The 128,956-nt window shown below is 40.3% G+C and overlaps 9 protein-coding genes across 25 annotated transcripts in view; 6 read left to right on the plus strand and 3 right to left on the minus strand.

Moving 5' to 3' along the window:
* The window catches only part of rps6ka3b (ribosomal protein S6 kinase, polypeptide 3b), a 36,610-nt gene extending 24,383 nt beyond the window's left edge, over nucleotides 1-12,227 (plus strand). For both annotated transcript variants that reach the window (XM_034108584.2, XM_034108585.2), the window contains 19 exons: nucleotides 175-256; nucleotides 990-1,070; nucleotides 1,202-1,281; nucleotides 1,728-1,834; nucleotides 1,995-2,032; nucleotides 2,557-2,699; nucleotides 3,277-3,347; nucleotides 3,777-3,865; nucleotides 4,248-4,312; nucleotides 4,621-4,723; nucleotides 4,815-4,924; nucleotides 5,198-5,320; nucleotides 5,411-5,500; nucleotides 6,291-6,449; nucleotides 6,815-6,976; nucleotides 7,277-7,353; nucleotides 7,667-7,784; nucleotides 8,074-8,214; nucleotides 8,591-12,227. In XM_034108584.2, the coding sequence (XP_033964475.1) occupies nucleotides 175-256; nucleotides 990-1,070; nucleotides 1,202-1,281; nucleotides 1,728-1,834; nucleotides 1,995-2,032; nucleotides 2,557-2,699; nucleotides 3,277-3,347; nucleotides 3,777-3,865; nucleotides 4,248-4,312; nucleotides 4,621-4,723; nucleotides 4,815-4,924; nucleotides 5,198-5,320; nucleotides 5,411-5,500; nucleotides 6,291-6,449; nucleotides 6,815-6,976; nucleotides 7,277-7,353; nucleotides 7,667-7,784; nucleotides 8,074-8,214; nucleotides 8,591-8,713 (1,962 nt within the window). In that variant the 3' untranslated portion in view covers nucleotides 8,714-12,227. The remainder of the gene's footprint in view (nucleotides 1-174; nucleotides 257-989; nucleotides 1,071-1,201; nucleotides 1,282-1,727; nucleotides 1,835-1,994; nucleotides 2,033-2,556; nucleotides 2,700-3,276; nucleotides 3,348-3,776; nucleotides 3,866-4,247; nucleotides 4,313-4,620; nucleotides 4,724-4,814; nucleotides 4,925-5,197; nucleotides 5,321-5,410; nucleotides 5,501-6,290; nucleotides 6,450-6,814; nucleotides 6,977-7,276; nucleotides 7,354-7,666; nucleotides 7,785-8,073; nucleotides 8,215-8,590) is intronic.
* A 16,140-nt stretch (nucleotides 12,228-28,367) lies between these two features.
* LOC117465999 (myoneurin) lies at nucleotides 28,368-33,096 on the minus strand. 2 transcript variants are annotated; one of them, XM_034109129.2, is made up of 2 exons: nucleotides 32,781-33,096; nucleotides 28,368-30,790 (listed from the first exon to the last, which is right to left on the minus strand). In XM_034109129.2, the coding sequence occupies exons 1-2, from the start codon at nucleotides 32,802-32,804 to the stop codon at nucleotides 29,741-29,743; spliced, it is 1,074 nt and encodes a 357-aa protein (XP_033965020.1). In that variant the 5' UTR covers nucleotides 32,805-33,096; the 3' UTR covers nucleotides 28,368-29,740. The 2 variants fall into 2 exon arrangements, with proteins under 2 accessions (XP_033965020.1, XP_033965019.1); XM_034109128.2 differs by having other exon boundaries at nucleotides 31,998-33,096.
* Nucleotides 33,097-33,523: 427 nt separating this feature from the next.
* Nucleotides 33,524-38,214, plus strand: eif1axb (eukaryotic translation initiation factor 1A X-linked b). The gene is made up of 7 exons (XM_034108930.2): nucleotides 33,524-33,698; nucleotides 34,764-34,847; nucleotides 36,054-36,157; nucleotides 36,347-36,397; nucleotides 36,831-36,912; nucleotides 37,210-37,301; nucleotides 37,623-38,214. Exons 1-7 carry the CDS (start codon nucleotides 33,683-33,685, stop codon nucleotides 37,626-37,628), a joined length of 435 nt encoding a protein of 144 aa, XP_033964821.1. The 5' UTR covers nucleotides 33,524-33,682; the 3' UTR covers nucleotides 37,629-38,214.
* Nucleotides 38,215-45,512: 7,298 nt separating this feature from the next.
* map7d2b (MAP7 domain containing 2b) lies at nucleotides 45,513-69,678 on the plus strand. 14 transcript variants are annotated; one of them, XM_034108963.2, is made up of 17 exons: nucleotides 45,513-45,531; nucleotides 45,933-46,003; nucleotides 46,955-47,035; nucleotides 49,539-49,699; nucleotides 53,992-54,130; nucleotides 56,095-56,184; nucleotides 59,027-59,116; nucleotides 59,349-59,464; nucleotides 60,505-60,578; nucleotides 60,983-61,191; nucleotides 61,995-62,133; nucleotides 62,793-62,973; nucleotides 65,202-65,306; nucleotides 65,397-65,460; nucleotides 65,854-65,998; nucleotides 66,380-66,660; nucleotides 67,176-69,678. In XM_034108963.2, the coding sequence occupies exons 2-16, from the start codon at nucleotides 45,967-45,969 to the stop codon at nucleotides 66,654-66,656; spliced, it is 1,908 nt and encodes a 635-aa protein (XP_033964854.1). In that variant the 5' UTR covers nucleotides 45,513-45,531; nucleotides 45,933-45,966; the 3' UTR covers nucleotides 66,657-66,660; nucleotides 67,176-69,678. The 14 variants fall into 14 exon arrangements, 13 of the variants coding, with proteins under 13 accessions (XP_033964854.1, XP_033964853.1, XP_033964857.1 ...); XR_004554220.1 differs by lacking the exon at nucleotides 45,513-45,531 and having other exon boundaries at nucleotides 45,708-46,003; nucleotides 66,380-66,716; XM_034108962.1 differs by lacking the exon at nucleotides 45,513-45,531 and having other exon boundaries at nucleotides 45,708-46,003.
* A 1,350-nt stretch (nucleotides 69,679-71,028) lies between these two features.
* LOC117465534 (BCLAF1 and THRAP3 family member 3) lies at nucleotides 71,029-80,559 on the plus strand. 2 transcript variants are annotated; one of them, XM_071206969.1, is made up of 11 exons: nucleotides 71,029-71,241; nucleotides 72,052-72,095; nucleotides 72,252-72,908; nucleotides 73,313-74,119; nucleotides 77,235-77,404; nucleotides 77,909-78,032; nucleotides 78,333-78,405; nucleotides 78,723-78,844; nucleotides 79,064-79,163; nucleotides 79,283-79,385; nucleotides 80,046-80,559. In XM_071206969.1, the coding sequence occupies exons 2-11, from the start codon at nucleotides 72,061-72,063 to the stop codon at nucleotides 80,057-80,059; spliced, it is 2,205 nt and encodes a 734-aa protein (XP_071063070.1). In that variant the 5' UTR covers nucleotides 71,029-71,241; nucleotides 72,052-72,060; the 3' UTR covers nucleotides 80,060-80,559. The 2 variants fall into 2 exon arrangements, with proteins under 2 accessions (XP_071063070.1, XP_033964278.1); XM_034108387.1 differs by having other exon boundaries at nucleotides 79,283-79,381.
* A 449-nt stretch (nucleotides 80,560-81,008) lies between these two features.
* On the minus strand, nucleotides 81,009-88,464 carry lipib (lipase, member Ib). Its single transcript, XM_034108960.2, has 11 exons — nucleotides 88,245-88,464; nucleotides 87,091-87,147; nucleotides 85,870-86,261; nucleotides 85,611-85,719; nucleotides 85,401-85,502; nucleotides 84,502-84,591; nucleotides 84,247-84,414; nucleotides 83,490-83,579; nucleotides 83,179-83,287; nucleotides 82,912-83,085; nucleotides 81,009-81,824 (listed from the first exon to the last, which is right to left on the minus strand). The coding sequence occupies exons 1-11, from the start codon at nucleotides 88,249-88,251 to the stop codon at nucleotides 81,740-81,742; spliced, it is 1,383 nt and encodes a 460-aa protein (XP_033964851.2). The 5' UTR covers nucleotides 88,252-88,464; the 3' UTR covers nucleotides 81,009-81,739.
* Nucleotides 88,465-90,022: 1,558 nt separating this feature from the next.
* LOC139435881 (stomatin) lies at nucleotides 90,023-92,872 on the minus strand. Its single transcript, XM_071206916.1, is given in 7 exon segments — nucleotides 90,023-90,080; nucleotides 90,504-90,596; nucleotides 90,598-90,689; nucleotides 90,778-90,860; nucleotides 91,024-91,096; nucleotides 91,919-92,040; nucleotides 92,821-92,872. Coding segments are annotated over 7 exon segments (573 nt in total).
* On the plus strand, nucleotides 92,824-97,394 carry LOC117465798 (SH2 domain-containing protein 1B). The gene is made up of 4 exons (XM_034108830.2): nucleotides 92,824-93,129; nucleotides 93,641-93,704; nucleotides 95,263-95,530; nucleotides 95,883-97,394. The coding sequence occupies exons 1-4, from the start codon at nucleotides 92,987-92,989 to the stop codon at nucleotides 95,921-95,923; spliced, it is 516 nt and encodes a 171-aa protein (XP_033964721.1). The 5' UTR covers nucleotides 92,824-92,986; the 3' UTR covers nucleotides 95,924-97,394.
* Nucleotides 97,395-99,188: 1,794 nt separating this feature from the next.
* Nucleotides 99,189-121,301, plus strand: cip2a (cellular inhibitor of PP2A). The gene is made up of 22 exons (XM_034108774.2): nucleotides 99,189-99,277; nucleotides 99,551-99,653; nucleotides 100,577-100,724; nucleotides 101,237-101,349; nucleotides 103,916-104,010; nucleotides 104,094-104,190; nucleotides 105,045-105,167; nucleotides 107,677-107,822; nucleotides 112,155-112,230; nucleotides 113,298-113,525; nucleotides 114,049-114,211; nucleotides 114,292-114,439; nucleotides 114,564-114,663; nucleotides 115,030-115,148; nucleotides 115,375-115,543; nucleotides 115,835-115,909; nucleotides 116,001-116,111; nucleotides 116,568-116,764; nucleotides 118,816-118,929; nucleotides 119,044-119,126; nucleotides 120,713-120,852; nucleotides 120,980-121,301. Exons 2-22 carry the CDS (start codon nucleotides 99,552-99,554, stop codon nucleotides 121,124-121,126), a joined length of 2,694 nt encoding a protein of 897 aa, XP_033964665.1. The 5' UTR covers nucleotides 99,189-99,277; nucleotide 99,551; the 3' UTR covers nucleotides 121,127-121,301.
* Nucleotides 121,302-128,956: the final 7,655 nt, after the last annotated feature.

The following is a 128,956-nucleotide window of genomic DNA, read 5'->3' on the forward strand; positions in this document are numbered from 1 at the left end:
ATAAGTATGACGTAGAAAAAGAAGGCTAACCCAAACAAACACAAATTAATACACACACACACACACACACACATATGCACTGATGCACACTATTTGGCAATTATGAGTACATTACACTGTTCATACACACAAATTGATTTATTTATAATAGCTTTGATGTGTTTGTGTGTTTAGGTGTTTCTGGTGAGGAAGGTCACGGGGCCAGACGCTGGTCAGCTGTACGCCATGAAAGTCCTGAAGAAAGCTACGCTGAAAGGTACAACAAAACATTTTTTAAATGAAGTTATTTTAAGTCTGTATTCTTCTTTAGGGATGCAAAACACTTGCTTTTTTTTAATGTATATAATTATTAATAAATAGTTTTAAACAAAACATGGAACCAACAAATAAATTAAGAATAAAAGTAATTAAAAAAGTTGAAATAAAAGAGAAATAAAAAATATAAAGAGTAATTCAAACGACTTAAAGATTAGAAGCATGTTTTCAAAATATTAATAGAAATCAAACAATAATTATATATATTTTTTAATTAATTTTTGAATAGAAATCACTCTTATTCCTCCAAACCTTTTAAAGGTAGGCTGAAGGTATTTTGCTCTCAAATATAGTTTTTGGAGGAAGTCAGCGTACTTTCCAGGGTGTAAATCTTTCTCAAGTGTATTTAGTGAGTTTGTTTTGCTCAGCCATCATCGCCCAAAGTGGAATTTCACACCTTAACATGAGACGCAGATACAAAGATGTGCAGGGAGGGAGGAAGTGGACAAATAACTTCCTAAAGTCATACACCATCTGCTGGTGGAAAAAATACAACATGCTCCTTTATTATGTGTTTATTTCCTTCTTTTGTTGAAGCCTTGTTGCCGTCTTCTCCTTGTGATTCGCCCTCTGCCATCTGGGATCCAAAAATAGAAATCCAAATAGGGGAGGGGGTTTTAGTTTGCCCTTTTCTCTAAGTGCTTTCTCTTGTGATTTACGTGTTTTCCACTCAGTGCGTGACCGGGTCAGGACGAAGATGGAAAGAGACATCCTGGTGGAGGTCAACCACCCCTTTATCGTCAAACTGCATTATGGTGAGGCAGCCAATCACAGACCAGCACCTCACTGGCCAATTAAAACTCAGTATTCTTCTTTTAGCAGTGGAAATGTTCAGCGTGTAGGAAACTTCTCAGATCTTATCTCCTTATTTCCTTTCCTCCCTCAGCGTTTCAGACGGAGGGGAAGCTGTACCTGATCCTGGACTTCCTGCGAGGAGGAGATCTCTTCACTCGGCTCTCCAAGGAGGTAACTCCTCTTCAACAGGGATTTTTAAACCTAAGAGTTTGGTTATTTGCATTCAAATCAGTCGAGGGCCATCAAATGAAACCATCATATACAAAATAAAGCAACTGTTTTAATCAGGATCGTGTGTTCTCTCAAGGGAAATAATTATTTTCATTCTTTCTAGGACACAAAGCTCTTTATTCCACAAACATTTTGCCTTTAAAAAGGACCTTTTGGGAAAGAAACACGTTTAGGGAATAAAGACAGCATGGTGAATTGAAAATTACAGATGTGTGTTTTAAATTAAGAACAACAAACTCTCCAACAAACAGAAAAATGAGCACATGGAGAATGTTTACGTTGTTTTACTTTCTCATATTTTCAAGCTGCAATCCATCTCCTTACGGAAAGTTCTACATTTCTTAAAAGAAATCCCCTGTAGTGAATCCTGTGGTTGTGTGTTGCAGGTGATGTTCACGGAGGAAGACGTGAAGTTTTACCTGGCAGAGCTCGCTCTCGCCCTCGATCACCTTCACAGCCTCGGAATCATCTACAGAGACCTGAAGCCAGAGAAGTAGGAACACACACACACACACACACACACACACACACACACACACACACACACACACACACACACACACACACACACCAGACTTTCTGTCATGCTGCATTATACATGTTTGCAGACATTTCCTGGAAAATAAATATTAAAAGCACTTCTGTCATTTCAGCATCCTGCTTGATGAGGAGGGACACATCAAGCTGACTGGTGCGTAATATTACACCTACACCGTGCGTGTGTGTGCGTTTGTGTGTTTCCGTCATCATTTCAGCTGTACTTGTATAAGAACGCTTATAAAATATCAGTATGTATGTAGAGCCAATCATTTCAGCCCTAAAAATGTAATTTATAAAGTAAATAAAGCTGTCAGATAAATGTTGTGACCCAGAAGTATAAAGGAGCATGGGAATAAAAACACTCATAACGTACAAGCACCTCACACGTGATGTTTGCTCTGACTGCTGCTGATAACTCTTCTATCACTTCATTATTACTGTGTGTGTGTGTGTGTGTGTGTGTGTGTGTGTGTGTGTGTGTGTGTGTGTGTGTGTGTGTGTGTGTGTGTGTGTGTGTGTGTGTGTGTGTGTGTGTGTGTGTGTGTGTGTGTGTGTGTGTGTGTGTGTGTGTGTGTGTGTGTGTGTGTGTGTGTGTGTGTGTGTGTGTGTGTGTGTGTGTGTGTGTGTGTGTGTGTGTGTGTGTGTGTGTGTGTGTGTGTGTGTGTGTGTGTGTAGACTTTGGCCTGAGTAAGGAGTCAATCGATCACGAGAACAAGGCGTACTCCTTCTGTGGGACGGTGGAGTACATGGCTCCCGAGGTGGTGAACCGGCGAGGACACACACACAGCGCCGACTGGTGGTCGTACGGCGTGCTCATGGTGAGGGGGGGGATATCTGAGTTACCTCCTACTGTTTGTGTTTAGAGTCGATTGATAATAACTATAACAATATTATTCTGCATAATAAGGATTTTACTTTGTGTAAATTATATTTTGATGCCAATACTTTTATTCTTTTTACTTAAGTAGTATTTCTAACCTGATTTCATTTAAGTAAAGAGGTTATGATTAAAATGTTGTTCCATATTTATTCTAAACTACCTAAGATCTTACTCTTTGTCTGTGTTTCGGTTTATTTTGCACAAAGAGAACAACATTTATGAAATCTTAAGAGGTCAAAATAAGGTTATTTTTCACACAACTCAAAGCATTATTATTTGTTCTCATTATATTACAGAAGGCTGGGTGTTAGTTTAGGAAGCGCTTGATTTGACACCAATAACACAGTGGGATCATGTTCACTGAAATGTGGGAGCCTAAATGAATTGTGCGGCAGTAAGAAGAAAACATTACAACACTTGCAACAAGCTTTTAAATTGCAATTGAGTTGCAATGGCAGTTGTTGGAAGACGTTTAAATCTTTGACCCTGGAAATATGATCTGTTCTTTCTCTCAGTTCGAGATGCTGACAGGAACGCTGCCGTTTCAAGGGAAAGACCGGAAAGAGACGATGACCATGATCCTCAAGTAAGACACTTTATATCGCCGCTACACTCGTATCAGATCCCCATCTAACAGCTTATATCACAGATGGCTGGACATCCTGCATGGTTATATTTGAGGAGATAAAGTGCAGCACTCAGGAGGAAGAGGAGAGGACTCGGGAGTTCTTGCGATTTACAACGGCTACGGAAGAGACAGTGATTGAGAATCTTTGAAAGAGAAAATAGAAAAAACTAATCCGAGGAAATATTAACTTCCTCTGTCGTCTATTTCTCAGTATCTGTGTGTAGAAAGCTGCTGAGCACGCTCTGCAGAACGCTGACCTTGTTTCCTGGGTAGCGTCTAGTCTTTCAGAAGCTTCAGTCTGGATATACAATATGTGCAGTTGATGTCATTCTGCAGCTATTCTTGATTTTACTTGAATATAAACTCTCTCTCTCTTTTTCTTCACAGAGCCAAGTTGGGAATGCCTCAGTTTTTGAGTTCAGAAGCTCAGAGTCTCCTCAGGAACCTTTTCAAACGCAACCCCGGAAACAGATTAGGTACAACTTTTTTCTTTTCTTTTGCACTTTGTCACGGAGGTGATCTCTGGGCTCATAGATCTCGGCCTCCGTTACGGGTTGTTTCGTTTTTAGGTACCTTAATCCACATTCATAAATAAAGGGGTATATAAATCAACATACCTTTTTCAGTTGCATCACAATCATTTGCTTTCTGATATAATCCATAAAGTGACCCCAAATCTAAAGTTTGATTCAAATAAGGACGACCTAATGTTCTCCAATTGAACACAACACACGCTAATTATCGAGACTAGTTTTAAAGCAAAGGGGTAGAAGCAGATTCCCACTCCTTTAAAATAATATGCTTCTTATTGGCAGATTTATTTGATAAAACAGTGGACTAACAGTTTGTTTTTCGCAGGAGCTGGACCAGACAGCGTTGAAGAGATAAAGAGACATCACTTCTTCAGCACCATCGACTGGAACGTCAGTACCTTCTTCAAATAGACTTTATTAGTATTTTTATCATATTTGTGTACGTATTTGATGTTATAACATGCTTGCCTTGTTATGATATGACATGATGATAAATGATATTATACTTTATTGTTAGATCAAGTCTGAAAAGAAACATTTTAAGAACAAAAATCAAGACAGAGTAAAGAAGATGTTCCCCGCTGTGGGATTAATAGAGGGTTTCTGATTCTGAAGCCATTTGCTCATCAGATTTAGTTTACAATTCAAGAAGACACAAAAACATTTAAATATTGACTCTTTCTGTCTGTTTTCTGCAGAAACTCTTCCGCAGAGAGATCCCTCCGCCCTTCAAACCTGCTGCAGGTCGACCTGACGACACTTTTTATTTCGATCCAGAGTTCACAGCTAAAACACCCCGAGGTACGCGCCGTGTGACCTGACTTCACCCTGAATAAAATGTGATTGGTCCGAGCGGTGAAGTTCAGTAGCTGTCTCTGTTTCTGTGTCTCAGACTCTCCGGGGGTTCCTCCCAGCGCCAACGCCCATCAGCTGTTCAGAGGCTTCAGTTTCGTGGCAATAACAGAAGAGGACACACAACCACTACCCAGCAATATTGTACAGGTACACACATACTTTCATACTGCAAGGGGAGACACATAACCAGAGAGTGACACCCCAGTCTAGAATTACATTAAAGATAAGAATTCAAAGCAATACAAAGATAAATGATATCTATGCAAACAGAAAAAGTAAAATGTCAAATAAAATACAATTCTTTAAAAGACAATATATTAACCTTTCCACCTTCTATAATGAGCAATAGGTATGAATGCCTTAGTGAATCATTATTATTATTAATGTTTGCTTTGACATGTGTGTCTTTGCACGCAGCAGCTGCACAGAAGCACATCTCAGTTTTCAGACGCCTACGAGATAAAAGAGGACATCGGTGTGGGCTCGTACTCCATCTGCAAACGTGCCGTGCACAAAGGCACCGGCATGGAGTACGCAGTGAAGGTAAGAAACACACAAACATCCAAACGTAATATATATTGTCCACATTTAACTTTTCCTTTTCTTTAAACTCTGTTTTTCTTCTGTTTTCAGATCATTAATAAGGCGAAAAGAGACCCGACGGAGGAGGTGGAGATCCTGCTGAGATACGGTCAACATCCCAACATCATCACACTCAAAGATGTGAGTAAATAAAACGTATTATAAAATATTATCCAGGAGCATTTGGATTAAAGGACGTACTGAGGAGTAGGACGTCAATGTATGCCTTTATTATGGTGTTTTTATTATTATTAATGCCAGGGACAACGCCATCGAATAAACACAAAGTCCTTTTTTCCATCCACTGAATTTCATATGTATTTCTGTAATTGTAGGTGTTAATCTGCGTGTTTGTCCAGAGTGACTCAGTCGGGCTGAACCCACTTTTCTGTGTGGACAAAAGAACTTAAATTCCCTGGTTTCATGACTCACTCGTAATTATTGGAGTTAAAAATATCGTCTTGCTGCTGGGTGAAAACTTCCTTGAATCACTTCTTGTAACTGAAGCCGATTATACCTACATTTATGCCTTATACATTTAAGGTTATTGTAAAACAGATGTTATTATTTAACTAGCTGCTAATGAATGCTCTGCTGATTGATTAATGGACTCAAATGATTTCTTCTTGAATATTTGTATTCTCAAATATAAAATAGTGTAAAACTTGTTGTTTAGGAAAAGAAAACACCGGTACCAAGTCTACCGCATAGTCTCAATTAATCAGTATCAGGTCTACTTTACCTTTCAGGCCGAACCTCTTAGTTTTTATTGTAATTTGATAATGCTGCATGTTTTAGGTTCTATTGAAGGAACGGATATCCAGAATTAGAAGGCGTGATTGGTTTAATTTAGAAATCTCTCAGAATAAATTATTTGTAATGAATAATGTAGTGACTAAAAGGTTATTTTTGTGTTGTTGCCGTGTGCTAGGTGTATGACGACGGCCGCTCGGTGTTCCTGGTGACGGAGCTGATGAAAGGAGGCGAGCTGCTCGATAAAATCCTGCGGCAGAAGTTTTTCTCAGAGAGAGAAGCCAGCGCCGTCCTGTACACCATCACCAAGACGCTCGAGTACCTGCATGTGCAGGGGGTACGTTTCTGTCCATAAGCGAAAAATACCTTTTAGAATTGTTTACTTGTCTGCTCTTAATGATAGCATTAAATGTGATTTCCATGCAGAGTTATTCTCTCTGATTATTTATTGTGGTATACTGTGCAGATTTATCATATATAGTTAATCTTTCGGGTCACAAAGAACTGAGTATTTTCAACTAAAGGTGGATTTTAAGCCATGGGAGAAAACGGGGACCAATTCAATTGTAGTGTTGTTGAAGAGATAATAAAATCATGTCAAATAATTATTAAAAAAGCAGATACACGGATTTTGCATAGATATCTTGGAGTACAGCTTTGAACAGAAAATGTACCCTGAAAGTAAACATCTTCCTTCTCCAGGTGGTGCACAGAGACCTGAAGCCCAGTAACATCCTGTACGTGGACGAGAGCGGGAACGCCGAGTCCATCAGGATCTGCGACTTCGGATTCGCCAAACAGCTGCGAGCGGAGAACGGTCTTCTGATGACGCCGTGCTACACCGCAAACTTCGTCGCTCCTGAGGTACGAAGTCCGTATCAGGACATTTCTCACTCTTTATGTCTTTTATGTTTTAGTGTTTGTTGCATTGATTAGTTTTGTTCAAATGTTCTTTCTTAACTTCTTTGAAAGTGTTATTTGTTGTGTTTTTTCTCACTGTCTTGATTTATTTTAATGCAACTAAACAAAAGTAAAAGACTAAATAAATTGTTGTTTAAATACCATTAATACAGCTGTCCAGTATTAACGTATGCATAAAGAAAGGGTTGTGTGTATATGTGGTATATTTATGAAACCTAATTTTTCTGATGATGTTTCTGGCAGGTTTTGAAGAAGCAGGGTTATGATGCAGCCTGTGACATCTGGAGTCTGGGAGTCCTGCTCTACACCATGCTAACAGGGTAAACACTTTTTATTTTATTAACATGAAAACATTTGTATTGTAACAAACATCTAATTTTTCACAATTTCAAATATAGTTCTCATCTCAAATAAGGCTAGATTAAAATAATTCCCATAGTAATGTGGATAAAAAACATTACATGCCCAAAAATTATATGGTAGTATAACTGAAAATACTGAAATATTTGTAGTTATTTCATGACTTATTTTAGTGTTTTTTGTGTCCCTATATGATATTAATGTTTATATAAATGATTCCTGACAGATAAATGTAATAAACGTAACAAATCTAAATATGAATATGTTTTAAAGGTTCACGCCCTTTGCTAACGGTCCCGAGGACACGCCGGAGGAGATTTTGGCTCGTATCGGCAGCGGGAAGTTCTCCCTCACTGGAGGATACTGGAACTCTGTCTCTGCTGAGGCTAAGGTATGGACTCTAACATAACTCTATTTTAAAACAAACACCCAGAAACGAGAGTAAAAACAAACGACTTTAATCTAGACGAAGGTGTGTCTGAAGGGGACAGACAACCCAGCTACATTTTCTCTTTGAGTATTTCCATTTGACTTCTGCTCCACTACATCCCAGAGTGGAACATTGTGTTTTTTATTGAAAGTGCATTTAGTGTTATCATTTGATTTGGGTCCGACTCTAAGTATCCTGTCTAATACTTATGAGCTCACTGTGTTTTTCTACAAACCCCCCACCCTTTTAGGACCTGGTGTCTAAGATGCTGCACGTGGACCCTCACCGACGGCTGACAGCGGGTCAGGTGCTGCGACACCCCTGGGTGACTCACCGGGACCAGCTGCCCAAATACACCCTGAACAGACAGGACGCCCCACACCTGGTCAAGGTATTTCAAAATAAAGGAGAGCGGGGTTTGTGCAGAAGAAGGAGAGTTTGGGTCTCAAACTATGAAATCATTGTTGAAACATCCCCAAAGAAGTTCACATGGTGCATCCTCAGTGTTCAGAGATGATTAATGTCAGTCTATGCTTATTCACGCTAAAAAGTGTTTCAAAACAATGTCAACATTTTGATTTAGATTAGATTTTTAACGGGAAATTAATTCACTGGTATCTTTACTGTAAGTCTCCAGTAGTTATGCATTTTAAATATGCCAAGAATCTGACAGCAGAGTTTAAATATTACTAGCCATTTCTATTTATTATTCCATTTTTTAACGCAGCAATTTATGTAAAATAATGCATTCTGTGTTCTTCCTGCAGGGTGCGATGGCAGCGACGTACTCGGCTCTGAACAGGAACGTCCCCCCGGTGCTGGAGCCGGTGGGCTGCTCCACGCTGGCCCAGAGGAGGGGGATGAAGAAGATCACCTCCACCGCTCTGTGACCTTTGACCTCCACCCCCCCTCAACTCTGAACTCCACCGGACCTTCATCCTCCTCCTCCTCCTCCTCCTCCTCCTCCTCCTCCTCCTCCTCCTCCTCCTCCTCTTCCTCCCTCTGGTCCGGGGGACAGACTACTGATGGACCCAGGAGCCGCTAACGCCAAATAGAAACAGAGACCACGCCCCTCGCTGCCGACCCCGCCCGCTGTCCTGCACCTTAACGGACTCTTGTGATTGGTCGGTTATCTCTCAGCTCGAGAAATAATCCGTTCCTTTTTGCTTCGGACAATCAGCGCAGACCCCGAGAGGGAGCCGGCGTGAGGAGAATAAAAGTACTGTATTTATTTACTTCAAACAGGGGAACATAGGAACGTCTAATGTATGCATATAAAAAGCTAGGATGGTCGTTATACTGTCGTTGGGGTCTGCGTAGCTGCAGATTCTGTATTTAAACCTCAAGAAGCCTCTGCGAGCACGGCCACTACGGAGAAGGACATAAACAAGATGTTGCTTTCAAGATTTACCTGCAGAAAGGGAAAAATTAAGACATAGGAAAAGGGGGATATTATCTGAGTGGCACATTTACAATAAATCAGTATTGGGCAATATATAACTAATCTGAAATGTTAAAATGCACTTAAAGGAAACCCTTAAATATTACCTGAGAATAAAGAGGAACATTTTCAAAAAATAAGTCAAGCATATGCAAGACAAACTCAAAGGATGTGTGAGGGGGAAAAAGTCAAAAATAGACACATTTACTAGGAAAAAGAAACCCCAATTATTCTCTGAGAATAAATGTGTACATTTACAGGAAGTAACTAAAAGAATGTTAAATTAAATAACGCGAGAAAGCTTCTTGCTTCCAAAAACAATGTCAGACACTTGCTCTTGTGACCTTGCTCTGTACGAGCCGATCGACGGAGAGCTGAACTGTAAATATAAATACGTACGAGCATCTCAGGTTTCTACGAATCAAGAAAATGCATTTTTTATATGTCCAGGAGGAGAGAGGTGTACATAGAATAAAATAGAATAAGCACACAGATGTATGAGGCGTTTAACTAACATGCAGAAAAGTTTCACTCCAAACACCCGATGCTTTTTGTCTTTCCGTTACAGATTTATTTTAGCTTTAGACGTTGTTGTTTTTGGAGTGAAACTCATCCTGAGGCATCTCTTCTTCGTGTAACCAGGATGTTTCTGTCTGTTTTAAACTCAAAGTGTAGCAGAAAAAACAATCCACAGCTGGTACATTTTAAAATATTTGTATTCCAGCTTAAAAACTAACTGAATTAAAGGGTTGCTTCACCCATACGTTTCTTTCTTAATAGACCGCTGATTTATTCATTCAAGTCAGCAGAGGTCGAGGTTTTGTGGTTTGAATCCCTAATATGCTCCGAGAACACTTGAAGCTACATTTCCCATAATGCAATGAAGGGAAAAGCTATGTTTAAATACTTGCATTTTATGGATTTTTTGCCAATTTCCCAATGAGTTCTACAAAGTTACTACATCATCCAGTACAAACTCCATTTCAAATCAATTCAATTCAAAGCCGACACTTGAAATATATTTATTTTAATACTGAAACCAAATGCATTCTTCTTTTTGGGAAACTTTGCAGAATATTATATAGAATGATCAACGTGTAAATGGTGAACTGGCCCTTTAATTACAACACAAATCAGATAGATTAGTGATTAAAGAATCTCTTCCGAAACGTAATTATTTTGTAATATAATCTGGAAACGATGTTAGGCCTGTAAGTAAAATAAAGGTGCGCCTGTGTGTTTCTCTGCTGCAAAAACAAAACAGACTGAAGACAATCAGCGAGCACGAAACAAAAGTCCCTCCTGCATCCGTCAGAAATACTGCAATCTTTCTGTTAATGATTTTAAATACTTCTTCCTCCCCGTGCTCATCCGAATGTCCGTCAACATAAAAAGGGATCTATAGATTTTTTGTTGTTTTATATATAATATGAAATATATAAATGTTGTTTGCCTCGTTTTTCGTTGTACAGCTCTGGGATAAAGGAATGTAAAAGGATTTTTTTTTCTGTAATTATGAACTGGGGAATAGCTTTCTTCTTCTTCTTCTTCTTCTTCTTCTTCTTCTTCTTCTTCTTCTTCTTCTTCTTCTTCTTCTTCTTCTTCTTCTTCTTCTTCTTCTTCTTCTTCTTCTTCTTCTTCTTCTTCTTCTTCTTCTTCTTCTTCTTCTTCTTCTTCTTCTTCTTCTTCTTCTTCTTCTTCTTCTTCTTGTGTTCAGCCTGCTGCTACTCCAGCTCTCTGTTTTTGTACCCGCAGCGAGAGTTGGACTTTCTATTAAAAAGGATAATCAGCTGATAACGCACTCTGACTCTCTTTGAGCATGTTATAGTTTGGAGATTTTACAAAGGGTAAGTTCACACAAAATACAAAGACTACTTTCCTCTAAGAAGTGGTATGAAGAAATTAATAAGTTTTGGTTGTTTTTTTATACACAACTTCACCACATATATATTAAGTTGTGTTTCATACAGGGTATTTTAGATAAAGATGTACTGGCAACATGAGCTTAACCCTCCGGTATCATTCGATTGGACTACGCAAATTAGTCATTCGAGACAAAAATGTCCACTGCAAAAGACTTTGATAAAAACATTATATTAAAAGGTTTTTTTCACAACTTTTTTGGGTTCAATCTTTAAATCAACTTCCGCCCTAATAGAAAATACTAAAAATGTAATCATTTTCAGGATTTTAACCCTTTAAACACCATTTTGAATACATGAAACCGCTGTTTTTTTTCATGATGAAAACAGAGAAAATGTGTTATTTTCCAAAAATACATATCTGGGGACTGGCTCTTTTTTTATCACATTCTTGGATATGTCAAAGATTAGCAACAACATTGATTTTGGTGGATAATTAGTTTTTGCACAGAATCAGATTAAACAAAAAAGTCACACATTAGGCAAATTTATTTATTTTATATAGCACTTTTCAACACAAGGCAATTCAAAGTGCTTTACAAAGAATGAAAGACATTAAGAAAATGGCAATTAAAATCAGTCATTAAAAAGAAAAGCTAACTTTTTGGGGTTAAATCACATTAGCCACTCGCGGACAAAAATGTCCCATCCACTCCCATTATAACCACATCTTTTGATCTCTCCGCCATACCGGTATAAAATCATGCATTTTGTAATGTCAGGGTTTTATATTGGAGGAAAATAGTTCAATGTGTCCTTTTTACTGTATATGACCAGATGTGACATTTTACCATTGAATTACATGCTTGTCATTTCTTGGTTTCTTTGCTTGTTGTATAATGGGGCCCTGCCAGCCATTGGAATACATGTATGCAACTAATATGATGTAGGTGTGTTGGTATGGATGTGGAAGAGTGGTATCAGCTGAGAAATGTGTGTGTGTGTGTGCGCGCGCGCGCGTGCGTGCGGATGTACAGCGTGTGTGCACAGAGACAACAATATACAGGAGATTTGGTTTACAGCCAGTGGCGACTGGTCATTAGGGGCAGGTGGGGCACAGCCCCACCTAGTGTCAGCAGAAAGTATTAAAATAATGATTACAACAAAATGCAAAAAATAAATTAAAAAATATATAAAATATATTTTAAGATCATGTTTAATCATCTGATTCGTCTGTACATTGCTGTTTTAGTATGTGTTCTTCTAATTAGTGTATACAGTGTGTGCCTATTGAGCTGTTTAGAGCCATGTGGGACAAAACCTGATCCTGCCCCTCCCTCTGACTGTCTAAGTCTTAGGCTGCAGTCGGATAGTTTAAAAATCAGCTCCTAAATTCTAACCCTATCGTCTATTCCTTGACCTCTGAGTGAAACGTCACGGGGTTAAGAGATAGTGGATAGGAGAATTCAAAAGGACTTAGGAGAAGAGACTGCAGTGCCAGCGGACGTCGGTCTGCTGCTGTGGGGAAACTATGGAAACCACAGTTTTCTATAGAGCGGACTACAACATGGATGTTTAATAAGAACGAGGGACTACTGTAAACTCATCTAGAGACTCTGCACCGTGCTCTGATGCTGCTGCTTTGCTTTATGAACGTGGACAACAGAGAAACATATTCTTCATGACCAAAGTTGGAATTGAAATAAAAAAGGAAAGTGAAACTTATGCTCGTCACCCTCTCCCTCCGGTCCACATTAATACTAATGATCCCAAAGATTGTATAAACTATGAAAATATCTTAAAATCAAAACAAATGTATTTATTATAAACGTTAGTCCTTAACATCTATCACTGTGTATATCACCATTCAAACATCTTTTAAAAGTTGAACAAACTCCACACAGCTCAGTAAAGACTGTGAGATGTTGACTTTATTTGATAATTTCAGTAAAAACTAACCTTCATATTTCTCTTTTTGATTATAATACTGATGAACGTTCAAAACAAAGCACTTTGACAACTTACCACCATACAGTCTATGCTTACCACCTACGTTTTAAAATGCTTAATAAGCACCGTAACTTTCATGATATCATTTCTCGGTCATAATCGGTTGTTTCCGTGAACGGCCGACTGTTGAGTGACGGAAAATGCTGCGGCTGCAAGGCATTGTGGGGCAGCATTTTCGCTTCTCCTGTCGGTTAGGGAGGTCCAGTGGTTCCTAAGCTAAAGGAGGTTATAAAGGAAGTTTGAAACCTCCTTTCCTCGCATTCTCATCATTCTATAGAATTCGAACGGCACTTATCATGGCTGCCACTGAGGGACTTCCGGGTCATTTCACTCCTTTAGGAAGGTTCCTAAGCTAAATGGACTATTCGACTTCAGCCTTACTCTAAGTGAACGGTGACTGCAAAAACTACACTGCGCATGCTCAGAGTATTTTCCCATTTAATGTGTGTGGCAAAAAATAATGACCATAGGGGCAAAGTGCTGCCATCCCCACCATACGTCATCTCACATAATTCAGAGCTGATTGGCTGTAAGTACGTGTGCCGCGAAAAGTGTGGTGTGTGAAGAGGAGACGAGAGAGCTGGGCTGCAGTCGGATAGTTTAAAAATCAGCTCCTAAATTCTAACCCTATCGTCTATTCCTTGACCTCTGAGTGAAACGTCACGGGGTTAAGGGATAGTGGATAGGAGAATTAAAAAGGACTTAGGAGAAGAGACTGTGGCACTTTAGAGAATCCGAATGCACTTTCACTATCCGACGTGTTTATGATGCAGCCGCGGACGTCATTGTGTGCGTCTGCTGCTGTGGGGAAACTATGGAAACCACAGTTTTCTATACAGCGGACTACAACATGGATGTTTAATAAGAACGAGGGACGACTGTAAACTCATCTAGAGATTCTGCACCGTGCTCTGATGCTGCTGCTTTGCTTTATGAACGTGGACAACAGAGAAACATATTCTTCAGGACCAAAGTTGGAATTGAAATAAAAAAGGAAAGTGAAACTTATGCTCGTCACCCTCTCCCTCCGGTCCACATTAATACCAATGATCCCAATACGTATGATTGTATGAACTAAAGATCTTAAAATCAATACAGATGTATTTATTATAAACGTTAGTCCTTAACATCTATCACTGTGTATATCACCATTCAAACATCTTTTAAAAGTTGAACAAACTCCACACAGCTCAGTGAAGACTGAAATGTTGACTTTATTTGATAATTTCAGTAAAAACTAACGTTCATATTTCTCTCTTTGATTATAATACTGATGAACGTTCAAAACAAAGCACTTTGGCAACTTACCACCTATGTTTTAAAAAGCTTAATAAGCACCGTAACTTTCATGATATCATTTCTCGGTCATAATCGGTTGTTTCCGTGAACGGCCGACTGTTGAGTGACGGCAAATGCTGCGGCTGCAAGGCATTGTGGGGCAGCATTTTCGCTTCTCCTGTCAGTTAGGGAGGTCCAGTGGTTCCTACGCTAAAGGAGGCTATAAAGGAAGTTTGAAACCTCCTTTCCTTTCACTCTCATCATTCTAGAGAATTCGAACGGCACTTATCATGGCTGCCACTGAGGGACTTCCGGGTCATTTCACTCCTTTAGGAAGGTTCCTAAGCTAAATGGACTATTCGACTTCAGCCCTGCAGTGAGGCGTCCTAAAACCAGGAAGTAAGCTTCGCATGGCTTCCCTCCACAAAAAAGCCACGAGATTTCTCCATAGGATTTTAGAAAATAGCTCAAAATAAGATCTGTGGGAAACGTAGCTGTTAGATAAATGTACGTTTTGTTCAGCCGGATAATATCCACATGTCTACCCTACTTTTATCATTTTCGAATCATAAATCTATTGATTAGATTAGATTTGATAGACTTTTGAAACAAGAAGATAAGGAGGACTTTTACAAAAAAGTAATAGAGATTGTTGTCCAGAAGGATAGGCAAATGGACTTCAAGTCAAGGTAAGACTGCAATTTTATTGAAAATGGGATCTTACTAAGAGAGAACCATTCAATATTTAAATGATAAAATTACATTTTTTTGGGTATCCTTCTGTTGAACTGTCTGTTTAAAAGTAATTGAAGCATCAGACAAAAAAAGCTTTTGAAAATAATATTATATTTTGATTTAATATATTTGTAAACCTGAAGAGTCAGTGCCAGTGCCTCACCAGCCATGAACCTCTCTGCAGAAGCTTATATATAGACATCTGAGTTTTTTGTGCCCCACCACTTTTGTACATATAGAAACGCCACTGTTTACAGCAAGTCGCAGTTTTCACCTCATATTTTTCTTTCCTTCTTTCTCTCTCTCTCTTTTTCTCTCACTCCCAAACTCATACACACTCTTACATATTATACCTCCTTATACCTTGTATGTGTGTGAGTGATTGTGTGTGAGAATGAGACAGGACTAACGGCCCCTACACACGGCGGCGTGCGTTGCCGCTTGGCGGTGGGCGTGTCTTGAGCTTGGGGAGTCAACGCGAGCAACACGACCAACAACCAATCACATGAATGTCCCGCCCCGGACATACAAAGCAAAGCATTCATGCTACATCCATGCTGGCTAAATATACTGTCTATGCTTGCTAGCTGTCCATTCAAACGAAGTACACTGGATATAAACTCCCCAAACAAGCGAAAACCTACCAGTTTCACCCACTGTCTCTGCCACCTCCCCCCATGCCTGGTTCCTCCGGTTTGTATCCCTGTATGTAAAGAGGGACTGGTCATAGAGTACCGGGTGATTCCCTACCGCCACGATAATATTCTCCTCCATTTTTTGACATATGGGAAATAACTGCGGTCTGGCTCTCCCAACATACACCCGGTTTGATTGGCTACTGCTTGTACTGTCAGATTTTCATACGAGGGATTTGATTGGCTGACGCCTCCGTCGAGGCGGCAAAAGTAGAACATTGCTCTACTTTTGCAGCGAGCACCGCGAGAGAAGCTACGCTTTGCTCCCACAATGTAGTTCGGCGAATCGTGACGTCACCCCATTCAAAGTGAATGGGTTGAAGCGGCAACGCACGCCGCCGTGTGTAGGGGCCGTAAGTGTGCTCTCATGAAGTTTTGTTTTTCATTTGTGCTGTTTCATGTGTCTTTGAGGTAAACAGATGTATGATCTTGACCCAGCTTGACCTCGATGTTTTGAATTGTTTGGAACTTCAAAGTCCTTTGATAATGTCTCTTTAGCAAACAGACATACACAGCCATACATACACTCCTTGAAGTAAATAAAAACACCTGGCTGCAAAGCCAAAGCTTCAAATATGTGTAGTTTGGCTGGCTGGTCATTTCATTCCTGTGATACGCAACAACCAGTAAGATGAAGAGGAGCTTCTCTGTGGGACAAGAGGTCTCATGCAGCCCGTAACTTCAGCTGCAGGACTCATCCTCTGAAGCAGAAACACCCTGAGAAGGAGAATCTGGTGTGGATCTGCCTGAACTGTGCTTGAAAGGAGTCAGCACAAGGATAAAACACTTTTTTGCCAAACAGTTTGCCAAACAGTTCATTTATCAGATGGGGGCAGAGAAGAAGGAACAATTCTGCCCCGAATCCCACGTTGATACAGAGGAATCGATGAGGTCCTTTGCTGAGGAGGTTGAGGAGCTGCTGAGGAGCTGCTGAGGAACAACACGATGGTGATGAGGTTGAGATGTATGAAGGACTACAAAACCATTTAGATGGAAAAAGCCTGATGTTCACAAAAGTGCTTAGTGATCTCCTCCTCAATCACACCACAAAGGGGACCATAGCACCAGAGATTGCCACAGGAGTAACAAGAATATTCGTTGCACCGCCACGTGAAGCCATGTTTAGAGAAATGATCAGATGCTTGTGGTGGAGTCTGATCGTTCTTCGTCCGACCCTTCCCCTGAAAGTGGAGAGGACACAGAGGATCCCAATCAAAGAAGGATTCCACGTCATGAATTCTTATTTATGCCACTCGTAATGGCATAACGCGTGGGCCCTGAAGCCAAACCTCTGGCAGCAGGAATGTAGCGCGGCGTTTCCTCGTGAGAGGGAAACCAGATTTGAAAATGTTTTGATGTCCACCCACTGCCATGATGGACACGGTCCTCCGGATAGGATAGTGCAGAGGAATGTAGCGCAGCTACGGGATGGGATCCTCTGTGTCCTCTCCACTTTCAGGGGAAGGGTCGGACGAAGAAGGATCAGACTCCACGACAAACTCCACATCAGATTCTCCTTCTCATGTTTGGCAAAAAAGTGTTTTATCCTTGTGCTGACTCCTTTCAAGCACAGTTCAGGCAGATCCACACCAGATTCTCCTTCTCAGGGTGTTTCTGCTTCAGAGGATGAGTCCTGCAGCTGAAGTTACGGGCTGCATGAGACCTCTTGTCCCACAGAGAAGCTCCTCTTCATCTTACTGCTTGTTGCGTATCACAGGAATGAAATGACCAGCCAGCCAAACTACACATATTTGAAGCTTTGGCTTTGCAGCCAGGTATTTTTATTTACTTCAAGGAGTGTATGTATGGCTGTGTATGTCTGTTTGCTAAAGAGACATTATCAAAGGACTTTGAAGTTCAAACAATTCAAAACATCGAGGTCAAGCTGGGTCAAGATCATACATCTGTTTACCTCAAAGACACATGAAACAGCACAAATGAAAAACAAAACTTCATGAGAGCACACTTACTCCTGTCTCATTCTCACACACAATCACTCACACACATACTCAATAAGGAGGTTTAATATGTAAGAGTGTGTATGAGTTTGGGAATGAGGGAGTGAGAGAAAAAGAGAGAGAGAAAGAAAGATAACACACACACACACACACACATATTTCTCAGCTGATACCACTCTTCCACATCCATACCAACACACCTACATCATATTAGTTGCATACATGTATTCCAATGGCTGGCAGGTCCCCATTATACAACAGGCAAAGAAACCAAGAAATGACAAGCATGTAATTCAATGGTAAAATGTCACATCTGGTCATATACAGTAAAAAGGACACATTGAACTATTTTCCTCCAATATAAAACCCTGACATTACAAAATGCATGATTTTATACCAGTATGGCGGAGAGATCAAAAGATGTGGTTATAATGGGAGTGGATGGGAAATGTTTGTCCACGAGTGGCTAATGTGTGAGTTTTTTGTTTAATCTGATTCTGTGCAAAAACTAATAATCCACCAAAATCAATGTTGTTGCTAATCTTTGACATATCCAAGACTGTGTTAAAAAAAAAAAAAGCCGACCCCCCCCCAACATTTATTATATGGAAAATAACTGCCTTTTTGTGCATGTTTTTCATAGAAAACGCAAATTAATGTTTTCAAACTGGCAGTTAAAGGGTTAAAATCCTGAACATAAGTTAACATTTGATATTTTTGATCAGGACTGAAGTTGATTGAAAGATTTAACCCCAAAAAGTTTTTAAAAATATGAATCTGTTGTCATTTTAGAGCAGTTTTTGGAAGTGGAAATTTTTGTCCCGAATGACTAATTTGTAACTTTTTTGTTCAATCTGATTTTGGCCGGAGTGAGATTTTTATATCATGGGTTTAATTACACATGCGCAGTAAATGACTGCTATCATTAGTAGCGGGACCTTAGCATATATATAGGATATATATACAATATATACAAATACACAATATTGGATACAGACTATAAAGGGCACAAAGTTTCATTCACTAATGAAAGTCAAACACATGTTTGTTTCCACTGTTTTATTGTGTGCATAGGCCTGTCGCGATAAGCAATTAATTGATTTATCGTACGATAAATAAAAATGAACTCGATAAATTGCCATTTACATCAGGATGTGACTAGCAGTTTGAAAGGATGGACTTGAATTATTATTATATATTATCATTATTATATTATTATATATTATCATTATGTCAGTGGTCTAAAATGGTCATACAACGGTGCCGACAATATTATCGTTTATCGCAATAATTTCAGGGAAATATCCAACAAAATTAATTATCGTGAGAGGCCTATACATGAAACACACGCACACAAACAAATCTACAGACTTACTTCAAACTGCCAAATATATTAATTAACACACTCTCACTCTCAGACTCTTTGACTCTATTTTGGCCTAGTAGAACAATAAGCAGCAGACTTTTACTTTGTTATCATTTCTACTGGATCTTAAATCTGCGCATGCGCAATACGGGTCGGGGATTGACCAACCGTCTCCCACTGCTTTGCTGTCTGTTAATGTTGTTAAGAGTGGTGGGGGCGAGGAGGGAGCGGATCGACAGCTTGAGCAACTGTCAACTCAACATTGTAAATAACTAACCAAAAACCATCGCCGGTTCATCTTGGCTGCAGTCGAATAGTCCATTTAGCTTAGGAACCTTCCTAACGGAGTGAAATGACCCGGAAGTCCCTCCAACACACTCTCACTCCCTAAGCGTCCAATAGCGACGTTTGGTCAGTGTCCGTGGCGTCCAATTTTGACGCTCCTAGTCTCCTTCAGCGTCATAAAGGGACGCAAATAGCTTTCAACTGATTGCAATGTATTCCCATCTGCGTCGGGATTTGACGCTCATGGAAGCACGGCATTCGTTTATGCCGGCTGCCCTTAAAGGCAATGTGAGCATCCATTCCCATTGGATAACGGAGAATTTTACACCCGGAAGTAAGTACTCCTCTTACTGTCGATTGATTTTACAGTGATATCTGCACTACTCATCGACTAAAAAACACCAGATTATCCTTGTTAATTACACAACATTGATTGGTTTAAATTGTGTGCAATGCTTTTGTATTTTTCCCCTTCGATTCGGAGAAACAAATATGTTTTCTGAGTAAAGGATGGCAGAAGACACTACACTACCCAGAATCCCCAGCTATCGTTTGGCCTACACCATGTGCTCTGTTTGACAAACCCCGTTTTTTTCACCATTCATTCCGATGGCTGGCGTCTATGTCACGTGATCTTCAAATTTCTCCCTGCAGAAAAAGAAAACATGGCCGAAATTCGTTTTATTCTAGGTGGAAAATGGCTATTTTAAAGTTAGTTTGGCCATTAAAATGCGTTTTGATGTCATTTGATGCGAGAAATATGAGTTGTTACTTCAGATTATGTGTGCAGTGGATGTACATGATCTTTAGTTTGCTAGTTATTACGAAGATTACTTCAGGAAATCGCGACGTTTTCATTGTTACCAAGGTGGTTGCTAGGGACGCTGCTATCGATATTATTTCTGTTATGTTGTGTAACTGTTTAATGGTGTTATCTTTATTGCTACCCCCTTCCCCGTCAATGTATAGTGTTGGTCCACAGCCTAAACATATTAGTTTAACAAAATCCGCATCTAAAGATAGCCTACGTTATTTCCCCCCTGTGCAATTCCAGTCTCACATCTCAGAGCACATCGTCATTAACAAATACCGGAAACAGACCAAATAATAATAATACCTTATTCGGAGTGTGCTTGCTTTTCTCTTTGAAAGTCATCACATAACGACATTGTAATACACGGTTCGGCTGCATTACATATTACATATCTGCCGTAGTTCTGTATTTATAGAGCCCTGATGAGAAGACAAACATGAGGAACTGAAAACGTGACGTGGATCATAAATATATCAGCCATTAAACAACATCTTACATTTCTTTTCACACAATACGTCTCCTTGCAGTATCAACACTAATTCGGCTCACTTTTATATTTGATCCAATTGGTAGATAGGCTGTATTTACACCATAAAGGTGCACAGCTGATATCAAGGGACACCTGGTGGTTAAAGCATGTTATTGAATTTCAATATTTTTATTATTAGATATTAATACGATCCCTATAAAGTATATTCATTACTCGTTATTCTCTACTAATTGTTAATTAAAGACTGTATGTAATGACTATTTTGCACATCCCGTTCAAGATTTCAAGATTTTCTAAGGTTTATTGACATATCATATAGGCCTAAACAACTGTGGTGTAGTTCTGCACTGAATGAAAAACTTGGGTTGCAGGTTCCTCAATAGTGCATTACAAGACGTCTATCAATATTTGTGCATACCTCCAGCAATGTTAACTATGTTGAAGCACTTATTTTAACTGATATTATACATAATGTATTACTCTTATAAGATGTATGTAGATATTTCATCTCCGGCCTTGTCAGGTATTGAACAATCAATAAATAAAGAACACAGAATTGTTGAATATAAAACACAGAATTTATGTGATTATACTAAATGATTTTCAAATAAACACAACTGCATATTTAACTGTTACACATGCTGATGTAACGCAAATGTTCCAACTTGGGATCAATAAAGTATATCTTATCTTAAGCTGATCGATGGCTACTGCCATATTTGCAAAATGTGCCTCTGAACCTTGACAAGTGCATGTTTCAGGCTTATCAATTAATGTAATGTAATGTTATCACAGGGGTCACACACATAAGACCAGCTGTTAAATAAAGCTCTTCTGACCTTAGCTGGCATGTGGGTATATATATTAATACTGCCCATATTGGGCACAAGCAATTTTCACCCATTTATTAATTATATGTTTTAAATGTGAGTGTTTCCTGTCCCCTAAACCTCCAGGGATGTACACAGTTTAATACTGGCAACTTCTTATTATGGGAAATACGAAAACGTCTTTTAAAACTACAACTCCCAGTAGAGACGTGCCATAGAGAACATGTTGCGAAACAGAATAGCCAGCATGTGTAGTTCTGGGGACGGGGTGGGGGAGGGGGGACGCGGTGGACCCGTTCAAATCCAGTTTTGGACAGTCTGCCGTGGTTCCATCCCATTTCAAGTGCTGTTCGAGAATCGGCTTAACCCTCGGAGCACACTCTCCAATCACAGAGCTTGAGGACTATCACGGGGTTTGTCAAGAGCACATGGTGTAGTCCAAACGATAGCTGGGGATTCTGGGTAGTGTAGTGTCTTCTGCCATCCTTTACTCCTGGGAATGGACGCTCACATTACCTTTAAGGGCAGCCGACATAAACGAATGCCGTGCTTCCATGAGCGTCAAATCCCGACGCAGATGGGAATACATTGCAATCAGTTGAAAGCTATTTGCATCCCTTTATGACGCTGAAGGAGCCTAGGAGCGTCACAATTGGACGCCACGGACACTGACCAAATGTCGCTATTGGACGCTTAGGGAGTGAGAGTGTGTTGGTCCCTCAGTGGCAGCCATGATAAGTGACATTCGAATTCTCTAGAATGATAGGAAAGGAGGTTTGAAACTTCCTTTATAACCTCCTTTAGCTTAGGAACCACTGGACCTCCCTAACCGAAAGGAGAGGAGAAAATGCTGCCCCACAATGCCTTGCAGCCGCAGCATTTGACGTCACACAACAGTCGGCCGTTCACGGAAACAATCGATTATGACGGAGAAATTATATCATGAAAGTTACAATTTATTAAGCTTTTTAAAACGTATGTGGTAAGTTGCCAATAAAGTGCTTTGTTTTGAACGTTCATCAGTATTATAATCAAAAAGAGAAATATGAACGTTAGTTTTTCCTGAAATGATCAAATAAAGTCAACATTTCACTGAGCTGTGTGGGGTTTGTTCAACTTTTAAAAGATGTTTGAATGGTGATGTACACAGTGATAGGTGTTAAAGACTAACGTTTATAATAAATACATTTGTATTGATTTTAAGATATTTTCATAGTTCATACAATCATACTGGGATCATTTTTTGTATTAATGTAGACCGGAGGGAGAGGGTGACGAGCATAAGTTTCACTTTCCTTTTTTATTTCAATTCCAACTTTGGTCATGAAGAATATGTTTCTCTGTTGTCCACGTTCATAAAGCATAACACAACAGCATCAGAGCACGGTGCAGAGTCTCTAGATGAGTTTACAGTAGTCCCTCGTTCTTATTAAACATCCATGTTGTAGTCCGCTGTATAGAAAACTGTAGTTTCCATAGTTTCCCCACAGCAGCAGACGCACAAAATGACGTCCGCTGGCGCATCATAAACACGTCGGATAGTGAAAGTGCAGTCGGATTCTCTAAAGTACCGCAGTCTCTTCTCCTAAATCCTTTTGAATTATCCTATCCACTATCCCTTAACTCCGTGACGTTTCACTCAGAGGTCAAGGAATAGGAGATAGGGTTAGAATTTAGGAGCTGATATTTAAACTATCCGAACGCAACCCTTGTTTTTCGCGTGGGAATAGTTTGGGCAGCGTGAGATTGAGAGTAAAAGCGTGGCTGCAGTCGGATAGTTTAAAAATCAGCTCCTAAATTCTAACCCTATCGTCTATTCCTTGACCTCTGAGTGAAACGTCACGGGGTTAAGGGATAGTGGATAGGAGAATTCAAAAGGACTTAGGAGAAGAGACTGCGGTACTTTAGAGAATCCGAATGCACTTTCACTATCCGACGTGTTTATGATGCGCCAGCGGACGTCATTTTGTGCGTCTGCTGCTGTGGGGAAACTATGGAAACCACAGTTTTCTATACAGCGGACTACAACATGGATGTTTAATAAGAACGAGGGACTACTGTAAACTCATCTAGAGACTCTGCACCGTGCTCTGATGCTGCTGCTTTGCTTTATGAACGTGGACAACAGAGAAACATATTCTTCATGACCAAAGTTGGAATTGAAATAAAAAAGGAAACTGAAACTTATGCTCGTCACCCTCTCCCTCCGGTCCACATTAATACAAATGATCCCAATACGTATGATTATATGAACTAAAGATCTTAAAATCAATACAGATGTATTTATTATAAACGTTAGTCCTTAACATCTATCACTGTGTATATCCAACACATCCTCACTCCCAGGTCGGCCTATGTTGACGTTATGTCAAGTCCCCTGCCGGCTTTTTCCAACGCAAGGGGGGGGGCCTTAGCGTCCATTTTCAACGCAAGGGGGGGGGCCTTAGCGTCCATTTTCAACGCAAGGGGGGGGGCCTTAGCGTCCATTTTCAGCTTTCCGGGATGTCCATGTGCTTCTATGGACGCTCATGGAAGCACGGCATTCATTTGTGTCGACTGCCCTTAAAGGCAATGTGAGCGTCCATTCTCATTGGATAGCGGAGAATTGTACACCCGGAAGTAAATATTCCCCTTACTGACGATTGATTTTACAGTGATATCTGCACTACTCATCGACTAAAAAACACCAGATTATCCTTGTTAATTACACAACATTGATTGGTTTAAATTGTGTGCAATGCTTTTGTATTTTTCCCCTTCGATTCGGAGAAACAAATCTTTTTTCGGAGTAAATGATGGCAGAAGACACTACACTACCCAGAATCCCCAGCTATCATTTCTCCCTGCAGAAAAAGAAAACATGGCCGAACTTCGTTTTATTCTGGGTGTAAAATGCCTATTTTAAAGTTAGTTTGGCTATTAAAATGCGTTTTGATGTCATTTGATGCGAGAAATATGAGTTGTTATTTCAGATTATGTGTGCAGTGGATGTACATGATCTTTAGTTTGCTAGTTATTACGAAGATTACTTCAGGAAATTGCGTCCAACGTTTTCATTGTTACCAAGGTGGTTGCTAGGGACGCTGCTATCGATATTATTTCTGTTATGTTGTGTAACTGTTTAATGGTGTTATCTTTATTGCTACCCCCTTCCCCGTCAATGTATAGTGTTGGTCCACAGCGCAAACATATTAGTTAACAAAATCCGCATCTAAAGATACGTTATTCCCCCCTGTGCAATTCCAGTCTCACATCTCACAGCACATCGTCATTAACAAATACCGGAAACAGACCGAAAACGTTTAAAGAAAAGAAAATAATACCTTATTCCGAGTGTGCTTGCTTTTCTCTTTGAAAGTCATCACATAACGGCATTGTAATACACGGTTCGGCTGCATTAAATATTACATATCTGCCGTAGTTCTGTATTTATAGAGCCCTGATGAGAAGACAAACATGAGGAACTGAAAACGTGACGTGGATCATAAATATATCAGCCATTAAACAACATCTTACATTTCTTTTCACACAATACGTCTCTTTGCCGTATCAACACTAATTCGGCTCACTTTTATATTTGATCCAATTGGTAGATAGGCTGTATTTACACCATAAAGGTGCACAGATGATATAAAGAGACACCTGGTGGTTAAAGCATGTTATTGAATTTCATTATTTTTATTATTAGATATTAATAGGATCCCTATAAAGTATATTCATTACTCGTTATTCTCTACTAATAGTTAATTAAAGACTGTATGTAATGACTATTTTGCACATCCCGTTCAAGATTTCAAGATTTTCTAAGGTTTATTGACAGATCATATAGGCCTACACAACTATGGTGTAGTTCTGCACTGAATGAAAAACTTGGGTCGCAGGTTCCTCAATAGTGCATTACAAGACATCTATCAATATGTGTGCATACCTCCAGCAATGTTAACTATGTTGAAGCACTTATTTTAACTGATATTATACATAATGTATTATGCTCTTATAAGATGTATGCAGATATTTCATCTCCGGCCTTGTCAGGTATTGAACAATCAATAAATAAAGAACACAGAATTGTTAAATATAAAACACAGAATTTGTGTGATTATACTAAATGATTTTCAAATAAACACCACTGCAGATTTAACTGTTACACATGCTGATGTAACGCAAATGTTCCAACTTGGGATCAATAAAGTATATCTTATCTTAAGCTGATCGATGGCTACTGCCATATTTGCAAAATGTGCCTATGAACCTTGACAAGTGCATGTTTCAGGCTTATCAATTCATGTAATGTAATGTAATGTTATCAATTAACAACAGGAGGGGTCACAAACATAATTCCAGCTGTTAAATAAAGCTCTTCTGACCTTAGCTGGCGTGTGGGTATATATATTAATACTGCCCATTATGGGCACCAGCAATTTTCACCCATTTATTAATTATATGTTTTAAATGTGAGTGTTTCCTGTCCCCTAAACCTCCAGGGATGTACACAGTTTAATACTGGCAACTTCTTATTATGGGAAATACGAAAACGTCTTTTAAAACTACAACTCCCAGTAGAGACGTGCCATAGAGAACATGTTGCGAAACAGAATAGCCAGCATGTGTAGTTCTGGGGACGGGGTGGGGGAGGGGGGGGGGACGCGGTGGACCCGTTCAAATCCAGTTTTGAACAGTCTGCCGTGGTTCCATCCCATTTCAAGTGCTGTTCCAGGCTCGGTAACCCTCGGAGCACACTCTCCAATCACAGAGCTTGAGGACTATCACGGGGTTTGTCAAACAGAGCACATGGTGTAGTCCAAACGATAGCTGGGGATTCTGGGTAGTGTAGTGTCTTCATTGCCTTTAAGGGCAGTTGACACAAACGAATGCCGTGCTTCCATGAGCGTCCATAGAAGCACATGGACATCCCGGAAAGCTGAAAATGGACGCTAAGGGCCCCCCCCCTTGCGTTGAAAATGGACGCTAAGGCCCCCCCCCCTCGCGTTGAAAATGGACGCTAAGGCCCCCCCCCTTGCGTTGGAAAAAGCCGGCAGGGGACTTGACATAACGTCAACATAGGCCGACCTGGGAGTGAGGATGTGTTGGTATATCACCATTCAAACATCTTTTAAAAGTTGAACAAACCCCACACAGCTCAGTAAAGACTGAAATGTTGACTTTATTTGATAATTTCAGTGAAAACTAACGTTCATATTTCTCTTTTTGAGTATAATACTGATGAACGTTCAAAACAAAGCACTTTGGCAACTTACCACCTATGTTTTAAAAAGCTTAATAAGCACCGTAACTTTCATGATATCATTTATCGGTCATAATCGGTTGTTTCCGTGAACGGCCGACTGTTGAGTGACGGCAAATGCTGCGGCTGCAAGGCATTGTGGGGCAGCATTTTCGCTTCTCCTGTCGGTTAGGGAGGTCCAGTGGTTCCTAAGCTAAAGGAGGTTATAAAGGAAGTTTGAAACCTCCTTTCCTATCATTCTCATCATTCTAGAGAATTCGAACGGCACTTATCATGGCTGCCACTGAGGGACTTCCGGGTCATTTCACTCCTTTCGGAAGGTTCCTAAGCTAAATGGACTATTCGACTTCAGCCCGTGTCACACGCCAGATGCGTGAGAGTTGGCAACCCTGTTTTCTATTAGGGCGGAAGTTGCTTTAAAGATTGAACTGATTGAACCCAAAAAAGTTGTGAAAAAAACCTTTTAATATAATGTTTTTATCAAAGTCTTTTGCAGTGGACATTTTTGTCTCGAATGACTAATTTGCGTAGTCGATTTGTTACACAGTGAATTAAAGACCGATTTCAAAAATTGAAATTGGAATTCCAAAATAGATCGAGAAAATAGCCTTGTTACAAAAAATCAGGCCATTTGCACCACACAACCAAAGTTGTTGCAAAATGAAAAGTGAAAAATGACTCATATGGACAAAAACGTCCACACTCCACAGTGATACCGGAGGGTTAAAGGAACTTGGAAGAACTTTCCATTGCGCATTAAAATTCCTTTCTTATGGGTTGGTGCTGAAGAGGTAAGAATGGAGAAACCAGCTCGAGTGCGCTAGAATTTGAAACTGCGCAGCTGAAAAAAATCTGCCCCTTCCTTACAGAGCCCCTTCTCCAACACACACGAACATGAACAATGAGGGCACGAGACAAGTTTGTGCACAGATGGAAGGCTGACAGGCAGGTAGGCCATCCAGTTATTTTAGCCAGGCCGGCTCAGATGATTGGTCATGCTTTTTACAGCGCCACGGCTTCCACAGATGACGTTTTATGTATTTATTATTGTCAAAGCATTTAATGTATTTATTGCTATCGGGATGTTAAGAGCATTCCATGGAATATAACAGGTGTTTCTGAAGTGAATTACCTACCCCACCTTTAAGTGGTTGTATGCAAGATGACACTGAAAACTAATGTCAATTTGATATTACAGATGTTTCTAAAACATATTCGGTGCTTACAAATGAAGCATTATGGTGAGTGAAATAACGCTGATTGCTAACAAGTGGTCTTTTATTTTAATGTGAAACAATTATATTTTAACTAACAAATTACCAAGATTTAATTACATTTACTATTTTGCATTTCCAAAAAGAAAGAAAACATCCCCTTTTAAAATGTTTTAAATATTTGTTTGTCTTTAATGTGTCAAATATTGTTGTTTAATTCCTTTTTTACTTCCATTTTAATTTCAAGTCATTCATGTTTAAATCCACTGTACTAAAAAATAAACTAAATTGTAGAAGCTTTTTTGTAAAAAGGACACAATCTGGATCATAGCTTTTTTATTTACAGTCCCATTTATTACAAATGATGAGCTCTACTGCCGTTTCAGTTCATTTCTATTAAATCAGCATACAAATAATGTTTTACTGTCTTCTCCTGTAGCTCCAACGCCGCTGAGTAACACAGAATATACATGCATCAACTCAAATACAGCATTAACACCAGCTTCTTTTACAATTGATTTATTGCTGTATCACCAAAAGTGATCTGGATTCAGCTTCTCAAACGTAAAGATTGTTTAATATCGTTACATATCATATAACTTGGTCAAACAAAACCACAAAACTTTAAAGGTCCCCTATTATACTGTTTCTCATCAATCTATTATAGGTCTCAGATATATACAAAACATGTCTCTGAAGTGTTTGGCTCCAAATACCCAACAGATATTGCAGCATCCCATAATCCCCTCTGTTTCAGCCCTGGGGTTACCTTGGTTGGTGATTGGCTAATGGTTACACAAGCCAACAAAATCGCTATGACATCATAAAGTGGCCAAAATCGGATCAGCTCATTTTCCATTTTTATATAAATGGATCAGGACAAAGAGTGAGTGAATATTTTTTCCTGAAACTTTCAGAATCTGAAACAGGAGACACACGTTTATGTATAAAAGACATGAACAAGTGGATTTTGCATAATAGGTGACCTTTATTAAGGTATTTTATTCATTCTGGTGCCACTAAATGTTTTTAAAGCTCGGTTGGATGCTAGTCAATTGGAAGCTATTGGTACCTGTTTATGTGGATAATTATGTAAATGATGCTGTCTGATGTCCTTTTGTTGTTCTATTTATGTTTTTATGTTTCATGTGGAACTACTTGAGCAGGTCTCCCTTGAAAAAGAAATCTATGATCTCAATGGGATTTATCTGTATAAATAAAGGTTTGAAATTAAATGAAATGATTTCTTCAGCAATTAATCAACAAAATAATTAATATATGAAAGTAAGTCATATCCGGGAGGGATATGAACCTCTTCATTGGATTCTTAGCAAGTAAGTAATCAAGCGTAGATCCCAAAGTGTCAAATTATTCTTTCAAATAGAGCTTAAGCTAGACCCTGTCTTAAAACTGCATTGTGACACTGATGATCCTTTAGCTTTGCCAATTTAGAAAAATAACCCAAAGACATGTCGTCCATAGTTGCCAGAAGATATTAATAAGTAATATCTTCTGGCAATAAAAAGAATAAGCATAGATTCCAAAATGTCTAACTATCTCTTTTATTCGAAAATAAAAAACAAAACACCAGTTTCCAAAATATCAATTCACAGCAGTTAAAGATGCATGAAGAAAGGTGGCTAAGCTTGTGCTGCTTTAGTCCTCAAACACTGAGGGAAATAAAACAAATAGAGTCAGAAGTCAGAGTCGTCTGTGGCGGAGTTATCGTCGCTGACGGAGACTCCGAGTTCCCTCAGGTTGCTTTCAGGCTCCAGCAGGTTGTTCTGAGACTCCTGCAGCTTCTTCTCCCTCATGTTGTCGTTCCTGATGTGGACACTCAGACCCCGCTCCGTCATCTCGTAGATCTGACAGCGGGCGCAGTAGTACGGCGACACTCCGACGTGCCTGAACTGATCGGCCAGGTAGGACGTGAGCGACAGGAAGCCTTTGTTGCAGATGTCGCAACGCGGCACGACGCCCGGGTGCTCCTGCTCCAGGTGTCTCTTCAGACCGAACTTGGCCCCTGTGTACCCCGCCTTGCCCTCCTGCGCCTTGCAGAGCAGGCAGGTGAACACGGCTTCCTGATTGGCGTGGCGTTTAGTGTGTGAATCCAGATCCGACTGAGTGCGGACCGACCGCTGGCAGGTGGTGCAGAAGAACGTCCTCCCCCCAAACTGGTGTGTGTGTCTCAGATGCACGGTCAGACCGGCAGCTTTCTTGAAAAAGCGTCCAGGTGGCGGGCAGAGCTTGCACACCAGCTGCTCTTTATCAGAGTTCATCCTCATAATGTCCCTGTAGTCCTCCCCAAGCTCAAGCAAACACTTATTACTCACCACCTCCTCCTCTAGGTCCCTCTTCCGCCGCAGCCTCTGAGGTCTAGAGGGTTTGGACATCACGCTCTCTCTCGCCGCAGCATGTGTAACTATCTGCTTTTTGGTGGGCAGTGGTTGATCCACAGACATGGTGAACTGGTAGCTCTCTCCCTCCTCTTCGGGGTTTGAGTACTCAATGACGTAGACGCCGTCGTCCTCGTCGTTAGCCTCCTCCTCAGTGGGAATGGAGTACTCCACATCGTAGCACGCCACGGAGTCTTTATCCTCCGCGATGTGTGTGTCGTCGATCCTCACAACCGTGATCTGATCCAAGCTGCTGTCACAGTCCCAGTTTATGTTTCCTTTCACCCCAGAGGACGAAGTGGACTTTCCTGCAAGCCCACCCGCAACCGCAGGGTGTTCAGAAGACAACTAAACACGGGAAAAATAAATAAATAGTTATGTTTTCAGGCAACAGATGAACTCATATCCAACAGAACATGCATTATGTTTTCTAACTATGTTGATCAACAGGAAAATATTGTGCAACTATTTGGTGATGAATTAACATCTGAATCAATCCTTTTTTTAAAGAGGTGAAGTAAAGTCACTGGTTACAGCATCTTAAATGTGAATGTGTTCTGGTTTTATTCTGAGTACCTTTGGGTTTGAAACAAACATTTTTAAAAGATGTCCGTCTTTGATTTTTGGGAAATTGTTAAAAACTATTTTTCACTTTTATCAGATATTTCATTTCGTGTTTTCAGTTTTTTTCATGCAATTTCAAATGATCACCTTTTCCTTTCTATTGATTCAATTATATACCAATGTTATTTAGAAAACCTGAGCAGGTTTATGTTATGGAATATAATGCTTAAAAACACATGTAAGATAAAAATTATAATATGCCACAACACTATCATCTTTCTTCCCTTCTTTAGCTAAACAATAGAGAACAGAAAACACCTACAAAACCATAGATATATATAAACACTAGATGACTCACCCGCGCTGCTGGCCAATGGAGACCGACGTTGCCACATGGCGGCCATCTTGCCACAGGCAGCTCGCTCATTCATAACATTGTGTCTATGGTGCACTATTGAAATAACCATAGCTTACTCAATTTTCAAACGGTTTGGTTTGTTATAAACATCAAAGATGTAGTTATGATACTGCATACTTATGATCATGGACTTTTTTTTCAACATGTCTTGTTGTCTCCTGAATCATAGCCATGATAATAACAGTTATAATAAACCAAACCGCTTGCAAATCAGTCAAGATTTAAGCGAGTTAAGAGTATTTTTGTGCAGATCACTCACCTTTAAAAACAGCTGTAGCAGTTTGTTGACAGTGGCAAGATGGCCACCGGTGAGCTACGCTGGCGACTCCCCCTTGAGCCATCTAGCCTTTATATATCTATCTATCATCTATCTATGTACAAAACAACCATAATGGAACACAAATAAACAAGTTAATAAAAAACGTTATATTTGTATATTTGTTTATGTGCGCATTAATCTTTAGGTGTTAGGTAACAAATGTAGAAGATACAAAATAACTATGTAAAAATACTTTGCAAGAGAATACTCCGAGGTACTTTTACAAAGTAAAGTACTTTTGCAAAGTAAAGTACCTCAGATGTTCTGACCGATCCTTGACCAACACTCCCGCCACCGGCTGCTGCTGCTGCTGCTGCTACCGGAGCTGATAAAGAAGCTGGGTGTATAGACGGAACCGCACTAGTTATCAGCCTCACACGGTCCTGGCTTCGATATCCCATCCTGAACTGCATCAGATCACCTGCATCATAATCCTCCTGTCTAAAATGAGCGCCACAAACGACCGCGTTTTTCGTCGCAGATGCGGTAGTGAAGTCCCGTCTCTTCGCCTGCACAAAACGCACCCAGGAACGAAAGCTAGCTGCGGTCCTTTTCCTGTTAGGGAAATTGTGGACTCGATATCCTGACAGGCTGGAGTTTGAGCAACCAGCACAAACACAATGGCTCACCATGATGTAAAACTACCGCAAAAATACCAGCTCACTAAATCACAACCGCTCAAACCAACTACTACCGGGGCGCGGTTGCTCCCCTATGTGAGGTAATATGACGCGTTTGACGTATGACGTTTAAAAAAAATTGTTAGTAGCAGAGCTCAAAACGGCTACTTTCCCCTCTGAAGTCCAGCCCTTATGTCTCGTAAAACATGTAAAATCCTGCCTTAACTTTTTTATTGTAATTTTCAGGCAAGGTTAAGCATAAATGCAGTAAAAAAATAAACTCTGCAAGTTGCTCTTTAAGTAGCCTTCAGCACGTTGTTGCTAATATGGAAAACGCCGCATATAATATCCAGTTGTATTTACCACAAAGAGAAGCGGCGAAATGTATGTTATCTATACAAATACATTTTAACTCACCATTGTCCTGCTAAAGTCAGCCATCACAGACAAACCTCGTTGTGCTGAAAACAAAACTGCAGCTAGCTTACCAACACGCTAGCTAACGTGACTCCAAGTTAACAGTCGAATAAATATCACCTTTTATAACTTTGCGTCACTTTGCTATTTTAATGCAAAAACACAGAGGTGAAATGCACTTCTAAATGTATAAACCATGAGATAATTGAGCTGTGTGCGTTGCAGGAGGGTTAAAAAGTCCTGTAGCTTAGCTCCTGCAAAATGTTAAATGTTGTTCTGGGGAAATCAATACAGAAAAGGCTCAACGCAGCGAGTTCATCCCCCTGCTGGCGCGGAGGGATACATCGTTGCAATGAACAGTTATTGTTAAATGCAGGGGAATCTGATACTGATTAAAAATACATGTTGGAAGTCATTATCATTCATTGGTGGACGAAGTATTCAGCATTAATACCACACTGTAGGAATACTCTTGTTACAATTAAAATACCTGCATTTAACAAGTCAATATTACTTTAAATGTAGCCCTTTATAATTTAAAGACAATGAATTGAAAAATAATAATTAGACATAAGTGTCAGGCTATCTGTTTCCTCATTTGATGGTGAATTGTGTGTATTTGGTTAAGAACCAGACAACGTCACTTTAAAAAACAGTTTAAACAAGTTTTTGGGAGTTCTGCAGGCTTTTGTCTCTGTAACAATCACCTTTTACAATAAAGCAACGTGGTTTTGAATGTCTTGGAAGGCGCATGCGCAAACCGGCGAAGCGAATCAGCGGTGACAAGCTAGTTTCTTGGTACGGTTCAGTCAATTTAGAACTGACTGTTGTACACAGTTCTCGTTTATTAACTGTACGTCGTTTCTACGAGCAGGATTAACGTGACCAAGGCTTAAAAGAATATGCCCAAGAATAAAGGTAAGAAACGGAGGAATAGTGTGTCTGTATTGTTGATTGTCTATCGAGTCCGCCGTGAAGACACGCAGTGAAAACGTGACACCGACCAGCTAACGCTAGTTAGCATCAAGATTTTCTAATGCATTTTATTTTATCTTTTATTAACACGGAACTGTGAGTATTTTAATCAAATGTCACGAGTTTCTCTGTGTAACTAACTATGTAAACATACATTCGGCTGAGATAATGATTTTAGTCTAGGCTAAATTAAGTTGTTAAACACTTTGTGCCTGCCAGCCGGCTAATGGCTAACGTGCTTAGCAGTTTAATACCGTTGCTAGCTAAGTAGCTAGTTGCTCACCCCACCCTGCTGAGGCCTGTGACTGCTGCGACTTTAATTTCACAATAAACAACTAAAACGGCAACATGGTATCTTTGTTCCTGGATTTTAAACTACTTTGATAAATCTAACGTCTTTAGAATGTCGCCTATATGTGTTTACTAGCAAGGCAACCTACACGTTGTTCTTCCTGTCCCCTGGTACTGTTATATTACTATTTTATATCATCTGATTGTTATTACTAATGCTTATTTTTAATTATGAACTAATGATTATTTTCATCATGGATTCATCTGCTGGTTTTTTTCTCTAACCAAGAACAGATTAATTTGCTTTAGGTTTCAACTTTCCTTGTGTATACACAGTAGATTAGTTTCGTTGTAACTGAAATAACATACTTTATAATATCTGATATATTTGATGTAAACATAGTTTTTTTTAAGTCACTAGCTGGCAGATTAGTGCGGTTGAGGGTAATGTTCATTATTCTCTTCTAACTGGTAGTTGTGTACAAAGAGACAATTATCTTTTAAATGTGTGTACTAGGTAACATTTTACCCGTGTTGACACTAGTCTTTATCAAAATAACCACTTAAGATTGTGGGAAAAAAAATTTGTTTATAAAACGTATATGAGAAGTAGTGGTACCTAAGAGCTAACTGATACACTTTCCCCATCCTCAGTGAGAAAAATGTATTGTATAAATGGATAACATTAATAACCATCTTTTTTTTCTATGTTCCTAGGAAAGGGAGGAAAGAATAGGCGACGTGGAAAGAACGAAAATGAGTCTGAGAAGAGAGAACTGGTGTTCAAAGAGGACGGACAGGGTGAGTACTGTTTCTTCAGGTGATCGGGGTTATTGGAGCCAGCTGCTTCCTGGACAATGGCACCAAAGGTCCATCTTTTTGCCAGGGGATGTGCGTTTGGTTTGACTTATAAGCAAATCCAGGACACAGAGTTAAACTGTTCGCATTTGGTCTGAATAAGTCAATATGGGTCAACTGCAGTAACTGAAGTCACTATCCCTGTTGGTAGATAAAATAAATCTTGTTAGTAATTTACACAAGATAAAAACAGGGGAAATCACCCATCTGAGTAAATCTTTGACGTTAGTCTATAATCAGAAAAAGTGTTGTAAATGTAAACATGATCTAATCATCGATTTTCTGCAAAAAGGGCAAAACAAACATCTGATTCCAGTGTCTCAAATTTGTTTTGGGTTTCCTCCATGATATTGAATATTTTAAGCCGTTGGTTGCACAATACAAGCAGTTTGAAATCCTAAGCTCGGGCTTTAAGAAATTTTGATTAAAATAAATAAACATATAGACTGAAAACCTCAGAGTTGTAGGTTGACTGAGTGTTAATGAAGATGAAAATGTGTAACCGTCATTCATTCAGCAAAAAAAAGTGTTCTAAACTGGCGGGCTGCCACAATTGTATAGTAATGAAACTAGTCGTTAATTTTCAGTTTCACATGTGTAGCTTTAACAACAATGCAGCAGTTTAGAGGAATCTGATTAAATCTAATAAATAATAAAAACATAACCTATATATTCAGTTGACTACAATTAAGAATGCTTAGCCCAACTTGAAACAGACACTCAGCAGTGAAGGTTTTTTGTGCACGTTGTCACTGAGCGTCTCATTAGATGGTAGTAACCCCCTGCAGTCAGTGTTCAGATCGTCTGCAGTGCTCGCTGCTGCCAAAATCTCTGGTGGCAGGAGAGTGAGCTTAATGTGTGGAACATTTATACTACCCTTTTTTTGGGGACCATACTCAATTTTTAAATGTTCTGTGCCTTTTGTTGTTTAGTCGGTAAGGATAATCAAAGTTATGAACATTTTAATTTAAATGTACCACTTATTGCGAGTGTTTTTTTTCTCAATATGATAAACCTATACCATCCCATAATCACTTAGTGCCTGCCTGTTATTCTTGATAGAACAGTAACTTTGTTTATGTAATCTCATTTTAAGGTTGTTTTCTTTAGTGTATTTTCTTTGACTCTCCTCTGTCTCGTCTCTTCCAGAGTATGCTCAGGTGATAAAGATGTTGGGGAACGGGCGTCTGGAGGCCATGTGCTTTGATGGAACCAAGCGGCTCTGTCACATCAGAGGAAAACTCCGAAAAAAGGTAGGAATGTCCCGACAGTCCTCTCGCACCTTTTCCCCCGACCAGCACACACAGGAAACCTCCTGACGGGATGCTGAGTCGGTGTGTTCTCAGTGGTCAGTGAGCCGCCCGTAATGTGTCTGCATGGAACCCATTGAGGGTCACAAAGTGCAGCGGGTGGGTAATCTCTGATCTGTTTGTTTCCTCCAGGTCTGGATTAACACGTCAGACATCATCCTGGTGGGATTGAGAGATTACCAGGTGTGTATTTCCCTCACACACAACACAGATACGAATAAAGACAATATACATGTATATAATGCTTGGATAACTCTCACTATGAAGACACCACGCGTCTTATGGCTGTCTTTTAGGATAATAAAACACTAACATTTCTGCTGCATTTAACCTTTTATGGGTTCTAAAGTTAATGAAGGAACCGCTACTAAATTACGGTTACATTTTTGTCTTTTTTTAACGAGTTAATCTTAAAGGAATATAAAATCCAGTTGCTCCCTGTATATAGTGCTTAGTAAAAAAAAAAACCGCCAAATGTAAATTAAACTCAGACAAAAGAGTATTCTACCCAAGCGTTAATATCGTAGTAATGTACTTACTTACTTTCTTGTCGCTCATTTTAAGCACTTGGTTTTTATGTTTAACCTAAACATTACGTCATCGTTTTGTGTTTCAGGACAACAAAGCTGACGTCATTCTGAAGTACAACGCAGACGAGGCTCGCAGTTTGAAAGCGTACGGAGAGCTGCCCGAGCATGGTGAGTCAAGCCAAAACCACAGCTGTTGGTTATGTATCTATTGTTGTGCCTATAACCTGAGGTTAACTGTGCCTAAAGCAGACCAGACTGCTGCGATTTTAAAGAATGGCTATATTGGTGAAACACTTTTTCGAGTTTCTGACTTTAAACGGCAGAGGTTCTCACTGTCTGGACCTTTTATTTAAACTTATTTTTATGTGGGTTTTTTTTTACAAATCAGGTTCAGTGTTCAATCTGCTCTGTTAACATGTGTTGTATTTGCTTTCTAACTCTTTCCCTCCATCTTCCTTCTCGCAGCCAAAATCAACGAGACGGACACCTTCGGGCCCGGAGACGATGATGAGATCCAGTTTGATGACATTGGCGACGATGAAGATGACATTGATGATGTAAGCTTATCTCATTTTACAATGAACTACTCTGCGGTGTTTAATAGTGACACTATTCGTTTTTTTTATATACCTTAAGTCAAATGCTTGTCAAGCAGCCGTAAAGAAGAACTTTGTGAAAAGTGAAAGGAAATCATTATCAATTGATTGACTATTGACAACCTTGACTTGTATTAAAGTAGCAATAGCACACTGTAAATAGACAGTCTATATTCATAGATCTGTGTTACTTGCAGAACAAGTTTTATGGCTAACAGCACAAGAAAGAAAATACTTGAAAGACCATAATAAAAATGAAATATTTCTGTTTTCTCTCTTCAGATCTAAAGACTGCTACTGGAGGGGGACGTTGGGATTTTACAAGAGATGCTCCAATTGGTATATTTTGAGCCGATACACCGAACCTACAGTTCTTATTTTTCATTAAGATCAGCCTATGCCAATCCAATACAGTTTATTAAAATGTTTCAATTGATTCCATTTTGTTAACCTTCAATAAACATCTTTGTTGTTTTTAAGAACTTAAAGTGCTTTTCACGTAGGGGGAAAATCATTCTTGAAAAACGGACTCTTGAGTTTATTGTTGAATGAATGAGAAGCTGCTAGTACTTCATGCAGTTGGATTGGAGAATCAAGAGTAGGCTGATCACCAGCGTTATATTTAGGGTGAATGTCTGGATGCTAGATTTTCACCTTTATCTTTTCTTCTAACATCAATGGCAAATTAGCCATCTTAATTTTTTTTATTGTATTGTCCTTGAAACACTTACTCTCTCGACGATACCACGACTGCAAAATATCTCACACCAGATGCACCATCTTTTAAAAACTGTATTTATATTGATTTCACTCTATGTGGAATTTAGCAAGAAGTACCGAATCTCAGGATTCGTCAATAAAAAGATAAACCATGTTTGTGTTTTTCTCTGGCAGTCTGTATTAATGTAGCCTGTGAGGCAGTTTTTGACGGTTTGAAAGCTGTTTATTAATGACTGAAGAAAAAAAAATAACACTTTGAGTACAGCTCTGCATCTTTTCGTAAGTGTTTTTTAAGATTGAAATCAAAAGAAGAAACAAAATGTATTTTTCTATCGTTTCCCTTATTTGTCTTTTCTGTTTGTTATCATGTTTGTTTTGAACTCTTCGCTGCTTGCTCTGCGGCTTCAACACACACAAACACACACACAACTAGCAGCGGTTCCAAAACCTTTCCATCAGTAACCTCAGATCACAGCTCTCACAATAAGCTCTAAGAAAAGAAAATATCACATGTATAGTTTATTTTTCCTCCCTCGGTTTGGGAACCGCTGCTGTAGTGTACATGGAGTCAGTCGCTGTTGTTGCTGTAACAATGAATGGCTAAAAAGATGTTTGAAGGCTGGGTTTCCAATAAAGATCTTAACTCCATTAACTGGGTGTTTTTTGGACACACTTCCTGCAGGTGGCGAGCTTGAGCTAAAGTAAAGATGAAGGCCCTCACGTTTTACAGAGCTGGATGTTGAAAGGGAATAATACAGTGGGGCAAAAAAGTATTTAGTCAGCCACCAATTGTGCAAGTTCTCCCACTTAAAAAGTTGAGAGGCCTGTAATGTTCATCCTAGGTATACCTCAACTATGAGAGACAAAATGAGAAAGACAAATAATCCAGAACATCACATTGTCTGATTTTTAAAGAATTTATTTGCAAATTATGGTGGAAAATAAGTATTTGGTCAATAACAAAAGTTCATCTCAATACTTTGTTATATACCCTTTGTTGGCAATGACAGAGGTCAAACGTTTTCTGTAAGTCTTCACAAGGTTTTCACACACTGTTGCTGGTATGTTGGCCCATTCCTCCATGCAGATCTCCTCTAGAACAGTGATGTTTTGGAGCTGTCATTGGGCAACACAGTCTTTCAACTCCCTCCAAAGATTTTCTATGGGGTTGAGATCTGGAGACTGGCTAGGCCACTCCAGGACCATGAAATGCTTCTTACGAAGCCACTCCTTCGTTGCCCGGGCGGTGTGTTTGGGATCATTGTCATGCTGAAAGAGCCAGCCACGTTTCATCTTCAATGCCCTTGCTGATGGAAGGAGGTTGTCACTCAAAATCTCACGATACATGGCCCCATTCATTCTTTCCTTTACACGGATCAGTCGTCCTGGTCCCTTTGCAGAAAAACAGCCCCAAAGCTTGATGTTTCCACCCCCATGTTTCACAGTAGGTATGGTGTTCTTTGGATGCAACTCAGCATTCTTTCTCCTCCAAACACGTCTAGTTGAGTTTTTACCAAAAAGTTCTATTTTGGTTTCATCTGACCATATGACATTCTCTCAATCCTCTTCTGGATCATCTAAATGCTCTCTAGCAAACTTCAGACGGGCCTGGACATGTACTGGCTTAAGTAGGGGGACACGTCTGGCACTGCAGGATTTGAGTCCCTGGCGGCGTAGTGTGTTACTGATGGTAGCCTTTGTTACTTTGGTCCCAGCTCTCTGCAGGTCATTGACTAGGTCCCCCTGTGTGGTTCTGGGATTTTTGCTCACCGTTCTTGTGATCATTTTGACCCCACGGGGTGAGATCTTGCGTGGAGCCCCAGATCGAGGGAGATTATCAGTGGTCTTGTATGTCTTCCATTTTCTAATAATTGCTCCCACAGTTGATTTCTTCACACCAAGCTACTTACCTATTGCAGATTCAGTCTTCCCAGCCCGGTGCAGGTCTACAATATTGTTTCTGGTGTCCTTTGACAGCTATTTGGTCTTGGCAATAGTGGAGTTTGGAGTGTGACTGTTTGAGGTTGTGGACAGGTGTCTTTTATACTGATAACGAGTTCAAACAAGTGCCATTAATACAGTTAACGAGTGGAGGACAGAGGAGGCTCTTAAAGAAGAAGTTACAGGTCTGTGAGAGCCAGAAATCTTGTTTGTTTGCAGGTGACCAAATACTTATTTTACCGAGGAATTTACCAATTCATTCATTAAAAATCCTACAATGTGATTTCCTGGATTCTTTCCCCCCATTCTGTCTCTCATAGTTGAAGTGTACCTATGAAAATTACAGGCCTCGTCTTTTTAAGTGGGAGAACTTGCACAATTGGTGGCTGACTAAATACTTTTTTGCCCCACTGTATGTACATCCAGGTTCCATTTCTGTCATTAGAGAAATAACTTTATTAGCTGATGTGTCCTTGAGCAAAGAGCTGAGTCCCATGCAGCTCCTGAGCCATCAGGTGTGTTTTTATTTCTGTGTGCTTCCCAGGGGCGTTTCCTGGACCTGGGAACTTTAGGGGCTTTTTTTTATTTTTTAGTCCACAGTGGTGGCGCCAGAGATTTTCTTTTGGGGGTGCTGTGGGGTAGCTTGACGTTTCATAGAGGGTGCTCAAACATGTATGGCAGGGATGGGCAAATGGCGGGCCCTCGGATCAATTTAGAAAACAACGTAATTTAAAAAAAAAAACTTTAACTACTGATACTACGTGATTTCGTTCGGCAGCCAAATACCGCGAAATAATCTGTGACGTGTTTTTGTGTATTGTGTTTGTTTCCCCGGGGCTGTTGTTATGCCTGCTGTGACGTTAAATTACTCCGTTCTCCGCTTGTCTTTACAAGCTTCAAAGTTGTATTTATCTTGAATTTGGAAAAACGAGTTTAATATTCTAAAAGTCAAGACTGTATTTATTTGAAATCAGATGAAAACAAACTGTAACGAACCCCGAAAAAAACTTTTTTTACACAAATCCACTTTTATTTTGAAATGAGCCGTTGCGACTTCCGACTGATTTCGATAGAGCGGCGGGTAACATATGAACACAGCCTATGTGGATGTCAGCATGAGCAAGAGAAAGATATGAGGATAATCGTGTTTTCCAAGAAAAGTGGGAGAAAGAGTATATTTTCACTGAATTCAGGGGTAAACCACAATGTTTAATATGTTTGCAGACCGTTGCTGTCGTGAAAGTAAGCAACTTGAGCCGCCACAACACTTCACACAAGGACAAATATGACCGTACACCGGGGCCGCCAGAGCAGCGATCCTAGCGGACCTGAAAGGGAAAGTACAAAAACAACAGTGCTTTTTTACCCAGGTCACAAGTGTCCAAGAATCAAGTCTGAAAGCATCATATGCTGTCTCACTCCAGCTTGCCAAAGCAAAGAAGCCACTAGCAGAAGGAGAGTTGGTGAAAACATGCGCGATTGAGATGCTAACGCCTTTGGAGATGAAAACATGGCTAAACATTTTGAAACGGTGTCCCTCTCCCGACGCACAGTGACTCGCAGGATTTTTGACAATGCGTCAGCAGAGACAGGCTACAAGTCTCTTAAATTAAATGTCTTCTTAAATGTGTATGTCATGTTAGAGCAGGGTTTATTCTCGCCTGCCACTTCCCGAGGCCCCAGGTGTGCGGCTGGGATAAGCACACATGTTTATGTCATGTTACGGTTTAATCTTAATGCACACTTTCCAACAGTTTAAAAGTTGTATTCCACTGTTAAACAACCTGTTCAATACAAACATGCTACTTGTAAAAATTAAATAACGTTTCTGTGAACTGATGTTGGTTTTGTGAGCTTATTAGAGGATGTTCCCTTAAAGATCGAAAAAATATCAATGAAGACGTCAGACTTAGTATATTTGTTAATAATTACATACAATACATGGAATTTGTGTTTTTGTGTGTTCCAAGTGAATCTGCGGCCCCCTGGTGGCCAGTACATACATTATTTGGCCCCCACCATCATCAAAGTTGCCCATCCCTGATGTAGTAGGCTACCCATTAAGGTACTGGGCGCGCGCTACAGTGGAATTTTCTACTGCAACAATCCCCACGCGCACATACTGTACACAGTATGGCCGCGACTGTTACAATGAAAGCTCAATAATCAGCTCACGGCATATAGGTGTAAGCAGGGGTAAAGTAGGCTACTATTTTTATAAATGGGGAGTTGACCCAGGGGCGGTTCTAGGGGGGGGCAGGGGGGCCAGTGCATTTGACCCCCCTAAAAATGAAAAAATTATGATTTATTACCAGTGTTGGGCAAGTTACTTTTAAAAAGTAACTAGTAATAGTTATAGTTACTGCTCTCAAAAAAGTAACAAGTTACTTTATTAGTTACTAAATTATAAAAGTAACTAGTAACAAGTTACTTTACTTTAAAAATAATAACAATACAAATACAAGTGTTTGTGTTGTTCTATGGCACAGTAAGAGAAAAGACAACCCCCCATCATTGTAGCATAATGGAAACATTAACATTATGGATAGATTACCGGCCCTCAAGCGAGTACTGAAAGACATAGCCCAAGAACGCAATGGTGAGAGATCTATTGAGGCACGTGGTCTGCTGGCACAGTTGGATCTAGAATTCATTGTGCATCTTCAAACACTCCGTAAAGTGTTTGCAGAAACAACATTTCTCTCTGACATGTTACAGTCTTCATCCCTTGACCTTTCAAAGGCTGTGGATTTAGTTGGATATTTAGTTCAGACATTGAATGACTTCAGGCAGGAGTCATTTTTTGATAACTTGTGGGATGAAGTGATACTGCAATACAGCCAGCAGCAAAACGACAAAAATGACTGAGCTCTAAACCTGCTGAAAGCTTCGTACTGACTACTGTTGGACAGAGGGAGACAGAAACACGGGGTTCGTACAGCCTTTTTCTACCCTGCCATTGATCAGATGCTCAATGAGCTTAATAGACGGTTCTCAAACACAAACTGTGACATGATGAATGAATCCAAGCTCTTAACCCCAACAGTGATGCCTTTCTGAAGGAGACAACTCTGTTTTCATTTGCTCAGTTGTATTATGCAAATATTGAGGACTTGGGGCATGAACTACATCAGTTCAGCAGCATTTTAGATAGAAAAATAAAGACTGGGATGCAGAGACCTGATAGTACAGTGGAGCTTGTTCAGTTCATTGAGCCTTATAAAGAAGTGTTTTTTGAGCTCTTCAGACTCTGCAAAGTAGCAGTCGCAATCCCAGTCAGTCTGCTTCCTGTGAGCGTAGTTTTTCTACATTGAAGCAAAGCTTTTCTCAGATCCACCATCACTGATGAGAGACTGAGCAATCTGGGTCTGCTTAGTATGGAGTCAAGGAGGTCAAAGGCTTTGAATCTTGACTTATTAGTTGATCGGTTTGCCAAAAATCACAGAAACCGCAGGATTTTGTTTGTAATGTGAGATTTTGGGAAATAAACTACAGCCTGGGGTGCAGACACCCTGATGTAAAGTAGAGATGTACTAAAACTAAAAAAATTACCAAAAATGGTACTATAACTTAAGCTGAAGCTAACAGTAATAACTATAAGATATATCTGAAATAAATAAGTGTACTGAAACAAATACCAATAACTGTATTGCATTGTTTTCTTATGCGCAATTACTTCATACTGTCTAGTTCTCTTTTTCGTCCTGCATTTATTGTGCCCCCCTCAGAAAATAACTGGCCCCCCAGTGGCCCCCCCCAGTCTAACTGGTCTAGAACCGCCACTGAGTGGACCTAATATCCTCTAGGCCCAGAGGGGTTCGGGGGGCATGCTCCCCCTGGAAGATTTTTTTTAAATATTGAAGTTAAAAGCATCAATCTGGTGCACTTTAAGATTTATGGATACATCTCTCAACACCCATTTGAAACAGAACTGTACACAGATTTTCTTTTTCTTTATGGATATTTTACAAATCACTCTCCTTTTAAACTGTATTCTTGTTTTACTGTCATAGTATTTCATAACAGTTTTTCCTTTATTCTCTTATTTTCTCTATTTTTTTTATAACTATAATGATCATATGAAGGTGTGCCTTGGAAAGAATCTTTTACATAATAATTGCATTCACTGAACACGGGAAATTACAATCCTGCCGTCCTCTCTAGTGTCATGATGAGGTTCAGGTAAAGCATTTAAATGTAAATATTGAATGTATTTTCTTTCACAGAAAAGCAAGAAATGCTGAGATATTGTCTAATTGAATAGTTACACAATTTAAATGAAAAAGGCCCTGTCAGGCTTTGGCGACCCCTAGTGGGGATTGGTAGCTAGTGTTTTGTGCCCAATGTTTCAGAGATATCTTGTCTAATTTTATTTTTTTCACAAAATGTGCACATTTTACAGGATCCTCCCAAAAAGTAAAATAAAACATGGGCTAAAAATATATAGTTTTAAGTAGGCTACAGTTTTAGATATTTTATCTTCAGTTAAGTATTTAAATGTTCTGCTACTATAATACAAATATAATAAATCTGCCTTTTGTTTACAAACTAATGCACCAATACTTTTATACTAGTTATATTATATACTAAACGTGATTCTAAAATGGGTCATTGTAAAAGTATACAGCCTATATTTAAGTGCTTTGAGCACCAGGAAAAGTGCTATATAAATCAAATGTATTATTATTATTATATTTGATGCTAGTTCCTAATAATGCATGACTTTCTTGTAACATTATTTCTACTTTATGATAGCTACTTTCACTCGACATTTAAGAACTAAAAGTGATTCAACTAAAGCTTCTGAATACTTCTTCCATTACTGCTTGCAATTGTTGCCATTTCTAATGCATTTTAATACATTTTTAATGAACAGATTTGTTTCTTTGTTAACACAGCACACATCTTTGTATGCAATCTACACTCAACCATGTGCATTTGTATTTAGCAGTAGGCCTATGCACATGCTAAAATAAGCGGTTCATGCTGGTTTCCAATAAAATACTTAGTGTAGTTATTAATAGTATTGTGGCAGTATGAGCATGAGTGACCCATATTGCACGCCTGCCTCATAATTACGTCACTGCGCCGCTGGGGCTTGCTTGTGCCTGGCACGTGTGCTCTGGCACGGACCCACTTTGACCCAAAGAAGCGGCGCCAAATCAAGGCACGTGCCATAAACAATTATTAATATCTTTTGTTATTAAAATGTATTTTTGACATTCTATTTGCTTAAAATGTGCCATTATGGGATGAGAAATCAACAAAGTAAACACACAAAAACAATATGAACATTTATAAAATTAATAAAAAGGTTTGAATTGTATTTTACTACTTTGACTGACTATTATTTATTATTCCGACTGGCAACAAAAGTCTAACGCCGAAGGTTGCTAAGCAACATGTGAACAGCGTCAGCAGTGTCTTTTTGTTCTTATTCTTTTGGCGCATTCAATTGTAAATTGGCCAATTTTTTGTGATGCGGTTTGCAGGTTCGTTCTGACAGATTGGTGATCCGACCAAACGACAAGTATATTTATTTTAAATGTATACGAAATAAACATTTAATTGTGTTGTTAAAAGAAAGAGAGACATTTTACCTCCAGTTATTAATAATATTTCTTTTTTTTGTCGAAGGTCATTTGTTGAAGGTAGGAAGAAAGTAGACCCCACGGTTTCTTTTCCGCCATTGATCCAGCCATTATGTTGGCCACAGTATTGACACTTAAACGTGTTTAAACGACCTTAACCGTAGCTACATTATGACAAGTGCCATTTAAGCTAGCTCGGAGGCATACGGTTCTCCCCCTCCCCTCTCCGTCTCTCTTACCCGCTCCCCATCATATTTTCCTCCGTATTCTTTCCCCTGAGTCATTGTGTTTCTCCGGCGGTCTCCTGTGAGTGTTTCTCCGGCTCTCTGTCTCCTATCAGGTCCCTCTGATGAAAACACTCGACGACATTTGACATGACTGAAGTGGCTTCTAGCTGCCCTGAGATGACAGGTGAGGGATAACATTCTGTAATTGGTATTTTATATTTATTTAATTTACATAGACTGTCAAGGGATGGGTGCAAAATGTACGTGTACACGCATTCACACCCGAGCAGTTCTTGATAGGGCTGGATTCATGTAGATGTATAGACTATGCAGCAATGTTCACCACAGTTTGAGGCTCCTTAAAGAATAACGTCATCACTAAAATTAGATTTGTTGTGCTATGCATCAAGATATGTATTTATTATTTTATGGAGATCATTATATTTGCATCCTAGATGTTTAAATATTAGCATTAATCAGTCATTGGTACTGCAGTGAAACATTGTATGTGCAGTATTTTACATGCCAACATATACCCAATAGCTGCATTTGATACAGTATAAAGTATAATTTCTGACTAATATCAGAATAAGTGATGTTGATCCACGTTTTACAATATACAGTTTATTTTTAATTATACTTTCTGATTCAAACAACTGACTGACTGCTCAATGTTCTTTCGGATGTTCCTTAAATCAGCCATGTTCCTTCAATAATGCAGCAGCTTATTTCCAGCCTCATATCGTCTTCAAAAACATGTGATGCAGCTGATTTATTTTGCATGTGATGTAATTTTGAGTGAAGATCAAACAATAAAAATGTAGCTTTAGATGTGAACGTATTTGCATATCTATAAATATCAGCTTGTGTGTTGGGAGGTCGTCCCTTGGGTGTTTGTGTACGTTTGCACAGACGCTTTTATGACAGCTTTAGGAATAAAAACATAACAGGGAGAAGGCTGAGGGTGACACACAGGGGTCCTGCACGGTCAGCAGACATGAGATGTATTACATTTAGAGGCTATTGACAGATGCAGGAGTCACGTTCACTGCCCCAGCTTTACATTTTTAGCAGCATTTAGCTCTCGGGCAGCGTAGCATGAATCATGTGTGACTGTTTTCTCTTACAAACACAGCGCTGGCCCCTCCTCCTGCACCGCTGACCACCAGCAGGAATGCATCTCCTGCTCGGTCCCCATCCAGTCACAGCCCTACAGGTAAACTTATCATCAAACCTCTAATCACATTAAATCGTTTTGTGGGGGAAAGTTCTGAAGCAATTGGAAACAGGACTCAGAGAGGCTCGAGGAGAGCTGGAGCTTTGATGGCAAACACTGGTGGTTTATTACGAGTTACGGCCGGAGAATTGACAAAACAGGTGGTGTGTCACGAGTTGACACAGCGGTTGCCAAACCAATTCTGAAGAACTCTTTCTGCAGCTCGAGGTTTTAACTAGTTCGGAGTGTAATAATCAACATTCTTCATCAGTGAGACTAAACAATTATGGACCTTGAATCTCACTAGAGCTCTCGTCCATAGATAAGAATGTGTGCCAGGGAACCTACGTCCCTGAACAGTAAACTACCTCATGGCGGCTTGTGCTCTGTCATAGACTGGCAACAACAATGTGCCCAAGCTGCTCCTCCTTAAGAGAGATAGCAACAATACCCAAGGCCGTAGACCTATGCCATGGGAAAGGAGACAGTGAGAGGAGAAAATGATGAACTGTGTCGAAGGTTGAATACCTAAGCAAATTATTCCCTAACACGTTTGATATACGTCTTCATAACCCAGGACAGGACACATCTTAAAATACGTAGTACAGAATCAAGATGGAAAAAAAACACAGTAGACACAAGTAGAAATGCTGCAAGTGCTCTGGATCCACCTCTAATTATCTTAATAATATATATCATAACATATAATCTTATGATGTGGGTTTTATCACACTAATATAATTACTTTAATGAATAGTGTTAATGTACTTAATTATGTTTAAAATGAGCAATGAACTTGAACCTATACCAGTTGTCTGATAGAACAATGATACACTATGAAACACCTGGTATAAGATTAAAGATACTTGCACTTTACATTACATTACATTTAGCTGACACTTTTATCCAAAGCGACTTACAATAAGTGCATTCGACCAAGAAGATACAAACTTGAATAAAACAGAATCATATAAGTACATCAGGTTTCATAGAGCCAAACATTTCAAGTGCTACTCAACTGGCTTTAGATAAGCCAGTCCTTTGTTAGTATATAAGTGCTTAGTTAGTATATAAGTGCTTTGTTAGTAATTCTATCGCTTGAAGTGGAGTCGAAAGAGATGAGTTTTCAGTCTGCGCCGGAAGGTGTGTAAGCTTTCTGCTGTCCTGATGTCAATGGGAGCTCATTCCACCATTTTGGAGCCAGGATAGCAAACCCACGTGTTTTTGCTGATGGGAACTTGGGTCCCCTTCGCAGTGATGGTGCAGCGAGTCGTTTGGCTGATGCAGAGCGGAGTGCACGTGCTGGGGTGTATGGTTTAACCATGTCCTGGATGTAGCAAGAGCCAGATCCATTTACTTGATTATTTACACTAATATTATACTTTTTTTTACTCAACTTCATTAGTCAGACAGCTTAAGTTACTTTTCAGATGACAGTTTTTTACCACCTTCCGTCCAGTGAACATCATGTCTTTCCAGATGTGTTGAATATTTGTCATAACGTGCGACCATCCAAAGAATAGCTCAGTGGAAATATTACATTTCAAGTCCTACAGGTAAATATGTGCTTAAGAAAAACGAAATGAGTATCAGCACTGAATTGCACTCATGGTCAGCATGGTCCCTAGGCAGGTCTTAAAAAGTTGAAAATATTTGTACTCAAGACCATTCATATTCATTTAATGTTGAAGCTGCAACAGTGCCCGTAGCTAACTGTGTCAACTGGTGTGTGCTAATTTAATTGAATATTTGCTCAAGAATATGCAGCAGTAAATCACAATACTGACATAATAAAAGCCTTAAGGCGTGCCCTGATTTAGCACATAATAATTTTCTTTCATGACTTGTGATTTATATTCTTCAGAATGCAAAATATGCATATGTATCAGTGTCAAATATATTTCTGACTGTTTAACCCAGGGAACAAGAGAAATAATAGGTGAAAAAAATGCTCTTTATAATTTGTATTTCAACTATATTCAAACTGAAGTATTTCGCATTGAGATCCAGAATCTCTTTTACAAGGGAGTCTTTGCCAAGACTGCAGCAATACACAAAGAACATGAAATCCACCTCACCTTAAGTTGCCCTTACATTATTTCTACTTCAATCTTTTCGTTCTTTTATAAAAGCAATACTTCTGCACTTAAACCCATATTTTCCTGCCTTATTACAATGTCTAATGACCTATAATCTTTCATTTGCAGCAACTTTTCCGATTTCAATAATCCTAAAAAGTAGGTGTTCCGAAACCTTTCTTCATAACTTAATACCTTTAATCTTTGTCAACATCTACCTTTAATATATTTTACTTTGTGGTGCACCATCTTAATTATTGGTTGAGTGGCCATGTAGTGGAGCAACATGTACAATATTTCCCTCTGAAATTTAGATTAAAAACCAGTAGAACATCCCCCCAAACAACCTAATATTCACCAGTGCCTACAACATAATGCTGATGTGAGTAAATGTTCTACCCCCCCTCTGGTTCCTGTGTGTTCAGAGGGGTCCGAGGGGCTGCCGGATAAGAGCCGGCGTGCTCAGCAGCAGCTGGAGCGCAGCACCGAGGAGCGAGGGAGGAAGATGGAGGTGCAGAAGAGGAAGGAGCAGCAGCGCCGGGCCGCAGCCGGGGAGAAGAGACGGCAGCAGCAAGAGGCAGAGAAGGTCAGAGGTCACCGCACACTAACGACGCGTGATGCCCTAAATGAACATAGCTTAAAATACTGTCATTAAAATAATGGTTCATGAATTAATAAACTCGAAACAATAAACGTGATCAGAAAGCAGAAGCATTTTAAAACGCAGTGTGTATGAAGTAAACAAGACACACAACTAGGATCTGATAGGTTGTTAAATTTGGTACTTTTCCATTTTCAGTGACTAACATCAAAGCAGTCACAATACATTGAGACCAAAATCCAATATAACTTACATGTTTACTTGCTAAATTAGTAATTCAAATGAACTCAATCTGACTAAATCCAACTAATAATTAATATTTGTTTTATCTTATACTTCTAAAATGTGTTTTATATCATGTCTTAAACACCTTTTGTTCATTTTAATCCCAAAAGTTATGAATTTATTGTAAAAATAAAAATGATACTCCTCCAATAACTTTATGATATCTCATACATGATATAAAAAGACACAAATGCAGCTAAAGCCACCTCTACTATGCTATGCTTTACTTCTCATCTTACTCTCATCACTCTGTTGTTCACGCGTTTTTATCACATGATCAAAAAAGCGAGTTTTTCCCCAATCATCGCTTTCTTTTTCTCTCTCTGAGCTCTGATGTTAAATTAATCGTGTCGATCCATAACCCACTCAGTGTGTTTCCAGCTGTTGTTGGGCTGAACAGGACTTTAAGGGAATAGCAAGTAATTAATGCAGCCGTTCTAATGGCTTTCTGTCAGCTGACCAATTGTGTGCATTCAACTGAAACATGAAAAGTTAGGCTGGTTTTCTGCTCAGACTTAAAGCCACAGAGCACAGACACTGGATCAACACCGTTTTCATCCACAACCAATACAGGCAAGATGTACTATCTCTAGTTATGTGCATAAAACGGATGAAAAATGTTTTAATCTTTAGGTCATGTATTGAACAAAATAGAATATATCTTTACTGTCCACAAGGTTGACAATTTTTCAGCTGCTCATAAAGACAGGAAACAGCAACACAAAAAGCTGATCAACATTTAGTAAAACAAGAACAGAAAGACTTATATTACACATTAAAACAGTTCATGTTAATGTCTGTGGCTTAAATCTTCTACTTCTTGAATAAAAGTTCTAAAATATGTTTTCTTAATTGTGTTAAATATGTGTTAATTGTCAGAGGATCTCTATAACAGCTCCCTGGCTGAATGGAGGATGGAAGCTATGTCTTATTATACCTCTAGCTTCTGAATTCCTTCTGTAAAAAACACAGGTGAAGGACTTTTGGCAAGCTATTTTAATTGCTATTCACATAATGCTAGAAAGTGTATCCTTACATCTACACGTAACTTGACCACAAATCGTAAAGGGGTGAGGAAAACATGAGAAAATTGCAATAAGAGATGTTTTTTAAGTTCATGTTTAGGGATTTTTTTCTAATAGAATAATGAAGAAGCCTGAAACATGTATCATCTCCCCAACATGAGTCATCATGAGTGGGCATCACTTGGCTGAGAACCATTGACATGTTGTTATTATAATCCTTTTCAGGGTTAAACATATATCCTCTGCTGTGTTTTCTGTTGTAAGCCTTTAGAATATGAATTATGAATGGCTTGAAACGCAGCACATCAAGGGTTAACAAGCCCCCCAGCTGAGTGACAGGCTGATCCACAGAGAGTTCACCTTTCACCGCTGAGAGAGAGGCGGGGTCGCAGCCTCTATTGATTTAAAAAAGCTCTGTTTGCATGCTTAACAGCCCCCTCCCCCTTCCCTCATATGCATAAATTAACGACATAATGATTGGTCAGCCTCATCGGGAAAATGACATCACCGGCAGCGTATCATGTGCCGGTTACTGGAAGAGATATTCGATGCTCGCTGTGCTGTGACGAGCGCATATTTCACACCGGAAAGGGAAATACATCTCACCATCAGGCTGGTTCAATGAGGAAAACATAGATTTCAGAAAATGGCAGGGGGGGAAAATATCATAAGATTTGTACCTGCATGTGCCATCTTTTGAAGAGCGCTCGAAAACAAAGAAACACACACAAGATGTTAGTTTAATCTAAAATGACAGAAAGCAGTAGATACTCACCTTTGAGAAGCTGGAGCTAACAAATGCTGGACATTTCTTTATGTTAAATTACTAAAACAATTTCTGTTATCAAAATAGTTGCTAATCAATCTTTTCTTAGATGAATTTAGTAATCATTCGAGCTCTAGATTGTAGTTTTGTGATAATTATCGCACACAATAGATTGATTTACAGAAGCTTTTTCAAATTGAAAACCTTTATTATACATTTTTTGTATTATATTGGAGTTAATAAATGTCAACTTGTGCCTCCGTGAAGGATCATGTTTCAAACAGTCAGCTCCTTTAAGTTGTTCATATTCTGGTTTTCGGCAATGTAGATGGTATTTGCTGTTCGGGTTATTTGATTGATTGATAGCTTTGTGGCTAAATCTTAACGCGTGAAGGTCCGAAAGCTCTCCGTTTGTACCTGTAATTCATGTGCTAGTGTGTCAGGCTTTCAATCTCTGCACGTAGGGTTATGAAACAGTCTGATGGGTCGCCTCTGTGACCACATAAGGATTTCACTTAGCCACATTTTAATAAATGAATATTAACTTGATGCTGCAGTGCCCTTTATAAATAAGATAGCTAACAAGTAAATACTTCAAAGTCTGCATTGAAATGTATCATTTTCTGCAGAGAAATTGTAAATGCTTTAGTCTGCTTTGTTCTTTCAACTATATCTAAGGTATATCTCTTTTCCACTCCCACCCCCCTTCATCTCTCATCTGCTGTCTCTTTTTAATTCCCCCTTCTCGCCTCTGCCCCCCCCCCTCCCGTCGTCGTCCTCCTGCAGTTTGTGCGTGACTCTGCATGCACCTTCAGCAAACCCCTTTGTGCTGCTGAGGTGGGGCTTTTCCATCCTTAAATATACACATGGCAGTTTCTTTAAACTCTGCAGTTCCAGTTCTTTATATAAAACTGCTGTCTGCTTTCTGACATTATTTTTTTTGGGCTTTTTGTTCATTGTGCATACAAAGAACATTATCCACAAACTCCCGTCCTCAATAACAAATCGTTTTCATTATAAAGCGACACTTAGCCAAGATAATTGTATAAAATATAAATTAGCAAGTATCTATAGACAAGAGGACATTTAAAGAAAGCAAATTCCACAAAACCCATTATATATATAAATATAGGAATATTTAAATGAGAATCTGCTTTCTGACGCTGCCACATTTATGGCAATACAAAATTGTAAATAGAAAAAGCAGGAAGCGAAAGAGAGAAAAATAAAATATAGTAGTCAAAGAACCGTTTATTAAACAATGAAACCCTGAATTATATTATATTCTACATTCAAGCCACACCCTACTCATTTCCTCTTTAATATTAATCTGCCAAGAGGAAAAAGAACAGATTAGTGCAGTGTACACAAAAGAATATGTAAAACTCTACAGGGAATATTTCTCTCTTAGATGGAAAAGAACAATTCCTTTGCACAATATGTTGTTTTGAATATAATGTGTTGTTGTTTTGCTTTGATTTGTATGTGTTTGATCAATTACCTGTACATTTAAAACAAGTATACTGTGTATAGAGACAAGCAGGTGAAGGTAGAAAGAGTGATGGAGATAACAAAATAGCATTCCCATTGTGCTTGTGTGTGTGTGTGTGTGTGTGTGTGTGTGTGTGTGTGTGTGTGTGTGTGTGTGTGTGTGTGTGTGTGTGTGTGTGTGTGTGTGTGTGTGTGTGTGTGTGTGTGTGTGTGTGTGTGTGTGTGTGTGTGTGTGTGTGTGTGTGTTGAGGCATGGTCCCCTGTGTGTGTGTGTGTGTATTAATGCATGTACGTGGGGGGTGGTGACGGGTTGCAATTTTCTCTCCTCCTGTCTGACTAAACTGCTCTTTGAAATAGAGGGAGGGAGATCGAGGTAGAGAAAGAGAGAGAGAGAAAGAGAGAGGGTGGGGTGAAACATTGGGAGGTAGGGAGGGAGTCAGTGTTACCTAGAGGGGGAGGCAGAGAGAGAGAGAGAGAGGGAGCCGAGCTGCTGTATTATGTATCACTGAGTGTGAGGCGAGCCAGCGATCGAGCGCCGGTGACCGCCAGAGAAACGCTCGAGTGTGCAGAGGACGCAGGGGCGAGGTTCGCTGCTCTACACGGTTACCATGGCGCAGCTGTCTCCCTGCGCATCACCCGGCAACCGTCGCCGCAGTGATGGCTCAGTGAGAGAATGTCTGTTCTTCCCCATTTCTGAACGCAACGAGCAGGAGAGGCTGGAGGCCCTGGTGCGCCGGAGAGCGGGAGGCTCAGAGAGACGAGGAGGAGGAGGAGGAGGAGGAGGGGGGGACCAACTGGATAACAGGCCTAAACGCTGGACGTGGGGAGGACCCCCTGATGGAGTGGATGGTGAGTACGATGGAGGGGTGAGGAGGGGGCTTTTGTTGATGAGTGATGATGTCAGTGTGCTTTTGGTTGGTTTGCGATGTAGAACAGGAGAGAGCGGGCGGATACTGATGGGGGCCGGGGGGGAGAGGTGTTTAAGGGGGGGGGATGAAAGGGTGGGGACGACAAAGCGGAGGCTGTGGGTGAGGTGATGGAGGTGGAGGAAGGAGAAGGCCAGTGCATGGAAAAGGGTGTGGAGGCTGCAGTGCAGGAGCTGCTCCTCGCTTTGTCTCCAAACACCATCAGGGTTAGAGAGGCGGTGTGTGTGTTTACCTTCAGACATACTGACGCTGGGGTTTTGTGCTACAGGTGTGTGTTTGTATGTGTGTGTGTGTGTTGTTTAATTTCCAAGCTGGGAGGCAGCTCCGATTCCCAGAAGAGTTACACCTCTAACCTTGAATTCACCAAGGCCGCTGACATAAACACAGACAAAGTGCGACACAAGGCCAGCGTCCGTGTCTCCGTTTATCTTCCATATCACATCGTCCTTTTTGAGACGTCTCACTGAGGAGCCAGAGGGCCCCCAGCTAGGCCTTACATCCTGCGGTGCATTCATAACGCCATCTATTATTGAGCCATCAGTCGTCCTGGCACTGACCTGGGATGAGGGTCCTGGTTTGGACGGGGCCCAGCTGACAGGCAGTGAGGCTGCTCTGGGATCAGTCGGTCTGCAGAACGCTCACTGCAGCAGAAACAGCAGCATCTCATCTTACGGCGCCACTCCATTTAAAGGACAGGGACTCACTAAAGTGTGTGTCTGTGTGTGTGTGCTGCATCCTTTCTCCTAGCTGGTCCACTTACAAATCTGATAAAAGCTGCTCGTTTCATGTCGACGGCGGCTCTCTGAACATGGGATACCTTTCAACTGACCTATTCGTGTTCACATGCTTTATGTTCTGGAGAATTGAAATAAATATGGAGCCAATTGATCGGCCAATAATTAGCTATAAATCAAACGGCTATAATAGGCTCCTTCAGGATGTTGCTAATGCACACAGGAAACATGCTGAGCAGCTGAACACTGTTCAAACCACAGAAAGGATTTTAAAATCTAGTGGAGATCCCAGAGTTCTGCAAGGACGAAAATCTGTCAGAATGAACTTCAGAGCTCGAACACTGAACATATGGTGTCAGGAAGTGTGAAATAATATGCAGAATACATGAATGTTTTTAGGGACTTCAGTTGGGTGGTGTTATTTAAATTGATGATCCTCTGGGTTTATCAAGATGTTTTTAAATATGTTAAAGCCTAGATAACTCACTTCTGTATTGCTGTTACTGTTCATGTTATAATAAAATGCAGCGGTGTGTTTTATTTGCTGGCAGAGAAACAATAAGAGAGCGATAAAGCTAAGCCGGTATCAGTGTAGCGATTGTGCGGAAAATAGGTATTGAAACGGTTTATAATATTCAGAATCAATATTTCTTGACAACACTAAATCCCAAAGGATGAATCCTAATGATTTTGGTGATCCTTTTATTCATCCTCTAGCGTCATCAAGGTTTAGAGAGAATGCCTCCACAGCTGTTTGGACGCAATGTGGTGTGGACATTCATGGTTTGTGCAGACATTTGAACAAACTATCTCGGTGTGTCCTGTTGACTCAGCGTTGTTGTTGTCTTTTAACTACTACTAATCTTTTTAACAGTTTTTGTATAACTTAATTGACCAAAACTATCTCACAGGCTAATTTTGAATGTAGCATTTGTTTTGTTTTACTCACTGCTTTATTGCCTGGTTGCATTTTGAATCTTTTTGACCTGATCATTTCGGCATTAAGAGGTATGTCAACCCCCTGCTTTAAGTCTCGTGTGGATCAAGTTGTTTGTTCACTGTTTATATCAGTGTGTTTGTCTAGCTTGTGGACAAGAGTGTGTGTATGTGTGTAATGCTTTGCTTTCTCCGCTGTGCTTCACCTGATGCCCAGGTAACCCTAAGACCCCGCCCTGCAATGCCATTGGCTCCACTCAGCCCAATGAGCTTCCTGCTGCATCCAACGCCAACCAATCCCGTAACGGTACAGATCACATGACTGTGTGTGCTACGCTCATACCGCCCCCCCCCCCCCCCCCCCCCCCGCACCGCCACCACCGAGACCCTGCTGTCTCTCCTGCAGCTGTTCCACTGTCTGCATGTGTGTGTGGACGTGTGTGTACCGCCGCATCGGCTGTTTACCGTCTGCAGTGTGTTTATGGCGTGTGTGTACTGTGTCTGCGGTGTTGCTTGTAACATCTTCTTATTTCTCAATTAAGAGGCAGAGTCCCTACCATTAAGGCTGTCCACGATAGGACCTTATTTTGGAAAGAAAATGTATGGAATTGAACAGCGCGAGATACATCTTTTATCGATCCTGTTTGAATTGGGGCATGAACTACTGTACATATAAGATGTTTGCCAATTTGAAAGATAATTTCGTCACAGTTTGTTGTTGTTTGACGTAGTCCAATGAATTTTGGTGTGAAACTGCTCAGTAAACATCCTCTGAGGTCTTGCACAATCTATGTCACCAACAATCGCTAGCTAGCTAACTTATTATATTCCATGCACAAATGGTATGTTACATTACCTGATTTGTTTGGGCGAGTCTTTCTAATTAACGTATTAGTCAACAACTGCACCTTTCTTGACTTGCAAATGTGTCTTTTAAATTGACAAACATCACATGTGTTATTCATGGAGAGATTCAAACAAGGTCAACCCATTTTTCTCTGTCACTGTTGACTGCAGTGCATATATTTTCCAAAATAGTATTATTATTAAATAATTTCCCAATTTGGGATGAATAAAGTATCCATCTATTATGGTCCCATGGTTCTTTACCAGAAGTGGAGGAACGTTGCCTCACATAATATATATATACAATATTTGCACAAAGATGTAGCAAAATATGTTTTGGGTAACTGCACTGGTATCTCCTTCAAAATCTCAACTAGAGATTGTTTCTATTTGCAGAAGTACTTGGGTTGTAACTGGTTTCAGAACAATCTCTTAAATCATACAAAAATGAATCTTTTGCTGAATAAATACACTTTCATTTATTTCAAACAGACCGTGCATAGTTAGATAGGAATTTGAGACAATATTAAATATATTTACTAAACACTGAAGCTGAATGTGACTGAGTGTGTAACAGAGAGAGAAACATAATCGTTTCAGTTCATCGGTTCGTTCAGTATATCCACTCCACCTCTGTTGCTAATGAGTGTCTGGTTTGGAGACCCCCTACACACAAACAAGCACACAGACCCCCACCCTTATCACAACAAAGGGCTGCTCCACTTCCTGTTTTCCTGGCCCAGGGCTGTGTTTAGTGATGCATATATATCATTCTTAGCAGGGAACCCAGACTATAAAACACACACTCACACACACACACACATACATACATACATACATACACATACATACATACATACACACACACACACCATACACACACACACCATACATCATTCCAGACATTTACCCTGCAGCAATCTGGGAAACTTATTAGACCCCACCTACCACCCACACACGGGCAAAGATCATATTAACACACACACACACACACACACACACACACACACACACACACACACACACACACACACACACACACACACACACACACACACACACACACACACACACACACACACACACACACACACACACACACACACACACACACACACACACACACACACACACACACACACACACACACACCCTGTTACAGAAACAGCCCCTGCAGAAATGTATGCTTTCTCGTTTGATTTGTTGTCCTTTTGCTGAACCGCTGCAATTTTGCCGCAAACCTGCAGGGTATTTTAGAAAAATCTGCACTTTCAATCTATTTCAAACCAAACACTGTGCAAAATAAGTGGACATAGACTCAGTGTCTGTAAATTGAAGGGAATGCAACAATGGCTTAAATCTAGAGTATTTGTAATGTAACAGCGGGCAACTCCTTTGTCTGATTGTCAGATTGTATAGAAGTCTATGAGAAAATGACCCTGCCTCTTACTTGATTTATTACCTAAATGAACATGTTTCTAATGATTGTATAGTCTTAATCTCAAGACTCAAGTCCTCTTCAATACATGATGTTCATTTAGTAAACTATGCTACTATTCATAGTAAAACAGACAATAAAATAGCTTGTATTTAAGGGCGTGGCTCCCTTGCATCAAGATGGTGACATCATTGTTCAAGTTGGCTTGACATAAGAACGTATACTTCTTATATTTTGGAGCCCAAAGTCAACAGCTCTAACTCTCTATTGTTATCTTGTTTTTTCTATTTGTGTATATATAAATTAAAACGCTCCTGCATCAAATGATTGATTTTCTCAGTAGAATCTCCACCAGAAAGCACATTAAACGAATACAGTACTTAAACTATTTCTGTTAATAGTAACACATCACAAAAAAGAGTATTTGGGAAATTGTAAAACTATGAACCTTCAAAAATCACATTATAATCCTACTCTTGTGATTCACATTGATCTGGTTACCTTGTGCATGTTGATGTTGTCGTGGTGCCTTCACAAGCTTTGGGAATATATTCATTGGACTGCAATGGCAGCCTCTGTATCATCAGCCTCCATTTCATGATAAAGCAGGTTGCTCTGGTTTCTGCTGCTTAATTTCACATCACCAAGGTTAATTTATTCTCCTGCCTGCATGGTTTATCGATCAGCGGGATTATTTTCTGTGTGAGGCAGCAGTTTTGTGTTTGTCGACGGGTGTTTGTTTTTCGGGACCTTTTATTGAACGTGACATCTACATCCTCCTTCGATACAGCCCCAGCAGGCAGTGCTCTGATTCTCTGTCATGTGTGTCTGTGAGTAATTTGTGTGTTTTTTTTTTTTTAATCAGTCGGTGACTTCCTTTCTCCAGCAGGGATGGATCAGATCATCAACAAACAGCTCTCCAACTCTTCAGCTGCCCTCCATTCACCAGAGAGAGGTAAGAACGAGCATTCAAAAAACATGCAATAAAATGTTATCCTAGTGATTATCTGATAGAATTGATCAAAAGGAGAATTGCCACACACACACATAGTTGTATTTTGAATATTTTGCTCAAGTGTGTCATCTTCACTCAATTGGAGTTTCTGATTTTCTGTATTTATCGTCATGGTCTGTATGCATTTGTGCGTTTTTGTGTTTTGCATGTGTGTTGGTTCGTGACGCGTTAGTGTCATTTGTGTCTCATCGACTAGCTTCCCCAAACAACCACAGACCGAACAGAAGTTCCTCCAACCGCAGGAGCATCGCTGGACTGCCTGAAGATACCAAAGCCAAAACACCTACGGTCAGCCATCATACACACACACACACACACACACACACACACACACACACACACACACACACACACACACACACACACACACACACACACACACACACACACACACACACACACACACACACACACACACACACACACACACACACACACACACACACACACACACACACACACACACACACACACACACACACACACACACACACCATGTATACATCACTTCAGGGGACATTACATTGACTTACATGCATTTCCTGGAGACTTATCCTAACCTTAACAATAACCAACATATGCCTAACCCTAACCCTAACCCTTACCCTAACCCTAACCAAGTCTTCATCCTAAAATTAATGATTCCCCTCATGGGGACCTCCATTTTGTCCCCATAAGGGAGGCGAGTCCCCACACGTGACTGTGTAGACAGATTTAGGTCCCCACAAGTATAGTAATGCTAGGCCACACACACACACACACACACACACACACACACACACACACACACACACACACACACACACACACACACACACACACACACACACACACACACACACACACACACACACACACATTTCCCACAAACCTTGCTGGTTTATTTTGGAAAGAAGATATAACTGATGTGGTAAAATGTTTTCTTGTATATATCTAGATAGATTCTGTAACTGTCTACCGTTATCGCGAATGCAATCAATTGTTCAGCTTCCCTCATCAAGTTTTGTGTCGCATAAGCAATGCAGCAGAATTCTGTCCTGATTTGACCGAGTGGCTCTTAACGTGAAATGCAAAGTGAAGAGCTGAATCTCTGAATCAAGCCTCAGAAGTGCACGAAAGTCAGAATAATTGACATGCTATTGTTGCAGTTCAGTATTTTACACACAGATTGGTCAAGTGTCCAAAACAGGTGAACAGTTGATTTATAAAAACAACAACAGAAAACATCGTGACCATTGTTGCATTATAAGATAACTTTTTACAGATTTTGTAATTGTTTTAATTTGAGGGACTGTTTATAATGTAATTGTACTTTTTGTGACTTGCAGGGGGATAACTCAAACATTCCCAACCGCAGTTCTTCTTTCAGGGCCAACAGCAAGGGCCCCGCTACACCGAAACGGTAAGACACACACCATGTATACATCACTTCAGGGGACATTACATTGACTTACATGCATTTCCTGGAGACTTATCCTAACCTTAACCATAACCAACACATGCCTAACCCTTACCCTTAACCTTACCCTAACCCTAACCAAGTCTTCACCCTAACCCCACAATTATAGTAATGCTAGGACACACACACACACACACACACACACACACACACACACACACACACACACACACACACACACACACACACACACACACACACACACACACACACACACACACACACACACACACACACACACACACACACACACACACACACACACACACACACACACACACACACACACACACACACACACAGAGATCACAGTCCAGGTGACCTAACGTGGTTGTGCTGGTTCTCAGGGTGAGGTCCAACAGGAGTCGCGCCCAGTCTCCCTGCTCCCCTGGCCAGTACCCCCCCTCCCCGCTCCGGCAGAGGGCCACCACCCCCGGCACCGATGACAGGGGTCACATTGAGGGGAAGGGTCACACCACCCTGGAGAGGAAATCGAACAAATCTGAAACTTCTGAGAAAAGGATCCCTAAATCCACCAGCAAAGAACTGAACGCAGGTAACTCAATGTTTGGAAATGAGTTCATCCACCTGGAAGAAATTCAGCTGCATTTACTCAGACACCTTTTTATAGGGAATGAATAAATATCTCAAGACAGCATCAAGTCAATTTGCTGCTCACATAATGCAACCTTGACATTTTAATTAAGGTTTGCCCCGTTATCACCCAGCTCTCCAGGGAAAGAGGCAGCAACATTTAAGAAATTGGATTTCATAAAGTTAAATAATTGTTTCAAGGGACTACATTACCAATATATGAACTCAAAAAGAGGTCAATTAGAAAAGAAAAAAGGGCTCAAATAATAAAAAATGATAAACTAAAGAAGACTCCTCCATTAAACTTAAAAATGATCTCACCTGACCTAAAAACAGTCAAAACATAAAAATAAAAAACCAACATCATGAACCCTAGAGTATACAAATAGTTTTCATAAATTAATAAAGTTACAACGTTTCTATGATTCCATTAAAAATTAAACCGTTTTGAATTGACAAAGTGCTCCTATAACAAAAGGAGAATTTGTGGACAGAATGAGACACAGAAGCTTTTTTTGTTCTCTAGGTAAAAACTACTACTTAATAAATATTCACTCGGGTTTAAACATCTGTCCACTGATCAATCCCAAAACAAAGGCTGTGTGTTTTGTGGGGAGCTAGATAAATACACCACGGTATCCCTGCACAACCTGCCTGTATTTAACACGTTAGGTCTGATTTGCATCTTTTCCTGACTCCTGAAGGATTTGTCCAGCCCTGTTTTTTTATGTTAAGTCATGCTGCACCATCTTTGCCTCCACGCAGAGTCTCCGAGCACGCCCACGGGGCGGAGCGTTGGAGGGACGACAGACGCTGAGGAGGCGTCCCGGCTGCTGGCAGAGAGACGCCGTCTGGCCCGAATACAGAAGGAGCAGGAGGAGAAGCAGCGGCAGGAGGATGAGAGGTGGGGGTGCATTACAGCTGACACACTTGGTTTCACAAATACATTAATCAATATATGTCTTTTTTTCAATAACAAAGTCATTCCTTTTAAAATGTTTCTTTCATTGTGATTAGAAACGTAATATCTTTGAGTTTTGGGGTATAAATCATCTTTTGATATAGCGAATGTGAAACTCTATAGATCGATCGAGAAAATAATTGTTAGATAATCAGTAATTATCCTAATATGTATGTTTGCATGTGTATTTAGGTATGAATGTGCACTTTGCATGTAACGCACTCTAACCAACTCTTTATTATTTTTAAAACAGATACATTTTTACATATTTATGTTGTATGTTAACATAATAAATAAATCAAAACGATTAACATATTACAAATTCCTTTTATGATTCTTGAATTTTGTGTAATTTACACAATAAAATCATTTGTAGTCTCGTTATCCGTTATAGACGGGGGCCAACATAGTCTCCCATTATTTACTATTTTGCAATCAATTATTTCCGAAATAAAATCCCAGGTCTATTTCTAAGAGGCTCACGTAAAAAAATAGACCCCACAACGCCAAATGATGTGTGTTAAAGCATAGCTACGTCGGGAAACTACGATGACACAGAATGAAAAGGTAATTTGAATTGCTTTGTTCCTGTGTTCCTGCAGGCTGAGGGCGGAGGAGGAGCAGAGGAGGCAGCAGGAGGAGAGAGAGAGGCAGGAGCGAGCTGCAGTGCAGGCGGAGGAGGACAGAGTGAAGCGTGAGGAGGAGAAGAGGAACAGGGAGGATGAGGAGAGACGGCAGAAGGAGCAGAGATGGAAGGACATGCAGGATCAGCTGGACAAAGAGGTCAGGGCACAATTTATTTGTTTGTGTAAATGTTATGTTCTTTTAAAAGCACCATTACTCCGTTGTGGTTTGTTGAGTGTATATTGTACTCGTACACATAATTGAGTTTGAAACCATTCACACTGATACACCCCTGTACTGTACATTGAAAACATACATAAGAGATGCCAGATTATTTTTTTGTAATTTAAAAATAATGCAACATAATACAGCAATGACATACAAATAAAGAACACATTGTAATTGACCTTAGTTAGAAAAAAAACTATTAAAACTATATTCATAATAAATGAATTTGTTCATTTTTATATACTTTTAATTGACATGTATATATATATATATATATATATATAGACTCTTGGTATTATTATTATTATTATTATTATTATTATTATTATTATTATTATTATTATTATAAGATCATTGAGCCACTTGGTAAACCATGATAGGTCTTCATTTGGATTTTTACCTTTCTTACACTGAACAAAAATATAAATGCAACACTTTTGTTTTTGCTCCCATTTTTCATGAGATGAACTCAAAGATCTAAAACATTTTCTATATACACAAAATAACCATTTCTCTCAAATATTGTTCACAAATATGAAAGAATCTGTGATAGTGAGCACTTCTCCTTTGCCGAGATAATCCATCCCACCTCACAGGTGTGGCATATCAAGATGCTGATTAGACAGCATGCTTATTGCACAGGTGTGCCTTAGGCTGGCCACAATAAAAGGCCACTCTGAAATGTTCAGTTTTATCACACAGCATAATGCCACAGATGTCGCAAGTTTTGAGGGAGCGTGCAATTGGCATGCTGACAGCAGGAATGTCCACCAGAGCTGTTGCCCGTGAATTGAATGTTCATTTCTCTACCATAACCCGTCTCCAAAGGCTTATGGTAGAGAAACCGGCATCCAACCGGCCTCACAACCGCAGACCACGTGTAACCACACCAGCCCAGGACCTCCACATCCAGCATGTTCACTTCCAAGATCGTCTGAAACCAGCCACTCGGACAGCTGCTGCAACAATCGGTTTGCATAACCAAAGAATTTCTGCACAAACGGTCAGAAACCGTCTCAGGGAAGCTCATCTGCATGCTCGTCGTCCTCATCGGGGTCTCGACCTGACTCCGGTTCGTCGTCTTAACCGACTTGAGTGGGCAAATGCTCACATTCGATGGCGTCTGGCACGTTGGAGAGGTGTTCTCTTCACGGATGAATCCCGGTTTTCACTGTTCAGGGCAGATGGCAGACAGCGTGTGTGGCGTCGTGTGGGTGAGCGCTTTTCTGATGTCAATGTTGTGAATCGAGTGGCCCATGGTGGTGGTGGGGTTATGGTATGGGCAAGCGTATGTTATGGACGACGAACACAGGTGCATTTTATTGATGGCATTGTGAATGCACAGAGATACCGTGACGAGATCCTGAGGCCCATTGTTGTGCCATTCATCCACGACCATCACCTCATGTTGCAGTATGATAATGCACGGCCCCATGTTGCAAGGATCTGTACACAATTCCTGGAGGCTGAAAACATCCCAGTTCTTGCATGGCCAGCATACTCACCGGACATGTCACCCATTGAGCATGTTTGGGATGCTCTGGATCGGCGTATACGACAGCGTGTTCCAGTTCCTGCCAATATCCAGCAACTTCGCACAGCCATTGAAGAGGAGTGGACCAACATTCCACAGGCCACAATCAACAACCTGATCAACTCTATGCGAAGGAGATGTGTTGCACTGCGTGAGGCAAATGGTGGTCACACATTTGACTGGTTTTTGGACCCCCCCAGACCCCCCCCAATAAAGCAAAACTGCACGTTTCAGAGTGGCCTTTTATTGTGGCCAGCCTAAGGCACACCTGTGCAATAATCATGCTGTCTAATCAGCATCTTGATATGCCACACCTGTGAGGTGGGATGGATTATCTCGGCAAAGGAGAAGTGCTCACTGTCACAGATTTTTTAAGATTTGTGAACAATATTTGAGAGAAATGGTTATTTTGTGTATATAGAAAATGTTTTAGATCTTTGAGTTCATCTCATGAAAAATGGGAGCAAAAACAAAAGTGTTGCATTTATGTTTTTGTTCAGTGTAATTAAAGCCTTTATTTAACGTGGAAATACTTTGAATGAATGTGGTATGTGCAACTGTAACTCAGCTTTACTCTTAATTGTGAAGTACAGACAGAAAATGTGAATTATGGGATGTGTTTCAGAGGGAGGAGGCCTGCCTGCGAGCACAGAAGGAGGCGGAGAGGAAGAGGCAGGAGAGAGAGCTGCTGCACCTGCAGGAGGAGCAGGAGAGACTGCAGAGGAAGAAGGTAGCACACATCTACACATACGATCAGTTTCATTGCAAGTAAAAAGTAAAAAAACCTTAAAATAATACAAAATAAAATGTTCCATCACAGAGAATTGAGGAGATCATGAAGAGGACGAGGAAGAGTGAAGTGGAGCCTCTGTCTGGTGCTGCAGGTGAAAGAAACACACATAACTTTGTCCTTTAATAATGTTACAAAACTTTAGCTGTTCCTCCAGATTAATTAGTTTCTGTATAATTAGATAAAGTGAGTCGCTGCAGTGTGACTCAGCAGTGTTATACAGGCAGGAGAGCAGCGCCACCTGCTGGTTAAAACACCAACACAACACCAAGTATATCGCAGCATTTACTGACCTCTCTGAACTCAAAGTGTCTTTTCTTTGCTGTGATATCAGCACACTTTATTGTTACTGCACATAATGTTAAAGTGTACATAATGGATTCCACCGAATTAGTCATTATCAACCATCTGGTTTTCTGTCAGTATTGTGTTTTTAGTGATGCTGAGCATTTTGAAAGCAACTGACCATTATATTGTGTGATGGCAGTGACTGACCTGAGGCCCGAGGCTGGGGTCCCCTTAGAGGAGGACGCCCCAACTCCAGCTCAGGCCCCCCTCATCATGCTGGGACCCCTGGAGAACAAGAGCTTTGTGGACGAGCTGTCTGATGGAGTCCAGTCCATGGACGTCAGGTGAGACGCCTTTGTCTCTGTCAGAGTCTTCCACCTGTCTGTGTGTCTCTCAGGTGTTTTCTCAAAACTTCTTGCTCAATTACGTTTTTCACAATTTCAGCAACCGTTCTAGCATCTTAAAACAGCGCTTTGAGTCGCTATATATTCACCAGGTCTGTCTCACCCATTCTTGCATCTCATTGTCGACCCATAAACTCATCCAAACAGACAAAAGTTTCTGTTGGACGTTTGAGGTGAAGGTAGAAAAATGTCACAAGATGCATTAACACGGCAACTGTTAACTGATCTCATGTTGTCAACGAAACCTGAAAATGTCTACTGACTTTTAAAAGCTCAAATAATTATAGACTATCCTGTCTCTGTCACCATCGTGTCTTGAAGTTCTCCATCTGTCTCCATCAGTCCGGTGTCTAGGGACGAGCAGCCGAGTGTTCATGAGTTCTCCCCGCTCACAGAGGGGGGGGACCTGATGATGGACCTGGAGGCTCACGGCCGAGCCCAGCGGCAGGGAGCGGAGACAGCCCCCTACCCTAAACTGCAGGTGGGCAGCGGGGTGGGGGACCTGAACAAGAACCTGCTGATCCAGGCGTACAGCGCCTCCTCCGAGTCCTCACAGCTCATCCACAGCCTCGGCCCCAGCAAGCTGGACGTCCAGTAGCCAGGTACAGACCCCCCTTCAAAATCAGATACACAACCTCAACACTCTTTTTACATTCAGGTTAGTATCACACCTGTAACACCTGTTGTATTATGCTAAAATCACAAAAACACTGCAAGGCACTCTCTTTTTTTCAACAATTCAAATGTAACAGGACTATCCCATTACAGCACAGACATTTCAAATGTTATTTGTGTGTACCACTATTCAAAATACACAAACAAACTGCCATGTAGGTTATTTAATTTGTTTAACATAACAATCTGTCTTACAATGAGAGGGCCTCTCACGGAGGTAACATTATTGGAATTGTAGAAATCAGAAATGTTTAAAATATATTTTTATATTGTTACAAATTATACTAATAATAAGTAGAATAGAATGTTCATTATTCTCTCTTTTTATTTTTGTTTTACTCATTAAACTTTATCTACCTTGCCACACTTTTATTGATCCAATTTCTTACATGCACCTTTATTGATCATTCTCACTTCTCTTTCTTAATATGTCCCGCCTCAGGACCTTCTCAGGAGCTGGCATGTTGGACAGAAACACGAGGAACAGACCAAAAGAGCGTCGCTTCTGTCTGCAACATCACCAACAATCAACATTTCCACAAAGAACAAATGCTGAACAACTAATTTCACATCTGTATTACCAAACAACGCATAACAGTGGAGCTTCTGGCAAAACATTTGAGGGAGTGCAAATGGGCAATTCTGACTCTTAAAAACACAACTCAGTTTGACGAAATCATGCAAATAAAGTGAAATATATCAAGAAATTAATACGATTATGTAACGGAGAAGGAAGTGGGATCAGCATTCTTGCATGTCAAATAAAAAAGGTTGAGTTGAGGAAAGTAAAAAGACTGTTAACTAAGGAAACTCGCTACACACTCTGTTATAAAACCTACTGTAAAGGCATGAGTCTGGGAATGTTCAAAGTCAGCTCTAATCTGCAGACCTCAATTAACCTTTAGTTTACAGATTACATCTCCTGAAATTCCCAGACATCTTGCCATCATTTCATCTGTTGAAGCCAGTATTGCCCAGCTGCACTGCCACAAAATAACACTCGAGTATCACCTGCTTTAATATCTCATCCTTGCTTTTGTAAAACTGTAAATAGACCCAGCTGGGTGGACGAGCGGCTCTATAGCAGCAGTTTATCTGGAGGGCAAGCTGTAAAAAACCCTGTGAATTCTGTGTAGCATCTTCAGTGAGGACTAGCTAGTTGAGCTGTTAATGGTTGTAGCCGTGTTGAACAGTGTGTGGGAATTTCTGTCCGATGGTTTCTGTGTGTTTATCTCACCTCTGCTCACAGCGACTTCTATAAAATCCTAGTCTGCTGTAGATTTCCTGTCGCCCCGACACAGCATACAAAACATTATAACCCCCGCTGTTGACCCTTAATCACACTTAGCCTGTCGCTTTGGTTTCTCTGCTGCTCGTGGATGTTTTGCGGACAATCCACAGCAAAAACACGAAGAAGCAAAAAAAAAAATTAAAAAGTCCTGTATTTTTATCTTAGGGTCGGGAAAACGTTGACACAGTGTGTTGTGTATTTGTCTGGCACTGACTGTAACCACGCTAGCTGCAGTTAATAGTGTGCACTTACAATAGTTTTGTGTTCCACTGCTCTGAAGACGCTTGTATCTCAGCTCACCTCCCCACCCCCGAAACTTAAATATACCTCACCAATTCAGAAGTCTGGTGTCTCATCACCTCTGAGGCCTTACACCTCTGTGAAGTAAAACCAACCCGCCCTCTGCGCTCTGCCTTCAGGCTGTGTTTCATTCAGCATGTGCATTTTTGCCATTTTTTACTTAAACATCTTGAAAGAAGAGAAACAAGAACGACACATTTCCCTTGAGGTTGTGTATGAGTTTCAGCTGCATCTTATAACGCAGATCTGCAGGGCAAAGCATGCAACTTTCCAGGGGCCACAGAATCTCAAGGGCCACATAAGGTTTCATGTGTACAAGATCAGGTCCACAGTCATGATTGATTGTAGAAGGACTGAGGTAATAATTTCAAACTCCCCTCTGTAGAACTTTAAAACATGGACAACACAACTCTGTGCAATTGTTTGTGTATTTAAGGAAATATTTCTTTTTCTGTACATTTGTTCTCGCCACATTATTTCCAGATGCCAGGTATGTCATTCTGGTGAAGAACACGAAATTCCCTAAAGGCACCAATCAAATTGTACAATTTTTGCATATTAAGGAAAAAATAACGTTCAATTTGATCTATTCAAATATTTTGTTTTTCTTCCTCCATTATGGACTGACTTCATTTTTATATTTTGTTGAACAATACTTCAACATGCCACCAACCAAACTCTGTTCAATTATTGAAGTATTTAGGCAAAATCACATTCTTTTTCTAATTTTGTAAACTTTTCATGCCATTATATAAATCTACGTCACTTCCAGACATATTCGAGAACATCACTTTTTTTATTTACATTTATAACGTGACCCATTTATTCATATGTTTTGATAGATCTGTTACATGGAAGGGAAAGAGTAAGCTGATGTTTAGCTGAGTCTCTTTTTTGCCTCTAGGTTAATTCAACCATGGCTAAAAATAATGATTACTGTCACAGGAACTTTTTGTTGGGTAGCAAAAGTAAAATAGAGAAAACTTTTGATCCAGGTGCAAAGAATGTTGTTAAAGATACCTTTTGTTGCAGAAAAACGTTTTTACTGCTCATTTAATGTGCCACATTGAGGGGACACATTGTAAAGCTGTCACTGCTGCAACCTTCAGCACTTTGTTTTATGTTTTCACTCTTCTGCTGGCTTCCCTCTCTCCACTTTAACTCTCTATTCCTCCAGATTCTGCTGAAGCTCATTGTAAGAGGGTCTCCGGGGTCCCTGTGTATATGAAGTAAAGGACATAATGTTTATCCTAATATTACTTAACTCTGTGACACTGCAGCTTGGTGGAATATATCATTGTAGATGTGGTGCATGGAAAACTGCTGAAATGAACAATAAACTTCATCAAGCCTATTGTGTCATTAAGTTGGTATGAATAAACAAACGTATTGTAATGCAAACAGACACTTTTATTGAGAAATTAAACAAAATAGTATACATTCATATCAAGTGACATAAGAGATGATAAATGTAGTCCATTATATTTTTGCACATTTTGCCGCACGGAAATTAAAATCTTATCTCTATTTTATTAGTTTCTGTACAGGAGTATAGCTCTGATATCAGATAATGTATTACATTTTCATTATCAAAAACAACTAAACTTCCGGTTTGGCTTTGCAGATTTCAAAATAAAACACGTTTGTCAACATTAAGTATCTCTCTAGGGCTCTGAGTCTAACCAACCATATAAATGTTGCAAATATTTAAAGGGGACCTATCATGCAAAATGCACTTTGTGATGTCTTTTATACATAAATATGTGTCCCCGGTGCGTCGGGGAGCTCACGCAGCGTCAGAAAATAAAACCCTCTCTCTTTTCCTTCGTACCCAAATCTTTTAAAAACGGGTGTACAACGAGCGGATACAGATTTCAATCCGCTGTGACGTCGGCGGCGGACTCACAGAAAGTTGCTATCAGAAACAATGCCTGACGTAACATGTGTTTAAAAAGCAGGAAATAAAAAAAGAACTCACCTTGTGATAAACCTGCAAGAGAAAAAGCATTTGAGCTCCATACTATTTCAGGATAAATGTTTTATCCTTGACGTGGTTTACACAGGATGGCGTTTTATCACAACCGAATGTAACTTTATCTCCGGTAGAATTCTGATCAGGCATTAGCTCGGCCTCCTCTTCTTTCTTTTTTTCAAGCTAAGGACCCAAGATCCGCGTTTCTCTAACAGGGCTGCAAAAGAGGGGTTTGAGCAGTATGAGGCATAGCTACAATGGGTGATCTGTTTTTTTTTTTTTTTTTTAAACTTCACAGACATGTTTTATATAGGTATGGCCCTACAATATATTTTTCAAATATAGCATGATAGGTCCACTTTAACTGAAGGTAATTTTACCGTGTGTAAACCTTTAGATCTATAGAAAGGTTTAATTTAGAGGAGTTGCGCAGTTTTTTACGTTAGAATTAAAGGTCAATATAAATATGACCTGAGGTACACGTACATTTACAGTTACAATTTTAAAAATGAAAATAATTGTTTTGGTAAGTCAGCATTACAACTTTAAAAGTCTGACGTGTTATTTTCTTGATATAAAATAACCACATCATAGATTTATACGTTCATGTTATGTGTTCATCTGTATATTTAACAACATATCTTTTTATTCTGAAAAGACCGTGGCGGAAGTGTCATATCGGGTAGTCACCATGCATAGGTAGTTACACGCTGGTTACACCCTACACTCAGCGCCACAACGTTTACCGCAGTGAAGAGAAGGGAGCAGCCATTTTCCTGAAGACTTTAATTAAAAACACAACACATTTTGCCAGCTTTTGTTGATATCTGATGATAAATATTTGTTTAATCTAAAATTACAAATAATTTTATTTCAGGGTTTTGCGTGTTTGTCATCGCTTTAGCTAACGTAGCCGCGTGAGCCCATCGCGTGTCGCCGACAAAGGTAAGAGAGCTAGGTTAGCTGCTAACTGCTCATTAGCTTTAGGGTCAGACAGCTAAAAGTAAGCTTAATTTAATTCACATTTTCATGTTTTGGAAGGTTAAGGGAATAATTTAAAAAATATCTACTAGGGGCTATCATGCTCACCAATGTACCCCAACAAGAGTGTTTGACGTCAACTAAAGTTAGCTTGTTTGCAACTGTGTAACAGTTATTTTTTTGGAATAACGTGATGTTTAACATGTCATTTAATTATCTCAAGGCTTTTATTGTCAATCGTACACTACAGTGTAGTTATGTCGTTGAAAATCTTAGGTCACAGGCTCCTCCAACAGTGCAACACAATAAAATAGTGCAAGTAAATACAAATGAATCTTGTTGTATTATTACGTTGGCTTAATAATAATAATAATAATAATGTTAATTTGTTTGTACAGCTATAAAATAAATTACATATGTTCCTAACAGTTTTTATCTTTGTTTCAGGAGATCATTTAAAGTAACTGCAGTCTATGCTGTTGAGTTTCAAGCTTTGAGGAGTGTTTGGATTCACTTAGTAAACAGACGTCTTCTATTATTGAAATCCTTTTAGGGTGACATTGGCTTCTAAATCTAGGTGCAAATTAAAGGTGACCCTTGATAGACCCTGTTGCTAGAAACTAGACAGTCTAGATCATTTTCAGTCAGATGAAATAAAAACAATTATCCTTGACAATACCAATAGTTCAGGTAGTTCAGTAATAACTGCTTCTACAGTAGTGATGTGTTTGTCTGCAACCTCTATTTTGTAACTAAAAACCTATTTCCCTAAAGGTTGACAAAATGTCCCGACCACGGTCCAGATCACCGCATTACAGGTAAATGCGTTAGATTTTATTTAATGTGCTCTTAAAACTCAAAAATGAATATATGCATGTTTGTTGTTGTAAGGAATCCCAATATTAATGGTTTATTTATTGTTTGCTGTATTACAAGTGGTGACACAGGTTTTCTTTTTACATTTTCTTTTTCAGGAGGTTCCCATGGGATGAACCCGACTTTAATCATCACAAAGTTGTTGCAGACCTGGACACTAATTCGTCAGATAGGAGCCCCTTCCCTGAGGAACACTGGGGTTACTTTAGGGAGGACATGCACCCTGAAGCCCAGAGAAGATCCCCTCCTTTCCAAGATGACCGTCAGTTTGGGCATCAACGTCATCCAACCAAGGAGGACTTTCACCCCAGGAGACTACTATCGCCGCATCGTGATGCTGTTGGCTTTGAAGATGACCGGAGGCTTTCCCCGCTGCAAGTTGGAGCAGGAGATAGACACAGAGGAGGCTTCAAAGAAATATTCCAGAGTTTTGAAAACAGGCAGAGGGTGCCACAGTCGCCTCCAAGGCTCGAGAGGGAAACATTGCCGCCGATGCCAAGGCCTCACTCAGACCACAAACAAAGAGAGCCAGGAGGAGGCTGGAGGAGAGAGGAGCAGGGCAGAGGTCAAGGGGGGTTCAGGGACCTCAGTCCCAGTGTGAGATCGGATGTCCAGAGAGGAGGACCAGGTAGGGAGAGAGAAAAGAGGAACACACAGGGTCCTTTTAGAGACAGGCGGAGAGAGGATTCACAGCAGGAAAGGAAGCCCTCCTTTAAAATGCAAAGAAGAGAAATGGATGACGCCTCTCACCTTGGGTAAATTGAAAGCAAAATGCTTTGCAGCACTGTCTCAAGGAAACGAAGAATGCAGAAGATTCTCATCTTTCTAATTTTCCATAGAGCAAACTTACTGTTTGTCATCACACCCTATTTTGGCACGACATAAATTACTTGTATTCTGCATGGCTTAAAACTGTCTTGCATTGCAACTCTTTCTGATTCCTTAAAAATCTGCATGTGTTTTACTGAACCAATAGCTTTTAATGAAAAAGGCAGCATTGTTGGCAAAATCTGTTTTAAAGATCTCTTGTTATAGGTTTAACAGATATTTGATATAGACTGTGAGATAAATCCAAGGCTAATTAAAGTGTATATTCAAGTTGAATTTTAAGCATGAATAATTGTTGAACCATGTCACCTCCTCTTATGCTGTCACACAGGAATGAGGAGGACTTTGGGGAACAGCGTTACTCGGTGAACTCTCCCAGAGATAGGTTTGGAGGAGACGCTCAGGTGGGCCTCCCCCGTGGAGACATTCGGCACTCGGGAGCACTCGTCATTGAACATGGTCACGGCATCGCAAACAGCAGACAACCGCCACAATGGGAAAAATGTAGCAGTCGTGGAGACCCTGGTTTTGATCGACCTAGGAGTCCCCGTCCCATGAGCTCCTCCCAGGAGCGTTTTAGGGCGCCGGACAGCAGGGTGGATGATGGTGAAAACACAAGGGGACGCCATTTTCAAGATAACTGGAAAGAATCCAACTATAATGAAACGAGGAGGAACCCCACGCCCCAAGATATACCAAACCCCGTGAAATATGGTAATCGGGGTCACGTGAACCCCAGGGGGAGGGGCGGCCCTCGCCAAGCAAAAGGGCAATTTAATCGCGGTCAAGGAGGACGGACCCCAGTTCCAAGGAATCAACCTCGCGTACAGCAGTCCTCCCAGGGACACCAAGGTCTGGAAGAGCAAAGAGCAGCTTTCCGACCCTTAAGGGATGATTCCTACGAGGATCCCATTGAAGAGGAGCCTGAGTGGGCAGAAGAAGACAGAATTCAGCAGTGGGAACCTCAGAGGCCTGTAAGCGTGGACCATCGCCTACAGAGGAATGACTTTGACCCGAAAATGCCCCGTCAGAGGGCGGGAGGATTGAACAAACAGAAAACCAACAACCATACGAGCGTCGCAACGGAGGAAACGCTAACCATCAAAGTGGACATGAGCCGACCCGCAAAAACAAACAGGTAGAGTAATTTTTTTATAAATCATCCAGGGTGAGAGGGGAAAGTTCACACTTCTCTTTCTAAGATCATTGAAAGCTGCTTAAGAAGGAAGGAAAACGATAGGAAAAGTGAAGGCTTGTTGAAAATCTCAGAAAGACTACATTTGAACTGGATTGTGTTGCAGTTTGTTCCTCTGCTTATACTCCCATTGGTACTGTAAAGCACTTTTGCTACAAGCATCTACCAGATTTGCTGTTGAATCAAACTACCAGGATGCTTTGCAGAAGTTTAATCTGAAGGGGAAGTCCCCCTCAACGAAAATCAGGAAGAGACACACAGCGTGTTTGCTGTAGAAGACCAGGAAACCCGCATCCCTCCAGAAGAAATCAAACCCAAGATTAAGAACTGAAGAGAGGGAGTGTTATTGGGAAAGTGGCCACCAAAGCTGCAAATCACTCCTTTTTATATTCTACACAAATAGAAACACTCACCAGCTTGCTGTTGTGCTAATGCCATGATAAGATTGGGAGGATTTGGCCTAATGCAGGAGATGATGCATGATGATGCAGAAGAGCAAAAAACTGAAGAAAACTCAAGGCATATAGTTGAAAAAGAAAGAAGGAAACGATGCATTACCTTACTGATTTGTGGCAGAGAAGCATCATAATGACAACTTTCATCTCAAATGTACTATATCTTTGACTTTTATTCAAAGTCTCATCAAGTTTGCACTCGGATGCAGAAGACAACAATAGAGGCCAAAGACTGCACCCCACCAGGCAGACCACAAAAGGAGCAAGCGTTGTGAGTCAATAGGCTGCAGAAGTGGATCGCATCACAATCAGAATTCCTTTATTAGTCTCTCAGTGGGAAATGTACAATGTGGACTTTGAATTTGAAACCAGAACCATTACGAAGAGCATATTGAAAGCACATGACCCAGGAGAAAGGAAAACCACTGCAAACATTACATGTGCTTTGGTATGTCATTACATTTTTTTTGGACTGAAATGGACGGACATCATTTGTTGAAGCTCTCCATCGATGTGACAATCTAATTGATGCACATTTTCAGGTTAAACCAAATCCTCAGAGGCCACACACCTCTGGTTGAGCTGATTTCAACATTATCTGTTAGGAATTCTTGGCCTCCTTTGAAGAAACTTCCGTTACGATGTGAAGCTGGATTTGGAAACCCGACACCACTGAAACTGAAGGAGGAAATATCTGTTTCCTGAAGAAATGTCGCTCAAGGGAAGGAAGTCAAAGAAAGGCAATATACTACGTTGTGATGTATCGCAATTCAAACTGAGCACACATAAGAAAGGAATCGGCTGTTAAAGGAAGATCTGATAGCTCTGCCATTGAGAAAGAAAACCTCTGGAATATTTTAACGGGATAAATCAAGAAGTGTGACACGATGAGGGCTTTTTCCAGCTTGACCAAAGCTGTTGGTCCACATGCCACATCAGATGTATTGAAATGGAACAAACCTGCATACATTGATCAGTGGGAGGAAAGGGGGGGGAAAGAGCATGGTCAAAATAGGTTCCTACACTATCTGGATGAGCAGTGAGAAGAAGATCTGCATTGGCCAGACACTGAAACACTTTCGCAGCTTGGCAAATATATTTCAGGAAGAGGATTCAAAGCATGTCCAGTATTCAAATGCTGAGAAGCATCCACGTTAAGGCAAACATTTCTAACTCTGGAATATTGTTTTTGTCCAGCTTGGTAGGATGAACATATACCTCACCTCCAGCTGATATCAGAAAATATGAGAAGCTGTGAATCTCAGTTATCACAAAAGCAGCAAGATAGGACACCTGGCAGAATTCATACACGTTGAAAGAAATTGAAGCCATGCAAGTAAACGTCAACATTTTCAATGGGATGCTGTCGCAAAGAAAATATGAAGATAACAACATAAACATCCTCAACAGAGAAATGAAAGCCCTGTACACAATCATCATCACCATCATCATCATCATCATCATCATCATCATCAGATGGATTGCAGACTCCTAATCAAAGCCTTGAGGATAAATATCAATGCTTTTAGAAGGGGAAATTGAAGCCTAAACACAAGTGAGAAAATGAAGCAACATTGGGTTAAAATAAAAGTATAAACCTTGAAAATAAATATTGGTGTTGCTAAAGGAAACGTTTGCAGCATTCAACTCAAAGCCATTAACATCTACATATCTGGATAATTGAGGAAGTCATCCATGCTCTGAAGCCGTACATGTAAATATCTTCATCCTGAAAAGAAGAAAATTGAAGCCTGAAAATAAACATCTCCGCTTATGAAAGAAGAAAGTTCAAATTGCTGGTAAACTACAAATATAATCCATGGGAAAAAAGAAGTTTCATCAGCGCTTTTAAGAGAAAAGAGAAGAACCGTATCCTAAATTCTGCAAGAATGTAAATCAATGGCAAGTGGATCCAAAAGCTGAAGGAGGATCATCCCGGAGGAACTGGGAGGCAAGTTTGAACAGATTATTGATCAAGACGATATTTGATGAAGTTCCCCAGCGGAGGCACAAACATTACTGGAGTCGTCAACATATCAGAAGAACCAAGACTGCTGACGGGATATTGAACATTTAATGGATGAATCAAGAAAAGAAGTGTGAACTTTCTCCCGACGGTTTAAGCTCCCCTGTCTCTATAAAGAGAGATATCTTGATTTCCCTCTGAAAAAACAAAAAATCCATAAAATATAATGAGTTTGTTCGATTCTCTGTACTTTCAAGGGTGAACATCGACCTTTTGTTATGCTACATGTAGGGTGTGATTATTGTACACATTAGTTATCAATTGTGGGACTCAGGGAAGGTAAGTTTGCTGGGTAAGGTAAACTTTGCTTTTATTTCAATGTAATATTATTTACCTACATGTGATTTAGAAAGAAACATTATTTTTCAAAAGAAATAACCATTTTGTCTAAAATTTTAATAAAAAGTCCATTAACATTTGGTCTTTCAGGACACAACACTTTTTTATTTTACTGGCTACTTGTCACCTTGATATTCATGTTCAAAATGACTTATATAAATGGTAGTCAAGGTCATTTCCAATGTGTTATACACAGTTATACATTTGGGTAGGTTTCATTCTTCCTCTCCTCCTGCAGCTTGCTGTTTTACTCCTCCGACCGGCAGCTCTCGTTAGACCTGGTTAACGTCGGCCGGCAGTGCCTGGACTTCCTGCCGATGCTCGAGCACTCGGGCACGTACCGGGAGAATGCCACGCACACCGGGACCTTCGCCCAGGAAATCATCACACTGGTGCACCAGGTCAAAGGTCAGCACTGCATACACATCTACCTGTTATGGCTTTGGTTTAATTCTGTAACGGTAAAACATACAGGAGGACAGAAATACTTCATTTTGTTAGCATAATGTGTTGTGGGCATAATGTACAAAATAAGGTGTAGTAAAGGGGATTGAGGTGGATTATATAAATGATTAAGTCAAACAGGATGTAAATGAATACGTATTTATGTGAGCACAATATTTTATTTTCAAAAGGAGGATGGAACATACTTATGTAGGTGATTAGGAGTAAATGCCTATAGTAATTCACAGTAACAAGATGTAAGTGGACAGACGTATGTGTGTGTATGATATTGATGTTTGGGCTAAAATATATCTATAAAATAAAGTGTTCGAAGTCAATATATACGACTACAGCAAACAGACACAAAACATAACATTTGGATTCAAGATATCTTACAAAAATGATATCATGAAAAAAATACCCGACATATTTAGGTATGATAAAACTCTTTCTTATCTGCTTTTACAGAGCAGTATTTCAGATGTGATGGGGCCAGCCTGAATGAGAGATTCTCGACGCCTCAGAAAGGGGTCTTCTCTGAGGAGGAGGAGACCGAGGAGCTGACGCTGGACGAGAGGTTCAGCGAAAACCGGTTCGTAGAATGTTCACAGACGTGTATACTGCTTCTCGTAAACTTGTTGTACAGATGTAAAGAAATCACTAATTACATTTGTATAAATCATACAGAACTCTTTATATTCATTATTTGCCATATTGTTGTTGTGGTTTTAAAATATTTAAATCCCTTCCTTGTAAAATTGTATTTAAGCTCCATGTGCTCCACATATCTTACTGTCACTTTATTCCTGTCTTTTATACTTTTAAAAAATTCTATATATCTAGATATGTTTGTATTCTCTCGGGTCTGAAATGACTGCTTTGTCTCTTGCAGAGGCTTCAGCTTAAATATGAACTCGCTGCTTGACGAAGAAGAGCCTCTGTTCTCCAGACTGGGACCTTTACTGGTAAATAAACATCTTTTAACTTGGTGTCCGAAAACCACTAGACCTTCTCATAAGGCTCTGCGATACATTCATATTATATCTATCTCAGGTTTTAATAAAGGATGTCCTTTTCTTGCACCTTCCTCGCGACAGTAAAGGCATGTTATTTTCTAATGTTCCTTTATGAAACCCGACAGTATCATAGCAGTGTTGATCTTGAGGTATCGTGTAAAAGATATTGCAACATTTTATAAAATCCATATTGCCCAGCCCTTATTCCTTATTGGCTTCGTGGATACATTTCTACTTGAGAACATGTTTTTTGATTGATGTTACAGCCGGTGCGGGGCCCGGGGGACCTGAGGCACGACCTGGAGCGGAGGAGGCAGGAGAGACTGGAGGGAGTCAAAGTCACGATATCAGGGAGCAATATGTCACAGCGCCCCCTCGGGCCCATCAGGTGACATTACACTCCTTCTTCCTGCTGCCATTGCTTTTCTATTGACCCTAAAGTCATTTATGTTTAGGGTAAACACATAGAATATTTACACAAATATCTTATTAGGTACTTTTACTTTACCCAATTTTCTTCTTCTCAGAGAGTAATATTTGTATAAATATAAAATAAGAAAATCTACAAACTTACATCTTGTGGACATTGTGTTCTTGTTTCTCTCAGCGAGCCGAGTTTAGAGTACGGAGACAACATGTCTCCGATGGAGGAGGAAGGCTTCTCCAACTGGCCGGAGGAGCAGAGCAGGAAGCGAGAAGGAAACATGGTATGGGGTTAAAGAGCTAGAGTTTGACCTCTGACCTTTCTACAATGTGCTCCATCTGATTAATGGAGACTGCATGTCAGATTTCAAAGTGAATCTTAAACCTTTCTTTCCTTCTTTAGGGACCAAGGAGAGGCGCTCCCTTCGCCGCACAGCGCAGAAACACTCGCCCCGTTAACCGGCTCGGAACAATGAGACGACCAAACACCCGAAACCCCCCCGTAGGTACTGAACACACCTGAACAATGATTACAGCTTCAATTAGGGTCACTTAATGCAGATAGAATTCATATTCCTGTAATAACAAACTTACTGCTTTGTAGTAAGTTTCACCTCTTTGGTTTCCTTTCAGATCCATAAACAATAGAAACATATTATTAAGGATGTTTTCCCATGTTTGCAAGATCTCACATAAAAATATATATTACTCAAACTGATGGTTTTCAATCCAGTGTGCTTCTCATCATCAATTTGGGTAACATATCATTTTGTTTGGTTGTATCTGGGCAATATAATGTTGCCAGCAGTCGATATTAAACTATTTAAAATAAATAATAATACATAATTATTTTACCGTAACCCTTTAAAGCGCTTGTTTTCCAGCCAGCATTAAATTGAGTATACATTTGAATTATTGCCTAGCTTAAGTCGTACCATTTCTATTAACATTTGTATTTAAATCTACTAATTAGAAATCTGTCAGAAGTCATGTTTTATTTATGTACCTCAAACCAAACTCTCGACCCTTAGAAACGTTTTATGGAGTGTTTGGCTGCCGAGGTCATCACCTCCTCACCTCCTCTCTTTCCATTCGGTCTGAATCTCCCTCATATTGTTTCTACCTGACCTCAGCTCTTTCTCTCTCTCTCTCTCTACCTCTCTTAGGTCCTAACTGGTGATCGGAAACTGGACATGTATCCTGTTACGGATGACTTTTAAACCTTACCTTCAAAAAAAGCCAATCAAATGTATATTGTGTCCATTTCAGGAAAAATAAATGGTGTTGGGTTTTCCCTTGCATCAAATTGTGAAGAAGTCTCAGTGAAGAAAAAGCTATTTGATTAAGATGAATGTTGAAACCCCTTTCCATCTTTGTTTAAATGTGTCTTTGTGTTTTTGATCGATACACTTCGTCTTTATAGAGTCTTGATTTAAAGCAATGTTGTTTTTTTTACTCAAACGGTCGCTGTTTATCAGAATTCATTTCATTTTCCAACATCTACAGGTTTATTGTTGGAGATAAATACATTTAGTTCATTGCGCTCGTGTGAATCAACGGTACTTAAAAACGCTCTTTGTTCACTAAGTCGTTATTTCTGTCTTTGTCTCGGATTTATCACGTCTGTACCGTTTAGTTTAACGTCGCACAGTTATTGCTGAATAAATACAATGTTTCTCATTTTGCTTTTGTGTCATTTGTTGTTGCCAAGTCAACTGTTCTTATTGGGTAACTAGTGAAGCTCACGACCAGGCCACTATCAAATGTTTGGATAGACCTTTTTCACAGAAGACATTTTGACTAGTTTCACTAATGACCTTTTTTTTTTTCAACCTCTTTCTTAATTGTCAAATTGTGTTCTGTGAAAAGATCAGATGCATGTACTGCAAATATTCTATCATGAGGTTTTGTTCTAGCTTGAGTTTCTCAATTTGAAGTCCTTCACAGCGACTTTGCTGTAAATATTCTGTGGCCACTTTCACTCAATGTGTTTTCGCCTGATTTAAATGATACAAACCTTAATTCAGTAGGAGTGATAGAAAGCTGTATAAAATCAAGATATAAAAAAAACAATAGGTTTGCGTTTAATGTTTTTTGTCAAATGATTATTTATTTTAAATCACGGTGAAAAGACATAATAAAAAAAGACAACAGTTAAGGTTTAAAACACTTTTTCACGAGTTATTTGTCTTTGTATAGGCTGAAACATTTACTGAGTCACTTTAACAGTTTTAACAGCTTAAAGTCGTCCCATATTCACAACTTGTCTTAGCTACCTTTTAGATAATAAACCTCACAGTTTACAACTTCACACATTAATACAGAACTACAGTTAGCTGTGGACAAACATAGCAGCAGCACATTTTTTGCATTGATTGATTCTTTTAAGTTGAGGACTTAGGTTAGAAGGCACTGAAACAGAGCTGCATTGATGTGTCTTTGTAGCTGCACTGAAACTGAGCAAAAGTGTAGAATACATATTTTTATAAATCATTTTAGTGAGACAAATTCCAACAACAATTCCTATTGTGTAATTTTCATGTAAACAAATACATAGATTAACCTTATAGCTCCAAATACAATATCACCAGCTTATTTAACTTAGCTTTTAAACATTGTGTGTTTCCTAACCTCTGAGATTAATACTTATATCCGCTTTCCAAAAACCCCTCAGCAGCGACAGGCAGGCTTCATGAGTGTTCCTCGGCTCCTCATTATCCAGTAAAGAGGCGGCAACTCCTCCTGTGGGATGGCTGGATGTCCTCCTGGGGCCTGGAGACCCTGTAGCATCAGGAGGACGTCTGGTGAGTTAAATGTGTTTCCATAGAAGAAGAAGAAAAAGTGTGTGTGGTTGGGGGAGTCAGAGGCCTGAGCCGCAGGGTAACGGTCGGAACGTCACCTCTATGTTCTCCTCCAGGATGATGTCGAAACGGCACATTCGAGGCCTGACGGAGAAGAAAGACAAAGCGTAGATGTTTCTTTTATTATATAGAAAATAATGAAATGCTTTAAAGAGATACAGCAGTTCCGTTAAACACACTGGCATTTAAAGGGGTACACTTGTGAAATCTGGAAGTAGCCCTTTCCAATAAATGAAAATATTCTTATAAATAATACCATTTTGTTTTGCTCGTTTCAAAAAGGTATTTTATCCTTCTTCCAACATTTGACTATATTTTGGAAATGCACAAAAAATCTTCCTCTTTTTTATATGTTGGTATGCCTGTCACTAATACTCGAAGTACGATCTTATTGTGGTCGTACGCAGTGGCGGTTCTAGACCAATTTGACTGGGGGGGCCAGTTATTTTCTGAGGGGGGCACAATAAATGCAGGACGAAAAAGAGAACTAGACAGTATGAAGTAATTGCGCATAAGAAAACAATGCAATACAGTTATTGGTATTTGTTTCAGTACACTTACATATTTCAGATAGATCTTATAGTTATTACTGTTAGCTTCAGCTTAAGTTATAGTGCAATATTTGCACTAACACCATATTTATATACAAATAAAGGCAATGAACAGTTACATCTCTACTTTACATAAGGGTGTCTGCACAATCTCACATTACAGCAACAAAATCCTGCGGGTTTTTGGCAAACCGAGTACCAGAAAATATACATTAAAAAAAATAAATAATAATTTCATTGTTAGGGGGGCCACAGGGGGGGTCAGTGTTAGGGGGGCACTGTCCCCCCCCCTAGAACCGACCCTGGTCGTACGACTTGATAAACTAAATAAAACTAAAACAATTCGTTTCCGTTATATCCTGTGTGACTCAAAACACTTCATGTTTTAGACTGTAATTAGTAATGGCAACCATCAAATATTAACATTTTGATTTTATATAAATACATTTTAGGGATAAATCAGCTTTTGACTACTAAGAAAATAAAAATCTGTCTAAGCTTAATTTGATTATGCTGAACTCAATATTTGGTCTTGTAAAACAATTATCTCAATCCTATCATCCGTCATCGAAATCAATAAATCATCGAAATGTCCAAACTTCGCTAAACGTGTCTCTGACCTCTCTGGGCGCTCCAGCGGTGTGAAGCGTATCCTCAGAAGTCTGATTTTGTACCGGGGGCCGATCACGTTCCCGGTGTTGATTCTCATCGAGATCTTGTGCACCTGCTGCAGATCCTCATCGAACTGGGCCAGTAGCCGTGAGGAAGTGTACTGCTCGAACCTGAGCTGCTTACTGTGAATAGAGAGGGAAGGAATTGAGTATAACATTATTTTGTGCAGATGTTCCTACAGGTTAAACTGGCATCCAGATGTTTCCCTGACTCACTGATCTATCCGGGCCTCAGTGAAGTTTTTCCCGCTGTGCAGACGGATGTAGACGACACCCCAGCGCAGGTACTGGTTCCAGGTCACCATGTCCACTCTGTAGCTCATCTCTGACACACAGAAAACATTTATTAAGTTGAAATAAAAGCAGAAAAGGTACCAGATACATTTAAACCGTAAATAGATTGAAAAGACAGTTTATTGTTACATTCCTTCACTCATAAAAGTATAATTCTTCTGTATGTCGGTTGAAGCTATAACAATGTTATTTTTATGTGAGTCCGCTTTGTGCATGATGTTTTTAAGACTCACTCCTGTAGGGCAGCGTGCTGGTGGTGCTGAAGAAGGCTCTGGTCTGCCCGAGCTTCAGCAGCGTGTCTCTCCACTGACTCATATCATACCCTGCAGGTAGAAACACAAACACAAGCTCCATTTAATCACAGTAAGAGCTTAGATTAAATGTTACATTAGTGCACATTTGGTGAGCTATTTGTTATACTTTTTCTATATTTGTTGCACATTTCTGCACAATGAAACTCCGCTCTTCCACTTTCAAATTCTGATATACTGCACATTTTCAATTTTTCTACTGTTTATATAAATACATAGTAATTTCTGAGTTTTTAAAGGCTCATGAGAAGGCGGATGATTCAGTTTCTCTAAATACTACCAAAAAAGTGCCTTTTTGTTTAGTGCCTAAATACTTAATGGACGAAACTAAATCATTATTCAAAGTCAATTCATTAATAAATGTAAAAGCTATTGCTACAAAATATGTATTCGTTTTTAGAGTTAAAAGTTTATTAGTATAATTAGGAATATGCACTTAAATTATTAAAAGTAAAATTACTCAATCGAGATAAACCCAAAACCTCAAAATTATTCAAAATAGATTAAATAAAAACATTTCTTTTTATTTGTTAATTACATAATCGTTTTTAAAATAGTTCTATAGTTTCCCCTTTTTTACACCTTCGTAATTATTTTAGTTTGACACCAAAGCAAAGTCCTTTGATGTGTAAACGTAGTCTGTGATTAACCTGGTTCTGGTTCTGGTTTCAGCACGTACCGAGCACGGGGCAGGGTGCGGGTTTGAAGGCCTCACACTGCAGGCAGCGGCCCTCCAGGAAGTCGCTGTAGGACGAGCAGGGGTAACCGGTGAGGCTGCAGGTTCGATTCAGAGCGCACAGGAAGAGCAACATGGAGCGCTGGTGGTCACACACAAAGTACGCTTTACCTGAGGGAGACACACAACTGCAGTGTGAGTGTGTGTGGTGATTCATGGGTGTGTGTGTTGGTTGGATTGCTTAGTGTGTGTGTTTACCTGAAAATATGGTTTTGGGACACCCTGGTTGGTCTGCTCCACCGTTGGCGTAGAAGTCGATATGACCGTGAGTTCCTCTCAGTCCAAACGCTGCACCGGAAAAATACATGTTGAAAATAAGACATCATTTTTGTGCTGGTTATTTAGTTTCTTCAAAGGTCCCATGTCATGCTTTTCTGGTTATTACCCGTCCCCTTGTGTGTTATGTAGCTATTTCTGCATGTAAACGGTCTGCAGTCACAAACCCTCAAAGTACACTCTGTAGCGAGTAAAACTCTAACACAGAAAAGACCTGTCTATGCTGCCCCAGAACGCCTCGTTGGAGATTTCTCTTTTTCCATTGTTTTCTTCTTGGGTATAGTGACGTATTTGGGTATAGTGACGTAACGTAACGTCCGCGGAGCCGTTACGTTAAGACTTCCTCACACACACACACACTCAATCTTTTCTCAGCTGCAGCTCCACAGATTTCTCAGCCTGAGACGGCGGGGCGAGGCTGTGAGTCTGTATGTATGCTCGGGCTGGTTTCGGGCTGGGTTTCGCTGTGTCTCACTGTCTCGCAGACGGCCATGGGCTCACAGGGAGGGGGGAGGAGGAGCTCCAACACGCCGTTTAGGACAGAGAGTGAATACACATACTATACAGAGAAACCAATGTGAGTTTGGAAAATTGCACAATATAAATCTATTTTAGTAGACCTCAACAATGAAATTATGATCAGTAGAAATGGCCATGTCATGTCTTTTAAATATACTGTAAACTAACAGGTTTGCTTTCCAAACTTCCAAGCACATGTCAAGTACTTACCTGTTAAGTACCAGGTTTCTCTAAAGCACTAATGTCCCAGAGACAATCCTATGTGTTTAGTTATAGTCAGTAAATATAATTCAGAATCTTACAATCCATGTCGGTGTGAAGCACGTCCACAAACATGGCATCTGTCGGGTCCAGTCTCTCCTCTGGTATGGCGCTGGTGAACATTGGACCGGCCGGATCCAGACCTGGAGGGGAGGGCGACAGAAAGATCTCTTGGCACTCGTGTAACGGAATACTGCTCTGCTGCTTCTCTGTTGGCAAGTCATATATTGATTTAATTATATTTAACTCACCTGTGATTCGTCCGATCTTCCCATGTAGGTTTGCTCCTACGAATCCGGCCAGGTGAGCTCCCAGACTGACGCCGAGCAGGTGGACAGAGCTCAGAGACGCTCCTTCCTCCTGCAGACACAACATTTACTAAAGTGTTGTGAATATTGTTCACTTTTCACAGCTGCCTGGAAACATTAGGACTGAGATAAATAGTAAATTAAAGTTTAGAAAAAAAGGCTAAAAGAGCTGCTGGCATCCTTCCCACACAGGTCGTCTCACCTGCATGGTCTCGATGAATCCTGTCAGGTTGTGCGCTGCGTCCCGGGTGTATGTGACGGCGGTGAAGTAGTTGAGGTTTGCCGCTCCTTTGTTCCAGTCCACCACGATGACGTTCATGTCCTCCTGTTCCGCCAGCAGTTGCACCAGGTGGTCGATCCAGATGGGGGGGGCTCCGGTGGGCCTGTAGCCATGGATGACGAAGGCGGTGGGGCGGGAGACGTTGAATAGCGGCTGGGAGGAGGGGTGGTGGTGGTCCAGCTCGCGGCCGCAGTCCAGGTTGGAGCGGGTGTAGAGCAGCAGGCGCACGTACAGGACGGTTCCCATGAAGCAGTGCGACAGGTTCAGGTCTGTGAAGTTATCGCAGGACTCGCCCCCCCCACTCTCCTCCTGACCTGGACACACAGCAGGTCAGACATTAATGATGCTCCAGAGATTTTTACTTTGGCTTAATTCTATTTTATTTTATATTTCTTTTGCATATTCTTACTTTATCATGTTTATTAAATTATTATTATTCAAATGTTTATATATATTTTATTTAGTTTCACTCTAAAATGTCACAAAACTAATTTCCCCCCAGTAAAAAAAATAAAGCCTTCTGATCATAATCTAGTGTAATATCATATCAGCAAAAACTGGAATATTATTGATATTGAGGTATTGATTAGAAATACATTTGATGTACTCTTAGGAAGCCAAGACCTTATGTGACGAACATTCAAAGACGTATTAAAAAACAACCTAATTAGAAGCTTCAAATGTAAAAAAACTATTAAAAAATTCAGCACAGCCCTAGTAGATTCAAACTTAGCATTTAGCATCACAGTTAATGGTATTTTCCCCGCTGTGTTTCCCGCTCTCACACAGAGCTCATCACTGCCCTCAATAGGATCATGCTGCTATAAAAAAACACCTCATCCCCTACCCAACCCGCCGCACCCTGAGCGAGAGGGTGGCCCCAATCCAGCCCCAAACACACTCATTAGTAACCTATGAATAGCTGGCTGAACGACGGTGTGTGTGAGAGTGCGACCCGGTGTATATTTACTTTAAAACCACCAGACAGAAACAGCACGTTTCAACCTAAACAAAGAGCAGCAGGAAAGGGATACTTATCTGTTCCATAAGCTGTCTGCAGCCACTCACACACAGCTTTCACTGTTTTTTAAGAAGTTCACATTTTCTTTAATGAATAAGCAGCATTTTGGGTGTTTTTCTTACCTTTGCAGAGCAGGAGGAGACCCAGCAGAAGCAGGAGTCTGCAGGAGAGCATCCTTCCTACAACAGCAGAGACAGAGAGGGGACCGATGGAGGTAAAGACAGAGAGGGGAAGAAGTGTGAATGAAGAGGGATGGAGGGAGAGAGTAAGTGGAGGAGGGAGGGATTGTTGTGAGAGAGAGGGAGGGAGGGAGGGAGGGGGGAGAGGAGGTGCCGTCACTTACAGTAAGGATCGGTTTCTAGAAGGAATGAGGAAGGGAATGGAGAGGAATACAAAATAAATGGAGGAGAAAAGAGACAAGAGGTGTCAGAGTTCGGAAAAAATGTGATACGTTTTTGCTTATTTTTTTCAGAGTTTGAAGTGCTGCAAAGTAAAACTTAATTCAAGCGTGCAAGAAAAGGATTTTCAAATATAAAAACCCAAAGTTTGGGAATTCAAAATCAGCAAAAAACTTAATTTTTAATGAAAACATATCCATTATAAGTCTATTGAGAAAACCTTTCTTTAAATAATAAACTTTAAAACAAACACTAGCCTCAGACAGCTAGCCAGTCCTACTCTAAACATATATACAAAATACAATAAAAAGACCTTATTGCTGAATAAATATATAGGCTACTAAAGAGGAAAATGTGTAAACCTGGTACAGTAGGTGGCCCTCGTAGCTGCTCCTCTCCTCTGATTAGTGAGGTTGGAGTATGATTGTTTTTTGTAATATGTAACTTTAAAAAGCTGGGGCCACTCCAGTTCTGGTTATTAATAGCTCTCTGGGCTCTAACCACACGGCACCCAGCCCTTGCTGCCCTGTACTCACTGAATTCATCGTGTAATTTAACATCCAGAGACTCTGAAAACACTTCAAAAGCAGCGAAACTGAACCGAGGGTTTCAGTAATGTAAGAGTGCACGCTGAAAACGTACAATCAGCAGTCGTAAGGCAGAGAAACCGACATGAAAACTCGAACTGGCCTTTACAAAATGTGTTTATCACACGGAATACTGCTGCCTTCTGTATGCAATCTTGCTGTTTTACCACTTTGGTTTTTCGTCCAGAATAATTAAAAAAGAACCAGCGTCTTAATTATTACGATTGTAATGTTCACGAAATGACATGAATTCAAATTCTAATAAAAAAAATGGACAAAATGCATCCGTACCCGACATCTGATAAGAGAACAATAAGAAAAGTATTGAAATACTGCTGGTTTTTGTCTAAATACTAATAGGATCTGTGAGTTGTGTGTCTCTGCTGCAGACCGAGCAGCTGTCGTCAGGGAGCAGCCAGGTAAAAGGTGAGCGTGAGGTCACGATGTCCCGGCCCGTCAAGAGCTTACCTTTGAGGCCACGCCCTCTTTTTAGTCACCTGCCTGGCAAATAACAGAGCTGCCGGGACGAGATTATAAAACCAGCAACGTGTGTCAGGCTGCACTTCTTTGGTTCACAGAGAAAACTGCGTGACGTTTGTGTTCAAGCATCTATACGGACTCCTGTGGAGGCTTTGTCATTATTCAGTGCATGTTATCTCTATGCTAAAAAGCTGATCTGACAGTGTAAAAAAAACTGTATGGCCTACTGATAAAATGTTGAGGTACTTCAGTATTTTCATTTTTCTGCTACTATACTTCAATTAATAATGTTATACTTTCCTGATTCAGAATTATACCTTCTCTCGTTTTTGCTAGCCCAACATTACATCCTAAACTTAAATTCAGAATTCTTTTTAAATGGACATATTCTGATATCAGTTTACGTATTACACATTTTAGTCCAGGTTTGGTGTGCATTAGATCAGTCTAAAAATGGTGCAGAAATGTAATAAGCTATCTGATAAGGAATATATGGTGATGTAAAGATCTGGAGGTCAGGGTGTTCTATTAGAGGAGTCTTCAGCTAAAGCTTGGAGATAATCACAGCTAAACCTCTGAACCTGAACATATTCATGTCTCAGTAAACTGCAGTATTAGGTAATTGTAATGGGATGATCCATAATGATATCCCTTCTGCATTCTCTGCCTCCGTGAGCTGCATTATCAGGAATGAGGGGAAAAGAGATTTACTTTTAGCCATCTCAGCTGCGGATACCAGCTATCCACCATTATTTAATGACATATCTCAACAATTATTTCATGTATTGGAGTATTAGGGGGTCGGACGCCGCCTCCTTTAACGCTCGAGACGCCTTCACTTCTCCTTCAGCAACAATCATCTTACAAAGAAAGAGAGGAAGGTAAGATCAGATCAAAATCATCATAATGGTCATGTTTCTCTTCTGAAATATACGAATATATATTGGAGTCAAAAGTACAATATTTCCCTCCGAGATGTAGTTGAGCAGAAATTAAATATAGCATACTAAAAAGAGATTTTTTTAAAGAAAGTTTACATTACGAAAAGGGGAGAAAAAACATGACCAGAGCCTATAGGGAGGATAGTCTACATTCTATATAGCTAGCATCACTATTTATGTTATTTTTAGTCTTTCCAAATAATCCTACTTTATTATACATGCGAAATTCTCCATCACTCAAATATTGTCTATAATTGTGCCAAGATATCCAACATATACATTCATTTCACTGAGCGGTGGCGATACCTGGTCTTCACAGCAACTTGCAGTGATTAAATAAACAGATGGAGAGCTTTGTGTGTTTTATAACAGGAGTGTGTGTGAGATAGCCTGTGAGATAGCCTGTGTGTGTGTGTGTGTGTGTGTGTGTGTGTGTGTGTGTGTGTGTGTGTGTGTGTGTGTGTGTGTGTGTGTGTGTGTGTGTGTGTGTGTGTGTGTGTGTGTGTGTGTGTGTGTGTGTGTGTGTGTGTGTGTGTGTGTGTGTGTGTGTGTGTGTGTGTGTGTGTGTACACATGGCCCTGGCCTTCCCGATGGCCTCGGCCTCTGAAGCCATGCAGCGCTGTAGGGTGAAGGGAAGAGTCACATTTTTCAGCTCCACCCGCTGCACCTGAACGCCCCACAGTCTGGATGCAGAGTAGAGCACCTCCTGCAGGACAAACAAAAGATATCATTTATTGATATCAAAAATACAAACAAGATGTTTATTATCAGGTAAATATCCCAATATTATGGTACAAGTGGCACCATTTAACAATTTCTTTATTTAAAAAAAGTGTCCCATATATTGTTAACACTTGATTCTTCTTCACCTGTTGAACACCTATATAAAATGTAAACAAAAAACATAAAGGAATAGAGTTTCAAGATGGGAAACAGATAAAGAACATGTTTTTTGTGTGAAAAAATAAATGGAAAATATTCGTCCTGTAAGAAAAAACCCACAGAATTTGTCTTTAGAGAAAAAATAATGAGTTGAGTTTGTTTATAATATGAAATAAATATGGGTAGCTCTTACAAAACAGCATCATTAAAATAGATTTCCGCCACCGTTTTTGTTGATTTCCCTCACTTTGCCATGCTTGTCCTCTGTGACAGTATGTCTGTCAGAGTGTGTGTGCCCAGCGTGGCATTCAGGGTCGTTTGGGCCAGAGAGTGTGTGGCCATTTTCAACACGCGTCACCCAGAGCGAAGGGTCCACCACTCGGTAAAACACAACAGCATCCACCATTAATGGAACCCCGTCTGCGGTCAGAACCTAAACAGGGGATGAAGAGAGAAAAGATCATAGAATAAAAAACATAAAGGACAGTTTTCTCCCTGTGTGTAATGTTCATGCTGCTGACCTCTTGTGGCTGGATGGTGAAGGAAGCGGTCCGCAAGTACACTTTCTGGATGGCATCCAGCCAGGGGATGAACCAGAAGAGACAGAAAGATATTTCATTTTCTATGCCAGAATTGTTTTGATAGGTCATCACTTCCTTTTATATTATCTTTTGCTTTCAGTACAGTAAAGGCGTCTACATAGTATGACAGTGATTACATTATTTGTATACCCCAATAATAAGATAATGAAAAGTATATATTTGTACCGGGTCCTTTGGCCCGTCCCTTTACAACACGGCCCAGTCTGAAGATCACGGCCCTCTCACACTCCTTAATGACCTGCAGGACAGAAAGCGTTGCCTTTAAGTTAAGCAAAGACTGAGTATATTGTCAGGACCTCGACACAAACTGATGAACCCAAATGAACGACCCAGAGACAAAGTCTTGAATATATAAAAAAAGTATATTTATTATCACAGTTCAGGTAATCCCTCTTAAGGTAGGTGGTGGAAATAACAAAAGACGCTCACAAGGAGTAAAAAAATAGTGTAACAAAAAGAAGACTTAATAAAAACTGAGTGGAAAGCGATCTTTTCTGAGCTGAGGCTTGGCACGACCATTTGGGGAACAAACAAGACAAACTGACACAGGGGAGGGGAGAGACAGGACTATTTAAACATGAGGTGAGTGGGAACAGGTGGAAACAATCAGGGGCGGGGCAGACACTGATGATGGCGGGAAAAAACACAAAAGGGGAGGAAGAGAACAGGGCCTGAAATGAAAGACAAGAGGTAAATACAAAATAGAACAGGAAATTACAGACAAAATACATAAACATAACTAACACATTTGACGAGACACAACATATATTTCATAAATATGATTTTGTATGTCATCATTTTGACACAAGAATCTAAACTACAATAATACAATTTGAAACAGTTGCTTCATTTTATAATGAAATAATAAATAAATAAAATGAAAATAGAACACATATTTTTATAAACATAAGCAGTTAAGTAAGAATTAAATAATAAGATTACATATAAAATAAGAAAATACAACAACAACAATGTCATGTTAATTGCATAAAGTGTGTATGTTAATGGTGGAAGATAAATCAGTGTTTCTTCGGTGTGTTTGTGTCGGATACCTTAGCACCATAGACTGCTTAGCACACATCCAGACTGAGAGGGGGAAGGTGAAGAGGATGAAGGCCGTGGACAGGAGGGTGAGCACCGCCCCGAAGACTCCAACCAGCGGCGGGCTCCTCCGTCCTCCATCTTCCCCCAGTAGGGACAGAGGGAGGAGGAGGAGAACAAATAGGGCTTCAGAACTCACCTCACGTTATCTTGAAAAATTAGCATAATCCAACTAAACTCAAATGACCTTTTAACGTTTTCAGCAACAGATTATTCCGCACAGATAACTCCAACTTTATATACACCACCTATTACCCTCCGTATCGCCGATAAACACGTTTGAAGTTACTTTATATCGCTGTATTTAACACTAAAGCAAAGTTGAACTGATTTTCAAGCCATTATCTCCAACAGGGTTTGCTTTGCTGACAGTGAGCGCGTCACGTTGCCTAGCAACCCCGTTTCCCTCCAAACTTTATTGAGGAAAATCTTACAAACAAAACATTGCTTGAATTGTAATCTATATAAATAGAAAAATAGCATATAATAATAATTTGGAATTTAAATAAATGAATACAAAAAATGAAAAAAGACAATAAAACAGAATACAGTACAATATTTGTATACAGTGAACATAAGAATTACCAGTATCAACAAAAATGTGCTAATTTGACTATTACATAATAGTTAACAACATTACATTTTTAAACATTAAACTTGTGTAAATTACACTATATACAGAGTTTGATTCGTATAATTAGAAGATAATAAAGCTGAAGCTCATTGTTGCTCAACAAGTACAGTGTAAGTATAGTCAGTTTCACGCCTTGCTCTATTACTCACATGCTCTCTGTCTGTCACACACCCATCACACTTCCTGTGAAACTGTCAGGACACTTCTTCTGTCTTGTTAGCTCCCACAAGTCACTCTGCTGTACACCTCCATGTGTGAAGCTCTCTCCTTCTCTTTCATTCCCCTTTATCTCTGCGGGTCTGCTTCTACGGCCCCTGTAATAAGTCTAAGGTGCTGTTTTTGGAAATGAATCTGTTTAGGGTGTTTGTGGACGTCTGACAGTTTCTCCTCACCATGGCAGCAGCTGTGCCGGTGAGTTATCACGGCGCCATCACCAAAGCCGAGTGTGAGGCAATGCTGGGGAAGAAGAACAAGAATGGAGCATACCTGATCCGAGAAAGCGAGACCATCCAGGGAGCGATGTGTCTCTGTGTTTAGTGAGTAAACTGCAGTGGAGAAAGTCTCTTAATGGATTTAAGTCATGTAGGTTGGCACATGCAAGGATTTGGCATTGATTGTTGGTGCATAACATAAACAAAGTAAGATAAAATTGCAAAAATCAAGAAGCCGTTGTGTATGCAGTCGATAAGTATATACTGCATATCAGAAATAGCTTTATTTAAGTTAAGTTGGTTTAAGAAAGAAAGTATATATTTATGTGCATTACTGTACGTGCTAACCTAACATTTATTATGTACTGTACGTTAGCCTTTTGAGGCTGTATGGCGGTTGGTTTCTGTTCACTACATTTTCCATTTCGCGTCAACAAAATGTTTACACATGACCCAAAATCATTTTCTATGCACCAACAATTGCACCTTTTTATATTTAAATGTGAACATTCAGTCAAATGCTTCTAAAGGAAAGAACAATACCATTTCCTTTACGTGATTTTTGCAGCTTTTATCAATAATTAATTAATTTAACATTTAACATTTATCTTCACAGCAAACAGAAGGTGGTGTATACCTACAGAGTGCTTAAGACACACAGTGGACACTATACTCTCATGGTAAACACACACACACACGCACACACGCACGCACATATATTGTAAGTATAGTAAAGAAAAGATTAGCGCCACAGTCAGGATCCACATCCCTCTTGCATGCATAATTATTATTATTTCAATTTTAAGATTTAATTTATTTAATTTACTGTTCAATTAAATAGCATCTCATTTCCTAACGTTGTTTCAAAGCCATTTACAAACAGGAGTTGTAATTTCAAGTACTTCCGTGTCAAATGTTTTTTCATATTCTTTGGGTTGGATACGTATTCTTTGATCAGATATTTATAACTTTGGATAGTGTTTTATTGAGGTAAAACCTTTTGTTTAATTGTATGCATTGTGTGCTTTAATGTCCAATCTTTTTAATGAGAAAGTTGGTCAAAACAAGTTAATGTCCCACAAAGTCATGGATGGTACACACCCTTCCTTAGTTCTTTATTTATGTGTATTTTGACGGCCTAGAAAGTACTTAGTACACACCTTCTCATTCAACATTTTTACCACATCAAGCCAAAGATGGAAACTTTAAATAATGTAAAATACAGAAAATATTTTAGCTTTGTTTACACTTTCTGCATAATTCCATACATGTCATTTATTTGTTTGGATGTGTTAAGTATTAATCCAAGATGTAGGACATTATAATAATACAGAAAAAACATTAAACTTGCAGGTGTGTGCAAACGTTTTACTGGTTCTGAGTGTGATTGTTAAATGCAATGTCGGTGGTGCATTAATACTGAGGAAATGACCACAGAGACACTTCAAAATTAAACCAAACTAAAATGCCCACATCTAAACTGAGTTCTACAAAGACAGAAACAGAAGCAGAAACAATTCCTCAGTGTCATTTTTTTAAATTTAGAAATAATTAATGACTTCACCACAGATCAGGAGGGTTGATAAAGGTGTTGATTCCTAACTGGAAACTCATGCCCATGTCACAGGAACTTCTCTGACGTGTGATTAGACAAAAACACAAATTTCCAGAACTCTGAATGGCCGCCCACACACACAAGATGGAAATAGCAACTGGTTATCAGGCTGCTCAAGTTTAAAACTCACAGGGCTATTCAATATGTTTAGGGCTCTTTGATTTTCCTTCTTTTTTTCATTATTTACAATCTAGTTTATTCTTCGTTGGATTGTTGTTTTTGGGGGATTCATATTTTTTTTTCAAAGCCATTATTTTATACTCATTTTCTCATCATTTGATCACTTTTCTTACATGATGTATTTTATTCCCCTTCTTATATGTTGTTGTCAGATTTAGTACTGAAACAGTTAGTTCAACATTGCTTGACAACTCTTATTATCTTTCCTCATCCAGTAATATTTCAAGCAAAACTGCCCAAAACATGGCCTTGTTTAATCTGAGGATTTGACATTATGCTCAGATAATGGATATTTAAATGTCTTGTTTGACTTTCTTTTCTTTTTTTTACAAATTGACAAATGTATAGACAACCCTTAGCTTGCTTTAACATGCAATGTTTTTCTCCTCTTGTATTGGGTTTTCCTCCTCCGTTATTTACTGGATGCTGTTTTCTCCCTTCAGACTGCAGGAGGTATTGAAGAAACATATTTTAAGAATTTGGAAGATCTGATCCGGCACTATAAGAAGAAGAACCAGGGCCTCGCCATGCACCTGCGGCACTCTGTCAAAAGAAAGACAGCCATGTTGATCAAGCAGCCAGCAGAACCACAGAGCATGGCAGAACCTCAGAGGATGGCTGAACCTCAGAGGATGGCTGAACCTCAGAGGATGGCTGAACCTGAGGAACCTGACTATGAGGAACCTGACTATGAGGAATCTGACTATGCAAGTACGTCACATATTTTATATCTTAAAATCGGTTTATGTCCAGAGAGTAAAGCAGAAAATGCACAAAACACAACATTTGTATAATAATCAACCTAAGATCTCCTTACAGTGAGTAACATGCAGCTTTTTCATGAGCATATACAAAATAAAACAATATAAAACACTAAAGAAATAACACTGAGGGGATTTCTGCAGAAAATGTGCCCTGATAACCCGAGGACAATTTAAAATATAATAGTATTCTTCATATAGGTTTAAAAAAACATTTAAAACACAATTTCCATTAAACATCATCAGCATCTTCGTTTATTTGTTGTATTGATTGACCTGATATTGTTTTTATTTTCCTCTAGATGTTTCTGACACTGACTACGTTGAGGTCCTGCCTGAATGAACAACTCTGACATTTAGCTAAAACAACACGAGCAGAGTGGAAAATACATTTGGTATCAAAAGCTTACAGACTGGATCAAATTCAGAAATATAAATAAGGTTGGACAAATGATGAAGAAAAAGGCTCGCCTCCAGTGGATGGACTTTTATGCAATTTGTCTCATTCATGACACCCAGAGGATGAATTGTTTTTGTGAATTGCAAAAATGTGACTTGGAGTTGAGTGCTATTATAACATGCTAAGCTAAGATGTTAAATATTAGCATGTTGGCAATATTCATAGTTGGCATCAGTGTTGGAAGAAGTACTCGGATAGTTTAAAAATACTGCCCTCAAAATCAAGCTTACATTAAAGTAATAAAGGAAAAGCACACCTCATCACCCATTTCAGAAGAAATTCATATATATTATTAGCTAAATTATAATTATTGATGGATTACTGGCTTCATCATTTAGATGATGCAGCTGGTTAAGGACGAGACAATTTGAATAACTTACCATACTGTACAGTATCTAAAGGTCACTTTTTAATTAAAAAAATACAATATATTGATTCTTTCTTATCACTTAAGACCGATTAAAGGAAGCTCACCTCCATTATATATAATAACATTTTTAAGATAAATCCTACTTGCTTAAATTCCCTTAAAGTTGTATGGGACCAGGACCTTGGGATTTACATGTCAGATGATCAGTGGAGATGTATATTAGACCTGGTACACACCTCTTCTATATGTGCAAGGCATAGCTTACTGCAGTGCAAGATTCTGCACAGAGTACATTACACTAACGCTAAGCTGGCCAGGATATACCCTGACAGGTCTGACACATGTAATAGATGTAAACAATCTCCGGCTGACTACATGCACATGTTTTGGTCGTGCCCTAAACTATCGGAGTTCTGGTCTGCAATATTTGATTCACTTAGGGAGGTCTTAGGTGAGACAGTGGACCCTAGCCCCCTCACTGCCCTTTTCGGAATTCCTCTGATGCCCAATGCACCCATTACCTCAAAACGAGTTATCGCATTCACCACTCTGCTTGCCAGGAGGCTTATTCTCCTTAAATGGATACATTCCTCCCCTCCCACCCATAATAGATGGATTCATGAAATCCTGTATTGCGTCAGGCTTGAGAGGATTAGGTTCTCCCTTAGGGGCGCCCTGACGACGTTCCACGATACCTGGCAGCCTTTTCTGGACCACATTGACACCCTTACTATTGGTGAAGAACCCAATATTTAATTCTCAGCAGAGCATCCCCCCCCCCCCCTTTTTCTTTGAAATACTATTTAATATTCACCCTTTATTTAATTTTGTTTTTATTTCCTTGCCCCCCCCCCTTGTATGTCCGTGTGAATGAGATTGCGGGGTATTGGGGTTCGTGTTTATTTGTTAACTGTACTAGGAAAACACAGTATTTTACATGTAATGTCTTGAAAATGTCCGTTTGATATCTGTGCGAAAACTAATAAAAAGATTTATATAAAAAAAAAAATAAAAAAAAAAATACAATATTTGTAAGTAAAGTACTTCAAAATAACACTTGTGCAGTATAGTAAATACACTTTAAATCACTTGTTAGCATTTAATTCCTTGTTAATGCTGCTGTACATGTGTAGAATATAGAACTGTTCATCTGCAGAGACATTTTTACTCCTGCTGTGAGACACTGGCTGTCAACTCAAGTTTCCATTTGAAAGCAATCTGAAATGTAATCGCAAGTGCATTTATCAACATTTGCATCTGAATCATCATGACGCATGTGGAAACATATCTTTTATCTCAAAGTTACCATACTGTGAACTATAGTTTCCAGTTCCAAGAATATTGGCCTCTGGGCCATTACATTTACATGAATCCAGCAAAACAGTGTGTGTTTTTGAGTTACACTGCAGTATTCCTTATGTCATGGCTTTCATTTCTATCATTTTATCCAGTAAAGAACATTTTGGCATTTGTTTCCATTCCTACAGACATGTAGAATGACTGGGTGGCTGGTATTTTTTATACATTTACGCTTTGTAAATACTAATCTATTCCATTTTCTTTTGTACCTGTATAATCTTTGGTGTTTTATGTGCAATTACAGTAAAAATATCCCTCTTGCAGACACAACATACCTGAAACTCATAGACTTTAGAGAACTTCCTCACTTCCCAGAATTATGTTAAGATATGACTTGAGAACCTTATTTCAGTGTATGCAGATCAGTATACTAAAGAGACCAAACCAAACCACTTCTGCATTGTCTGTTGGACAAAAACATCACTTCACATCCTGTTGCTTTCACACCTGCAATACCAACACACGACACATTTTAAAGATAGTTTTCATTTGGCATTTTCATTGTTTTACTGTAAGGATAATTCTAGTAAGAGGTTATTTTTGTAATTATGGGTGATTTGTGCATATTTTAAGCAGATGCATGCTTCTGTTTATGTGCAAGAAAGAAAACAGCAAAGAGACAAGATAAAAAGCAAACAAATTCAGTGGTGGGCTTCAAGAGTACATGCATAGTATAACCACATTTTCGCCACACCGACATAAACATGCTTCGACACTCACATGTTCTTGGCAGAGCATTTGTATCTACTCATGAGATTTGTATTTGAAGTTCGATGATTTTGTTTATGGTTGTATGGACTCACTGATAACAGGCCGATATTATTAGCCAATAGCAGTTTATGTAGGAAATATGTCAGCTTCTTAATAAGAAGAAATGTAGGTTAATGGCATACAGCAACACACCCTTTCAGCATGAACCGCTTTATTTACTGTCTCTGTTTAAAAATGGCAAAAATATATTTATATATATTTATATATATTATTTTTTACCACAAATATATATAAATTACTTGAGAAATCTGGTAAAAAATAAATAATTAAAAATGGTGAATTCTGACTGATCTTGCTCTGAACAAGTAAATTGGTGATGATTTTGTTATATTTTGTTCATGTATTTATTTTCTTTCATGATATTTTTCTTTCACTCTTTGTATTTTATTTTATGCGTCTGGTAGTTGTTACGCCCCCTTACGTTACGTGTCCTGGCCTGTACCCGCCCAATACATACAAAAGGGGGGAATTGATATTTAGTTAACTTAATTTTTAAAACAAAAATCACATTACACTTTCATATGTCATCATATTTAATAGTACAGTATTCAAATAATATGATTGGTTCATTTATATCATTCACAAATCATAAAAACCTTTATAATGTCGAGTTAACCTTGCCCCCCCTCCCCTTTTTGACATGGTCCGTCCCTTTCCCGTTCGAAGCTCAGCGCGGGAGGAAGTAGCTGTGTTGCCGGTTGTTGTTGATGTTTCTTGGGGAAGAAGAAGTACCACAGGTAGTCTGATATACACACAAAAGCACATCCATAACTCATGTAATAGTTAGAAATATATATCCAGCAGTCCAAACATGTTGAACCATTTTTCTATTAGTGTCATTTTCTATTGTTATAAAGCTCTTAGGTGGGCTGGTTAGCTAACGTTAGTGTTACCGTTAGCATCTTGGAGGTTCAAGATGGAGGTGTAAAACGTCAGTTACTTCTCTTTGAAAGCGAGCTAATGTGTTGTTTCACTGTTATAACCCTATAGTTCATACTTTTGCTCAACAGGATGGACATGACGACGTGTTTAAAGTCTCTGTTGCTGGCTATCCAGCAGTACAGAGGCGGCAGGACTGCTCAAAATGCAGCGCATCTACACAAACAAGTGGAGGTGAGCCTGAATTTATTTAAATAATCGGATTTTATGTCACTTTATGACAGACATATAACATCACACCAATACCAAGGGAGCATGGTTGGCTTTCGGGTGTGTATTGTTTATATTGTGTTAGAAAAGCCTATTTTCGGTGGTGTAAAGTAGCTCAATACATTTACTCAAGTACTGTACGTTAGTACAATTTTGAAATACTTGTACTTAACTTTACTTGAGTATCTCCATTGTATGCTACTTTATACATCTACTCCTCTAAAATTCAGAGGTAAATCGTGAACTTTTACTCCACTACATTTATTTTCTACCTTTAGTTACTTTTCTGATTTGGATTAATGATGTGAAATATAATCAACACTTACATCAGATTTAGCTAACCTGGAGTCCAATTCAGAAGCTACCCTGCAGTCAATGAAGTCATTAAAACTAGCTGCACCTCTACCAGCTTTATTAAACCTGTATTAAACACATCAATACCTTAATAATTATAATCAAAACATATGGTAATATATGATTGAGAAATGGGCCAATCTGCATAATGAGTGCTTTTACTTTTGGTGCTTTAAGTATATTTAGATGCTAGTACTTTTGTGCTTTTACTTGGGTAACATATTGATTGCAGGACTTTTACTTGTAACAGAGTTGCCTCTTTTGTATTTTGTTAACCCACTCTTGGATATTATACATTAAAGTAAGAATAAAGGAATTGTGGAAATGGCTTTAAGTTCCATGACAAAGTCCCTGGATTCACAAAAGAGTATAAACTATCTTAATAACATTACACTCGGTTTTAGCCTTTAGTTTGTGATTACAAGCCAAACTGAGATGCTGTGGCTTTACTAAATGTTGGTTGAAATGTTGCATGTGTACATAACAAGTTGCAGGTCCCTATGAGTGCATGTTGTGTTTGTGGTTGTTTGCAGGAGGTGTCAGGCCTCAAGTGTGACCAGCTGCTGTCCTCGGGTCAGGCTCTGCCCCGGGAGTGTGTGAGCGGGCTGGTGGAGCTGGCTGGAAACCCAAACACCAGCCCCAACATGACGAGCTCCATCATCTCCCTGCTGGCACAACTAGGTACATACCAGACACATTTATCAACATCCACATGCACGATGAGCTAAGTAAGTGTTTTCATGGTGGCATCAGAGAAACAGGAGCCAGCGTATTTATTTTGCCGATTTGCTGGCGTTCCACACACTTTTGTCAAATCTTTCTGACACAGATGATAGGTGTCATATAGATGCAAATAGGATCTCACACTTTTCTCTGCTGCTGGTTTAAATCTCACATGTTATTAATAAAAAGTCACATATGTTGCCTTGTAAAAGCAATGACTCTTCACTTTGATTTGACGTCTATGATTCTTATAACGTTAGCAGTTCAGCGAGAATACAATAGAATTGGAAGAGATTAAATACACATACTCAAAACATAAATACAAAAATGAAAAACACAAGATGCAATGAAATGCATACTGAAAAACAAAAAAGGAGAAAGCAGTTATACGTGTGATTCATGAGGCAGAAACTGAACATCCAGCCCTTTTCTAAACAAATCTTTGTCCTTCTTCCCACCTGCTGCTCTAGCCTGTGATGATGACAGTCGGGAGATTCTTCACAGCAGCTACAGCCTCACCAGCACCCTGGCGTCTGTCATCCACTGCCACAGCGCCACACCTGGGGAGCCCCTGGTACTGCAGGTAAGAACATTACCGCATTTGGTCAAATGTTTCGCTCATGGGTCCACACATAGGTCTTCTGTCGGCTCTGTACATCAATGCCGACCTATGCTGACAAGTAAGTGAAGAGTAGACAGAAAGCGCATTATACAAATAATAATACTCATAATAATAGCAGACATTTTTTAACAATGACTAACAATATAATTATTTTTATAAACTAAATATGAACAATTGACAAAAATGAGGAAGAACTGATGATTCAAATGTTGTAGTAATGTAGTTAGTGCATATATTATTATTGCAACAAATGTGTTAATTCTCTTCATTATTAGTTGATTTTGTTTGGACGAATGCTCCGGGCCAGTGGTTACAATGGTGGGGCCGGTGACAATACAATTCCACCGACCCTTAATGTCTACCCCTGTCTCCTCCTGCATTGAACATCACATAAACTCCGTTCAAACATCAAAACGTTCAGCTCGGTCGGGAATCGAGGCTATTACTTTTCTCATTCATACATTTCATAATTCCAGAGATACATCCCATGATTCATAACATTTTTAACATTGAAGTCAATGGAGAAACTCTCCATTGATATAGACTTGAAAAATCTTCAAAATCTTCATGCGACTTCAACTGCTAACTGTTTCTTCATACTTTCACTCAGAAACCTCATTCCAACTTTAAAATGTTACACATCTTTCTGACATTATTTGTGTAAAACAACTTTTAAATCTGATTGTTACTTTTAGAGATATTAAACATTGTTCAGACCTTGTTAAAGAGGTTTTCTTCAGATTTTTAACATTAACTAGAGTGCGTGATGTCACAGCTAGAGGGTAGAAAATGTTGAGATTTGCCTTCATATATATTTTTTAAACTACCTTAATTCCCAAACCCTATATTCCTGAGACATAATTTTTCATGACAAACGTAGGAAAACATCTCGTAGCTTGAAAAATAATAATTAAACAAAATGCCTCTTGAGAGCATGAAGTGACAAAGGCATTCAACATTCCTCCAATAAAGCCCATTGTAATTTCAGGCTGATATTTCCTCACGGTAGTAGCCGCACACCTTTAGTTAAATTGCCAAAAAGGCCACATTATTAACCCGAAAGTACACAAAAATTACACATCAGATACTCAACTTCTTTGACATGCTTCACGTTTTGAAATTTCACAGATATCTGTTACGGTTCTTCCACAAAACGTTCACATGTAAGAGGTTTATCTCTCATTCAGAACAATGGAAACCTGTGATCTCTGCACACCTCGTTAGTTCAAATATACTCCTGTGTCATGGAACACGGTGATGTCATCGCTCCAACTGACATGCTCAGAGCAGCAGACTCCAGATAGCAGTGTGCCAACAGTCCAGCCGTGAAGACATCTACGGGACAGTTTTGAGATTTATTCAAATGATGCTCGCCTTGAAACACGGTTTTCTCATAACTTCAGTGAAAACACTCCAAACAGCCCAGAACTTCACAGGTTTGGTAACGACGCAGCCATCAACACATCTAAGCGTAGTATGGGGTGTCATCAAATGCCGTTGCCATGGCGACAGACCACTCGTCATGAAACACGATGTGGTGGTAAGTCCAATCGACACGGTCCAATCGTCCCACAATCTTCACTTGTATATCACCGGTCCATGCCTCAACGAGCTCTACGCCAAATCTGAGATCTCACCATATGCCGTTTCCATGGTGACAGACCACTCGCCATGAAACACGATGTGGCTGTAAGTCCAATCGACACGGTCCAATCGTCCCCCAATCTTCACTTGTATATCACCGGTCCATGCCTCAACGAGCTCTACGCCAAATCTGAGATCTCACCATATGCCGTTTCCATGGTGACAGACCACTCGCCATGAAACACGATGTGGCTGTAAGTCCAATCGACACGGTCCAATCGTCCCCCAATCTTCACTTGTATATCACCGGTCCATGCCTCAACAGCTCTACGCCAAATCTGAGATCTCACCATATGCCGTTTCCATGGAAACATCATGTTTTATGGCGAGGGGTGCGTATCCCTCGCCATAAAACATGATGTCGCTATAATTCCTATGAAAATGTTCAAAAAGTGCTCAAACTTCACATGTGTGCCAACAGTCCAGCCGTGAATACATCTACAGGACAGTTTTGAGATTTCTTCAAATGCCGTTGCCATGGCAACACAATGCTCGCCTTGAAACGCGGCTTTCTCATAACTTCAGTGAAAATACTCCAAACGCCCCAAAACTTCACAGGTTTGGTAACGATGCAGCCATCAACGCATCTAAGCGTATTATGGGATGTCATCAAATGCCGTTAGCATGCCGTCACCATCAAGTTAGTTCAAAAGTTTACAGTTCAAATATTCTGCTGCTTTTCCAAGCCTTTTTCTCTCATCACACATTCAAGCCCCCAGTGTTCATGTATCATTTCAATCTAAATTCTTCACTTTCTTCTTACACATTACATTGCAGCATAGCAGTTTAGCGTCAGCTTTTCAGCATAAAGCATTCCCACTAGCAATTTCTTCAGGAATTGCATTCTCTAGTTGATTGTAATGTTGTCTTTTGTGTCCTTCAGTGTTTGCAGGTGCTGCAGAAACTTACTTACAACACTCGCATCTTCCAGTCGACAAACTACATTCACGAGCTCATCGCTTTTTTAATGACCAACATGTAAGAACCACCATCTCCAAGTATGATTCATTGAAGGATGTGTTTTTGACATTTCACCAACCGTTTGACTTTGGGTCCCTTAGCCAGTCTCACAATGAGGACATCATCATGCCATGCCTGGGACTTATGGCTAACGTCTGTCGTGATAACCACTCGGTGCAGAGCCACATCAAGTCTCTGGTGAGTGACTGCACACAGGAAATAAACAGGATGTCTGGTTAAAGAGAGATGTGAATTGCTTTGAATAGAGTTAGGGGGTTACAGAGTGTGTCTGTATGTAGAGCGTAGAATAGAGGAACAATCACTTGATTAACTGATTAGTCAATTGACAACAATTAATTAGGAACAGTTTTAATTTATAATTGGTTAAAGGTAATAGTATTTTGCAGCATTTCATTCTCTTATTTCTCTGAGAATGTTCCTCAACTTATTTCACATACATTATCAAACATGTTTGCAAAAAACACCTTCTTTAGATGTTAGTTAAATAAAAAAAGAGTGACAAATATTTCTAATAAATGTTATATCTTTTGTCTATCATTTCAAACCGTTACTGTAACAAAACATGATATGCAGCCAGTAAGGTAGACTAGGAACTTTATGAATCACTACCATTTATCCACCTTCTACTTTACTTTTCTCCAACATTTGTATACAAAATGAATATGTGCTCTCTGCCATTAGACAAGAAAGACAGAGTATTTGATGCGTGTTGCGTTTGAATGACATGAAATTGGATGGTTATTTAGGAAAAAATGGCCTGATGACGCATTGACACAACTATAAACAACCACAAAGCATCTAAAAAAAAAAACCATTTTTTAAAAGGCATCACAAGTCCTGACAACCATGACAAGGTTTTCATCAGATACATGTCATCTGTTGAGCAGTAACTAAAGTGTTTCTTCCAAATCCACATAATAGACTAAACCTATTTCAACATGGCAGACAAAAGTTTCACAAAACATAAAGGTCGTCAGTTTGTGGCTAGTTTTAGATATCTTGTAAATATGTGTTTGTGTGTATTCTTGCAGGACAACGTGAAGCCATTCTACCGCACTCTGATCAACTTCCTGGCTCACAACAGTCTGACGGTGGTCGTCTTCACGCTGTCCATCCTGGCCAGCCTCACTCTAAATGAGAAGGTTGGAGAGAAGGTAGGCGTGACATACTCAATACTGAGAGCTCACATGTATATTTTCAAATGTATCCTATAGGGATGCACGATATTGGTTTTTTGAAACCGATACCGATAACTTCCTGCTTCTCAAGACCGATACCGATAACCGATAATAATATAATATATATATATATATATTAAATGTACCTGTAGTTTTTGCACACCTGGTGGTAAAAAAAAGACTAGTAGTGAGCAAATGACATGAGCATTACTACTATGAACAAAACAAAGCCAAGAACAGTTTTGACTCTTCAAAGTGACCGTATTTATTTTCCCAAATAAAGTGCCTTTTTCAAAAGCCTCGTCGATAGGTAAAAGCCCCGGTGCCTTTGCAGCTGGCTTTGGATTCGCCGCTAGTTTAGCAGCGCAGGCGTCTTCGTATGCTTTTAACACACCATCGTAGCGATGGCGATGTTTCAGGTGACTAATCAGGTTGGAAGTATTATAGCTCGTTGCCTTTTTCCCTCCTCGTGGAACTTCTGCATTGCATTTGTTAATACAAATAGCAAGCGAACTATCTAACTTTGAAATAGTCCCATACTACCGACGACATGTTTGTTTACTGTCCTGGCTTCACGGCTGCACGCCATTTACGTCACAGCCAGGCATGAGTTAGGGAGCGCTGGATTTGTGAAAAACTCCCCTCTTCCTAAACCACTAATACCACAGTACTGGCAAAATGGGAGGAGCCGAGTGAAAACAAGCGCCCCTCATCCCAATCCACCCACACCGCAGTATTTTTTTCTTTTTTTTTTACCCAAAAAATATATTGTATATTATCAGGGCTATTAATACTTTTATCGGTTTTATCGGGATGACGTCATAATTCCTAATATCGGGCCGATAATTATCATGCACCACTAGTATCCTATCCTTTCACCCAGATTAAGCAAAATCTTGATAAACAGAAATACTTAATTAGTCCTAGAATGAACGTTGTTACAGCAAACTGCAGATAAATCTAATTGTCCTTTCGCCTGTATCTTCTTGTCCTTTCGCCTGTATCTTCTTGTCCTTTCGCCTGTATCTTCTCGTCCTTTCGCCTGTATCTACTTGTCCTTTCGCTGTATCTTCTCGTCCTTTCGCCTGTATCTTCTCGTCCTTTCGCCTGTATCTTCTCGTCCTTTCGCCTGTATTTTGTCCTTTCGTCTGTATCTTGTTCTTTCGCCTGTATCTTCTTGTCCTTTCGCCTGTATCTATTTGTCCTTTCGCCTGTATCTACTTGTCCTTTCGCCTGTATCTACTTGTCCTTTCGCCTGTATCTACTTGTCCTTTCGCCTGTATCTACTTGTCCTTTTGCCTGTATCTACTTGTCCTTTCGCCTGTATCTACTTGTCCTTTCGCCTGTATCTACTCGTCCTTTCGCCTGTATCTTCTTGTCCTTTCGCCTATATCTTCTCGTCCTTTCGCCTGTATCTACTCGTCCTTTCGCCTGTATCTTCTCGTCCTTTCGCCTGTATCTTCTCGTCCTTTCGCCTGTATCTTCTCGTCCTTTCGCCTGTATCTACTTGTCCTTTCGCCTGTATCTACTCGTCCTTTCGCCTGTATCTTGTTGTCCTTTTGCCTGTATCTACTTGTCCTTTTGCCTGTATCTTCTTGTCCTTTCGCCTGTATCTTCTTGTCCTTTCGCCTGTATCTACTTGTCCTTTCGCCTGCATCTTCTTGTCCTTCCGCCTGTATCTACTTGTCCTTTCGCCTGTATCTTCTTGTCCTTTCGCCTGTATCTACTTGTCCTTTCGCCTGTATCTACTTGTCCTTTCGCCTGTATCTACTTGTCCTTTCGCCTGTATCTACTCGTCCTTTCGCCTGTATCTTCTTGTCCTTTCGCCTGTATCTACTCGTCCTTTCGCCTGTATCTACTCGTCCTTTCGCCTGTATCTACTCGTCCTTTCGCCTGTATCTACTCGTCCTTTCGCCTGTATCTACTCGTCCTTTCGCCTGTATCTACTCGTCCTTTCGCCTGTATCTACTCGTCCTTTTGCCTGTATCTTCTTGTCCTTTCGCCTGTATCTTCTTGTCCTTTCGCCTGTATCTACTTGTCCTTTCGCCTGTATCTACTTGTCCTTTCGCCTGCATCTACTTGTCCTTTCGCCTGTATCTTCTTGTCCCTTTCCCCTGTATCTACTTGTCTTTCATCCTTTTTTCATTTTATATTTTTTTATAACTAATGCTGTTGATATATTGTGATTCTAAGGGTGTCTATTACCATCTGGCCGGGGACAACAGCTGGAAATGAGCCATGTTGGCTAAAGCTGCTCCATTTACTGTTTTTGTGACAGTTCATCGATGGGGATTGTCCACGACACTATAAATAAATAAACTAAACTAAACCAATTTTGTTGTTGTTGCAGTTACATATATTTTGTCATTTTGCATTCAATCCTGTTGAAGCCTATCAGCACTTAGCAACCCTTTTTATTGTAGTAACAAACAATAATAGCTATTATGTTGTGCTATGTGCTTAATAATGTGTATTTTTCCCGCAGCTCTTTGATGCAAAAAACATCCACCAGACTTTCCAGCTCGTGTTCAACATCATCGTGAACGGTGACGGCACTCTGACCAGAAAATACTCTGTGGACCTTTTGGTGGACTTGTTGAGAAACCCTAAGATCGCAGATCACCTTTCCCGGTACGAGCACACGCCGTTTTGTCATGTTCAGCGATTCACCACAGTGTTTGCTTCATTACATTGCATTTAGCTGACACTTTTATCCAAAGCGACTTACAATAAGTGCGTTCGACCAACAAAATACAAACTTGAAGAAAACAGAATCATATAAGTACATCAGGTTTCATAGAGCCAACACATTTCAAGTGCTACTCAACTGGCTTTAGATAAGCCAGTCCTTTATTAGTATATAAGTGCTTTGTTAGTAATTCTATCGCTCGAAGTGGAGTCGAAAGAGATGAGTTTTCAGTCTGCGCCGGAAGGTGTGTAAGCTTTCTGCTGTCCTGATTTCAATGGGGAGCTCATTCCACCATTTTGGAGCCAGGATAGCAAACCCACGTGTTTTTGCTGATGGGAACTTGGGCCCCCCTCGCAGTGCGGGTGCAGCGAGCTGTTTGGCTGATGCAGAGCAGAGTGCACGTGCTGGGGTGTACGGTTTAACCATGTCCTGGATGTAGGAAGGGCCAGATCCATTCGCAGCATGGTACGCAAGTACCATTGTCTTGAAGTGGATTCTAGCAGTTACCGGAAGCCAGTGAAGGGAGCGGAGGAGCGGAGTGGTGTGGGAGAATTTAGGAAGGTTGAAGACCAGACGAGCCGCTGCATTCTGGATGAGCTGCAGAGGTCGGATGGCACATGTAGGTAGACCAGCCAGGAGGGAGTTGCAGTAGTCTAGGCGTGAGATGACGAGAGCCTGGACCAGAACCTGCGTCGCTTTCTGGGTCAGCTGGGGACGTATACTCCTAATGTTGTAAAGAGTGTATCTGCAGCAGCGGGTTGTAGCAGCGATGTTTGCAGTGAAGGACAGTTTGTTATCTAGGATCACACCCAGATTCCTTGCAGTCTGAGTCTGAGTCGGGGAAACAACAGAGGTGCCGATGTTGATTGTCAGGTCAAGAGTGGGACAATCTTTTCCCGGAAGGAAAAGCAGTTCAATCTTGTCAAGGTTGAGCTTGAGGTGGTGAGCAGACATCCACTGAGAGATGTCAGCTAGACAAGCAGAGATGCGTGCGACGACCTGGGTCTCTGAGCGGGGAAAGGACAGAATTAATTGGGTGTCGTCAGCGTAGCAGTGGTATGAAAAACCATGTGGGCTAATGACTGATCCGAGCGAGTTTGTGTACAAGGAGAAGAGGAGGGGACCAAGAACAGAGCCCTGAGGGACCCCTGTAGTTAATTGACAAGGGTCGGACTCCGACCGTCTCCAAGTAACCCTGTAGGTACGGTCTTTGAGGTATGAGGTGGTGCAGAGCCTGAAACTCCAAGTTCTTTGAGAGTGCGAAGGAGGATCTGATGGTTCACCGTGTCGAATGCAGCAAACGGGTCCAAAAGGATGATGACAGAGGAGAGGGAGGTTGCTTTAGCAGTGTGCAGTTCCTCAGTGACAGCAAGGAGGGCAGTTTCTGTGGAGTGACCTGCCTTGAAACCAGACTGGTGCGGATCCAGAAGGTTGTTCTGATGGAGATAACAGGAGAGTTGTTTAAAGACAGCGCGTTCAAGTGTTTTAGACAGGAACGGGAGGAGAGAGACAGGCCTGTAGTTTATAACATCAGAAGGGTTGAGAGTGGGTTTCTTTAGGAGAGGGTTTACTCTTGCCTCCTTGAGACTGTTTGGAAAGTGACCAGAAGTTAGAGAATTGTTGATGAAATGGGTGAGAAACGGTAGAATATCAGGAGCGATAGTCTGAAGGAGGTTTGAGGGGATAGGGTCCAGAGGACAGGTGGTAGGGCGGGCAGAGGTAATGAGGGTAAGAACCTCACTTGGAGAGAGAGGGGGAAAGGAGGTTAGTGTGTGGGTGAAAGGAGGGTCTGGTGATCCAGCGGTGAGTAAAGGTGAGTCAGAAAAAGAAGAGTGAATATCATCAACCTTTTTTTCAAAGTGGTTAACAAAGTTGCTTGACAGAAGGTAGGAGGGGAATGGGCTTTGGGAGGGTCCAAGAGGGTGGAGAAGATGGAAAATAGTTTTTTGGGATTGGAATAGGAAGATTGGATCTTGTCTTGAAAGAAAGTGCTTTTTGCCTGAGAGACGAAGCAGAGAAAGAGGAGAGGAGAGCCTGATAGGTTAGGAGGTCGTCATGGTGTTTGTATTTACACCATTTCCGCTCTGCTGCCCGAAGGATGGTTCTATTAGCACGCAGTGCGTCATTTAGCAAGGGAGCAGGAGGGGACTGACGAGCCTGCCGAGATGTGAGAGGACAGAGAGAGTCCAGAGAGGATGAGAGAGTAGAGAGGAGAGTTTCTGCAGCAGAGTTTGGAGGCAGGAGTTGGAAGGAGTCAGAGGAAGGGAGGGCTGAGAGCACCGATGAGGCAAAGGTAGAGGGGGAGAGAGAACGAAGGTTACGGCGGACAGGTGCAGGATGAGAAGAGATTAGTTTGTTATGTTTGGAAAGGGGTAGAGAGAATGAAATGAAGAAGTGATCGGATGTGTGGAGCGGGTTTACAGTAGGGATGCCAGTGATTATTCGATTATTTGAATATTCGTTACAGTCTCCACAATCGAATATTATTTTTAAAAATCGATTTTATTTATATATTTTTTTATTATTATTTATGTTTTTTTTTTTCTGGCTTAGTTTCAACCAAAATATAGACTAATGCTAATAATAGTAATAGTATTAATAATTGTAAATGGCCATTGGTCACACCACCAGTTTGTTTTACTGTAAACTTGGAGGAAGCCTACGTGCAGAGCAGACTGCTGCTGCAGCACGCTACACACCGCCCCCGTCCCCACCCCCCCTCTCCCTCACACGTGCGACTAAAGATGAACAAAGCGACAGGTAAAAAGAGTTCCTCCTCGTGGAACTACTTGGAACGTACAAGTCCAAAGGAAGTTAAATGCAAGCTCTGCGAAAAGACGTTGGTCTATCACAGCTCAACCTCAACAATGCGTTCGCATTTGAGTGCGAAGCACGCCAAAGAGGTTACAGAGAAAGACTTAGCAGCCGGCCATTACCAACTTCACTTCAAGGCCACGTCGTTGTGATGACATGCGTGCATGTTTGTTGTTTGTACTGTTAAACATGTTCCAGTAAAGAAAACAACGGAATTCCTTTTGTCTGAGTTTTTTTTCTTTTCTCTCCCGCGGGAGGGGGGGGGGACGGGGGGACGGTCGAATAATCGATTATTATTCGCCAGGGCTGCCGAATAATCGATTTTGATCATGGTCAGTTTCTGGCAACTCTAGTTTACAGAGAGGTTAGAAGTAGAGCAGTTCCTTGAGAATATGAGATCAAGGACATTGCCAGCTTTATGAGTTGGTGGGGACGGAGAGAGTGAGAAAGCAAAGGCGGTTAAAAGAGATGTTGGTTCAGCTATCTTCCCCGTCTGGAGGTTGAAGTCTCAGAGAAGTACAGCGGGAGGGCCAGTTTCAGGGATGTGTGAGAGGAGATTATCTAATTCCTCCAAGAAGTCCCCCAAGGCGCCTGGTGGACGGTAGAGAACAACAATGGTTAATTGTATAGGATGGGTTACCGTGACGGCATGGAATTCAAAGGTGGAAGGAGTGAAGTTAGGTAGCTTGAAGAGGGAAAAGCTCCATTTGGGAGAGAGCAGGAGACCACTGCCACCTCCTCTGCCAGAGGGTCTGGGTGTATGGGAGAAGGAATATGCTGTGGAGAGAGCTGCTGGGGTGGATGTGTTGGATGGAGTAATCCAGGTCTCAGTGAGAGCAAGGAAATCCAGAGACTGCAGGGAGGCGTAGCCAGAGATGAAGTCGGCCTTAGGAATAGCTGACTGGCAGTTCCACAGGCCCCCTGAAACTAGATGTTGGATCTCAGTGGAGCATGTGGGATAGACGAGAGCAGGCCGGTTATATCGATTACGAGATACACAGGGCCAGTCATAATTGCGAGAAGACACATGAACAGGAATGGAGAAAATACACATGATTATAGCCTGAGGGGCACAAAAAAAACCAAAAAAAAAACACCAGCGATACCTAGTTCAATCAAAGTAAGATTTGTCTCCTCTTTGCCTCCCTCGTGACTCCTGCAGGACTCCAACTAGCAGTCAGTTAGTTCAGTTTGAAGGTTTCAGTCAAATTACGTGTCCCAAGTTTCTGCCTGACAGATACTGTAGCGGTTTTGAGATTTTAAAATCACACATTTTAGTCAGATCAACTACAGAGCATTTATACAGAGTACACACACTGAAACAGAGAAGTCTAAAAACAGAATGTTACTCACACAATTCTAGAAGTCAACAGTTATCCTGTCAAAATCGAGTTGCACACTGCTTCATCCTCCGTTGACCACCTGACTGTGAACTGAAACCATTTGTTTTCCATTTGAAGGTATCAGCACTTCTCAGCATGTGTGTCTCAAGTGTTAGGACTGCTGCAATCGAAGGACCCTGACTCTGCAGCAAAGGTGCATTTGACACATTATTCTGTATATCTGTATTTAACCACTGCACAAATGGACACTAAAAGCATCCTCGATGGCTAAAATGTGTCAGTTGTTGTTTTTGATGGTTAACTTTTATGTGGTGCAACTAATCATATGTGAAACTATGCAGTAACCACTGTATTGTAGTGGTAATAGAGTGAGCCTTTTCTAAATAGAGCACAGTACAGCAGTGACAGGAAATAACAGTGACAGTAAGTGACGGTACATTTTGAAGCATAGTTTAAAAAAACTATGCTCTGCCCATTTTCTTATTATGTGTCTGATTCTGTGTTTTCGAAAATACTAAGCGCTATACAAATTATAAAAACATTATAGCAATATAGGCCAGTCCCAAATTATGAAGAGCTTTAAAAACAAGTAGAATAACCCCAGCATCTCTATAAACAAAGATGTTATCATGATGGATGAATGATTGCCATTGCCATGATGTGCCATTCTTCATGTTTGTCAAAAGTTCAGATTGCGTCTGTACAAACTCAAAGGTTAAGGTTAAAGTCTTTTTTTATTCTCTTAGAGGACAGTAGAGCAACCACAGGAAATAAAGAGGAAGATGGGGGAGTTGAGAGGTTTTGCAGCATCGTTTAAAAAAAAAGCAGCGCTGCTCATGTTCTTGTGATTAAAAGTTGTGTTTTTTTTAAAAGGCAGTAGGAGGATTATAAAAAAGGATAACAAAACCAGAGTGAGAAACGTAGGCAATACCCAACCTATTGGGAGCTTTAAAAACAAGGAAAATAACCTTAAATATTAAAAGATGATGATAGAGGAATAGATGATATTGAAAGCCTTGAGCCGTTGGTGTTGTTTCTGTAATGAAAATACTAAAATGGCTTCTTATGTTTAACTGTACATTTAACTTCTATTTTTTATTTATCTTAATATATTAATACCCAATTAATCGAGGATAACTAAAGTTTTCTGCATCTGATAAAAAAAAATGATGTACAATAGTTAATTATAAGTTGTCAGTATTATCGCTAGAACTAACATTTAGTTTCAATTGGATCTTGTGTTGTTTGCATTGTCTGCAGGTGCTGGAGCTCCTCCTGGCCATGTGCAGCATCTCTGGGCTGCGTTCTCTGCTGTGTGAGGTGGTTTTCAAACCCGCCGCGCCCAAACTCAGAACAGCAGGCCTCGGGCTGGACGGGGGACGCAAAACAGAGACGGGACTGGCCCTGGTGCAGTGGCTGAGCCTGCCTGTGGAGGGCGCCGAGTCCTGCTCCCTGCAGGCCCTGCAGCTGCTGAACGAACTGCTGGAGGTACGGCAACTCTACAGGGACACATTTAATACTGAGAGGTTTGAGTCGGCAGCATGTTGTAGTGGTTTGACCAACATCTAAAAAGATAGTAAGAGGAGTAGTACAGTGAAATTAAAACATTTAAAACAGTTCCTTAGCCATAATACTCCTTTCTACAGCAAAGCACTGAATTATGGTCAAACCAGTCAGATTAACCCTAACCCAGGGGGTTACCTTGGTTGCTGATTGGCTAATGGGTACACAAGCCAAAACATCGTTATGACATCATAAAGCGGCCAAAATCTGATCAGCTCATTTTCAGACAGGTTTTTATATAAATGGATCAGGACAAAAAATTTGCGAATCTTTTTTCCTGAAACTTTCAGAATTTCTTTACTCAGAGGGGACACATGGTTATGTATAAAAGACATGAACAAGTGAATTTTGCATAGTAGGTGACCTTTAAGAAAATAAGGCTGTTAATAACAGCTTAACATTTGATAATTCTTTCTCTTCCTCTCCATGTTATCGCCTCTGCGTGCAGGAGGCGTTGGGAGCGGAGAGTGTGTCTGAGTGTGTGCTGCGCTTCGTAGAAATGTTGCTACCCGTCCTGTTGGGGCTCCTGAGGGGCCTCGAAGCTGCGCAGGGGGACGCTCACCTCAGGAAACAGTGCCACCGCATCACACACGTCACCAGCCTGCTGCTCAATATCCTTCACATGTCAGTCTGCTCTGTATTTCTGTGTTGCTCTGTGTTGTGTTTGTTTTTAAAGCCTTAACTCCTGCACTCCTGTGTGCCGAGGACTCCACTAGGTGTCTGGTGTCCCGACAGGTGAGCACTCAACTCTGCCTCACGCAGGTCGAGTCCCTCCTCTCCTGTTGTCACAGCAACAGCTCCTTCAACTGCCACCCCCCCGGCTCTGACAATGATCTCAGGTTAGTGGCGGCTGCCGCTTTGAATCACAATTTTAAAATGCTTTATTTCGTGTTCATGTCATAAACAAAAAATGAGATTTATAATTGCAGTTTTAGGAGAAGGAGTTAAAGTTGTGTGTTCCAGCCAGGTGTATGCAGACGCTCTGCTGAAGACTCTGGAGTTAATGAGCAAACTGAGACAGCAGGTGAAGGACATGGAGACCAGCTTCTACCGGATGTTACAGGTAAACACACACACACACACACACACACACACACACACACACACACACACACACACACACACACACACACACACACACACACACACACACACACACACACACACACACACACACACACACACACACACACACACACACACACACACACACACACACACACACACACACACACACACACACACACACACACACACACACACACACACACACGTTCAGTTTCCCTGAATCCAAGGTGACATTTGGAAATGTTTTTGTCCATCAGAAACTGTAGATATGTATTCATGTAGTCGGAGCATGTGGTGGTTGACTGAGTGCAGGTTTCTGTGTTTTCTCTTTGCCCTCTCATTCTCTGTGTTTATCCTCCAGGACCAGAGGATCGTGACCCCTCTCTCTCTGGCTCTGACGTCCCACCACAGAGAGCGAGTCCAGACAGGACTCTCTCTGCTGTTTGAGGCTACTCCTCTCCCAGACTTCCCCTCTCTGGTGTGAGTCTCTTGCTGGAAAAAAACATATTTATGTTACGAATATGAAGCCGCTCAGGTTTATTAAAAACATTTCATTAATCACCAAACAACAGTCTGCAAAAATAAACTGAAAATAAGATCTTTCATTTATGATTTAATGCCGGGTTTTGGTTTTCAGCTTGTTGTAGCATCTTGTTGTTATGCTTAGATGCCAGTCACCTGTACTAATCCAACCATATTTCTCAAGTCTGGGAGAAAGTATGGCTGCCAACAACGCCTATCGCCAGCGGGAGTCTGAGCTGTCCGTCAAACGTGTCGCTGTGCAGGAAGGCCCGCCCTCCAGCATCCTTGACTCTTCCTGTGGATCGAGCAGGAGCGTCTACTGTCTGGCTGACAGGATACAGAACGGCTTAGAGGTGAAGTGTGTGTCTGTGTGCATGTGTTAGGAAAGCACCCATACTGTATATCTGATTTTAGTGTTAAACTTGATTTTCTTAAAAGTTGTTGTAGGACAAATTCATTAGAAAAGGGTCTTACAGAACATGTTTTCTTGACTTCAACATTTTTGCATTTATTTATACAAGAAAAAAAGTGGTTTCTTTTTTATAAACAACATATAATTAATACTGTAGCCAGCAGTTGCAACCTATAACTGTTTCAGTATAAAAATAAAGTGAAAAGCATTATTCACCTGTTGTTATTTGTAGCTGCAGGAACAGGTGAAGGACTCCCATGTGTCGGACATCATAGATGTTTATGAACAGAAGCTCTCAGCGTTCGCGGTCAGTATGTTTTATAATATTAAATTATATTTTCACATTAACATTTATTGTTTGGCTCAGTTTTTCCAACAGTTCTATCTCTCTGTGTCAGTCTAAGGAGAGTCGTCTGCAGGACTTGTTGGAGGCCAAGGCTCTCGCTCTGTCTCAGGCCGACCGTCTCATCGCTCAGTATCGCTTCCAACGAGCTCAGGCTGAAGCAGAGGTAAAACACACACACACACACACACACACACACACACACACACACACACACACACACACACACACGCTCATGTTAAACAAGCCTTACCCTTACGTTCCTCAGTTAAACCTGCAACTTTTTTGTAAGTAGAGCTGAAAGAATAAGTTGATTTATCAAAAAGTTAATCGACAGAAAATACTTTTGCAACTATTTAGATGATTAATAAATCATTTCCCAGCCTTATAAAGCAAAAAAGGCAAACATTTACTCTCTTCCAGTCTCTTAATTGTGAGAATATATATTTTTTTCTGGTTTATGTGATTTCCTCCGAGGTTTCTTGCCAGATATCACAATGCTCAGAATTATCTTTATTTATACTTACTTTGAATATGACATGCAACACCACAGCACTGGTCAGTTTCAGCATTAACAGCCTAAATGTTCTCATCATGGTTCTCGATGTGCTTCTGTGTGCAGGCCTGTAAGCTGGGCTGCCTGCTGAAGGAGGCGGAGCGTCGGCGGGAGGATCTGCAGTCGGAGCTGAGCGGCCAGGTGCTGGAGGTGGAGCGATGCAAGGCCGACATGGAGGAGCTGCTGCAGCACAACGGCCGGCTGCAGAAGGACTCAGAGGAGCACCAGAGCCTCAAAGGAGCTTACAACGCCCTGCTCAACAGGTACGAGGCAGGACAAACACAACAGATTCAGAATATCTGCAGGGCTTGACAAAAAATATTACATTCAAGACCTTTTCTTGTAACTTATAAAAGTATTTTGATTTTAGCAAAGGCTTAAATAAACTTAAAGCTGAAATTGATTACATTTTTAGTTATAACTAGGGATTACTTTACTTTGATTTTTGGAAGTTCTGACAACTACGTCCGATACAGATATCAATAAACTCATACTCTTATTAAATAATTGTAAGCCTTTGTGTCTCTACTGGGGCGGAGTGGCGCAGTGGGCTGTGCGTTGATCATCAGATCAAGGGGGCGTTGGGGGTTGTGTCCTTGGGCAAGACCGAATTTGCTCCTGTGGGTATTGTCCACAGTACATGACCGTTACATGTATGATATGTGTGTAATGTGTATTTGTAAAGTGCCTTGAGCTCTGGAAAAGCGTTATAATAAATATAAGGAATTATTATTATTATTACTGGGCTTTTTTTCAGGATAATTTTCGAGCAGTAGTATTACAAAATTATTTAAATGATATGTGGTTTCGAAGTCAGGTCTTTAATTGATTTCATTACTTTCTTATAAATTAGTGAAATCAATCTATCAATTTTTAGCCACTTATCTGATTTTAGATTAATTATATTTCTAGGAATTACTGTGTTATGCACTTGGGAAGTACTAACAAAATACAAGTTATAAGTATTATAGTATCGACCGATATGGCTTTTTCAAGGCCGATACCGATACCGATTATTAGTAATCAAGGAGACCGATAACCGATATTTGGAACCGATATACATTTGCAGTAAAATCAGAAAATCTTGGTGTCAAAATGTAGAATAACACAAACTCCAACACAACTCAACACAACTTCTTTGAAATGCATTTAAGCATATATTATGTTTAATTAACTTTTAAACATCTTACAACTGGTTTCCTCTCTGTGCCCTTTTCTTTAGTGCAGTCATCTGCAATGAGTTAGAGAAAGAGACAAGAAGTGGGGCTGCAGGCTGACATGCTTAACTAACATTAATGCTTAATTTATTATATCTGTCTATCTAGCATAACATCCCAATAAACTGCTAGCAACTGCAAAACACTAGTGCTAGCTAATGTTTTGCAAACTATTAAAAGTGAGGCTATTACAGTAGACCTAACGTTAGTCTAGTAGCCTCACTTCTAATATGTTGCTAAACATTTACATGTTGGCTAGCTAATGAGCTTCACATATCAACCTGAAAAATTGCGAGACTCCACTCGCAGCCCCTCCCCCCCCCCCCCTCCGCACCACAGTTACTCCGCTGCGAGACGCTGCACGCACCCCCAACTCTGACTGACTTCCCGCGTCCCTGTGTAACTGGGAAACTGATAGATTGGATCATAAAATCGTGGTGTTTTTGCAACTTCAGCATAGGGGATAGGGATGTTTATTGAACTTCGGCTCTGCCGCTCAGCGCTGCTGCTTGCTTCAGTCTGTGTCTGCGTTCTTTCGCACCTGCCTGTAATCTGAGAAGGTCCCGCCTCTCTGGCTGGCTCCTGCCTGGAAAATCTTCAGTAATGGCCTATCAGATAGCGCTGTGGGCGGGACATTGCTCGTGTACACAGAGTGGTGACTGCAGCCAGAGAAACGGCCGCATCAGAGCCAAAGTTTTATCGGCAATTTGATAAAAAAAAAGGCCGATACCGATAATCGGTCAAATGCGGAATATCGGCCCCGATAATCGGCCAAGCCGATCGGTCGACCCCTAATAAGTATCAATGATTCACTTAAATATATTTGGAATCATCATTGTATTGTAGTCATATATATTTTTTGAAGTTTTACTGTTTTATGTCTTATGTTGCATTGTTGGAGGAGCTCGGGACATAAGATTATTAGCCATTTCTACACTGTAGCTTATGTGCATTAAAACCTTTGAATCTTTGATTGTATTCAATGTGGTTTTATAATCTTTCATTGAATTTGGTTTAAACCGAAACCCTGTTTTAGCCTCATTTGTTTTTCTGGAATGTTCAGTCTCTTTAAGTACCTAACAGGTAGATCTGTGCAGGTTTAACGAGAGCGAGCGTCTGCTGAAGGAGCTGCAGGCCGCTCACATCTCGCTCACCAAACAGAGCGACACTCTGAGGAAGAACCAGGAAGCTCTGACACTGCAGCACGAAAAGTAAGACACACACACATCTGCATCTTTCTTCTCTCAAAGTTACTCCTAGAAGTTACCTTGTGTTCAAAGGTTCAGGTATTAGCACCCTCTCTAAATTTTGCGTGTGTCTCTCAGGATGGCGTCAGTGTTGGAGGAGAGAGAGCAGGAGATCAGATCTCTCCGTGCAGATCTACAGCAGAAGAACAGCGACATCACAGGTGGGTCTAACATTAACTTAAATTAATTGCATGAATAAATATAATACATTTTATATAATTGTCTTTAAATATTTTTTATAAAACTTTTTAAATTGTGGTATTAGGTATTTATCCTATATATTCTTTTTTTCTCTCCAGGATTTCTCACCATAAACATACCTTACATTTATTTTTAACAACAGCTGCAGAATTTATTAATTGTATAAAGCAGATTTTCTCCTGTCTTTATTCCATTTGTATAACTGTTACAGCAGGCAGTGGGTGAACGTTTGGGTGTAAAAATTAATTAATCGAAATTAATCGCATTTTTAATCAAATATACATATTTGACCTGAGAACAGTGAGAAGCCATTTTCACATGGATTTTACTCCAAGTGGTCTACAGTCGAGTGCAATCCAGTGAGCCAGGGAGTTGGTTATTTTCTCAGACGTGGACTTACTTATCCTGGCCCTGAAACCAGTCATCTGGTTGAGTGTGGGTTGGGTCAGGGTGTGGTTCCTTGCACTCGGAGTCGGGCTAACGTCCACGCTAGCTGCTACATGCTTTGCATTTAGGTGATACTTTAGGCTTGATGTGCTGCGGTGATATGCACATTCTTTTTTGCATAATTTGCACACAACCGTGCTCTTGTCGACGCTTCCATCCGTCCGTTTTTTAAAACAAAATTTCCCATCCACGGGGCCGACCAAAGCGGTCTCATCAGCTTGTTCGTTCATGTTTGACTATTGTTCACCGTGGTTTGTTGTTGTTTGAAGTCCCATGCTGAAGTCATGAACGTTAGTTGGTGCTCCAGTATAATCGGTACGCCTGAAACTCATCCAGTGAGAAACATTCCGCTGTGCAAAAATAAGTGCGATTAAAGTGCGATTAAAATGCGTGAATTTTTGTGGAATTAATTAATCTTAATTAACGCGTTAAAGTCCCGGCCCTAGTTCAAAGTAATCAACATTTTTTTTTTTTGAGTGCCTTTATTCCAGAGAGGGTGTTACATTGAGAGAGGGGAAGACAATGTTTGAAAACTTTGGCGGGCTCGGGTTTCGAACCCACCTACTAGCTACTGTAGTGACAACTCCTGTCATTTAATGCATCTCTGCGTGAATGATTAGATCATTTCACCTAAATTAAATCAAATGAAATGATGTTGATGGTTAAATTAGCTTCATATGTGGGCCTACTGAGTTATGAACTTGCCATTTAGATCTGTAAAGGCCTTGGGGCTATGTGGTTTCATTTAATTAAACACAATATATGCACTCCACTATGCTGTTGTAGTATTTACTGTATCTGAAGCTCTTAATATGATTGCTCATATTTCAAGCCATCTTTTTCCCGGCCCCTTGCTTTGGATCATTTTCATCAACCGGCCCCCATTCCAAACTAATTGAATAGCCCTGGTTAAGACTATCTTTTACAGTGAGGTTTTTTGTTAATGATGTTTGCAGAACAGGCAAATAGAAAAGCACACAGATCCTCCTCCAGGTGTTATTACTATACCCAGAGCAGATTTGAGGAAAGCCTGGTAAACGTGGGATCTCAACTCCCAGCATTCATCTCTAACGCTTCCCTGAATGTCGGTTCCTGTCAGGTCTGCGAGGTGCACTGCGGGCCGAGGAGGAGAAGATGAAGGAGAAGGATCAAGAGAGGAGAGATCTGGAGGAGACGGTGGACGTTTTGAGGAAAGAGCTGAACAAGACGGAGCAGGCCAGGAAGGACGCCAGCATCAAGGTGATTTTGATACATCTGTTAGAAAGAGATATTCACCACGTCAGACTCAAATGTTGAGATGGATCTGTGTCCACACACAGCTGTAAGAGTTGACGCTCCTCTTCTCTGAACCTTCCCTGTCTCTCAGGCGTCGTCTCTGGAGATGCAGAAGAGCACTTTGGCGACGAAGCTGAAGCAGAAGGAGGACGAGTTGAACAAACACTCCTCCATGATCGCCATGATCCACAGCCTGAGTGGCGCCAAGCAGAAGAACGAAGTCAACCTGTCGCTCTGACTGCAAACAGCAAGCAGATGAGTGATCTTGGAACATGATGGACTTTTTAAAACTGGACTATGATTTAACATTTTTAAAACAAACAAAATTAATCAAATATACTAAACTAAGTGACATTAAATATTTGTATGTCTGTTTTTAATGTCTGGTAAATAAATAATGGATCTGTATTCTTGTTGGCCTCCTATCGCAGTTAAAATATGTATATTTTTTAAGGTTACATGCTTACTAGAGCCAAATATATTCTTAATAAGTCTTACTTCTGGGATGTGTTTGGTGCATTTTTATTTTTTTTATCTCCTGTTGAGGAAATTACATAAATTATTTCATGTTTGCTCAAAGATAACTTCCATTTAAGTCCACATTTTTACAGGTAAAATGCTAACTGTAGCCACAGTATATGTATGCTTATACTGGGTGTTTCTCACAGCCTGTCCTCCTACAAAAAACGACCAAATAGGTCGATTGTTTAAGCGCCTTAGATTACGACTCATAGCCTGTTTTAAAGTGTAGCACCTCTAGTGGTCGTGTAAGAAACAACATGCTCCCGTTTATTCACAAATAACCCTCTCTGGAAAATCCTAAATTGTAGAATAGTTTGGCCATTAAAATGCTTTTTGATTAGATTTCTAGCGAGAAGTGTATATTGTACTTTTAGAATCCACGTCCAGTGGATGTGTAGGATATATAGTTTGATAGATCTTACGAAGATGATTTGAGGTCTCGCCAGGAGAACGTGTATATGCGGCAGCTTCCATGTAAAGTTAGCGTGGGTGAAAACAGTTTTTCCGGTCTCGAAGTTTTCATAATAAAACCGGATATATTCTCCTCACTGTCAAATGATTACACAGTGATATCTGCATTACTCATCCACTAAAAAAACATCAGTTTATCCTTGTTAATTACACAATATTGATTGGTTTAAATGGTGTACAATGCTTTTTCGTTTTTAACCTTAGATTCAGAGAAACAAATAGTTTTTTAGGAGTTTAGACACTACAGTTTCCGAAGACACTACACTACCCAGAATCCCCAGGTATCGTTTGGGACTACAACATCCGCCTTGCTTTACAAACCCCGTGATTAGTCATCAAGCCCTGTGATTGGATGTTGGAGTGGCAGTGCGACAAGGTTACGCTGAGCGTCAACAGCTCTTTGAAATGGAATGGAACCACGCCAGACTATCCAAAACTGGAACTACACATGCTGGCTATTGTGTGTTTCGCAACATTATATGGCACGTCTCTTTATAAGACGTTTTCGTATTTCCCACAATTAGAAGTTGCCAGTATTAAACTTGCCAGGTTTAGGGGATACGAAACACAGTGGTGTTATCAAATGTAAAACATATAATTAATAAATGGGTGAATTAATAAACCCACATGACACCTAAGGTCAGAAGAGCTTTATTTAACAGCTGGTCTTATGTCTGTGACCCCTCCTGTTCATTGATAAGCCTGAAACATGCACATGTCAAGGTTCAGAGGCACATTTTGTAAATATGGCAGTAGTTATCGATCATCTTAAGATAATATATACTTTATTGATCCCAAGTTGGGAAATGTTTTTGTTACAACAGCATACTACTTTGTCAAGTTCCAAAATAAACTATGCAATATATTGGACGTTAAGTACTTTGTCAGACTTCATATTTATCTGTGGATAACCCCAACGTTTTTTTCTTATTCAAAAGAAGACCTTAACTTAAAGTATTCTTTAATGTTTAAATAAAGCCTAGTTGGTCTGTTTTGCACATCCTCCTGTTAATATCTTTGGACGTCCTGCACTAAACTGCTTTATTGTAGAGATCACTACAGTATCTTCTTGATATTTTCAATTTTGTATGTAGGCTACTCTTAATATTTAAATGTTTTCATCAAATAAAACTTATTCAACAACAAAATTCAATAACGTGCTTTAACCACTAGGCGGTGCGGGTTAAAAAAACAGTGGTGTAGTTAAAGGAATGGTCCACTCATTAGATAATTAATCAAAACTTCAGTATTTAGTGAAACGTTATGTTTAAACCATACCCTGAAGAAATCAGCGATATTCCCCGGTAAATAATGATTTTATAGCTCTTTTTTATCAAGACCTGTATATTCCGTCTGGCCGCCGCCATGTTTGCCATTTTCAGTAGTCACGTGATGGTCGTGACGTCATCCATGCGTTCACTTTGTCAACACACGGAGTATTTCAGTTCGAACTCGTCAGCAGAGGAACAAGTTTTGACCAATGTGAAGAGATTGGATGGGGGAATTCAGCCATACATATCAGTATGACAATACGACACCCTCTGTCCGTAGACCCTCACATCGTACAAGGAAAAACTTCCGAAGAAAACCCCCAGTTTAAAGGGAACATGGGAGAAACCTCAGGGAGAGCAACAGAGGATGGATCCCTCTCCCAGGACGGACAGACGTGCAATAGATGCCGTGTGTAAATTGAAAAGATAATACATTTGCAACATAGGTAGTCCAAATGTTTGGAAATGCATGTGTGTATAATGGGAAGATTATATAAGATACTATATGTATGCATGTAGTACCACCCTTGCTAGCGATTCCCTCTCTAGTTTAGCATACTCAGCTTCGTTGTCCCTGGCCATAGAATCACGATTTTATGGAGCCGGAAAAACTGGGGGGAAATACACACTAGCCGGTACTACGCTATATGGAAAGGCCACCAAAAACTGTCCTGGCCTGGACGTTAAAACGGGGCTAGCCGCTGCAATGGAAATGCGCTATAACATACCTTATTCTTACTCCGAGCACTACTTCTGCTCCTCCGTCGCTTCACACTTGCAGAGGGCGATTTCTCTACTGGCCGAACTGGTGTCCTGGTCGGTGATGACACCAGAAAGACCGATGGTACTGCATCTCCATTGAGTAATGGTTGTTCTTTAAATCCCATGTTATGTTTGATCATACTCTCAGAGTAGTCGTCCGGAAATGTGAAATGTTCGCTGCATACATGAGCCTGTAAATCTCTCGGTTCGGGCCGGCCACATTTCGCTAGCCACTGCCTCCGAATGTACTTCTTATGCTTACCTTTTGGCAACAGATGGAACCGAGCATTCCGTGGATTGTTCCTATCCGAATTATGGCAATATTTCGCGATACAGTGAGGCATATTTGAATAGAGAAACTACAGTAAATAACATGGAGATCAACGTGTCTTCGAAAACCAAACGCATGGATTACGTCACGTCCGGGAAATGGCGGCGCCCACAGTGTTGATGTTATTTCGGTATATAATCAGTTTAAAATCACTGATAATGTCATCGGATTAAAAAAAAAAAAAGAGAGACTGGCAGAGACTGGTCTGTTTTATCGGATGATAATTTTTTTAAAATGAGTGTCATGAGCATACCATTCCTTTTAATAAAACATAATAATATCAAACATAATATGACTATTAACTTTATTGTGAAATTAAAACAGAACGGTAAAGGAAAATACAGTTTCAGTCTCGATTTGAAGCTTATGCATTGTACCATGAACCTGTATAGACCTGTAACAGTCAACTGCATGAGGAGTTGGAAAGGTAATGAATTAATTAAAATGTCGAACTCGGACTTCATTTTAAGGACATTTCGGCCAAGGATTTAGAGCTATATTTGTTTAACCACCGGATTGGCAAAACAGGAGAGTGTGTGCACCAGTCTGGCTTGATCTATGTATTCATGTCTGTGACACTCACAGTATCTGCTGCCCACAGCTGTTTTATAGAAGGAAAACTTCCTTCACTTCATGAAATCTCTGCAGCACCAGGAGGCAGCAGGAGGGTTAACTGAGGCCCCGGCCACACGAGGACGAATATGGTCGTTTGCGTTACTGTTTAGTGTCATATAGATCGTTCGGCCACACGAGGACGACCGAATACGGCACTAAACGACTGCGGAAACGATAACGGGTCCCAAGGTGGATAGAACGGCATACGCAAACGGCTCCGTGTGTATGACCTATTCTTTCACACACACATACTGGTATTGGGCCGAGGGCGACACCGTACTTCTGGTATCCGCCATTTCACGGGAGGTGCAAGCAGAATATCCAATCCAATCCAATCCACTTTATTTATATAGCACAGTTTAAAAACACAGGGTTTGCCAAAGTGCTTCACAATGAACATAACATTATAATAAAATATAATATTACACGAATAGATAAAAAAAAGCACACAAGAATAAATACAAGGCACATAAAGGCTATGGACAGACAGTAAAAGCATACACATAGGTATGACACAGCTCAGACTGACTGGTAAGCGAGGGAAAAGAGGTGGGTTTTTAGGCGGGACTTAAAAGCTTCAAGAGTGGGCGACAATTTAACATGAGGGGGCAGGTCGTTCCAGAGCCTGGGGGCGACCGATGAGAACGCTCGGTCTCCCCTGGTCTTTTTCTTTGTTTTTGGGACTACAAGCAGCAGCTGATCAGCCGACCTCAAAGCCCTTGAGGGGGTGTACACCTGTAAGAGGTCGGAGATGTACTCTGGGACCAGCCCATTAAGAGATTTAAAAACAAACATTAAAATCTTAAAATGGACTCTAAAATGGACAGGAAGCCAGTGGAGCGAAGCCAGAACTGGTGTGATGTGGTCAAACTTGCGGGTTCCTGTGAGCAGCCGCGCCGCAGCGTTTTGTACAAGCTGCAGGCGGGCCAGCGAAGTCTTATTTAGGCCGGCATAAAGTGCATTACAATAATCTAAATGAGTTGAAACAAAGGCATGAATTACACGCTCAAAGTTTAAAAAGGATAAAACCGGTTTGATTTTGGACAGGAGCCTCAAGTGATACAAACTGGATTTAACCACAGAGTTTATCTGTTTATCTAATTTAAAAGCACTGTCGATTTTGACACCCAGATTTGTGACCATGGGTTTTGCATACTGTTGCAGGGAACCCAGGTCAATGGAAGGGACATCACCATTTGGTCCAAACACAATTACCTCCGTTTTGCTCTCATTTATATTTAAAAAGTTTAGCACCATCCAGGCCTTTATGTCATTAAGACAGTCAACCAGGGGCATCAGAGAGCTAATGTTTTTTCTTAGGGGTAGATATAATTGGGAGTCGTCCGCATAAAGGTGGTAGGAGACGCCATATTTTCTAAAAATCAATCCAAGGGGGAGAAGGTATAAGGAAAATAAAATAGGCCCCAAAATAGAACCTTGGGGAACTCCACAGGATAAGGGGGCAGAAGAGGATGTAAAGTCACCAAGCGTAACAGAGAAAGATCTCTTGGACAGATAGGACCTGAACCACTCTAAGGCAGCGCCCCTGATACCCACACAGTGCTCTAGACGAGAGATAAGGATGGAGTGGTCAATCGTATCAAAAGCAGCTGTGAGGTCTAAGAGCATAAGGATGGCAGAGTCACCAGAGTCTGTAGTGGCCAGGAGGTCATTGAACACTCTTAGAAGGGCAGACTCAGTACTGTGAAGCGCTTTAAAACCGGATTGAAAAATATCGAAAATATTGTGTGCATGTATAAAAGACTGCAGCTGTAAGAGTACAGTTTTCTCCAATATCTTTGAAATAAAAGGAAGCTTCGAGATGGGTCTGTAATTAGAGAGGACAGAAGTGTCCAGATTAGTTTTCTTTATCAGGGGTGCCACAACCGCTTGTTTGAAATAAACTGGCACAGAACCGGACTCTTGGCTGCTATTTATAATGTTATGGACATTAGGTCCAATAGTGTCACATACCTCTTTAAAAAGTCGAGGAGGGACTGGGTCTGTGGGACAAGATGAGGGTTTTAATTTAGCAACAATGTCACTGAGAGATGACAACGACACAGGTTCAAACTGCTGGAAGACAGCAGTGCATGTGAAGTCAATGGAGGGGTCAAAAGAGGGTGGTGAGATACTGGCTCTAATAGTGGAGATCTTGTCTATAAAATAGCAGAGGAATTTTTCACACATCTCAGTTGAAGCATCAATACAAGTGGATAAAGGAGAGTTTAACATAGCATCGATTATTTTAAAGAGAACACGAGGTTTGTTTAAATTACTAGAAATAACATCAGAAAAGTAACTCATCTTTTCAGCTTTTACAGTGCTCCAACTCTCTTTCAAAATGTCACGAGTTACATGAAGCTTGTCCTTCTTCCACCTGCGCTCAGCCTGCCGGCACTCACGCCTGGCAGCACGAGTGACGTCATTGAGCCAGGGTTCAGATTTAACTTTGGGGCGCATGAGTTTCAGGGGAGCAACAATGTCAAGAGCTCCAGTGCAGGAAGAGAGAAAGGCTGAGGTTAATAGCTCAGTGTCCATGGAGTCAGCGGACATAGTATCAGACTGTGTTAATTTAACAAAGGCAGGGGAGAAACTAGCAGCAGTGGAAGGTTTCATCATACGACCGTGACGGACAGGAGCGCATGATTTAAGACTATGACAGGGCAGAATAAAATCAAATAGCACAGGCAGGTGATCCGATAAAGCTGCCTCACACACATTGACATTTGAAATGGGCAGACCATGGGATAAGACTAGGTCTAATGTGTGCCCATGCTCTTGCGTGGGGCCAGAGACATGTTGTATGAAGTCAAAAGCATATAAAACATCAAGAAAGTCTTTAGCTAGTGGTTTAGAGATACAACAGACATGCACATTAAAATCCCCGACAATTAAAACGCTGTCATAGTTTGTCACGATACCGGCCAATAGTTCAGAGAACTCCTTTTATAAAGTATTTGTTGTCATAGTCTATTGCCTTAATCAATATCTAGTCAACTCTAAAATACCACATATATGCAGTGGCATGATAATATTATTGTGACAAGTGGGGTATTCACCTGGTGTTTCCAGAAATTAGACGTAGATGCAGCCAAAATCGACGAAAGCCACTTTCAAGGTTCGTTTTTCCATACATCTGCAGGCAGTCTGTAAAGGCAATCCGACAACCCACACAGCTCTAGTTTACGCTGGTAACGACCTAGAGCACACCCCTCAAGTCCAGAGATGTCACCCGAAGACATGCAGCGATTTCTTCGGTCGTTAATTCAGAAAAAAAACCTAGTGCGCTCTGCCTGGCTACGTTAGCTAGCTGTTTATACTTCCACCTCCAGGATATTTGCACCTCCAGGAAAATTGCGTATTTATAATATATATATGGCGTGCGTTGCATTGTGGGTAGCTCGTGACGTCACTGTGTGTGAAAGAATACGATCATTTTCTGATAATGATGAGGCAATAGCCCCGCCTCTCTCCACCTCTGCTGCTCACCCCGGCGTCAAAGTAAACTGCACTCTGAATTCAGATTATTTATCTTTCTCTCGATTTGGACCTAAACGCGAGTGAAGTCTAATCTGACAGGACGGAGGCTCTGCTCACCTGCAGCTCCTCCCGCTGCAGCAAAACACACACTTCAAGTCAGATCATCACCCTTAGCTATTTTAATTACCTCTCAAATGAAAAAGAGAGGCTCCGTGTATTTTATTATTGTATTATATATGGCAAGGCAAGGCAAGTTTATTTATATAGCACTTTTCAACGCAAGGCAATTCAAAGTGCTTTACAAAAAATGAAAGACATTAAGAAAATGGCATTTTAAAATCAGTCATTAAAAATAAAAGCTAATAAAAGAAACATTAAAAGAAAAAATACATGGATAAAAGTTACAGTGCAGTCTAAGATATGAATAGTTCAATTAAAAGCAGTGACAAAAAGAAAAGTCTTCAGCCTGGATTTAAAAGTAGTCAGAGTTGCAGCGGACCTGCAGGTTTCTGGGAGTTTGTTCCAGATATTTGGAGCATAATAACTGAACGCTGCTTTACCATGTTTAGTTCTGACTCTGGGGACAGAAAGCTGACCAGTCCCTGAAGACCTG

The sequence above is a fragment of the Pseudochaenichthys georgianus genome, chromosome 20 (assembly GCF_902827115.2).
Source record: "Pseudochaenichthys georgianus chromosome 20, fPseGeo1.2, whole genome shotgun sequence".
NCBI lineage: Eukaryota > Metazoa > Chordata > Actinopteri > Perciformes > Channichthyidae > Pseudochaenichthys > Pseudochaenichthys georgianus.

What these genes read in the sequence shown, in the direction of transcription:
- eif1axb (XM_034108930.2), top strand. An exon ending in TGGGATTGAGAGATTACCAG is followed by an intron (nt 36,398 to 36,830) that starts GTGTGTATTTCC and finishes TTTGTGTTTCAG; the next exon opens with GACAACAAAGCTGACGTCAT. An exon ending in CGGAGAGCTGCCCGAGCATG is followed by an intron (nt 36,913 to 37,209) that starts GTGAGTCAAGCC and finishes TCCTTCTCGCAG; the next exon opens with CCAAAATCAACGAGACGGAC.
- LOC117465798 (XM_034108830.2), top strand. Translation starts at nt 92,987, where the DNA reads ATGGCAGCAGCTGTGCCGGTGAGTTATCACGGCGCCATCACCAAAGCC. An exon ending in GCGATGTGTCTCTGTGTTTA is followed by an intron (nt 93,130 to 93,640) that starts GTGAGTAAACTG and finishes TTATCTTCACAG; the next exon opens with CAAACAGAAGGTGGTGTATA. An exon ending in TGAGGAATCTGACTATGCAA is followed by an intron (nt 95,531 to 95,882) that starts GTACGTCACATA and finishes ATTTTCCTCTAG; the next exon opens with ATGTTTCTGACACTGACTAC.
- lipib (XM_034108960.2), bottom strand. An exon ending in TCTCCTCCTGCTCTGCAAAG is followed by an intron (nt 86,262 to 87,090) that starts GTAAGAAAAACA and finishes CTGTGTGTCCAG; the next exon opens with GTCAGGAGGAGAGTGGGGGG. An exon ending in GATTCATCGAGACCATGCAG is followed by an intron (nt 85,720 to 85,869) that starts GTGAGACGACCT and finishes TTGTGTCTGCAG; the next exon opens with GAGGAAGGAGCGTCTCTGAG.
- LOC117465999 (XM_034109128.2), bottom strand. Translation starts at nt 32,375, where the DNA reads ATGGTGAGCCATTGTGTTTGTGCTGGTTGCTCAAACTCCAGCCTGTCA. An exon ending in GATCGGTCAGAACATCTGAG is followed by an intron (nt 30,791 to 31,997) that starts GTACTTTACTTT and finishes TCCCGTGTTTAG; the next exon opens with TTGTCTTCTGAACACCCTGC.
- map7d2b (XM_034108963.2), top strand. Translation starts at nt 45,967, where the DNA reads ATGACTGAAGTGGCTTCTAGCTGCCCTGAGATGACAG. An exon ending in CGCCAACCAATCCCGTAACG is followed by an intron (nt 56,185 to 59,026) that starts GTACAGATCACA and finishes TTTTTTAATCAG; the next exon opens with TCGGTGACTTCCTTTCTCCA. An exon ending in CCAAAGCCAAAACACCTACG is followed by an intron (nt 59,465 to 60,504) that starts GTCAGCCATCAT and finishes TGTGACTTGCAG; the next exon opens with GGGGATAACTCAAACATTCC.
- cip2a (XM_034108774.2), top strand. Translation starts at nt 99,552, where the DNA reads ATGGACATGACGACGTGTTTAAAGTCTCTGTTGCTGGCTATCCAGCAG. An exon ending in GGGAGCCCCTGGTACTGCAG is followed by an intron (nt 101,350 to 103,915) that starts GTAAGAACATTA and finishes TGTGTCCTTCAG; the next exon opens with TGTTTGCAGGTGCTGCAGAA. An exon ending in GCTTCTACCGGATGTTACAG is followed by an intron (nt 114,664 to 115,029) that starts GTAAACACACAC and finishes TTTATCCTCCAG; the next exon opens with GACCAGAGGATCGTGACCCC.
- LOC117465534 (XM_034108387.1), top strand. Translation starts at nt 72,061, where the DNA reads ATGTCCCGACCACGGTCCAGATCACCGCATTACAG. An exon ending in CGACCCGCAAAAACAAACAG is followed by an intron (nt 74,120 to 77,234) that starts GTAGAGTAATTT and finishes CTCCTCCTGCAG; the next exon opens with CTTGCTGTTTTACTCCTCCG. An exon ending in CGCCCCCTCGGGCCCATCAG is followed by an intron (nt 78,845 to 79,063) that starts GTGACATTACAC and finishes TGTTTCTCTCAG; the next exon opens with CGAGCCGAGTTTAGAGTACG.